The following is a 104,006-nucleotide window of genomic DNA, read 5'->3' as shown; positions in this document are numbered from 1 at the left end:
GTTTGAGTTTCTCCAGCACTAAGAGAGTTACAGCCATCTAATATTCCAAACCTACCACTTACCGTGCAAATTAGATGGGAATAAAGGAAAAGCCACAAGTGGGAAGGAACCTCTGACATCTTTACATAAGGAAATTTTGGAGAAGACACAATGTCCAACACAAGACAAATATGTTAAAAGCTGTACCACTAAACAATAATACTATTACAGATTGTTTTTCTAAGTGACAAGAGCAATATTGTAACTTTTCTGTTGCTACTTTTGCCTAACCAGTACTACTTAGGCTAGAAAGCCTACTGAAACCAAGTGACCTGTATTTTGAACTGATTTCCATTTAAATGCTAATTTCTAGCTACAATAAAATTGAGTAAACCCATGAGAAAATATCCACTATTTGAATTGGAGCTGTCCTGAGATAACACATACACACACACACAAACCAATGGTCTATTTAATAAAAATATTTAATGCTGCCAAAAAGTATAAAAATACATTAGGAATGGCAGTACAATACAAAGTAGTCTCTTCTAATTTATTTCCTTTACATCTTTCTACATTTCATACATGTTAAAAAACAACACATCAAATTAAAGGGTTTGCGAGTCTTCTGCTGGTGGTGTTCTTCATCCCCTGGATGTAAAGCTTACTTTGTAAACAGACAACTGGTGAGGCAATCTACAGGGTTAGTACGCCTCACTTTAGTTTCCGGAGTGGGCTTCAGGTCTTGCTTTGGACATCAAAGGTTCAAAATTTATAGCTGCAGAATAGTCTCAAGTCATGAATATTTAGGTGTCTGTCAATCTTGGCCTAAAACATAAAATAAGAAGTCATCTATTCAATTCGTATCTACCACACACGGAGATGCACACAGATGCAAACACGAAAGGACTAACACGGAACTGAGAAGTCAACCAAAAACCAATCCGACAAGTCACATCCAGTCACACAAGCGCTTCCCCAAAGGGCGGGTTTCCAGGGAGAAGTGGTGCTGTGAGACAGACCTCTTCAATAATCACTGAATCTTTCAGGCCATCCTGTTCTACTCAAGAAATGACCTCTACATAATTTACCAAGAGACAGACAAGTTTAAAAATTAATGTAGTCACAAGAATAGAGCAGGATTTTACTATATGTGTTAGACTTACCCACAGTCTGATTTCAATGCAAAAGACTAATTCCGTTTGGACAACCATTGTCAAGACTGCTAGAAAATCAAAGTCTGGACATAAAGTTGGCTTGTACACTTAAATTGCTATTTTCAACCTTTGTATTTTCTCCTGAAGGATAACACTAATGATTATAACTACTAAGGTAAGTAAAACAGTTCAGTGCATTTTAATGCCAAAAGTAAAATGGAAAAAAAAAAGGAGAGAAGGCATTTAAACAAAGAGACGGAGGGCTGACAGTTAAAAGCAGTAGTTTTTGCTATTTCACAATTATTTATCAGTAACCAAATCCTTTGGGAGGTTAAAGTTATTTCCATTTATTGCACCGACTCCCTTACCCCATCCCACCCCACCTCCTTCTCTTTCACACACACAGGCTACCAAAGTAAATGCTTGTTACTTTTGTGTCAGCATGCATAAACAGGAAATAAAACAGCTCTCCAGCATTTAGGGTCTCCCTCCCCAGTCACAAGAATGAAGATTCTTCTTGCTTGCTGGCTTGCTCCTCAAAAGGTGGCAGCTCCTGCGGTGGTCTACTATGGTCTACTATGGTCTACTAAGTGGTCTACTAAGTCTTCTTTCCTTTCCCAACACTGATTACTCAGCGCTGACATTAAGAAACCATCCTCTTTAGATGTCATGGGCCACAGAAAAACCATGACGCTTAAGACTCTAGACCCTGGAATCAAAGCAGTTGGTTCTGACTGCAGCCAAATGTGGGAGTAACAGGGAGGGATGAAGCCATGCTTTGGCACTGAAAGCGTCTAGTACTCTGTTGCCGCAAAGTATTTTAAACGGGATTCCCCCCTCCCACTTAATAAATCAAATTTGTTTGGATTTTCAGTTAAGAATAGGCTGTCTATCTTTTCCCCACCAAAACGGCTGGTTTAAATAAATACTTGAAATAAAGAACAGTGGTGTGACATAATGAGAAAATCCCCAGTCTTGGAGTTTGCATCTCAAATTTATCTGCCCTAATCAGGGTGATCGTGTGTTGTTTACTTCCGACTTAAGGATGGTACTATCTAAAGTGTCATGCAGCCTTGATTTAGATTAAGTATCTAAAGTATAAGCTGCTGGCAAAGCTGCAATGTTCAACACACACACAGTTGCCCTTTCCTAGGGTTGGTTAAACACACATTTACCAAGAATAATAAATTTGCCACTTAATAATAGACAAGCTGTGGTTTTTAAAACTCATTACTTCCTAGCAAATAGTGTTTAGAGGTAACAAAGTTAAGAGGAAATCGTAGGGAATGGCTTTATTTATAAAACTATAAAAGCAAGTGGGATTTTTAGGAAATTCTATTATTTACTTGAACAGATCTTTACCACTTTATTTCTAATAAGGCAAGAATAAAATAGGTCTATGCAAATCAAGTGGAATGAGCTGTGTGGGTGTTCTGGGTATCAGCTGTCTCCATGCTGCTGCTGTAAAAGCTGGAATGTTCTTCCCTGGTCCATGGCAAAGGGAAAGTCATACTGCATTAAAAGTTGTTTTGCGGCCAGGCAATGGTGGCACACGCCTTTAATCCCAGCACCCGGGAATCAGAAGCAGGTGGATCTCTGTGAGTTCGAGGCCAGACTGGACTACAGAGCAAGTTCCAGGACAAGCTCCAAAGCTACAAAGAGAAACCTGTCTCGAAAAACCAAAAAACAAAAAGTTGTTTTGCTATGAGACATTTACACTAGCATTCTGAGATCATCCAAGTCTAACCGTGGTAAGCCAAACATGCTTTAGAGAAACTTACCCAGGCTTCCTCTCCTCAACTTCCCAAACTCAAAGACTTTTTAAAATAGTCATTTAAAATATCAACAGCATCATGGGTCTGAAAAATCTATGCCTAATGAGTGACTACAAAGAATAAGCCGATGCTTCTCAAAAGTGGTCTCTGTAAAGAAAAAGAAAACAAAAAATTCCCATGCAGTTCTCCTTACGGCAGCCCCAAACAAAGCAGGTAAGGTGAAAGCAGAGAGCATCCGAGCAGACCCGAGGAGATGGCCTCACACTCGCTGCTCAAACCCACTGTGAACGTTACAACCAAGCAGAGCTCCCAAGTCAGAACGCTCTCTAGACAGGCCACCCACAGACGTCAGAGCTCTTTATACTGTATGTGAGCCTTCACAAAGCCCATCAGGCAGATCAGGGTTTCCATTCAGGCACTGGTACACTGGCAAGCAGTGACAGCAGGGGAAAATACCAACTTACAAAGGACAATGGGTCGTCGTTTGTACGGAATGCCTTGAAGCTGTCCCAGGGCCAAGGAAGAAACACAATGGCTATGTACAAGTCCTTTGACTAGGGACTGTCCGCCAGGCAGAGCAGGGATGGAGGAGGACACAACCTGAGCTTCTCCATCCATACTCAGTGGGACAGTTACAGAGCTGCAATCTCACGTATGAACGCTAGACTGCTAATACTGTCTGATAAAGACGGAAGACAGCTGTGGTGGCTCACGCCTTTAACCCCAAGTACTTGGGAAGTAGAGGCAGCGAATCTTTGTGAGTTCAAAGCCATTCTGATCTACAAAGTGAGTTCCAAGACAGCCAGAGCTGTTACGCAGAGAAACTCTGTCTTGAAAAATCAAAAGCCAAAACAAATAAACAAAAAACAAACAAACTGAAAACCAGCGTGAAGAAGAAATGGTATCTGACCCAAACAAGTGATTTCAAGGAAAAAAAGAAATGCACAGGTCTCCTGTGGAGTAAGACATGCCAATAGCCAAGGCTTGCAATTCAAGTTATGAGACAACAAATTTTTTGAGGAAAAACAATTAATTTCAGGTTTTTAAAAAAGCGTATCTAGAGCCGGGCGATGGTGGCGCACGCCTTTAATCCCAGCACTCGGGAGGCAGAGGCAGGCGGATCTCTGTGAGTTCGAGGCCAGCCTGGTCTACAAGAGCTAGTTCCAGGACAGGCTCCAAAGCCACAGAGAAACCCTGTCTCGAAAAACCAAAAAACTGTGACAAAATTATATAAAGGAATATCAAAAATAAAAGACTTTTTTCGCTGTTGGCATATAAACAAAATGCACATTTCTCTTGGCACTTTGCTCCAAACAGAACAGATGGACCAAGTTCAGCCAGATGAAAGGAGCCCTTCCTTCCTACCTGACACCAGACCACACAGAATCCATGCTACAGCTATACGTGCTACTCATCAAGACCCAAGTATGGCCCTACTAGAAAGAAGTATAGACAGAGCTTGACTAAAAGCCTGGTATCTTATCCCAACATTTAAATAAACAGGCTCCACATCTAGGGACATCTGATTTAGGATGACAGTTTCAAACAGTCTCCTCAGGATAACAGAAATATGTGCAGTAGTGTGCGCGTGTGGTGTTAGCTGCTCAACAGGCTGAAGAAGGAAGATCATTTGAACTGAGGAGTTTAAGGCCAGGCTTGGGAAACAGCTAGGCACTGCCTCAAAACAAAACAAAAAATAAATAAACCCACCCAAGGGCAACCACAAATAAAGATTTGCGTCTGTAGGTAGAAATTAAGGCAATGCAGATTTTTAATACGGGAAACGACTTGATAGGCATTTCAAGAGATGTAAGTTTGTTGAGTGAATTGTTTACAATGCCCAATCAAAGTCCTTTCCTACCATCAGGTTCGTCTCTATGGAGAATCTAGCCAGAGATATTTTTTAAGGAATCAGCAGGAGTCTTTCTGTGCTTGGCAGAAAACCCTGGAGCTGGAGTTGAAAGCAGTGAAGGAAGTGGTATGAAAACCAGGGCTGTTCCGTCCCATGACTAAAAATGTGGTCGTATTTTTGAATTCATAACATCAACTCTGCTTTATTTAAGTCAACAGAATAAGCCAAGTGCACGTAGAATGAACTCAGGTTAGGACTCTTCCCCTCGTGCACTGGAAAGCACAGCTTGTTTGAAAGGAAATTGATTGATACTGGTTCTTCCTTTTCCTGTTCAATCTTTGGTACAAATGCTAACACATAACGAAGTGGATAGAAAGATAAAAGAACCAACATTAAAAAGTCTGACAAATGTGTAGAGTCTCTGCTGAACAAGAAAAATTGTCTTTCCATATACACATGAAAAAAGAACTGTATTTTTACACTTCCTGTTGGAACAACCATAGATAGAAATTAGTAAGCAGATAAAACTCTGTACCTTGTTAACCTGAGAAACGTATATGTAACTGCAGGTGTAACCACTGGCCGTGGTATTAAAGCAAGGCAGGAAAAAATAGGAATTAAGGATTCTTTAAATAGTAAATCCCTTTAAAAAATACCTTTTCTTTTCCCCAATTTATTAAGGAAGACAGAATTTGGTTACCACCAAACTATTCTTAAACTAGTTAAAAATCAGTAAACAGTACGAGACTGGTGCACACAGTTTTTTGGTTTTTTTGTTTGTTTGTTTGTTTTTTTTTTTTTCGAGACAGGGTTTCTCTGTGGCTTTGGAGCCTGTCCTGGAACTAGCTCTTGTAGACCAGGCTGGTCTCGAACTCAGAGATTCACCTGCCTCTGCCTCCCAAGTGCTGGGATTAAAGGCGTGCGCCACCACCGCCCGGCCTGGTGCACACAGTTTAAAGATGGTTAAAGATGCAGAAGCAGAGACTGATTTCCCTTCTCTGGCTAGCACCCAAGATTGTATGGTGTCTCAGCAGCACAGTTCACTTCAAACAGGCCAGGATGATGCCCATGGGCACTGTAACCAAATGCTATGGATATTGAGTAAGCAGCACAAAAATATTAAAGCTGCTGCGGTTAAACCCATCCTTAAGGATACAAGCCCTGCCAAAAGGCACGGAGGAATCACTACACCCAATGTGTTCTCAGAAGCAAAAAGAGCAGCACTCAATGCTATCTCTAGAAGGCATAGCCTTCCTGGGAGGCGCTGGGGAGAAGCTGAGGCTATCTTAATTGGATTGCATTCTTTCCAGACAGGGTCTCAGTGTGTATCCCTGGCTGGCTTGGAACTTGCTATGTAGACCAGGAGAGCCTGGAGTTCACAGGGATCTGGGTGGGTGACTTGGCCTCCTCAGCGCTGGGATTAAAGGTGTGCATCACCTTGTCCTGCTATAACTGGAATCTTAATAAGGCCTAGTAGACTAACATACTGCATTTTGGAAAAAAACAAGCCCAATAATTAAAAAAGGCTCAAAAACCAATAACCATCTAATTCTAAAGTGTAAGAGTCTTGCTGTTTAAATATCCTGCTTACCTGCTCTCCATTTCAAAGTTACAGGACATAGTAATACTGAATCAGGACTCAGGAATGTATTACATAACCTTATTTATTACTATGCAATCCCACTTATAGCCCACTCTCAGACTTTCAGTGGGGTTATCACATTCAAGACTGCTTCTCAAGGCCATTCACAATTCCTAGCTAAACCTATGGTTTTCAAACTGCATTAAATTAACTGTTTCATTTAAAGTAATTAAGCCTTATAATGCAACCTTACATGATATATAAGAGACAAAGGAGAGGTCCTGTCCTAGTGGTTTGGAACCTTTGACCACCTGGGTGATGTTCCCAAAATCCAAAGCAGAGTCTTTGAAACCACCAAACCCTATTAGTGGTTGTGGTTACACGCTTTACAAATACTCATTACAAAGGTAAGGGACAATGTAAGTTTGTACACCAACATACTATTTATTGAACTTAGAAAGAACTTGAATTTTTTACTTCAAAATTTCAGTCTAATGAGCTGAAATCATTAAATATAAAACACTGGCTCCTTTTCCTTACTAATCATAAGTTACCCGGTTCGGGTAATTACATTAATATTTTCACAAAAAAGGAAAAAAAAAAAAAACAGTGTAAGTCATGCATGGGCTTTACTTTACAGATATCAATTTCTTTTCTGCTAACCACTTCAGTTTTTTGAGACAGCGTTTCTTGCAATCCTGGCTGGCCTTGAACCTGTGGTCCTTCTACCCATATCTCCCAAGTGCTAAGACTTCTTGTTTTCTGACCTCCCCTCCACTGCCTCCTTTTTTACTTTTATTTTTAAAGACAGAAACCTACTTTAAATATTTACAATCCTGGCTGGCTTCAAACTTTGGAGCCTCTCGCCTTAGCTGCCTGAGCACCATGCGTGCCATCACATCCTGCAGAAAACAACTTTTTGATTTTTTTTTTTAAAACTAAGTCTTGACCAACTGTCAATTGACTATCTCAAAAAGGAGAATTTTCCTTCAATGACATGCTTAAAAATTTTTTGTCTGTTTTCTTTTTAAAATAAACCATAAAATACAAAAGAAATAAAAAAATGTGTAGTAGAAATAGCTTGCTCAGTTTCAACTGCCTCTATGAATGTCTGCCTAGGAAAGGGAAAATGTATCCAGTATACAACTGAGTCAACATACAATTTATTTTTCTACGGTAACAGATTTTCAAATTGAGCTTTTAAAGTACATTTAACTATAAAAAGTAAGATTAAATAGGTACTTATAAAATATATTTACCCTAAAATGGTTAAGCATATAAAGTTGTAATGCCCATTCCAACAGTACATTACATATTACACACATCATTTTCTTTCCATTAATAATGTAGAAAAAAAAAAAACCACAATGTTTATTGCTTATATCAAGTGCAGGTTAGAATCCAGAAAGCCTTCAAAAGCCAATCCTTGTGATAAAGGATTTCTCGATACTGTCAGTGAAACATGATGCTCGATGTGTGAACACAGCTGTAAGATGTAACAATTTCAACAAGGATGTTTTGTCTTTATTTTGAGTCATTGACAGTTTAGGTCTCAGAAGAACCTGCAGTGCTGAGTCCTGAGATGTTGGGCTTGTGACTGTAAATATCCCTTATCTGGTTGATGTCTAGTCTACTGCAACATTTTTGGGGTATGAGGCATTTGCTAACAAACCCTTGAGATTAATACAGCACTGTCAGCTACTAGTGCAGAAAGGTGCTGGGTAAAACTGTTTATTTATAGGATATTTCACTGAAAAAACAGTGTCCATCCAACCAAAGCACCAACCAAAATGACTGACACAAACCCCATCCTAGTGATAATAGGTTGCCAATATAACCACCTTTTTCTTTTCCGTTCAGTTTCATTTAGCCTCTGTTTCATCTGCTGCACCTTCTGAGCTGTCGTAGCCTTTCTGTCCTCTCGAATACGTTTCCGTAGAATACTGTAAAAAGACAGAAAGAAATTACAGCAAGCCGTAACTACATTGACAGGGGACTGGCCACCAACAAAACAAAATTTCATTCAAACAATGTGGCAATAAAGGGGAAAGGTCAAATTGTTCCACATGGCCAACGATACGCTGACAATTCAGGTATAAATTCTGGTATACTTATAGTAATACTTTACCAGGACCTGAAGGTAAGTCAGATATTTTTTTCAAAACTGTCTGCTTCCTCCTCTTTCCTCTCTTTTTCCCAACCAGCTGAGAGGGAAAAGACTGGAGATTCTTCCGCATCTGTTCCCCTTGTGATAGCAGCCACTTGTCTGTCTGACCATATAGATTTCTAGCTCCCATCTTCCATTTCACTGAGAGGTCTCTGACATCCAGGGCAACCAGTCCTCGATTCAAAGAAGACTGGCCAATGTCAACATGGCAGCCACTGAACTCTTGCTCTGGGAAAAAATTCTCACAAAACCCATCTCTTCTTACTTATATGTGACAGCAAACACCTGACCAGCTTCAATCTTGGCAGTGGTTTTTGTTTTCTTTTTGTCTTTTCATAACTGTTTTATTTAATCTGGCAGTGATTTTTTTTTTTTTTAAGTCAGAGCTCTGAACATTTGGCCTGATTAAAAACAATCTTGAAAAGCTTTTCAGTATCTACTAGATCACAAGACATTTTCTGGTCAAAATGTTTAACTTGAATCTAACCAAGAAATTCAAACTATAAGGCATTCTAAAGATCACGGGACAAGTGAAGGGGAAGAAAGTGTAGAAATGTTTCCAGACTGAGGACACCAAAGCGTCACCTCACTCAGACACACACATGAGCCTTGACTGATGATCTAGGACTACTGGTTGACTTTTGGAGACAGATTCTCATTACGTAAAGCCTGGCTTTCCTAGAACTTGAGATTCTCCTGCCTCAGCCTCCAGAGTGTTTGGGTACAGGTATACAGCTCTGAATTCTTTTTTTAATTGAATTACTGTGCTTGTGTGCATGAGGGGGAAGGAGGAGGGAGGGGCAAAGGAGGGAGAGAACCTATAGAGGTCAGAGGACAACTGATCATTTAAAAACAAACAAAACCCCAAAAAGACAGGATTTCCAACCAGGCTGGCCTCAAATTCAGTGTGTAACCAAGGATGACCTTAAATTTCTGATCCTTCTGCTTCCTCCTCAAGGGCTGGAATTGCTCATCTATTTTTGTATGCAGTGCTAGAGATGTAACTCAAGGCTTTGTGCATACGAGGTAAGCACTGTAGCTCAACTACATTTTGTCATGAATTATACTGTCTTAAATAACTACCAAAGTTGGGATCATAATAAATAAGCTATATGACAATTGTGTGTGCCTATATTGCTAAGTCCTGTGGTGTCTACTTGGCTCTTTTCTTTTCTTTGTTTTGTTGTTTGTTTTTTTGAGACAAGGTTTCTTTGTGTAACCATGGCTGTCCTGGAACTTGCTCTGTAGACCAAACTGGTCTCAAACTCAGAGATCCGGTGCCTCTGCCTCCAGAGCGCTGGGGTTAAAGGCGTGCACCATCACAGACTGGCTTGTACTGGCTTTAAAGACAGAAAACTCCTTGAACTGGCTTTAAAGACAGAAAACTCCTTGAAAGTATTTATGTCATTAAACAACACCCAAACACTCTGACAAAGTAAAACATGATATTAAATGTAAAAACGTGACTATACTATTTCGCACATGCTCATCTTTCTCAGTAGGTTGCTACATGGCGCATACCTCTCATTGTTCTCTTCCACATTATCTTGCATCTTAGAAGAAAGTCCTGTTAGTTTTTCCTCTTCTGAACCTATTTTCTTCCCATTGTACTTTTCAGTCATTGTTCTGTTCTGCGAATGATCACAAACAGGAGACAAATCTTCTTTAGAAAGTTCTCTCCACCGTTTCTAGGAAGAGAAGAGAAGTAATAAGTGTTGTGGAATAATCTTTCTGTACAATGTGAAGATGTGTCACTTGGGCTGGTTTAATAAGAAGTTAATAGCTAGGCAGGACTTTCAGGGAAGAGAGAATGCTGGTAAAAAGAAGGCAGAGAAAGCCGGGCGATGGTGGGGCACGCCTTTAATCCCAGCACTTGGGAGGCAGAGGCAGGCGGATCTCTGTGAGTTCGAGGACAGCCTGGTCTACAAGAGCTAGTTCCAGGTCAGGCTCCAAAGCCACAGAGAAACCCTGTCTCGAAAAACCAAAAAAAAAAAAAAAAAAAAAAACGAAGGCAGAGATGTGAGGAGACACCGAGGAAGCAGGAAAGCAGGATGGATGGACAATACACAAGGCAGCACAGAGATGAATAGAAATGGGTGAATTTAAGGCATAAGAGCTAAGCTTAAAAACAAGCCTAACTTTCATAATTAATAATAAGTCTCATGTCATGATTTGAGAGCTGGCTGGTACGGGAGAAAAATCTGACTACACATAGTGCCAAATGTCTGGCCACATATATCCACGTAAGGCCTAAGAAAATTTATTTAAAAAGAAACAACTTTTTTTTTTAATTTATTTATTTATTATATATACACTTTCCAGGATACAGTGCCAGATATCATTACAGATGGTTGTGAGCCACCATGTGGTTTCTGGGTATTGAACTCAGGACCTCTGGAAGAGCAGCCAGTGCTCTTAACCTCTGAGCCATCTCTCCAGCCCCCGAAACAACCCTTTAAAACAGAGTCAAACACAACTTCCAAACGACCACAGTCTCTCAGGTAGGCTCTTCAGTATACAGTGATGTAGCTACCAATCTCCACAGTGGCTGACAGAGAAGACTGCAGATGCTCAGTAAAGTAAGATCCAGTTAAGAGCACTGGCTGTACTTCCAGAGGACCCAGATTCAATTTCTAGCACCCAAACATCTGGAACTCTAACACCGGCACACCAATGTACATGAAATAAAAAGTTAATTAAAAAAAATGCAGATGGAAAAAACCTCTAAACAGGTTTCATTATTTCACTGTGTTTAACAATGTGTACAGGCTTAAGAAAGAAAGGGAATACAGACAGAAAACATGAATAGTTTATAAATAATGAAGCAAAGGCTTTTAAAAAGGTTTTTTTAAAAAAAAGAATAAGCCACATAGAGATGTAAAATACACAGGGGGTCTGGATCCTTTAAATTTTTTGACTGATAATGAACAAATGAGCTGCTGAGAGACAATAGATTATAAAAACTACTAAATTAAACCAACCTATATATTTTTAAAATGTCTTAACTGCAAAATGGAAGTTTAAAAAACAAGTATTGCCGGGCGGTGGTGGCGCACGCCTTTAGTCACAGCACTAGGGAGGCAGAGGCAGGCGGATCTCTGTGAGTTCGAGGCCAGCCTGGTCTACAAGAGCTAATTCCAGGGCAGGCTCCAAAGCTACAGATAAACCCTGTCTCGAAAAATCCAAAAACAAAACAAAAAAAAGTAATGTAAAATTAAGAAATGCAAATTAACAGTTATCTATAATAAAACTTAGTCATATTAAATATATTATCAAGGTCAAATAGATACATTTTAGACAGATGGTCTTCATACACTTCAAAGTACTATAGAATATGGCATTTAAAATGTTTTTTGTTTGTTTCTTGGTTAATTTTTGAAGATTTATTTAATTATTAGTATATAGTGTTCTGCCTGCATGCCAGAAGAGGGCACCATTCTCATTACAGATGGTTGTGAGCCACCATGTGGTTGTTGGGAACTGAACTCACAAGACCTCTGGGAGAGCAGTCAATGCTCCTAACCACTGAGCATTCTCTCCAGTTCTAAAATGTTTTGTTAAGATAGGGCTTTTTCATGTCAGTGAAACATGTCTGGTCGTGGTAGGACCAATTTACTTCAAGAAGATGACAGGTATCAAACTCTACATGGAGTTTGCTTTCTTTGTGGCAAAAGCTAGCCACTGTCAAAGAAATTGTTCTGGTCTCTATTGCTGACAGTATACAATCCAAATTGGACAAGCAGGACACAAAGGAAAGTGTCTGTCAAACTTTGCCCAGACAAATAATCCTTAAAAATACCTGTGTCACAGAAAAGTCTGTCAGATATTTTAGGCCTGTAGGCCAAAAATGAATGCACCGTTACAGAGGAACCTTGGGATGACTGTAAAGCCAGGCAGTGATGGTGCATGTCTTTAATCCCAGCACTTGGGAGGCAGAGGCAGGAGAATAGCTGTGAGTTCAAGGCCAGCCTGATCTACAACAGCTAGTTCCAGGACGGGCCCCAAAGCTACACAGAGTAACCCTGCTTTCACACACACACACACACACAGACACACACACACTCTGAATCTGACATTGGCCCTTGTCCTCTGTACATACGCACATCAGAACTTGGCCAAAAACACAAACATGTACACACACATAAAAATAATTACATTAAGCCAGGTGGCGGTGGCACAAGCCTTTAATCCTAGCACTGATACTATCTGATAGTAGTGACCGTGATTTACCTGTATATTTGAATCTCCTTGTGTGTACTTTGCTCCTTCTATTATAGCCATATAGGAGAATCTGAGCTGGTCTGGTGTCTGGATAAGTCCCATGCGATACTTTCTCATATTCAGTAATACTTGTTTCACATTAACATCCTCTCCTTTTTCCATCTGCAACAAAGGCAAAAGCAAGTTGTCTAAGTCCAGGAAACAGAAACAATACAAGGTCACCTCTCAGAACTTAGCTGTGTTGCGGATCTTCTTAAAGAAAAAATGATTTGACACATGATAGCAACACCCCATTATTCTTACACACACCGGCTGTCAAAGCAGCACCTGAAGGGTCTCTAGATATTCATGTAATTCCAAACAAGCACAGCAATTTCATTCGCTCTGATCAATACTCAGTGAAAGTAAGGAATCAATACTCAGTGAAAGTAAGGAATCACACTTATTTCTGCCAAAACAAGGGTAACTGCCCTTGGTAGTTTCATTTTCTCTCTTTCTCTCTCTGGTTGAGACTGGGTTTCTCTAGGTTGCAGCTCGTTGTAGACCAGGCTCAGGCTGGACTTTAACTCACAGAGATTCGCGCCTCTGCCTCCTGAGTGTACCACCATGGTCTGGCTTTGTTTTTCTCTCTTAATGTGATTGATTTATTGTCCTCCCTCCCTTCCTGATCCATAGAGCAAGTTCCAAGAAAACCAGGGTTACACAAAGAAACACTGTATCAAAGAAAAAGAAAGAAAAGAAAAAACAAAACAAAACAAAACCAAACAAACAACTCCCCCCCCCCCGAAAAGGGGGAGAACAAAAAACAAAACTAGGGGATGCTGAAGGACTAGATGATACAGAAAGCAAGGCACAAAGTATTATCGATAGGTTTGATTCTATAATAAAAGGAGGGAGAAAAAAGGCAGGTATTAAAAGAGGCATGAGAACCTAGAAATCCCCTATGTCCAAAGGTCATAGACTAAAGGTCATAAAAAGAAAGAACAGAAGGGGGCTGGAAGGATGGTCTAGCAATTGAGAACACTGAATGTTCAATTCCCAGCACACACAGTCATATTACAGATAGTCGTCTATCTGTGATAGCAGTTTCCGAAGATCTGACATCCTCTTCTTCCTTCCATGCAGACCAGGCATGAATGCACCTGGTGCAAACATACATATGAGCAAAACAGAAAAGGAGGTGGGAGCTTGAATCGGTTGCGGCTGTGGGTGGTTGGTTAAAAAAAAAAGTATAGATCTTGGAGTTCCACACAAGAGTCTCAAGACTGGCTCTATACTAACATGTGGTGTCCTGGTTTCACATCTGTTGCTATGAGAGAACACTGGCCAGAAGCAGCTTAGAAGGAAAGGTTTTATTTTAGTTCGCAACCCCAGACGACAGCCTATCATTTAAGGACTTGCTATGTAGTTGGGCTGGTCTGGAATTCAGAGAGAATCCTTTACCTCTGTTGGAATTAAAGGTGTATGCCACCACAGATGGACTTCTTTCTTGTTTTATGAGACCGTCTCTTACTGGATCTGGGTAAGCTATGGTCAGTGAGCTCTAGGGACCTACCTGACTCCCACTTTCCAAGTTCTGTGATTACAAACATGGCACTGTGTACGTGAGGCAAATTTTCTGTCCCAGCTTACTTAATTTTGAAATGACAGGTACGAGCCAAGCCTGGCTGAGACCAATTCCTTGGGGAAGCTCTGGAACTGGTGGACACACTCATGTATCAGCCAGGGGCTAGAGCTAATTTAAACAGTGGACGGTAGGGATCTTCAACAAGAAAGTACAAGTTTAACCTAAAAACACTAGATTTTAGGATATGACATTAGAACTTACTGCTGCCTATAGAAACAGTTAAGACAGATGAAGGGGCTAGGTGGATACAAGAACTGATTGCTATCACAGAGAACCAGGGTTCGTCTTACAATTATATGCAACTCTGTTTTGGGAACTCGGTGCTCCCTTCTGACCTCCACAGGTACCAGTCATGCACATGGCACACATACATACTTGAAGGGAAAACACATAAACATTAATTTTAAAATTTTTTACAAATGTTTATCAGCTGGGTGGTGGTGGTGGTGCAGATGGATTTCTGATTTTGAGACCAGCCTCATCTACAGAGCGAGTTCCAGGACAGCAAGGGCTACACAAGGAAACCTTGTCTTGAAAATCAAAAAAACTTTATCTGTTCCTCATTAATATTATAAAACCATAAAACAAAACAAAGCAGAGACACAGAACTAGCCAGGCAGGGCGGTACATGCCTTTACAGGAGTAAAATACTTGAGAGGCAGAGGCAGGCGATTTCTTAAGTTTGAGGCCAGCCTGATCCACAAAGAGAGTTCCAGGACAGCCAAAGCTACAAAGAGAAACCCTGTCTCGAAAAACCAAGCCAAATCAAAAACCCCACAAACCCGAAATAAGGTCACCATGGACACTTACCAGAACAAGGCAGGTATCTACAAGAGAGAAGGTGCCAGAGCGCCCAATGCCTGCACTACAATGGATCACTGCAGGTCCATGGTCTGGGTTCAAGGAGCCAGATTCTCTAACTTTAAACAAGAAATTGAGGAATGAAGCTGGTGACTCAGGAACTCCAAAATCTGGCCAGGTGGTATAATGAAAGTGAGATATAGTTCGGGTTTCACCACTCTGAAATGTGAAAATCAAGGGGAAGTTAGTTCCGATTTTTTTCTTTCTTTTATTTATTTTTTTAAAATTATTTATTGTATTTTATGTATATTAGTGCTGTATCTGCATGTATACTTGCATACCAGAAGAGGGCATCAGATTCCATTATAGATCATTGTAAGCCACCATGTGGTTGCTGGGAATTGAACTCAAGACCTCTGGAAGAGCAGTTAGTGTTCCTAACCACTGAGCCACCTCTGTAGCCCTCTAATTATTTATTTATTTTTTTTAGTATACAAGTACGTAGTTACTGCTGCAGAAACATGTTTTGGGAAGATATGAAAACAAACAAAAGAAACTAGAGATGGGGCTACAGCAATGGAAGGAGTGCTTGCCTTATATATAGAAAGCCCTGAAACAAACCCTGGCTGAATCTCTGACAGCACATATAACTGGGTACAGTGGTACATGCCTGTAATCCCAGCATTTAGGAGATAGAGATAGGATGATCAGAAGTTCAAGGCCATTTTGAGGCCCTGTCTCAAAAACAACAAGCACTATAAGATATGGGAGGATCATGAGGCTGGGCAGAGGAAAACCAAGCCTTGGGCTTTAATACAATAATGTAGCTGCATTTGCCAGGGAAAAATAGAGTAACACTAAAAGGTACTTCCGCCCATATAAAGAGTAACACTAAAAGGTACTTCTGCCCATATAAAGAGTAACAATAAAAGGTACTTCCGCCCATCTAAAAAGTACATGCACATATTTATCATCATTTTTAGTTGTTAGTGCACGTTAATAATCAACTCAAACATTATTTTACTACACAGACTAAACACGTTCTTAAGGTCAACTTGGCTACAGTTCCTCAATTTGCAGTTGTCCTGGTTACTATCAACAACTCGAAATACTCTCCCTTGTTTGTTCTAACTTACTTTAATTCACAGTGCAAGCAAAGAGATAAATGCGAAAGAGGAAAAGCGGCCTCTCTGATACTCAGGGGACAGCAGCAGCACACTGACAGTCACCTGTGAATATGTGTCAGAACCATGTACGACGACAGACATGGACCTCTGGAGAAAAGCTCTAGGTAAATATTCCTGAGATCATATTCTACACTTATTTTACCATTTTCTTCCCAACTCAATAGAGTCACATTTCTGTATGGTCACTTCCAAGTTCGATATGTCTTTTTCTTGATCTTTGGGCTACTTCCAAGAACAGTTAAGTACCAGGAGCTATCATACTGCACAAGATGTTTTATATACATCCATACTTTCATTTGCTCTCCACAATAGCCCTGCAAATATACAATTTCCATTTTATAGATGAGGAAACCATACCTCTACTGAGTAATAGAGCTGGAATGTGAGTTCAAGTTTGTTCCAGTGATTCTCTCTTTATTCCCAAGTATGTTTGCATTTTCTTGGTGATGGGTACTGAACCCCAAACCTTCAAGCATGCTAAGAAAGTTCCTTACAACTCAGTAATATTCACTACCCACTTATATTTTAGTTTTTGGTTCTTGGGACTTAATCTAATCTAAAGCCTAGAGTATGCTAATCAAGTACTCGATCAATACGTTCTATCCAGAACATCCCTTCCTACATTTTTAGTAATTCTTTTTTTCTTTCTTTTTTTTTTGTTGTTATCTTTATTTTATTTCATTTTATTTAGGACAAGGTTCCTCTGTGTAACCCTTTCTGTCCTGAAACTCACTCTGTAGATCAGGCTGGCCTTGAACTCACAGAGATTTGTCTGTTTCTGCCTCCTGAATGCTGGGAATAAAGGCGTGTGTCACCACCACATGGCAAAATTCTTTTTTTCTTTTAAAATTTACTTATTTGCATTTATGTATGTTTGAGTGTCTGCATATATCTATGTGCATCATGTATGTGCCAGAGGCTGTGGAGACCAGAAGAGTGCACTGATTTCCCTAGATCTGGAGTTACAGGCAGTGGTAAGCTTCTTGATATGGGTGCTGGAATTGAACCTGGGTGTTCTGCGAGAATAACATGTACTCTTAATCTCTGGCCCCAATAATTAATTTTCAATCTTCAAATATTAATGTTAATCTAAACATTATAATTCTTTGTTTTCAGGATTTCTTCAGTTACTTTCTACAGAAATACAATCTAAACATGTTTATGACTAGATACTATTACAAAAATTCAAATTCAAGCACAGTACCAATCCTAGTAATAAAGAATTCTTAAAACCATCAGATGAAACCGAAACCCTGAAACCAGAAAAGCCTTACATTGATATTTTCTAACTGCAGTAGATGTACTGTATAATATGACTTCACATCTTCAGATAAGAGTTTCACACTAAATCCTGTTTCCTTAAACAGCATCTCTCGGTCATCTGTTGGCCAGTATTGTGCACATTTAACCTAAATTTAAGAACAATAGTTTAGACATATTATAAAACCATAAAAAGGAAAATAAACCTCACATATACATGGTATAAACTTCTTCAGGTACTGTATCCTGAGACTATCTGAAGTAGTTTAATGAGAATGACATCTTGTAAAGTAGCTCCATAAAACGTTTCCTTTAAATTTAAAAATCCATAAACAGCTAACATGTTCGTAAAAATGTGATATACTTTTTAATTTTGAGACAGAATCTCTTTAAATAGTCCTGGATCTCACTGTATAGATGAGGCTATGAACTCAGAGATTTGTCTGCCTCAGCCTCCTGAATGCTGAGATTAAGGGTATAAGCCGACATGCCCTGCTAAAGTGTGCTAGTCTTAAAGCATAATAACATTTTAACATATTCACTTTAGATTTCTAATATCAGGCTCTTACAAGAATCTTATCTTTTCTTTCAAGCCAGTTAGCAGTGGCACACACCTTTATTCCTGTCACTTGGGAGGCAGGGGGATCTCTATGAATTCAAGGCCAGCCTGGTCTACAGAGTGAGTTCCAGGACAGCCAACCAGAAGAATTATTACTCAGATTAAGGATAACACAAGAGGTAAACAGGACATTTTACAGTAAGGAGAGAAATAGAAACAGCATTAAAGCAAACAGGAGAAATGCAAAAGAAAATTCAACATATATATACTATGGGGGGGGACGGACGGACAAGAACACCACCAACAAACAGTAGCAGAACAAATACCAGCTATGAAAGAGTATTTAAAACTACATACTGAAAGGCCAAAATTTTTTACCTGAGAAACTGATCAAATGACAGGACTTATTTTGGAAAATTTAATGTTAAAGAAAAAGGGAGACAGGTTCAAGACATGGTTCAGTGGTTGACAGCACCTGGGTTTGATCCCCAGCACCCATATGATGGTACACAAGCATTCATAAACCCAGTTCCAGGGGATTCAGCAGGTATACACATGTACACATACATAGGCAAACAATCATAAGTTTAATATAAATTTAAAAAAAAAGAAAAAGGGAGAAAACCCTTTCAAGTAATGTAGGTAAAATAAGTAATAAATTTATAAATAAATAAAAGAACATTCATTTGACTTGGATAGTAATCTATAATGCTATATATGCTAGAAAGAAATGAATGTTATCAAATAAGAGCCAAAAAATTTTTATACTCTGCCAAAATGACTTTTAAGTACTAAAACAGCAGGTGCACTTTTATTGACATGTAAGAAATCAGCGATGAAAATGCCCACAACGGGCTAGAGAAATGGTTCAGCAGTTAGGAGCACTTGATGCTCTTGCAGAGAATCCAGGTTTGACTCCCAGGACCTGAATGGTGGCTCACACCATGCTTTACTCCAATTCCAGGGGATTGATGCCAATCTCTGACCTCTCAGAGTACCAGGCACATATGTGGTGCCACACATACACATTGAGGCAAAACACTCATACACATAAAAGGAAAATAAATCTAAAAAAAACCTTAATGCCCATGAGTCCTTCTTTATGACTTGACATGAATATTAGAATAAGTGGATAGATTATCAACAAGGACTGATGATGAGTATTATATACACCCAGATGGTCCTCTTGCCCTTCCAATTATTATTATTATTATTTTGCTTGTTTGTTTTTTGGGTTTTGTTTTTTCAAGACAGTGCTTTTCTGTGTAGCCTTGGCTGTCCTAGAAATCACTATGTAGACAAGTCTGGCCTCCAACTTGCAGAGATCCACCTGTCTCTGCCTCCTGAGTGCTGGATTAAAGATATGCATCACCAGTGCCCAACTGAAGATCCAATTCTTAAATGTTCTGGAACCAATATGTATTCTGTCAATCATGTTTTAAATAAACGCTGATTGGCCAGGCAGGAAGTATAGGTGACAAAGCAGACAGGAAGTAGAAATGATACATGAGAACAGGAGAATTCTGGGAAGGAGGGAGTTGATGTGATCTGCTCCACTGAAAAGGTACTGAGCCACATGGCTAACATAGATCAGAATAATGGGTTAATATAAGCTACAAGAGCTAATAAGTAGCCTGACCTAATGGGCTAATTAGCTTTATAACTTATAGAGATCTCTGTGTGATTTTCTTTGGGGCTTGCTGGCTGTGGAGTACTGGGCAGGACAGAAATCCCAACAAACAGGCCCTTCATGTTACAAATTTTCGTTTTTCACTCATACCCACAGTAACTAGTATCTCAGCACACAAATACTCTAAAAGGGCTCTTTATTTTCTATAAGAGCTGAAGTGTAAGTGGTGATTGCTACTTGATTGTTTGTATATATGTACATAGGGGTTACTTTTTTGGTTTGTTTGTTTGGTTTTTCTAGACAGGGTTTTTCCGTGTAACAGCCCTAACTGTAATGGAACTTGCTCTGTAGACCAGGCTGTTTGTTTGTTTGGTTTTTCGAGACAGGGACTGTGGCTGTCCGGGAACTTGCTCTGTAGATCCACCTGTCTCTGCCTTCCACGTGCTGGGATTAAAGTTAAGCACCACCAACGCCTGTTTGAGTTTAATCTTAATTAGTGATTGTTTACTATTACTCCTTTCAAGGGATCAACAGCTGGTGATAGCCCAGCAGATAAAATGACACCTTTACCCTACAACCTAGTTCCTCTTGAACACTGCAAACATAACCACAGGAAAAGACGTAAACCAAACAAAGAACCTCACCTCAGAAGCACATATGCAGAAGAGAAACAAAGGAAACATGAAAAGCCAAGGCAGTATGATGCCTCCAAAAATTACTAGTGCCAGGCAGGTTGGGGTGGCACATGCCTTTAATCCCAGCACTTGGGAGGCAGAAATATGTACATAAATATGAATTTGAGGCCAGCCTGGTCTACAGAGTGAGTTCCAAGAGAGCCAGGACTCTTTCACAGAGAAACCTGTTCCAAAAAAAGGAAAAACAACAAAAACCCAAACCCAAAAACCAAACAAACAAACAAACAAAAAGAACAAAAACAAACCAGTCCCACTGTAATCCCAATATAATGATCTTTAAGCAGAGGAAATTCCAAAGAACTCAAAGAAGGGACTGAGGAGACTAAGCTTAGCGGCTAAAGTGGTCACTGCATAAACACCAGAAGCTGAGACTCCATTCCAACACCACAGAGTAAAGCTGGTCACAGAGGTGAGCACACAGATGTGGGGGAACAGAGATGAGTGACTTCTAGAGGCTCACTGACCAGTCAATCTTTCACCACAGACAGGCCACCCTGACATAAGACTCCATCTGAGTTAAATGACATCATGGATCAAATGGACCTAAAGACATTTACATAACACTATGCAAACAACACAAATTACATGTTCTTAGCAGCATTCCAAGAAATTTCCTTTAAATAAGATCACTCTTGAGGAATACTGTCCTCAAGGAATGAGATGCCACTGTGTCTTAGAACTGCAGCAGCCGGGCGGTGGTGGCGCACGCCTTTAATCCCAGCACTCGGGAGGCAGAGACAGGTGGATCTCTGTGAGTTCGAGGCCAGCCTGGTCTACAAGAGCTAGTTCCAGGACAGGAACCAAAAGCCATAGAGAAACCCTGTCTTGAAAAACCAAAAAAAAAAAAAAAAAACAAAAACAAAAAAAAAACAAAAACTGCAGCAGCAGTGATTACCCATGAGATCCGTACAATATTGAGCCCTGTAACATTCCATAACAAATGGAGAAGCTTACCAGGCTCTTCCCTCTAAGGGTTTATAGGCAGTTAACAGTGGCTGGGGAGAGGGAGAGATGTTTTTCTTTTTTCATTTTGTTTTTTGAGACATAGTCTCCCGAGGTAGCTCTGCTGCCCTGGAACTCGTTTTGTAGACCAGGTGACCTCAAACTCAGACTTCTCTGCCTCTCCAGTACTGAGATCAAAGGTGTTCATCACCATGGCTGGCTTTGAGACAGGTGTTTTTCTTTGGTAATGGAGTCAGAAACATTATTTTTAAAGCACCAGTGTTTCTAAAACTACACATATATGCTATTGTAAAAAGTGCTGTTTCTTAGCCTCCCAAATGCACTTGAGTACAACTGTCTGTTCCTATCACTGTAGTGAGCAGATGTTTGCCTCACCAGAAAATTCACACAGTACTCTTACAAAAAACAAATGTTGAGGAAAATTAAAATATTGTTTTATACTCTACTTGACCTCAATAGAATAAAACTACAAAACAAGAAAAACAACAGAACATACAAAGACATATAGATTGAAAACAAAACACCAAAAAAGAAATAAACAACAAAAAAACATACCACTGCATGAGAATGGATCTCTGAAGACATCAAAGAGAACAAAAAATGTGTATAGAAGTGCATAAAAAATTACAGCATAATATTCCAAACACTGTGAAACAGAATGAAATCAGTCCTAGAGAGAAGTTTATAGGTATAAGTACCTAACATAAAAATAAGTAAATAAATGCATCAGAGTTATCTCAATATCTGAGGCTTTGGAAAAACAAGAACAAGCCAAGTCCAAAAGTATAGATAGTAAGAAATAAGATCAGGGCAGAAACTAATGAAATGAAAACTAAAGAAGCAATACACAGACTCAGTGAAACAAATGCTTGCAAATGCATTCATTTTATGAAACCAGCATTACTCTTATAGTAATGTTGGACAAAGGCAGAACATATAAATAAAATGATAGACCACTGTCTTGGTGAATATAACTACAAAATTCTCAATAAAATACTTGCAAATTGAATTCAAAAACACAGAAAAGAGATCATTCACCATGATCAAGTTGGCTTCATTCCAGAGATTCAGGGATGGTTCAACATAGCAAATCAAAAATCATACTTGACCACATAAATTGACTCAAGGACAGAAAACACATGATGTTAAAAAGACATCCCTTCATGATAAAAGTCCTAAAGAGACTAGGATTAAAAAGGACATATTTACACACAATAAAGGCTATATATGACAAACCGATAGCCAACATCACACCAGGAGAAAATTCAAAACATATTGGCTACAATAGGAAACAAGACAGGTTTTCATCTTTCTCTACCCTTACTTATTCAATATAGTATTTGAAGTTTTAACTAGAGTAAGACAAGAGAAGGAAATGAATGGATACAAACAGGAAAGGAAGAAGCCTATGTACCCTTATATATTGATAAAAGATCCTACATATAAGATATCCTAAAGACTGCATCAGAAAAATCTTAGATTTGATGAACAGTTTATGCAAGTGTCAAGATACAAAATTAATATTTAAAATCAGTAGACTTTCTATATCAGTAACAACATGTTGGCAAGATATTTGATCACACTGTGAATGAACCCCAAGAGACTGTGTTACTTACTGAAAAAATCTATTTCTAGCTGTGGTGTTGCTCTGTCCTAGCATAAACCAAGAGCTTTGTGCTTATTGTAAACAGGATTAAATAAAATTAACCATAGGTCAAGAAGTAGAGCAAGTAACCAGTTGACAGGCAATGAACAAGAAAAAGACCATAGAGAGTAAGAGACAGTCAGAAAGATGGACAGAAGTAGAAGGGAGGGATATTCCGTTGGAGTTTTTGTTTGAGACTGTGAAACAGAAAGGAAATTTTTGGGGATGCCTGAGGAGGAAGGTCAGCTGGGGACTTTTTCTGATTCTCTGAGCTAGCAGGTCTTCACCCCAGCATCTGGTTCCCAAGTCTTTACTGGTAAAATTGAATGGAGTTTTTGCTTAAAAAAAAAGAAAAGACAAACATGTTTACAAAGAATCAGGGAATAATTTCATTCTAATAGCTTTAAAAAAAAAAAACTTGCAACAAACCTAGGTAAAGAAAGATCTCTACAATAAAAGCTATAGCACTAAAGAAAAAATAAGAGAGTAGAAAATGGAAAAACTTTTCCTCCTCACAGATCAGAAGAATTAATACTGTAAGGGCAGGAACTGTGGGCAGAGGTGGCATACGCCTTTAATCCCAGCACTAGGGAGGTAGAGGCAGGAGGATCTCTGTGAGCTCGAGGCCAGCCTGGTCTACAAGAGCTAGTTCCAGGACAGGCTCCAAAGCCACAGAGAAACCCTGTCTCGAAAAACCAAAAAAAAAAAAAAAAAAAAAAGAGAGAGAGAGAGTGAGATCCAGGACAAAACAAAGCTCCCCAAGTGAACAAACAAACAAAAGAATCCTCTTATGAAAGTTCTAAAGACTTGGGGGCGGGGGGCGCATCTAATTCTGAGCAAAAAAAGTAAAACAAACAAAAATACAATAATGATACATCATACATGATTTCAAGTTATACCACAGAGCCATAATAACAAAAAAAGGCTTAATACTCTCACAGAAAGAAAAACAGATCAATCCAACAGAAAGGGAACCCAGAAAAAGCCAATACAGCTTCAATCAGGTGATCTTTGGTGCAGGTGTTACTGTGAGTCCAGTGGGTGGGTAGACAAAAGCAGATCCTGAGGGTTCACAACCAATTCAGTCAAAACAAGGGTCCCCAAGTTTGGTGAGGGGCCTTGTCTTAAAACTAAAGCACAAATCAATGAAGAATAAACTCTGCTCCCCCACTGAACATACACACAGACAACACAGATACCTACGCAGTGACTTTCTGAACAGGACCAATACTCACTTGGGAAATAATGTCTGCAGTGACATCTTATGTTTTAAAAAGTAAAAGTTTTCCTGAATATCAGAGTGCTAAGTCACCAGAGGCCAGGCAGTGGCGGCACACAAGTTTAATTCCAGGACTCAGGAGACAGAGGCAGAAGGATCTCTGTTAGTTCAAAGCCACCCTGGGCTACGCAAGGTTGAATCTGTTTAAAAGAGAAACAGCTCACACAAGGGTGATTCCTGTGAAATGACTAAGCCTTAATGGACCTGAGAGCCAGTTGGCCAATACTGATAGTAAGAGCATGCACAGTAGAGCCAGCCAGGGTCTGCCAGAGGGCCTTGACAACAGCAGCCAAGTCTGACAAGAGATGATGTGGACCCTGCTACAGATCCCAGCACTTGGGATCACACGCCTTTAATGCCAGCAACAGAGAAATAGGGACAGGAGTGTTACAGCTCAGCAAAGAGGAATAAGGCTTCCGGAGATGGGAGCTCAGTGCAGTCTGAGGTTTGGTGGAGACAGATGGAGCATGGAGATGCAGTCTAAGGACAGGATCACCCCTTTGGTCTGAGCACTGGTAGAGGTAAAAGAACTCTCTAGTTGCTGGCCTCTCTGCTTCTCTCATCTTCAGCATTAACCCCTGTATCTGACTCTTGGTTTTTATCATTAAGACCAACTAGAATTTGTATTACAAATGTCAACAGCTGACAAAAAGAACCTCATAAAATTATGAAGTTTCAGGAGCTGGAGAGATGGCTCAGAGGTTAAGAGCACTGACTACTCTTCCAGAGGTCCTGAGTTCAATTCCCAGCAACCACATGGTGGCTCACAGCCATCTATAATGAGATTTGGTGCCCTCTTCTGGCATGCAAGCATACATGGAAGGAATGTTGTATACATAATAAATAAATCTTAAAAAAAAGAAATTATGAAGTTTCTGCACAGAAAAGCAAGTGGTTTAAATGAACACCTAGTGAATATCTTTGCTAACCATTTTATTTGACAGAAGACTAATATCTAGAATATACAAAAACTCAAAAACACAAACAACCCAGTCAATAAAGGGGCTAATGAAATGAATAGACAAGATGAGACACAAATTGTCACTGTGTACATGAGAAGACGTTCAGCCTTGCTAGCCTAGCTACCAGAGACATGCAAACTGAAGCTACACTGAAATTCCCACCTCACTCTAGGCAGGATGACAATCGTTAAGAAAAGAAATAATTGTCGGATATAGTGATGCAACCCTGAAATTCCAGCACTCAGGAGGCAGAGGCAGGTAGATCTCTATGAGGCCAGCCTGTTCTACATAGGGAGTTCTAGGACAGTCAGTGCTACAAAGAGAGGGAGGAAGGAAGGGAGGGAAACAACAGTAACACCACCACCACCAAAAAAAGAACTCTGCTGGCAAGGTTGAGGACAGAAGAGCTGGTACACACTGTTGATGGGACCGTAAACTACTTCAGCCACTGTGGAAATCAGTATGGAAGTTTCACAAAAAACTGAAAGCAGAGCTACAATACAACTCAGCTATAATACTTCTGGATATCACAGAGAGACCTACATTTTATCAACGTTTACCATGGTACTATTCACAAAAGCTAAGTTATGAAACCAACACAGGAATCCACAGATGAATAGATGAAGAAATGTGGTATATTTACAGAATGAAAAGTTTTAACCAAAAAGAACATAGTTATGCCATTTGCAGAAATACAGATGCAACTGAGATAAACATATCAAGTGAAACATGAAAACCTCAGAAAAACGGTGTTTCTCTACTTTGCCTATCTATACAAAATCTAGGAGATGGACGTGAAAGTGGAAGAGGAACTTGTTTAGGAGTACAAAAGAAAAGGGCTAAAAGAGGAGAAGTGGGAGAAAAGGGAGTGAGGAGCAAGGCAGAGAGCGAGCTCAACACATCAGCTACACTTACATGAAAATGTCCTCATGGAACAGAATAAGACATATAGTACTATGAATCTACAAATTTACAATAAAAATGAGAGGAAGAAAAAGTATTCATTATTTCGCTGATCAGAAATATCCTGGCCACCACCCTTTAGCCACCAAAGGTCAAAAGTAATAAATGAGTATTCGCTCCCAAAATGAAACATTTATAAACTAAAGATCACAGATGGCAAACTAAACTATAAGTATTAAATATTACTCACCGATTCTTTCTCTACAGTTCGGTTTAACATGACAACTGCTTTGGTCTTTTGCTGCCACACCATGAGCCAGAAGTGGCAACATGTGTTAGGAAGTGGCCCCTGTAATAATAGAACAAGAACATATCAGGGAAAGGAGCTGGGAAAGGACAAGGCTCCAAGGATGCTGCTGGGATGACTGTGATGGTCAGTGGATGGATTAGGTCCTGCTAAGTGAAGCAGGACTTTAAATACACTTAAATTCAAAATATAGTCTGCATTCAATAAAACTTTTCCATTATATTATATAAAGATATATTATTGACTTAGGCAGAAAAAGAACTGTATGGGATACCTGGGGTTCAGAAATAAGAGCTGGATAACTAGGGCTGGAGAGATGGCTCAGTGGTTAAGAGCATTGCCTGCTCTTCCAAAGGTCCTGAGTTCAATTCCCAGCAACCACATGGTGGCTCACAACCATCTGTAAAGAGTTCTGGCGCCGCTTCTGGCCTTTAGGCATACAGACAGAATATTGTATACATAATAAATAAATAAATATTAAAAAAAAAAAAAGAGCTGGATAACTAGACTCGATTATATTATATTCAATTATTCAACACTTATAAAATACAGGCAAGATTTTTGTGCCAAAAAAGTCAACTTAGTTCGTTGCTTCTGATACTGTCATATTATTATAGCTTTGTTATCATGACCAAAGGTGCCTAACACACAGGCAAATCAGAATCATGAAAATATCTGGGAGTTCACGTTCAGACTAGAAAGGAAGTCAGAAAAGAAAATTTGACTCTTTTCAGTTTCTGCAACAGACAAGTGACATCTCAGATCATGGGGGGAATCTGTGAGAAATGGGGAAGTTTATTTCATTACTGACTGACCAACCAGTCCAAGTCAACACAAAGGAACTTGCAGGAAAAAAAAAATCATCAAAGTGCCTGCAAATCAGTTTGTATCATCTGACAGTATCAGCTGGCAGAGTTAAAAGCGGGCAACCGCCTTTATTACAAAATGCTACGGAGGGGATAAAAGCAAATACACAATTTCAATCCAATTTCTTTCACATCTGTCTTCATGATAGCATAGGGGAAAAAAAACAGGAAGGAAAGAAGGAAGAGAATTAGATTCTCTTCATTCAATGTACACATATATTTCCAATATAAAACATACAGTCCAAAGGTGATAAAACAAACAACCTCTCCACTGAAATAAGAAAATCCCCAGTAAAATGAACACCTTTTTCTTTCATCTTAAAATAAAAATCATGGGCTGGGTGTAGTGACCTACACCTTTAATATCAAGGAGATGGTTCTCTTTGAGTTTAAGGCCAGCCTAGTCAACACAGTAAGATCCAGGCTAGCCAGGGCTATACAGTGAGATCCTGTCTAAAAAGAACAAAACAAAATACAACCATGATGTGAGACTAGAAAAAAACACCCCAGTGTGGCTCTTAGTTACCTATAATCAGCTCCGGGGATAGGATAGAATGCTCTCTTCTGGCCTCAGGAGGAGTCTATATATGCATAGCACACATATGAAAATACACAAGGACACATACAAACAAATGAAGAAAGAAAATGCTATTTAAAAATAATTACGAAGCAACTTAGTAGAGAAGTCCTTTGTGTGCACATTCATACCCCAATTCTATTACTGGTTCTAAAGACTAGACAGAAAACATGCAACAGCTGTTATAGTATAAAGAACAAAGGATTCTAAAAAGACAGAAATTCATCTATCAGCTAGTAATGATACAAAAAAAATCCTTCCTGGGCTGGAGAGATGGCTCAGTGGTTAAGAGCATTGCCTGCTCTTCCAAAGGTCCTGAGTTCAATTCCTGGCAACCACATGGTGGCTTACAACCATCTGTAATGAGGTCTGGTGCCCTCTTCTGGCCTACAGACATACACACAGACAGAATATTGTATACATAATAAATACATAAATAAATATATATATATATATATATATATATTTAAATCCTTCCTTTCTTTCCTTTTTTTTTCTCTTTTTTTGAGACAGTTTCTTTGTGGAGCTCTCTCTGGGACCAGTCTGGTCTTGAACTCCCGAGACCCACCTGCCTCTGCCTCCCAGTGTTGGAATGAAAGGCATATGCCACCACCAACTGCTGAAATGCTACCAAATTTTTAAACATTAAAATGGACATGACATACAACGCTGATTATAAAAAACAAAGAGTATGGCAAAAGACAATCTAATAAGCAACAAAGAACAATTAGATACTGTAAGTAACAAACATTAAATGTAGATTTTCTCTCTCTGTTCAAGTAACACGCTATGCATAGGCATTACTAAAATGTAGTCTCAGCTCCTACAAAGTGCAAATGGAGAGAGTGAGAAGTTACTAGCATCAAATATTCAAATCATCAGGTCCTATGTTGGTTGTAAGAAAGTCTGAGATGGTATAGTTATACAGCACGAATCTGGCAGAGAGGTGATATGAAGGACAGGGGCAGTTAAGGTCACTCTACATGTTATAAATATCAAGCAAGGTGCATAAAAGCATATGGTAAAAGTGTGGGTACACTGGAGTGAACCACACCTGAAGAGCAAGTAGATCTGGTGGCAAGAAAACATCTTACAATGCTGCACTGATTTCTGTGGAACTGAGCAACGTGTATAGGCTAGGGCTGCAACTAGGAAAAATACAATAAGGATTGCTCTACTCAGATGAAGAAATAGGAAGGAGGCTGATTTCCTTCAATTAACCTACCAACTAGACACAGAAAAGTAAAAATTCAAGATTTAGGTTAAAATATCCATAGAGCAATAAAAAAAATACAGAAAGAAATCTGTTGTGGAATAATCCTTTTGTACACTGTAAAGATTTGTCAGCTCGGGCTGGAGAGATGGCTCAGCGGTTAAGAGCATTGCCTGCTCTTCCAAAGGTACTGAGTTCAATTCCCAGCAACCACATGGTGGCTCACAACCATCTGTAATGAGATCTGGTGCCCTCTTCTGGCATACACACAGACAGAATATTATATACATAATAAGAAATAAATAAATATTTAAAAAAAAAAAGGATTTGTCAGCTCAAATTAGTTTAATGAAACACTGATTGGCCAGAAACCAGGCAGGAAGTATAGGTGGGGTACCAAACTGAGGAGGATGGGAAGGAGAAGGGCAGAGTAAGGAGTTGCCAGCCAGACACAGAGGGAGCAGGAGATGAACATGCCATGCATTAATAAAGATACTGCTACATATCAGAGCATAAATAAGAAATATGGGTTAAATTAAAATGTAAGCTAGTTAGTAATAAGTCTGAGCTATTGGCCGAGCATGTATAATTCATATTCAGCCTCTGAGTCAATTATTTGGGAAAGGCCTGTCAGGTTTTTGGGAATACATGCCCAGGACAAGAGACATGCATTTACAGAAACCAGAAGAAAAAGAAAACACACAAAAAACTATGGAGACAAGCTGACAAATTCTCACACTCACACTGTGTAGAGTCCTGTTTATCTGGACACATAAAAACAGCCAGAGACAAATATTATTTAAAAATCATGAAACTGAAAAAAACTGTTCATCAGAAATTTTCATAATGAAATTTTAGAAACTCGAAAAAAAGATTGGGGTTGGAAAGATGACTCAGCAGTTAAGAGTACTGACTGTCCTTTAAAGGTCTTGAGTTCAAGTTCCAGTAACCAACATGGTGCCTCACAACCATCTATAATGAGATTTGGTGCTCTCTTCGGGCCTGCAGTCATATGTGCAGGCAGAACACTGAATACATAATAAATAAACCTTTTTTTTTTTTAAAAAAAAATCACTAATCCCATTATTACTGTTCTCAATTAAAGTGGCAACAGAAAAATGTGACAATAAATAATTGAGTTGTTAGGTATCACATTAGTGTGCTAGACAGCTTTTGCAAGCTTGAAACAAGTTAAAGACATCTGAGAGGAGAAAACTTCAATTACCTCAATTAAGAAAATTCTTCCATGCCAGGCAGTGGTAGCATAAGCCTTTAATGCCAGAACTTGGGAGGAGGAGATCTTTGTGAGTTCAAGGCCAGCCTGATCTTACAAAGCTAGTTCCAGGACAGAGAAACCCTGTCCAAAAAAAAAAAAAGGGGGGGGGGGAGCCTCCGAAAGATCAGGCTGTAGGCAAGCCTATACGGCATTTTCTTAATAAGCAATTGGTGAGAAAGGACCCAATGCATTGTGTATAGAACCATCCCTGGGCTGGTGGTCCATGGTTCTATAAGAAAACAGGCTGAGTGGCTAGAGAAATGGTTCAGAGGTTAAGAACACTGACTGCTCTTCCAGAGGTCCTGAGTTCAATTCTCAGCAACCACATGGTGGCTCACATCCATCTATAAGAAAATCTGGTACCCTATTCTGGTGGGAGGCATGCAGGCAGACAGAACGTAGTATACTGATGTGGGAGTCCCTCCTGTGTGCTGTCATTACCATCAATAAATAAAGAAACTACTTTGGACCTATAGCAAGGCAGGACTTAGGTAGGCAGGGAAAGCTAGGCTAAAATGCTGGGAGAAAGAAGGGCGGAGTCAGAAAGACTTCATGGAGCCACCGCTGGAGATAGACGATCTGAAAACTGCTGGTAGGCCACAACCTCATGGTGATATACAATTAATAGAAATGGGTTAAATTGATATGTAAGAGTTAGCCAATAAGAAGCTAGAGCTAATGGGCCAAGCAGTGATTTATTAATACAGTTTCTATGTGATTATTTTGGGTCTAAGCTAGCCAGGTGACCAACAAGCGGCCTCCTCCAACAGTATACATAATAAATACATAAATCTATTAGAAAGGAAGACATGCCTAAAAAAACACAGTAGAGAAGAACTGTAGCTTCAAATTTCATCTAATCCACTGTATGACTGTACTATTTAATCACATTCTTCCTCTGTAGCATAATAGTATTTAACACAAAGGTTGTTCAACAGTTATATTATACAAAACATGCAAAGTAGGGAAAATGTTACAAAAGTATTTTTATTATGCTTATTTATTTTGTGTGTGTATATTTCAGAGTGTGTGTGTGTGTGTGTGTGTGTGTGTGTGTGTGTGTGTGTGTATGCATCATGTGTCCCTCAGGGTGGCAAGTAAGACAATTTGAAAGAGTTGGTTCTCTATACCATGTGGTTCCCAAGGACTGAATTCAGATTGTTAGGCGTGGCAGTAAGCACCTTTACTTGCTGAGCCATTCTGCTCACCCACAAAACTTTTCTTTTTTTTCCAGACAAGGTTTCTCTATATAAAAGTACTGGCTGTCTGAGAATTCTGTATACCAGGCTGGCCTCAAACTCAGATCTGCCTAACTTTTAATTCTTTATAAAAAATAATTTTTCTTCTCATTAGAATGTAATGTTCACAGTGTTAAGGGGGTTTATGTGTTTATTTAGAGATAAGATCCCATGAATTGAGACTGATCTGGAAAATCTTGATCCTCCTCTGCCTAGAATTACAGCCATGCATTACCATGTCTGTTTTTTCCTTTTTTAAAAAGGAAACCTGTTTTATTTAAGTAGTGACTGCCAGAGTCGTTCTCAATAAATCTCCAGATAAAGAGAATTTAACACAGATTCTGTTAAAGCAGAGCATACCCCACCCTAGGTGACAGAGGTTGAGAACTAAGGTCCTAGGTAGGGAATACAATTCAGATGTAACAGTACTCAATTCATCTGTGTGAGGTCCTTAGACCATACTCTGCCAAAAACAACACGCTAACAAACCACGGTCCCCAAGACTGAAGTGTAAACATGAAGATAGCTAAAAGAGAATATTAAGAAAGACCTGTCTTGAAGCTGGAGAGATAGCTTGGCGGTTAAGAGCACTGACTGTTCTTCCAGAGGACCCAGATTCAATTTCCAGCACCTACATGGCAGATCACAACTGTCTGTGGTTCCAATTACAGAGGACCTAACATCCATGGCAAAACACCAATGCTCATAAAATAAAGTGAAATAAATAAAAATTTCTTTAAAAAATAAAGAAATAAAAGACCCATCTTTAAGGAGTAAGAGAAAGAACAAATGATACTGATGGAAAGGACAGCAGAGAAGGGACAGCTGTGTAAAAGGTGCCCAACCATCTGTCCTGGCTTAAGTATGAAATTTTCTGCCTTGGGCCTGATGTTTCTTGAGGGACTTTTGAGAGGGCTTGGGCCTAACCAAAAGTGAATGTCTTAGTTGGTTAGTACGGCAGCACTAGGAGGTGGTGCCTAGCAGGAGGAAGAGCAGCACTGGAGAATGCCCTTATCACACAGCTAGTTCTCTCTAGGTCCTACTTTCCATGATATTCTGTCTCACCTTAGCCTTAAAGCTAACCTCAAACTTAGTCTCTAAAATTATAAGCCAAAATAAACTTTTTTCCTTCAAATGTCCTTTCAAGTAACTGACATAGCAATGTGTATGTAACACATCATGCTTTTCCATATTTTTGTTCATTTTCAGTAAAAAGTACATTTTTAACTCTGAATATTGATTTAAGAAAACCATAAATGACTATGATTGAGCATAAATCATGTTACTGTAAAACAGCAAATTAAAATTGACACTCCCAATCCCCATAAATGACTGCTTCTAAATGGTATATATATGACTAATTCATTCAACCCACATCAATCCTCTCATGAAATCAATGTTGGAATAAGCATACTATCATTTCTGGATTTTTCAGGTCTGCTTTTCAATCGCATTTGTAGCCACCAAGTACTATATGCATTATTTACTTGTTTATTATCAAGTGACTGCATGAGGAAAATCATACTAGATCCAAGTTAAAGAAGACCTCAAGTGATTCAACTTATAAAAGCTATGAGGTTACCCGGAGGTGGTGATGCATGGCTTTAATTCCAACACATGGACGGCAGAGGCAGACAAATCTCTGTAAGTTCCAGGCCATCCTAGTCTACAAAGAGAGTTTCAGGACGGCCAAGGCTACACAGAGAAACCCTATCTCAAAATACTAAAATAAGAAAGGGGGGGGGGAGTAGAGGAGAGAAGAAAAGGCTATGAGGCTATTAAAGTCGTGACAATAGACAGGGAATATTCATTGCAAGGAAATTTCCAATTTATCTTTAGTGAGAATCAAGCAGTTAAAAGGAATGTTTCAGCTTCCTGTCGTCAGCCAGTAGTCTCCAAAAGGAACCAGCATATGTACTAGTTCTAGCCTCAGCATAGCTGAAAGTATAGTATCACTGCAGGCAAATCTGTTTTGTAATGTCAAATAGCTGCTTGTGGCCATGAAACTAGAACACTAGCAATCCCTGAAGTAGCAAACAGTGTCTTCTTGCTAATTCTCTGCTGCATCTCGAATGGGTCCGGCAGGAAGCAGCTCATCACTCTTATTCGATCAGTATACATTCGGGCAGAGAGAGCAAAAGCTCTGGATGGAATCATGTATACTATGTATACTTCTTCTCCTGGGTGTAAACAACCTTCAGAGTAACTGAGAGAAGGAAGGGTAGGAGCAGGGGTCAAACAAGATCTGAGGTTAGGAAAGAAGGAGGCCTGAGGGAAAGGGCTGATTAGTACTCGGTAGATGCTCAGTGCCTGGGCCGCTGTAAATCAAAGTTTCTTAAGAGAGGGATAAACAGAGCATCATTTCAAATGTATATTATCGATCTTTATTTTATTTTTATTTTTATTTTTTTTAATATTTATTATGTATACAATATTCTGTCTGTGTGTATGCCTGCTGGCCAAAAGAGGGCACCAAACCCCTTTACAGATGGTTATAAGCCACTATGTGGTTGCTGGGAATTGAACTCAGGACCTTTGGAAGAGCAGGCAATGCTCTTAACCTCTGAGCCATCTCTCCAGCCCCTCGATCTTTATTTTGTTATGTGAAATGTGAACTGATATACTTAGCCAGTTTTACACCAGATTGCTTTTTTTCTTTTTAGTTACAGGAGTAACTTAACTTTGAGCAAAATAATTTGTTTCTTTGACAGAAAATTCTAATGGCTCACAGGTACGTTAGGTTGAACTTAAAAAAACAATTCACACTTTTTCTGTCTTTCAAATAGAAGGTATGTTAAACTTTTTAAAAATTTCAAACATGATGGCACAGATACAGTCAGAGGCACCTGCTTCCGGACAATCAGAGTTCGGTTCCCAGCACCCACGTTGTATGGCTAACACCAGACTGTAACTCCAACTCTACCGGATACCCTCTTTTGGAGTCTGTAGGTACCCTAGTGCACATGAACATATACATGTACACAGAGACACATAAAAAATAAAATTTAAAACTATCAAACATAAAAGCTTATACTTCTGAGGCTTTCTGACTGGAAGATATGACAGGGTTGCATTTGAACCTCCCTGATTTGATCATGGTGGGACTACACGGTAACACAGCTGCACTCTCTGAAAATAAACTATAGTGCAGGGATGGACAGAGAAGAGCTGTCAAGGGCCTTCCTGGTTCTTCAAAACAAGTTAGAGAAAGAGAACCCCAAGGCACTAACAAAAAATAACAAAAGCTATATTAGATACAGTGCAAGAAGTTAATTTACCTGAAGTGAATTGCACCAAGCCATTTCAGAAGAATTTCCTCCATTGATAACAGGAACAGTACAATCTTACTTTTTACCAATGTATTTAAAGTTCCAAAACTATGATGTTTGCAACTGATTTCAGAATCAGAAAACTAAAAATAGCATGTCATTTGCAAATGTCACCACACGTTCAGCTTTGTGTAGAGCCCGGCAGCCAAGCTCTACTCTGAGGCTTCTGCCCAGCACCGCACTACTTGCCTGTGTTAGGATGTAGCTTCTTTGTGCCTCTTCCACGTCAACTAAGCTGGCGTTAATGTAATCATTTTCAGTACTCTGTAGTTTAACACGACTGTGATCATCTGAAAGCAGAGAACGATAAATCATAACTGTCATTTCAACTTTTCCACTCCTTTTTATTTGATGGTAATATTCTAAGGCAGTTATAGATGATAAGAGAAATAAAGAAAATATAAACTAACACCAAAGAGTTGAGACAAATCCTAAATTGCCAATTTTTTTAAATGACGAAGTTAAAACAATCTTATTGCTGGGTATTGGAAGTGCTTCTATTTGTAGTCTATCATACAGTAACATGAAAAACTGGCCCGCATGTGCAGTAAAATGAATAGGGCTCTTACCTTACTGGAAGTGAAAAGTCAGCTCTAGTCTCAGTGCCTAGGAACTATCTATGTGCAAAAACATAACTTTCCCAGACCAAGGCAGAGCTTAGAAGCCAAGACTAGAAGAAAAGCTCAACCCCATTCAGCTATTTTCCTTCAGTCTTTAACTCAAAACTATAAAGACAGTATTCACACCCAGAGACTAACAGCACAGAGGACACTGGACACTATCTGAAAGCCACCAAGGCCCAGTGCCATCACAGGCTCTGCTTCATTGTCTGTCAGTAATTGATCCAATCAGCAAAGGCAAAGGGGCACTGCAATCTCTCAGGGTTCAATGACAGTTTTTAAATTTTGTTAGAGATGACAACAGAAAATAGCAATCCTTAGGAAATCAGGACAGCACTTTACAAGTAAGCACAGCTGGTGACTAAATCTGTATTTTCTTCTCGGGAAAACAAACTGTCAAGGGCACAGCTGTCTCATTATTTAGGTTCAAAAGGAAATGGTGAGCAGAGCACGATGGCCACACCTTCAATGCCAGCACTCCAGAGGCAAAGACAGATGGTCTCTTTCAGTTTGAGTCTAGCATGGTCTATACAATGAATTCCAGGCCACCAGGACTACATAAGACCTCGTAACAAAAAGTAAAAAGAAACACACACTTTTGATTCAAAAGAAATTCTAAAAAAAAACAAAAAACAAAACAACAACAAAAAAAACTTTTTTGATGTGTGTTAACTGAAATATATCACCTTGAAATATCAAAAGAGACCCAACATATATCCATTTCAGGAAGTAAAATCCTCATCTAAACTTTGAAAACCTGTGACTTCACAATTCCAATGCCCAACAAAGACAAAGGACCCTGTCATTCACTTATTAGGGATTACTTAGCACATACTCAGTTTGCATAATCAGAGAGGTCCCCTGACAACCTGGGAGTTAACTGTTTCCTTTCCATGATCCACTGGTGTTAGTCACTCCCAAATCTGTGAACCGTTCATTTTAAATTTTTAAAAATGTTTTATTTTTATTTACATATACATGTGTGGGAGGGGTGCACCCTGTGTATGTGAACGCTCTTAAAGGCCAAAAGACGGCTTCAGATCCCCTGGAATTGGACAGAGTAATAGGCAGCTCTAAGCTGCCAGATGTAGATGCTGGGAACTTGAGTCCTTTAAAAGGACACATGAGCCGGGCGGTGGTGGCGCACGCCTTTAATCCCAGCACTTGGAAGGCAGAGGCAGGCGGATCTCTGTGAGTTCGAGACCAGCCTGGTCTACAAGAGCTAGTTCCAGGATAGGCTCCAAAACCACAGAGAAACCCACAAACAAACAAACAAACAAACAAACAAATAAATGAATAAATAAATAAAAGGACACATGAGCCCTTAATTGCTGAATCACCTCTTTGGAACCCCTGAATTGTTTGTTTCCAACAAAGGAAACTTTTGACTTCCGAGTTAGAAAAAAAAAGTCATAGTTTTTATTTTTGCCCAGGATTCTCTGAAATGAGATCATCAAAATGGCAAGGGCTCTACAACTTGAATCCCAAAGTCCACAGTACTTTCTTGATCAGCATTCTATGGCAATGGTTGGTTCTCTCTCTCTCTCTCTCTCTCTCTCTCTCTCTCTCTCTCTCTCTCTCTCTGTGTGTATCTTTCAAAAGATGCATAAAGGAGGGAAACAAAGGAATCACACTTCCGTGGGCAATCTTACTTATCCATCCCTCAAAGCACCAGCAGCAGCACAGGAAGGAACGTATTTTTTATTCTGTAGGGTATTACCTCTTCTTATTCTTGCCACCAACTGAATGAAGAAATGCAGTATCTAACAGGACTGTAACTTAAAAATTGGATAAAAAGTAAGCCCACCCACTTCTGATGAAGCCTTTCTGTCTCCTACCCTCAGGGTTTTCTGAGAAATGGTTTCAGCTCTCAAGAAATGACTTGCTCTGTCTGTGGCTGACACACAGAAGCTTCCTCTTTCAACACTCATCATGAACTGAAGCAAAGAGCCCTGTAGATTTCATCCAATTTGTCACCATCTTAAAGGCCTCTGCTATTGTAGAGTTTCACATGTTGAACAACAGAAGGGAAGGTTCATGTTCGCCATGGCAGAAACCAATTACTAACTCACAAGTTAAAGACAGGACAATTCTATTAATACAATTTATCAGTTAACTTTTCTGCTTGTATTTTCCTAATCTCTATCTACTTGTGGTACCTCTAACAAGAACTCACAAGAACTCAATGTATCTTATAGCTATGCCAACATTGTTCAACTCCAATAGCTGACAGAGAATAATTCTTTTTCATAAACTGAGCAAGGCGTCCTATGCCAAGACTGCTACACCCAAGCCTCATAGCTACTATCATTTTCATGGAGAATATAAACCTTAGCACGCATGAAAGTCTGAACATTTCAGCTCTTTACTCTGCAAAACAAACAAATGAACCAATAAAACAAACAAACAAAAAAAACAAAACAAAACAAAAATCAATTAGAGCTACCAAGGAGCACTGTTTAATGATTAGGATAGGCCAGACACTGTGGCACACCTTACTGGGCTGTTATCTCAATCCTCACAACTTGACAAAGTAGATACACTATCATCCCATTTTGCTTACATTGTACAGTAGTGTCTCATTCTTTTTAGACTAGAGGGATTTGAATTAGAAGATTTCATCCCGATTATCTGACTCCTGATTTTATTTTGACAAGATTAATTAGAATAATGCCTCATGTGGTGGCCAAATACTGGGACACAAATTAACAAAATAGCCGCTTGCCTGTGGCTTCGCATCCACCGGCACCTACTCGAGCTGCACCTGCTGGAGTCACTTCACCATTAGCTTTTCCTTTTTTCTTCCAAGCCCTCTGAGCAAGTCTGGTATTTTCCTGTTGCAGTCTCTACAGTAACTTCCACAAGTGTCAAACTCCACAGGTACCTGGGCTCCCAACACCACCAGAGTTATCCCCTAACAACCAGCCAGCACTGCCATAAGCAGTTCTGTGCTTTCACTTCCTGTCAGTCAAACATGCTGTTTTCATACGTTCCACCATACCCTTTTCTTGTCTGCCATTCAAACAGCTGGCTCTTTGGTCCTTTTCCTCATGGGCTTCCCTGGACACTCCCCCAGTCTGCTGACATACAATCAGCCTCAGCTGTCCTCAGCCAGGCTGTGCACCACCTGTATTCTCTTCCCAGAGATGCAATACCACAAAAGCCAGCCTTACACTTCACTGTCATCATCAGCAGATTTGGTGAGACAACTTGGAATTCTTAAAGAGGGTAAATAGTTTGAGAGAGAGAGAGAGAGAGAATTTTCCCACATTAAAAAATGGGAAACACTATTATGATGGAGGGAATTAGTCTTCATGATTTCACAATGGATGCTTTATAATGGAACAATTAAATGAGGTAATAATTAGTTTAGCTGGGATTTACATAATGTCAATTATAAACATTATCAGTTTGGTAATTATTTTATTACTTAAAAAAGTTGGTTGATATGAGTGCCAAGATAACAGTTGTTAAAAAGGTTACTAAAGAAAATAATGTAATTAATTCTGACAAATAAATTATAAGCCCTAGGGGGCTGGAAAAATGGCTCAGTTGTTAAGGCTTTTCCAAAGGTCAGGAGTTCAATTCCCGGCAACCACATGGTGGCTCACAACCATCTGTAACGATGTCTGCTGCCCTCTTCTGGGCTGCAGACACACACAGACATAATATTGTATACTAAATAAATAAATAAATATTTTTAAAAAACTATAAGCCCTAGAAAAACTTACTAAAACAGATAATAAAGATACTCAGACAAAGACGAGAAATTTAAAGGAGAACCAACTTCAACATTACATTATAAAATTAGAGAGGAATACCTCAAGGTTACCAAAAAAAACCCAACCTTAATTTATCCAGTCACTATACAGGAACAACTGCCAAATGGGAGGTATCCCCAAAGCTATGTAATAGTTGACTGGATTCCTGTGGAAATGTTAGTTTTAAGGAGATTTAAGAAAGCAATAGTCTCATGTGGTATACATTCACCTTTTGCAAGGCAGGTGTTAAATTCATGGTAAACTAGTAACAGAATTGTCCTACAAGACTGGAAAGACTTGATTATAGCAGTATTGGAACCTGGTCCTCAATTACAGTGGAGGACTCAGATCATTGAACAACGAAGTGGGGTTGGAGTTAAGGAAAATTTCCAAGAACAACTTCTTGGAGAATGCAATCATTCTGATGTACAAAGACGGTCTATATATGATGGCCACACCTTGGCTGTATGCCATGCAGCAGCTTTGAATGCTTGGGATAGAATTGAAGAAGTTTGATGTTGTAAGGAGAGGGCCGCTTGTTTGTCCCGGCTGCCCAGCTAGCTTACACCCGAAATAACCACACAGAAACTGTATTAATTAATTTCTTCTGGGCAGTTACTATCTCCCCCTTGTATTTAAATATTTAGTAGAAGGATACCTTAGGACAATGTAAATAACTTGTTTCAACATTTATTATTTAGCATCTTACAAAAAGGTGGAACTTTCTCTATTTTCAACTAACTTATTCATTTATATTCTAGTATTATTAGAAACTCGTGGATTCCTACTTTATTCATCAGGTATAAAATCATCTTAATGTTCAAATTATTCTGGGGTTGACCAGTGGACTTCAAGCTGGCTTGAGTGTCTTTATGACATACTACTCATCAATTTTTGTTTGTGGTTTAAGTCATATCCTTACTTTCTAAATTTTAAGAGGACTCCTTCTTTCTTCCTTATTTATTTATTTGGTTTTTCAAGACATGGTTTCCCTATGTTGTCCTGGAACTCACTCTGTAGACAGGGTGGCCTTGAACTCAAAGAGATCTGCCTGCCTCTACCTCCTGAGTGTGGGATTAAGGTGTCCGCCAAGCCCTTATTTAATTTTTGAGACGGGGTCTCATTCTAGTTTTGCCTAGCCTCTGAGATCTGCCTGCTTCTGTCTCCCGAGTGCTATAACTAAAAGCATGTGCCATCATATCCAACCCTTTTTATTTTTATTTTTTTGAGACAGGGTCTAGCAGTATAATTCAAACTGGCTTTTAGCTCACAAACCCCCTGCCTTTGACTCCTGAGTGCTGGGAATTTAGGCATTTGTCACAACACCTGTCTAAGGGATTACACTTTGCTCTAGTCCTGGAAATCAGCCAGTTGTCCAAAGAGCCCTGTTTCCTCTTAGTAAAGAATGAACTTGATTTACTAAAGCTGAGCATGCCAAGTACCAACAGGGTATCATTGTTCTTAAACTTCTCAATGAGGCTAGAGACACAGCTCAGGATTGCTAAGGGAATATGCTGTTGCAGAGGACAGAAGTTTGGTTTCCAGAACCCACATCAGGCAACCCACAACAACCTGTAACTCTAGCCCCTGATGTATGACCCTTCTGGGCTCCACCGGCATCTGTCCACATGTGGACATACCTACTCATCCCACACAAATGTATGCACACACTCACATTGACATAAAAGTAAAATATTTAAAAAAACAAACCAATTATACTCCAGTCTTGGGTGGGGTGAAGAAGGAAGGTTCTACTTGATAAGGGATCAATAGATGAATGGGGGGGGGTTGAGTTTGGAAAACAAATGGTCAAATAAGGGAACTGAGGCACAATGAGATAGACCTGTATTTCTAGTTACTTAAGAGGCTGAGGCAAGGAAACAGGTCTAGCTTCTTCACTGCTGGCTCTTTTATATTCTGAATCCACTCCAGTTGTTGATGGCTTACAGAAATGAGCGGAGAAGCAAAGCTCTACTCCTGGTTTTCAGGAATACTATGAGCTGAGGCACTTTCCAGGTAGTAGATTATAACTCAAGTGAGATTTCTTTTTTTTTTTTTTTGGTTTTTCGAGACAGGGTTTCTCTGTGGTTTGGAGCCTGTCCTGGAACTAGCTCTTGTAGACCAGGCTGGTCTCGAACTCACAGAGATCCGCCTGCCTCTGCCTCCCAAGTGCTGGGATTAAAGGCATGCGCCACCACCGCCCTGCTCAAGTGAGATTTCTTGAATCTAAACTTTTTCTAAATTCTCCAAGGAATGAAGAATACAAAGTGTTCCAAAATGGGAGCTTCACAAATTGGAGAATTAAGGTAAAAGAGATTTTAAAATATAACAGCTAAATAGTTATCAGATTGATTAGGGAAAGATGTGGGAACACTTTAGTAAGAAAAAAAAAATTAAAGAACCCAGTGCTGTAAAAAAGTGAATACACACCAAGGGAAATAGTTAATAACGACAACAACAACAAAAAAGGCAAAATGAAACAAAACAATAAACAACAAAAACAGTGCTGGAATACGGAAAGTAATCTTCAAGTCAGCAGAATTAAAGATTTCAAGGGTAAAAGCTGGGTGTTGTTTAGGAGGCTGAGACAAGAGGTTCACACGTTGGAGGACAGCACAGAAGACATAGAAAGTCCTGCTGCAAAATAAGCAATCCTCCTTTCTTTCTCCTGGGCAAATATTGAAGTTGGTCAAAGTAGAAAGCGCTGAAGAGGTCTAGGAACTCGAAGGCTGGTGTTGCATGGTGTTTGTTGTGGGAGACATTAGGTCACCCAGATTACACGAAGGCTCTGCTGAGGAGAGGGGATGACAAGAAACACAGGAAGTGGCTATGGAGCCTGGAGAAGTGAGCTGTACAGGAAAAAAAAAGCTTTGGCAGAGGTCACTTCATTGGCAAGCTGAGGAACTCTAGATGAGACTAGGAAATGCTCAGATGTCATAGGAAGCAAGAATAACAAGGATCCTTCATCTGAGACCAAGAAATGGATTCACTGCTGAATTTTACCAGATGCTAGAATACCTAATAAAAATGCTCATCAAACCAAAAAGGGACGAGAAGATGACTAAGAAAAGTTCTTGCTATGTAAGTGTAAGGAATATCTTCTGAATCCCTAGAACCCATATAAAAGGCCAGGCGGATATGGCAGCCTGACTGCAATCCCAGTACAAGTTATAATAGAGCTGTGTAGCTAGCCAGACTAGCTAAAATAGAGTTCTGGGTTCAGGCAAAGACCCTACCCCTGATGTATAAGGTGAGGAGTGATCAAGGAAGACACCTGACACATGTGTGTGCACAGACATGTAGTTATTAAACCTGCTATGGTGGCCAACATTCTGGAGGCTGAAGCAAGAGGACTGCTACAAATTTGAGGTCAGCCTGTGCTACACAGTAACTTCCAAAACAGCCTGGACTATACAGTGAAGCCCTGTCTCAAAGAAAACAAAAAAGTACATACATTGTTAAAATTTGCTATACTAGTCAATCTACCCCCAACCCTCTATTTCCACTGTATAGTGTCTCCTAAACAAACTGAAAAACACACATGCACATAAAGCCACAGTACTTACATGGGCTTACATCTCTGTATCTGTTTCGATTTCGGTTTTCTGGAAACTTGGCCACTCTATGAGGATAGTCATGGGACTCATTTCGAATTTCCTTAAAATAATAAAAATATATTTTAATATCCCTATTAAATTTTATATAGCAACACATACCCTCCTAGCCAATATAGAATAGCATTAAGCACTTATTTTAAGCTCCAAAAAGCTACAGGGAAACCTTATATCAAAAAATAAAAACAAAGCCGGGCGATGGTGGCGCACGCCTTTAATCCCAGCACTCGGGAGGCAGAGGCAGGCGGATCTCTGTGAGTTCGAGACCAGCCTGGTCTACAAGAGCTAGTTCCAGGACAGGCTCCAAAGCCACAGAGAAACCCTGTCTCGACAAACCAAAAAAAATAAAAATAAAAAAATAAAAAAAAAAATAAAAATAATAAAAAAATAAAAACAAAACAAAGAAAAGAAAGTTCAGACTTTGCTCACATTACTCTAAATATATATAATTAAAATAATATCTATTATATATTTAACACAAACATTCTCCCCCTGCCCAGATAGGGTTTCTCTGTGAAACAGTCCTGGCTGTCCTGGAACTCACTCTGTAGACCAGGCTGGCCTCAAACTCACAGAGATCTGTCTACCTGCTTTTACTTCTCAAGTACAGGATTAAAGATGTGCACCACCACCACCCCGCAAATATTCTTGATGCATCAACCTTTTTAAAAATCTATAAGCACTCCAATTTGGAAAAGGTCACTTTCTAGTTTACTTATTTTTTCGAGACAGGGTTTCTCTGTGTAACAGTCCTGGCTGTCTTCAAACTCACAGAGATCCACCTGTCTCTGTCTCCCAAGTGCTGGGATTAAAGACATACTACACTACCGCCCGGCTCCACTTTCTAGTTCTTAATTTTACCCTTTGGCCTTCAGTGAAAAACCAAATTTTCAACATATATTTTGTTAAAATTTTCATCTAATTCCCAGTAACCCTAAATTCAATAATTAGTCCTTAGCAGGCCCCCACTCCCACCCCAGAGGACAGAAAATATTTATAAAAAATTAAAGATTTTGTAGTTATTTTAGATGTAAATGTCTATAAGCTATAACTGCACCATAAATCCAACATATAAATTGAGTATCATAGTTGTAAAACATTTTTACAATTAACTTTTTCCATTGGTATTTCCAAACAATATTATTGTTGATCTCATCAATACTACTTTATAACTTATTTTCTATTTTTGCCTTAGTGTTTCTCTCTTTGGGTTGATTTGATTGATACTGTAAAACCCCCTTAACCTTTAATAATGGAACATAATACACATGTTTCTAATCTAAACCTAATTGTAATAATCCTTCAAGATATAAAACACTATTGCCACCCTTAAATGTGCAACAGAGTAGGACAGTGGTGGTTTTAATCCCAGCACTTGGGAGGCAGAGGCAGGAGGATCTGTGAGTTTGAGGCTAGCCTGGTCTACATGAGCAAGTTCCAGGACAGTTAGGGCTGTTACACAGAGAAACTCTGTCTCAAAAAGCAAAAAGTACAAGAGAAATTTAATTTTACGCTTTCCAAATCATTATTTAACTTAGTACCACTTCTTAATTCTTAATATTTATCAGTTACACTTGCTCTATCATAGAATAATTCTATTTCAAAGACTCATTTGTCACCAAGACTGTCAAATTTTAGTTCCCAGAGCTTAATGGTAAAGTCTAACTATATGGAAATGAAAGAAGGTCTGTTTCTATTTACTCATCACACTTGTGTTAAAGCTCATATTTTCATTCATTTTTCTTCAAGAAAAGTATGCTAAATGTTTATTCTGAGAAATTTTACAAATTATGTGACCATAAATAGGATTTTAAAAAATTTATTGGTATGATGGCAAGTGCCTTTAATCTCAACACCAAAGAGCTGAAGATAATTGGATCACTGTGGATTACAGGCCACTCAATAAATAATTTAATAAATAAAATAATGAAAATACGAACAAATAAAATTTGTTGGTGATTTCTTGTATGGGGTGGTGTTGATAAAAAATGGGCAGGACAGGACTCCCTCCATACCATCTTCACTAGACTCTTTAGTTGTTCTGTTGTATAATCCTATCTTCTTCCACATATCTTGTCTGTCAATTGTTAGTTCTTATTTTTTAACCTAGAGACAATTATATGTATATACTATAACAAATTACTGGTATTGCAAAAAGATCAAAGTATAATTTCCAACCCCATTCTAAATACTTATTTTTATAGCCACAGATAAGTATAGCATTCACAGCTTATTAAAGAAGCTTCCTGTAGCAGACAAAACCATTACAGAAATTACAACTGGTCAAAATGCAGAGAACTGAGCAGGGGCTGGGCAGCTAGCTGGTAAGTCTACATACAACATTCCTGCTGGGCGGTGGTGGCGCACGCCTTTAATCCCAGCACTCGGGAGGCAGAGGCAGGCGGATCTCTGTGAGTTCGAGACCAGCCTGGTCTACAAGAGCTAGTTCCAGGACAGGCTCCAAAACCACAGAGAAACCCTGTCTCGAAAAACCAAAAAAAAACAAAACAAAACAAAACAAAAACAAACAAACAAAAAAAACCAACATTCCTACACACCTAAGGTTTAGGGAACATCTAGGAAGAGGGAGTGGGAAAACTGAGTCAATATCAGCAGCAAAATAGTCTCTTCTTTATGAAGGAAACTTCAAAACAGCATTAATTATTACTGATTGCTCTCATTCAAGCTTACAGTGAAAAAGAGCATGTGGGACAGAAAGAGATTGAAAATGCACATTTGGAGAGAAAAAAGCACTAGAAAGTTTAATGTTGCCTCAACTTATGTGTCGGATTATTTTTTCACTTAAGGTCATAATATGATTCTACTCGATATAGAAATGGAACATTTAGTGCTATCACACCAATCTTGCCAAATTCACTTGGCTCCTTCATATGATGGATTTATAAACTCTAAAACCACATAAACACACCCTGACACTATAAATTTTACATAACCTATTAATAGCTAATATAGCTCATTTATCTTTGGTATGTTCTTGGCAGCAACTTATTTAAAAGCCCTACATCCAAGTATACAGTTGAATAAAAATTTGCCTTGCTTGCTGGATGGTGGTGCAAACCTTTAATCCCAGCCTGGTCTACAGAGTAAGTTCTATGACAGCCAGAGCTACACGGAGAAACACTCTCAAAAAACCAAATTAAAAAAAAAAAAAAAAAAAAAAAAAAAACAGAAAGGAAGGAAGGAAGGAAATTTGCCTTGCTAGATGTAACACAGGAACACGTTTGAGGCAAAAAGGGGAAATCACTTATAATACTATGCATATCAAATAAGATCACAGGGGCTGAAGAGGTGGCTCAGTGGTTAAGAGCACTACCTGCTCTTATTCCAGAGGTACTGAGTTCAATTCCTGACAACCACATGATAGTTCACAGCCATCTGTAATGAAATCTGGTATTCTCTTCTGGTCTGCAGGCATGCAGGCAGCCAGAACACTGTATACATAATAGATAAATAAATCTTAAAAAAAAAAATCACAGGAGTGTTGGGCATGGGTGACACATGCACCTGGGAGAGTGAGGAGTGCCTTGAGTTTGAAGGTAGCCTCAGCTACAATGCCAAGTGCCAGGCCAGCAAGGGATACACAAGAGCTTATTTTAAAGAGAGAGAATCAGATATTGGTGGTAGAGAAGATTTGAATACAAGACTATGCAGTTTTTTAAATGTATATACAGATGTAAAGATGTATTTGTTTACATGTAATTTTGGGGATAGCTCAGAATTTGAAATATGATGTGTGTGTATGAGAGAAGAGAGAAAGAGAGACAGAGAGTGAGCATGGGAGACAGATCTTATAACTTTAAGTAAGTAATAACTGGTCTAAATTACAAATTCTAGGAAGAGGGGAATTTACTGCAGTGCAGTTATTGGAACTGGGATAAGCAAACCCTTCTGGTTAAAATCTTTCTGCTTCATTACATACTGAAATGTATTTTTAAGTGGATGCACCTATAATGAAGATTTATAATGAAAAAGAGCAAGTTGAACACGGTAAATTACAAAAGGTAAATTCTGAGGAGAAAGGAGCACCAAAAAGTGGAATGGAGCTAAATCCTGTGTTCAAGGAGATAAATGGATTAAGAAATGAATAAAGGGAATCACCCAGCAAAGTTTCCAACTTGTGAAAAAGAACTAAAGAAAAGTTCAGAGCTAAGTGTGGAGGTGTACACCTTTAATCCCAGCACTAGGAAAGCAGAGGTTGGCAGACCTCTGAGTTTGAGGCCAGCCCAGTCTACAGAACAAGTTTCAGGACAGCCAAGCTTAGGCAGTGAAGGACAGAAAGCTGGTGAAGATGTAACTCAACAAGGGGGTCACATGTTCCAGCCCCAGAAAGAAAGCAGCAGAACTTGGCAGCTTCAGTCATATGGTTATGGCTTTAGAGTTAAGGATAGAAGAAAGGAGTTATGGAATAAAGTTGCTAAGGCCAGACATGTGTCATGGGTGTTCCTGAATGGAGGCCTAGTAGAGGGGCCATTGCATGAAGCTGTGAAGTTGAAACCTGATTGCCTTAGAGAACCTAGGATGCTAGAAATGCCAGAGTCCAGGTGGATCTCTGTGGGTTCCAGGTCAGCATGACCTAAAGAGTGTGTTCCAGGACAGCCAGAGCTACGCATAGAAACCCTGCCTTAAGCCCCACTCCAAATAAAAAAAATAAATAAAAATGCCTGAGTTGTGGGATACCTGCTGAAGAGAGCTGCTAAGAGGGAGTGGAAGCAGTCTTTGTTGTTGTCTGAAGTGTGCTGCAGTCTTTAACAAAGTTGAGTGGTAGAGATCTGAAGAGCATTTTGACTTTAGACATGGAGATGAAGAGTTTGGAGTTTGCCCAGTTGACTTCTTGGTCCTGCTTTAAGTCCAGTATTTCCCTGCATTTTGTATATCCTGTGTCATTATATGCTGGAAGCATGTGATCTGTTTTTTGATTTTTACAGGTGATTACAGCTAAGAGATTTTGAGCTTTTAACTTTAAAATACTGTTGAGACTGTGATAAACTATAGGGACTTTTAAAGCTGATCTAAATGAATTTTGCATTATGATACTATTCAAGGTTTTGTGAGCCAGGGAGTAGAATGTGGTAGTTTGAATGTAATGGCCCCCATATCTCACAAGCAGCCTGCAAGATGTAGGACTCTCAGCTATTACTCAAGCATCACACCTGCCTGCATGCCACCACGCATCGTGATAATAGACTAAACCTGTGAAACTAGAATTGAGCCCCCCTCAATTAAATGTTTCCCTTATAAGAGTTGCCGTGGCCATGTCTCTTCAGAGCAATAGAAACCCTAAGACATGACCTGAGTTTGATCCTTAGAACCAATTATAGAAGGAGAGAAATACTCCCAAAAGTTTTAGGTGACCTCTATATACACATGGCATGGACAGACTATACTTACACACATAACAAAAAAATCTTACTGTGTCAAATGATAAAATTTTTTTTCTACATTGTATCAACTTAAATGGGCTAACATTTCTTGCAAAGTTTTTGTTTGGTTGGTTCCCCCCCACCCCATCCCCAAGGCAGGGTTTCTCTGTAGCTTTGGAACTCATCCTGGAACTCACTCTGTATAACTCACAGAGATCCACCAGCCTCTGAATCCCCAGTGCTGGGATTAAAGGCATGCCTGGTTGGTTTGTTTGTTTTTAAAGAGGTTATTGCTTTATAACCCTGACTGGTCTCAAATTTACAGCAAACCTCTTGACCTCAAACCTCTAAATTCTGGGATTACATGTGCACATAACCACACCTAGTTTACAAGTGTTTTTTTGTTTGTTTGTTTGTTTTTTTTTTTTTTGGTTTTTCGAGACAGGGTTTCTCTGTGGTTTTGGAGCCTGTCCTGGAACTAGCTCTTGTAGATCAGGCTGGTCTCGAACTTAGAGATCCGCCTGCCTCTGCTTCCCAAGTGCTGGGATTAAAGGCGTGCGCCACCACCGCCTGGTGGTGTTTTTGTTTGAAGTAACCAATGCTTACTTTTAAAATTCAAAATATTCTGAGCACAGTGATATATATGCTTGCAATTACAGCACTTTGGAAGGCAGAAGGATTACAAGTTCAAAGTCAGTCTCGGTTATACAGTTAGAAGTCAGTATGAGCTACAATGAGACCCTGTTCCAAAAAAACTATGAAGGTGTGATGGTTCAAACCTGTAATCACAACACTCAAACGGACCATGCTACTAAGTGGTCAGAGGATGTTTCTTTCGTTTTTTGAGACAGGATCTTATTGTATAGCCCTGCCTGGCCTGAAACTGAGAGATCTAGTGTCCCCTACTTCCTGAGGGTTTAAAGACATGCATCACTATGCCTAGCATTACTCTGAGTTTTTATTTGTGATTTTATTGAAGAGGGGGAAAAGGTTTTCATCTTTAATAAAGTAATATACATCCTTTTCTTTTTTTTTTTTTTATTTTCGAGACAGGGTTTCTCTGTAGTTTTGGGGGCCTGTCCTGGAACTAGCTCTTTTAGCCCAGGCTGGTCTCGAACTCACAGATATCCACCTGCCTTTGCCTCCCGAGTGCTGGGATTAAACGCATGCGCCACCACTGCCCGGCCAGAAGCTAGGATTCTTATCAGCAAAAATAAAAGCTAACAGTAACACATCACACTATAACACAAGGATAACCTCAGTGGTAACTTTATAGATGAGCACATAAAATCAAGGGGCTTATCCTATAGGAGTTTATTCCTAACTCCCCAGTCTATGTATGATGCTGAATAGTAATCAGTTCTGCAATGTTAAGTCCTTTTCCATCTTACTGCACACCATGGCTCTGACTCGTTCAGTTTCAATACAGCAGCAAAACCAGCAAATATCTTTACCTTTCCAATTCCTCAGACATAAGATTTTGCCTTAGCATGGATTTTATCAACTGCAGCATTTTGTTTTTCTCTTTCTTTCTGTAAATCAAGAACTTTCACCTTGTCCATCCTAGTGGCCTGGCCTGCAAACCCAACTACTTGGAGGCTAAAGCACGTTGAAGGCCAGTAACCTATCTATCTTTAAAAATGTGTCTGGGGAGGGGCAGGTAACTGTGGCTATGGTTCAGTGGTAGAACATCTACCTAGAATGTTTGAAGCCATGGGCTTAATTACTAGAACCCCCCAAAAAACAAAAACACACAAATCCAAAAACTTTCACCAGATATGATAACCCAGGTCTGTAATACTGGTTCAAGGGTATCCTGAGCCAAATAGTTCCAAAGCAGTAAGAGCTATACATTGAAAATTTGTCACAAAACAAAAAAACAAGTCAGCTGGGCATGGTGGTGAATTACTTTAATCCCAGTACCGAGGAGGCCGAGGAGGCAGGCAAATCTCTGGAGTTCCTGAGTTTGAGGGCAGCTTTATCTAAATAGTAAGTTCCAGAACAGTCAGGGCTACAGAGAAACCATCTCAAAAACAAACAAACAAAAAGTCAAAAAATAAGTCAGGAATGGTTGTGCATGACTTTAATCCTTGCACTAGGAAGGGAGAAGATGATCTCTTTGGAGACCAACCTGGCTTATATTGTGTGTTCTAGGCCACCAAAGGCTACATAGCGAGACCTTGTACCAAAAAAAACAACCAACCCAAGAAACTGTTCCGACTACTAAATCATGGGGTTTTGTTTGGTTTGTTTTAAAACAGGGTGATGCTAAATGACAGAGGCTGACCTAAAACCTAGCTACCTTGCTCAGACTGCCTTCTAAGATCCTCTCCCTCAAGAGCCACAACTATTTCCAAAAGTGATGTTCTAAAAGTAACTGTTTGTAGGGAATAAAAAGAATAAGAGGCAGCCAGGCGGTGGTGGAGCATACCTTTAATCCCCCCCACCCCCCCACCCGCACTCTTTGAGTTCAAGGCCAACATGATCTACAGAGTGAGTTCCAGAACTACACAGAGAATTCCTGTTTTGAAGAAAAAAGAGACTGAAGAGGCCAGACCTTCAACCAAAACTATTCAATTTATTCTTCCCTGCAAAATTATAATAAAATATGAAGTAAAAGTTCTCATATTCAAAGTTCAGCTAAAAGCTGAGCATTTGGTTTTTGCTGAAGAAAAATCCTTTCTTTTCCCAGCTCCTTCAGCATCACCAAAATAAAAAGCAGAAGTCATAAAAATCACTATCACAAACATTACCTATTATAATAAAGCAGAATACTCACTTAAACAGCAGTTACAAACATTTGTGAACTGCCATGTGGATGCTGAGAACAAAGCCAGATCCCCTGCAAGAGCAACAAGTGCCTTAACCGTTGAGCCATTTTTCCAATCCTGATGGGTTGCTCATATATATCCAGCATGGGCTGATGGGCTAGAAAGCTTCCCAAAGGAAGTGCAACTTCAGACACGAGTAGGAGGTGTTAAGCAACAGGGGAAAGAAAAGAGGGAGCAGTTGTGTAAAGGAAATTACATTCTAGAGGCCTCAAGGGGAAGGTGAATACACACATTTCCAAGAACAGAACACAGGGGGGAAAAAAGAAAAATGCCATGGGAAGTAAAGCCACAGAGACACCACCAGTGGCAGTGTGAGACAGAAGGGATGAATTTTGCATTGTGGGCCTGGGAAACCAGTCATTAAAGAGATGATGAAGAAGAGAAATAACTTTGTTTCCTTTTAGCCACCTCTCCTCACTTCTTCCCTTCAAGTTGTTTCTCAAACATCTACACTTATCTGCACTTTGCCCAACTTTCTGTTCCCAACTAGGCACAACTGTACTGCACTGAAACTGCCTTTAAATATATCTGATCTTCAGCCAGGCGGAGGTGGCCCACGCCTTTAATCCCAGGATTTGGGAGGCAGAGGCAGGTGGATCTCCAAAGCTACAGAGAAACCCTGTCTTGAAAAACCAAAAAATAAATAAAAAATAAAAATAAAAATTTGATCTTCGGTAGCTCAATTCAATGAGCCCTTGATTGTACTTGATCCACATGTAGCAAGCAGGTGGCCCTGTGGACTATCAACTCTCCATAGTCGTCAACATCTTTTCTTTCCTACTTTCTTAGTTATTACTCTCCAGTCTTCACTGCAAGCTTCCTTTCACTACCTACTTTTATTTTTTTTTATTTTTTTATTAAAAGTAGGCTACACTACCTACTTTTAAAGACACTGCTGGCAGTCAAGATAACATCCTTGACCCTCAGCATTTCCAAAACATCTACATGCTACTGGCTAAAATTTGTTGTTTTGTTAAGACAAGGTCTCATTATGTTCACTATGTAGACTTGCCTGCCTCTGCCTCCCAGGTGCTAAGATTAAAGGCATGTGCCACTATGCCTGATTATCTGGAAATTCTTGATGAATAGACCTAGAGGTCTCAAACCTTAAAAAGCAACTATGTTTCTAAGTTCTAACTGAATTTATAGATAGGTGAATTCTCTTCTGCACATCAGGGTATTTCAGTATCTTTTTTTTTTTTTTTTTTTTTTTTTTGGTTTTTCGAGACAGGGTTTCTCTGCGGTTTTGGAGCCTGTCCTGGAACTAGCTCTTGTAGACCAGGCTGGTCTCGAACTCACAAGATCCGCCTGCCTCTGCCTCCCGAGTGCTGGGATTAAAGGCGTGCGCCACCACCGCCCGGCCATATTTCAGTATCTTAAAAGTAACATCTACTTTAACTTTGTGAATTCACTGGAGGAGACACATACATGCCAAAGCCTGGGCACAGAGGTCAGAGGACAACTTTTAGGAACCAGTTCTTGCCTCAGCCTTGAAGCAAGGTCCCTGTGTTGCTGTGTACTCCAGGCTACCTAGCCTAAGAGCTTCCAGCTGATTCTCCTGTCTCTGCTATCTTGCCTTTCAAGTGCTACAATATAACTATTTTTCCCCCACAGGATTCTAGGGAATGAACTCAGGCTGTCAGGCTTCTATGGCAAGCACTTCTACTTGCAGAGCCATCTCCCCAGACCTACTTTGTTGGGTGAGACTGTTCATTTCCTGGCCACCTAGACTCCCAAAATAATCACACAGAAACTATATTATTTGCAATACTGTTTGGCCAATAGCTTAAGCGTATTTCTGGTAACTTTTATAACTTAAATTAATCTATGTATCACCATGTAGCTGTGGCTTAACGGCAAGGTTCCGGTGGGTTCCAGCAGAGTCTGTCTCCAGCAGGCAGCTACATGGCTTCCCTCTGATTCTGCCTACTGTCTCAACCTGGCTTTATTCTGTTAAGCCACTAACTGAAAACAGCTTCTTTATTAACTAATGACAATAAGACATATTCACAGCATACCTCACCTTCCACATCACTACTTAGCTTTTGTTTTGGTTTTTTGGTTTTTTTTTGTTTGTTTGTTTGTTTGCTTTTTCAAGACAGGGTTTCTCTGTGGTTTTGGAGCCTGTCCTGGAACTAGCTCTGTAGACCAGGCTGGTCTCGAACTCACAGAGATCCGCCTGCCTCTGCCTCCCAATTGCTGGGATTAAAGGCGTGCGCCACCACGCCCAGCACTACTTAGCTTTTCCACTCTGTTTTCCCTCTATTTCTCTTGCCACTGCCTATGTTCAGCTTGGCAGACTTCTCAGTTCTGTCTACACTTAGCACTATCCAACCAACAAGATCTTACTAAAAGTAAAAATAATACTTCTAGTTTAAATTTCCTTGGCGAATCTATAGTAGTCTTTGAAATCCTGATCTACAAGAGCCTTCTAGGCTCTGTCTTATTCTCCCACACTTCAACTTCAGAGCAAACTCAGCCCTAGACGACACTGTTCGGAGCTCTCCTCAGTAGTTAATGCTTGTGCACACTTATTTCCCCGAAACATTATTTTTCTTCCAATCCCTTGACAATTTCTCAGTGGACCAACTTGCACTTCAAGACTGTTAGGCCCTCCCTTCTCAAAGACTTCAGTATTCGGGTTGGAGAGATGGCTCAGTTGAAAGCACAGGCTGCTTTTCCAGAAAACCATGGGTTGATTCCCAGAACTCACATGATGATGTGCCATCTGTAACTACAGTTCCAGGGATCTGATGCTCTCTTCTGGCCTGCTAAAGCATTAGGCACAAACATGGTGCACAGAAATACATGCAAACACAACACCCATACACACATACACACACACACACACAATTCATTCCAGGTATACCACTTTTTGAGAATTATAGTTCCAAGAATACTCATTCACACAGCATCCTGTGCTTAATACTAGCTTTGTACTAAGCACTTTAAAAAACAAGGGGCTGGCCGGGTGGTGGTGGCGCACGCCTTTAATCCCAGCACTTGGGAGGCAGAGGCAGGCGGATCTCTGTGAGTTCGAGACCAGCCTGGTCTACAAGAGCTAGTTCCAGGACAGGCTCCAAAACCACAGAGAAACCCTGTCTCGAAAAACCAAAAAAAAAAAACAAGGGGCTGGAGAAATGGCTCAGCAGTTAAAAGCACTGACTGCTCTTCCAGAGGACCAGGGTTCAAATACCAGCATCCACATGGCAACTAACACCTGTCTATAATTCTAAGACCTGACACCCTCACAAAGACATACATGCAGGCAAAAACAACAGTGCACATATCTTTAAAAACTTTTTATCTTTTCCACCACAATTTCATACACATATGTTGATCACATTGCCTCCCATCCTCAAATCCTCTTATCGGTAACTCTCCCATTTGTTTTTGAGACAAGTCTTACACAGATCAGGTTAACCTCGAATTATGGACCCAAGGATAATAGTAAACTTCTAGTCCTTCTGCTTCTACTTTCAGAATGCTGAGATTCCAGGAATGTACCATTATACCCTAATTTTGCTGGGGTCTGAACCCCTGGCTTCATGCATGCCAAGCAAGCATTCTACCAACTGAGCTACACCACTTGCTTTCACACACAAAACATTTATTTATTGTTGTGTGTGTATGCCACATCATGTGTTTTGGCAGAGGAGCATGTGAAATCAGTTCTCTCCTTTCACTTGTACAAGGGTTCCAAAAATAGAGCTCGGACTGCCAAGCTTTGGCTAGCACCTATACCTGCTGAGCCTTTTACTAGGCCTCTCCCTTTCATGCTAGGTCACTTACTACTTCTCACTAGGGTGGACCCTAATGAGCTCTCTCTCTTTTTCCTTCCTTACTTTCTTTTGGTTTTCTGAGACAGGGTTTCTCTGTGTACCCCTGGCTGTCCTGGAACTCACTCCGTAGACCAGGTCTGCCTGCCTCTGCCTCCTGAGTGCTTGATTAAAGGAACGTGCCACCAGTGCCCAGCTTAATGTTGTCTTTAAACAGTTATCTTCAGTGTCAAATATTAGCACCTAGCACTTAACAGGTTTGAGAGAACAAATGACCTTCAGATTATGAGACTGACACACTACCTGTTAAGCAAAGAAGACAACAAGTGAGCAAAATATGAGCGTCCAAAGAGATCCTCAAGACTTACAGAATCGCCGGGCGGTGGTGGCGCACGCCTTTAATCCCAGCACTTGGGAGGCAGAGGCAGGCGGATCTCTGTGAGTTCGAGACCAGCCTGGTCTACAAGAGCTAGTTCCAGGACAGGCTCCAAAACCACAGAGAAACCCTGTCTCGAAAAACCAAAAAAAAAAAAAAAAAAAGACTTACAGAATCACTCTTGGCAGCAGAGATCTCATCTGCAGCCTTCTCTGTGGAATGGTGAAAGAGATGCTCTAGGATCCTAAGCAAGCATGAAGTTCAAATTCTTCCTGACTTGCTTTTACTGTAACACCAGTTAGCATCATTGTAATGTTCTTGGGTTTGGGAAATAAAGTGCTAGCACAGAACTACTGTTCTGCTTAAAGATCTTGGTGCCTCGTCTATGGAAGGGTTTCCTGAACACCTTTCAATGGAATATGAAATTTTCAGTGAATACCAGTACATGCATTTTTGCCTGTATTTATTTTCTGACATTTACGGGGGCCATGGCACACATGTGAAAATCAAGGAACCACTTGCATAGGTCAGTTATCTTCTTCCATCATGTGGGCACCAAGGACCAAACTTAGATCGTCAGGCTTGGCAGGGCTACACTTTTTTCTTTTTAAAGATTTTATCTTAGCCGGGCGGTGGTGGCGCACGCCTTTAATCCCAGCACTTGGGAGGCAGAGGCAGGCGGATCTCTGTGAGTTCGAGACCAGCCTGGTCTACAGAGCTAGTTCCAGGACAGGCTCCAAAACCACAGAGAAACCCTGTCTCGAAAAACCAAAAAAAAAAAAAAAAAAAAAAAAAGATTTTATCTTTATTTTTAATTTTACGTATATGTGTCTGTGCACAGGTTTGTACTCCCCATAGAGGCCATAAGATGCCAGATCCTCTAGAACTGGAGTTATAGGCAGTTCTGAGCTCTCTCTGCTGCCCACAAACCTTATTTAGCGAGGTTGGCTCACAAATGAGTTCCAGAGGTCTGCATGTCTCCCCCACCCCAGCACTCAGATGAGAGAGATATACAGCTGGCTTTTAATGTCAACAGTGGCGATCTAAACACAGGTGCTCATGTTTTCATGAAAAACATTTTACTAAATGAGACATCTCCCCTATCTTCCATGTCTTTAAATCACATTTTAACTTTGCTTTGTGGGTACACATAAAAAGGCACTTGGATGGAGGTCAGATCAGAGGGCTGAACACAAGTTGCCTTCAGCTTGGCAACAGAGGAGTCAACCCACAGGACCACCTTCTCAGCAAGATTTTTATTTTCTGATGGAGTCTCAATTACCCCAGGCAGGCTGGCGCAGAACTCCAGATCTTTTCTGGCTCTACTTCCCAAGTGCTAGGATTAAAGAATGTGTCACTATGACTGGCTTTTACTTCTTTAATTTTTTTGTACACAAGATCTTATTCCACAAGCCGGGCGGTGGTGGCGCACGCCTTTAATCCCAGCACTCGGGAGGCAGAGGCAGGCGGATCTCTGTGAGTTCGAGACCAGCCTGGTCTACAGAGCTAGTTCCAGGACAGGCTCCAAAGCCACAGAGAAACCCTGTCTCGAAAAACCAAAAAAAAAAAAAAGATCTTATTCCACAGTCCTGGATGTTCTGGAACTCACTCTGTATCTGTAGACCAGGCTGGCCTCAAACTCAGAGATCTGTCTGCTTCTGCTGGAATTAAAGTCATGGGCCACCAACGTCCAGCTAAAGGCTAGTCTTAAACTCACAACAAGCCCCTGCTTCAGCCTCCCAATTGTTAGGTTACAGGCTGAGCTGCCACATTCAGCATAAGTGCTTTTTTTCTATTAAGAGCAATGACAACTTTCACTGACTTCTCAAGGACATTAATGCTATATATACATTATACCAAGTATGGTGGCTCATACCTATAATCCTAGCATTTAGAAGACTGAGGCAGGACTGTCACAAATACAAACCTAGTAGGGCTACATAGTAAATTTCAGGCCAGTTTGTGATATTAAGCAAGACCTTATCTCAAAAAATAAGTTAGACTAAATTAAGTGGTAGTATTAGCACTTTAAAAAAATTATTACGGAGCTGGAGAGATGGCTCAGCAGTTAAGAGCACTGACTGCTCTTCTAGAGGACCCAGGTTCAATTCCCAGCACCCATATGGCAGCTCACACTGTCTGTAACTCCAGGATCTAGCACCCTCACACACTTATATATATAGGCTAAATTACCAGTAAAATAAATATTTTTTAAAAATTATTACTACTATTTTCACACACATGCCTAATTTTATGTGTATAGGCATTTTGCCCACATGGGCACCATGTGCATACCTGGTGTCCCTGGAGGCCAGAAGAGGGCTTTGGAGCCCCAGGAACAGGAGCTGGAGACAGTTCTGAGCTGCTTGTGGGTGCTAGGAATCAATCAAGCCCCTCTGGAAGTGCAACAAGGCCTCTTAACCACTTAGTCATTTCTCCAGCACCCTTTCCACCTTATTAGTTTTTTTTTTTGTTTTTTTTTTTTGGTTTTTCGAGACAGGGTTTCTCTGTGGTTTTGGAGCCTGTCCTGGAACTAGCTCTGGTAGACCAGGCTGGTCTCGAACTCACAGAGATCCGCCTGCCTTATTAGTTTTTTTTAATACTTGGTCTTACTATGTAGCCCTGACTGGCCTGAACTATGTAGGCCAGGCTGGCTTAAAACTTAAAGATATGAGCCAGACATGGTGGTGCATGATTTTTAGTTCCAGCACCCAGGAAGCAGAGGCAGGATGATCCAAGTTCAAAGCCACCCAAGGCTACATAGGCAGTCTTAAAAAGAAATGAACAGGGCTGGAGAGATGGCTCAGTGGTTAAGAGCACTGTTTGTTATTTCAGAGGTCCTGAGTTCAATTCCCAGCAACCACATGGTGGCTCCAAACCATCAGTAATGAAATCTGGCGCCCTCCTCTGGCGTGTGGGTATACATGGTGGCAGAAAGTTGTATACATAATAAATATATCTTTACAAAAGAAGAAAGAAATAAACAAAAACAAAATCTCAGAGACTGCCTGCCCTTGTCTTTGAATTTGGAAATTGAAGGCTGGGCCACCCAGAAATCTTTTCTTTCTTAATTCTGTACTGCTTCTATTATTTGCATTTTTGAGGCACCAGTCTCTGTTAAAACTAATGTAACCATGTAAGAGAGACCTAGAGGTGCACACATACACACACACACACAGATAGCGATAGAGAGAGAGAGAATCAACTAGAAATTGCATTTAAGATTTTCTACAACTTCATTCACCCCAGCAATTTGACAATGGAAGTACCAATGTAGGGAGTTCAAGGCAGGTCTGGGCTACAATGACACAAAACAAAATATAGCAAAACACAGATTCTCTAATTGGAAGAGTCCTTACTAACATTCGTTAGAAGCTAGTGCCTGGACTGGAATGATGGCTCAGGGGGGAAAAGGTATTTGTTGCCAAGCCTGATGACCCAAGTTCTACCTACAGGACAATCTAATTCTGAAAGTTGCCCTCTGAGCTCTACACAAATGCCAAGGAACACGCCTCCCCGACCCCCCTCCCCCCCCCCCCCCCCCGCCGCCGCCACCACCACGTAATAATAATGATAATAAAACTAGTGCCTTATTCTAATGTATGCTGAATCAGGGTGTTTAATACATTGCTTGCTAAACTGTTTAAGAAAATACGTTCTAGCCAGGTGTGGTGGTTAATTCCAGAACTCAGAAAGGCGGGAGTATTTGTGAGTTCAAGGTCAGACTGACCTAAACAAAACTAGTTCCAGGCCAGCTAGACTTGCTGACTGAGAACCTGTCTCACAGAGGGGTAGGGGGAAAAAATAAGTCCTAAAAAAACAGCCGAAGAGCCGGGCGGTGGTGGCGCACGCCTTTAATCCCAGCACTTGGGAGGCAGAGGTAGGCGGATCTCTGTGAGTTCGAGACCAGCCTGGTCTACAAGAGCTAGTTCCAGGACAGGCTCCAAAGCCACAGAGAAACCCTATCTCGAAAAACCAAAAAAAAAAAAAAAACAGCCGAAGAATATTTCACTGTCATCTAGTGAAATATAATGGGATGGGAAAAAACAGAATCGTCCAGAGGTAATAGAAAGCTTTGTAGCTTCTATTTGTACTGTAGGAATTAGCCAAAACATAAGAAGCACTTAATAATTCACAGATCACTAAATTCGATCTTGGGGCAATGTGTTAATGATTAGCAATGGATCGTTTGTAAGGGGAGAAAAGTTTTGCCTGGATTGAAAAGGGAAGCCACTAGCTGTAAAAAGGTTCGTAGTACAGACGACTTTAGTATGAACTGAATAGGATGGTTATTCTCTGACGACGGAGAACAGCGGCGGCCCATGGACATGTGGCCTCTTTGGGGCTGAAAGAGTACCACCACCACGGTGCACTCGTTTGGGAAACGCGCCCAAAAGCAAAGCTCACATAAAGATCTCTGGTGCACTCCAACAAATTTATAAAGTATGCCTAAGCAAAGGAAATTTTCAAGAGGACACTCCTTTAATCACTGATAATACAACCAAAGCCTCTGTTCCGGAAAGCGCTAGCAGACGATGACCCACTCTCCCGGAGAAAGCAGCCGTGCAAAGAGTGACGATCCCCGAACCCTAGGGAGCTCTCGCCGCCGCTTCAGCTCCGACTCCGCTAATCGTCACCGACACCCCGCTTCGCCTTCGCTGGCCCCGATCTGAAGGGCTGTCTAGCCCGTTCCGCTACGCCGGCTTCCAGCGCCCTCGGCCACCGACCGGCCGACCAGAACGCCATCGGCAAGGAAGCCGGAGGCTATCTCACCCCGCTCCCGGAGTCCCTTCACCCTGCGCTCCCGGCCGCGCAGCCAGCAGGCGCCGCTGTGGCGCCGCCTTCAGCCCCAACACCTACAGCCACCTCGATTCTTCCCGTCTAAAGCCTCGCCAAGAGGGGGTGAGGGCTTTCCGCGCAGGCGCGCCCCTGACGCGGCCCGCGCTCGCCACTTCCGCCCGAACGGGAGGCGGGGGAGGCGACACGAAGCCGGCAGGCGCGAGCTCGGATCCTCGGAAGACCCAGCCGCCGCGCGGGCCCGAGACTCACCAAGTATAACGGCTGCCAGCGACACTGAGCATCCAGTTCCTCGAACTCCCGCTCGATGGTGGCCGACATGGCAGCGGGGAAGCGCGAGCAAGAGCGGAACCTCCAGAGCGGAGAGGCTCGGGCCCCGCTCTATCCGGGGAGAGCGCTGGCGCTGTGGCGCATGCGCGCTCCGCGCCCCGCCCCGCCCCCCCACGTTGAGCCGAGCCGGCCTTGGGGAAAGTACCTGGAGCGTCGGACGTCAGCGCGCCGCCTGGGCGCCGCGTGGGTCTGACGTCTTGGAGGCGGGGCGGGCGCGAGGGGGCGTGGTCCGAGGAGTGCCCAGGTGGGAGGGGTGGGGCCGGGCGCCACCCTGGAGCGACACCGCCGCAGGGTCTGACCCTGGAGTTGAGAAAAGTCCCTGGAAAGTCACCGGCCAGCCCTGCCTTACTCGCCGTCCCAGTTCTTTTCTCCTTAGTCTTCAAGTTTCTTTCTTTCTTTTTTTCTTTCTTTCGTGTGTGTGTGTGTTTTCGAGACAGGGTTTCTCTGTACCTTTGGAGCCTGTCCTGGAACTAGCACTTGTAGATAAAGCAGGCCTCGAACTTCTGCCTTCTGAGTGCTGGGGTTAAAGACGTGTGCCACCACTACCCGGCAAGTTTTTGTTTTGTTTTAATGCACTATCTGAGTTCTGTTTAAATACCATCTATGTTAGTCTAGTGGCCTGTGTTCAATTTTGTAACATATCGGACCTAACAAGTTTTGTGGCAAATAAAGCTCTATAAGAAAAGAGAAGGAAGGCATTTGGGAGATTATTTTGTGTAGACTAAGACTCACAGCTCCAAAGTTAGTGTTGTCTGTTTAAAGCACATGTAAGTCCACTTCTATGAAACAAGAACCTGGCTCCGGAAATCGTTTTGCCTCAGATTTAGGATAATTCAATGTTGGTGAATTCATGTACTTAAGAATCTTACCTTTTCTGGACGTTGGTGGTGCACGCCTTTAATCCCAGCACTCAGGAGACTGAGGCAGGCGGGTCTCTGTGAGTTCAAGGCCAGCTAGTTCCGGGACGGGCCCCAAAGCTGCAGAGAAACCCTATCTTGAAAAACAAAACAAACAAAAAAGAATCTTACCTTCTGGCCAAGATCAAGTGAAGAACTGGGAAGTGGTAGAGAAGCATGAAGTGTATTGTACAAATGGAAGTTTAGATTTTTTTCTACAATTAACTCAGCTCTGGAATTAGGAATTCAATGAAGCCCCGTATTCACCGCCCCCAAGCCTGGGGGCAAAGAACAAAACCCCTAAACACAGCAATTCCATTTCTCAATGTCTAGCGGGTTTTGCTCAGTAGCCTCACGTAGCTAGTGGCTGCCTTGTGGTTGAACGCACAAGTAGGATGTTTGTGTCGTCAAAGAACATTCTTTGGGTTTGGATGTTTGGGGTTGGGTTGTTTGGGTTTTGTATGGGGTGATTTTTTTGGTTGGTTTGTTTGTTTTTGAAATGGTCACAAAACCAGCCCAACCTCCAACCTGGAATCCTACTGCTTCCACACCCTAAATGCTGGGTGTACAAGCATCTGCCACCACACCCTTCAAAGAATTTCTGTGGAATAGAACTACCTAATAGTATTGCAGGATAGGACAAAAAGGGCAACTAAGCCTGGTAAGGAGGAACGGGCCTACCACGGTCTTGCTAGACTAGCAGGATGTTCAAGGGCAGCCTGAGAAACAGTGAGACTTTGTCTTAAGGGGGGGGGCAGAGTCAAGAAACAAAGTCAAAGGCAAAAATAGCCAAGAAAAGATCTTGGAAGTGATCTCTCCTGATAGTAAAATCTGATAATATGGACTTTCTGGGTTGCTTTTATTGTTTGTTTGTTTTTACACTCACACGTGGTAAGCAAGCATTCAATCACTGTTACCGGCAAGGGTTTTTTGTTTGTTTGTTTGTTTGTTTGTTTGTTTTATACTGCAGATTGAACCCAGGACCTTGCATACACTAGGAAAGCACTCTAAGGCTTCACTATAGCTCCAGCTTTATACATTTTTTTTTTCCAATTTAGGCTGGAGAGAAGACTCATTGGTTCAAAGCACTGGCTACTCTTTCAGAAGACTGGTGTTCGATTCCCAGCACCCAGAGAGCTGCTCACAACCTTCTGTAATTACAGTCCCAGCAGATCCGATGCCCTCTCCTGGTCTCCATGGGCACCAGACACATACTTGGTGCCTATACATGCTTGCAAAATATTCATACACATAAAACTGAAGGTTTTTTCTTTCTTAGATTTTAATTTTGAGACAGAATTTCACTAAGTTCAGCAGGCTAGTCTTGAACTTGTTCTGAAACTGAAGCCAGTACTTGTAATCCTCCTCCAAGTCATTGGGATTACAGACCCGGCTTGTGGCCCGTGTTTTATTTTGGTAGGATCTTACACTGTAGTCCAGTATGGTCCTAAACATGACTCCTCTGCTTCCCAAGTACTAGAATCATAGTTATGTTTAACATATTCTTGATAACACTATCATATTACCGAAGAATAAACAAGCTAAAGCCGGGCAGTGGTGGCACACGCCTTTAATCCCAGCACTTGGGAGGCAGAGGCAGGTGAATCTCTGTGAATTCGAGACCAGCCTGGTCTACAAGAGCTAGTTCCAGGACAGGCTCCAAATCCACAGAGAAACTCTGTCTCGAAAAACCAAAAAAAAAAAAAAAAAAAAAAAGAATAAACAAGCTGATTAGTCTCAGTGAAGCACAGACATACATCCAGTGCACACACATATCTCACAATGGCTGATAGCTAGGAAAACGATGTGTCATCACAGCGGTGCAGGACTCAAAGGAGCAAAATGTATGTTTCCATTTACATGAAGGTCAAGATCAGAGCAGTAATGCTGGAGCATCAGGGATGGTGTTGAGGTAGTGGTCATTCTGGAATCAAGAATATTTAAATCTTTAAGTACAGTATGGTACATAATATACCCATATTTTATGCTTGTATATATTAATCAATGAGCTACACATGTAATTTTTTTTTTTTATTTGCTTTGTTTTTGAGACAGGGTTTCTCTTTGTAGCTTTGGAGCCTGTCCTGGAACTTGTGCAAACCAGGCTAGCCTCGAACTCAAAGATCTGCTTGCCTCTGCCTCCCAAGTGCTGGGATAAAAGTGTGTGCTACCATGCTCAGCTCAGGACTCTTTTAACTTGATGCTAACCTCAATAAAATTTCGAAGTTAAAATAGATGTGGCTGTTTCTCTTAGAAATAGTAGTCATGGGGCTGGAGAGATGGCTCAGCGATTAAGAGCATTGCCTGCTCTTCCAAAGGTCCTGAGTTCAATTCCCAGCAACCACATGGTGGCTCACAACCATCTGTAATGAGGTCTGGTATCTTCTTCTGGCCTGCAGGCATACACACAGACAGAATATTGAATACATAATAAATATTTAAAACAAAAAAAAGAAAAAACCAGAAATAAAAAAGAATTCAAAAAGAAAAAGAAAAATAGTAGTCACAGCCAGGCCGTGGTGATGCACTTTTTTGTTTGTTTGTTTGTTTTGGGTTTTTTTTTTTTTGGGGGGGGGGGTTTCGAGACAGGGTTTCTCTGTAGCTTTGGAGCCTGTCCTGGAACTCCCTTTGTAGACCAGGCTGGCCTTGAACTCACAGAGATCCGCCTGCCTCTGCCTCCCGAGTGCTGGGATTAAAGGCGTGCGCCACCACCACCCGGCTCGCACGTCTTTTTTTTTTTTTTTTAACACCTTAAGTTCCAAGGTTTTCTTCCCTGCCCTCCCCCCATTTTATTTATGTATTTATTGACACAGGCCTCACCATATAGTGCTGACTAGTTTGGAACTTACTACGTGGACCAGGTTGGCCTCCACTCACAGAAATCCTCGCACCCCTGCATCCTGAGTGCTGGGTTTAAAGTCTTATGCTACTTTGCCTGACACAAGGTTTCTTCTTTTGAAAAGCCCTCTCCAAGGATATTGTGGGCCCTTTGTCTGCTGATACCTTTTAAACTTTGTCAAGAGAGAGCAGTGGTGAGACACTGGTGGGCGGGGCTCTTCTGTGCTTGCTCAGTAGGTTTCTGTACCAGGAGGGGCTGCAGTAGCCAGTAGTCCCCAGCACCTAACCCCACCGCAGCACCCTATTCCTTAGGAGGTTTTGCAGCAGGATGTCTTCAGTGAGACATTTTCCCATGAACAGTTTCCATCTTTAAAAAATGATTGGCGAGCCGGGCGATGGTGGCGCACGCCTTTAATCCCAGCACTCGGGAGGCAGAGGCAGGAGGATCTCTGTGAGTTCGAGATAGTCTACAGAGCTAGTTCCAGGACAGGCTCCAAAGCCACAGAGAAACCCTGTCTCGAAAAACAAAACAAAACAAAACAAAAAAAAAAAAAATGGCGACAAGCTCTAGAGGGGGAATGGTGACCTTTTTCTAATGCTCCTTCCTAGAACCTGTGAATGTGGCCTTCCATGGGGAAAAATGGTTTTTCACAGATGTAATTAAAGTAAGTGGTTTAAGATGAGATCATCCTGGATTATCAGAGGAGCATTAAATCCAAGGACAAGTGTCCTCCCAAGAGGATGGCACAGAGAGAGAGAGAGAGAGAGAGAGAGAGAGAGAGAGAGAGAGAGAGAGAGAGAGGGAGGGAGAGGGAGGAAGGAGAAAGAAAGGGGGAGGAAGGAGGGGAGAATTAAGAGAAAAGGCCATGTGCTGATGGAGGTAAATAAATAGGCTTCAGAGCCACAAGAACACCTGGACCCCCAGCAGGTGGAAGGAACAAGGGCAGAGTCCTCCCATCAGAGGAGGACACCCTGCTGATCCCTGGCCGCAGATTTCCAGTTTCTACATTGGTGAGAGAATAAACTGCTGAAGGGTTTTACTTGGTTGGGTTTGGTCTTTGAAACAGTTTCACGTAGCCTAGGCTGATTTGGGATACCAAAGCTACACATATGAGCCATCATTCTAGCTGAACTGCTGTTTTCTTAGACCACAAAGAGCTTGATTTGTGCTGCGAGCAAGCTGCAGAGTTTTCCCCAAGTTCCTTCCCCAGTGCAGTACCACGCAACTAAAGCTGCAGTCATTTGTGAACTGCCTGCCGTGTGGGTGTTGGGAATTGAACTCCAGTGCTCTTAACTGCTGAGCCATCGAGTCTCCAGACCCACGTCCTCTTAAACTTTTTACTAGTAAATCTTCACCATTACAACCCACTATACTTAGTTATCCTTTGCACTAGTTTTCTTCAGTTTAGATTATTGTGTGGTTGGAACTGAGGTTGTAGTTTAGTGATAGATAATTTGCCTAGCATGTTCAGAATCCTATATTCCAGCCGGGCGGTGGTGGCGCACGCCTTTAATCCCAGCACTTGGGAGGCAGAGGCAGGCGGATCTCTGTGAGTTCGAGACCAGCCTGGTCTACAAGAGCTAGTTCCAGGACAGGCTCCAAAACCACAGAGAAACCCTGTCTCGAAAAACCAAAAAAAAAAAAAAAAAAAAAAAAGAATCCTATATTCCATCCCCAACACCACAAAGAAACAAACAAGCTGGGCGGTGGGTGGCACACGCCTTTAATCCCAGCACTCGGGAGGCAGAGACAGGCAGATCTCTGTGAGTTCGAGGCCAGCCTGGTCTACAAGAGCTAGTTCCAGGACAGGAACCAAAAAGCTACAGAGAAACCCTGTCTCGAAAAATCCAAAATCCAAAAAAAAAAAAAAAAAAAGAAACAAAAAAAACTGAATAGTTTCTCTGTTCTAATTAGACACATACTGACATTCTGAACAACAATAATAGTAATATGACTCATGCAACTCGAAAGTTAACATCAAGTCAAGGTGTGATGGCTTATGCCATCAGAATACTCAGAAAACTGAGGTAGAAGGATTTGCCAGAGTCTGGGAACAGCCTGGAGTATATAGTAAGTTCTAGGTCATCCTGGGCTACAGAGTGAGACACTGTCCCAAAAATAAATAAATAAACTGTAAAATGAGAGATTTTGTTTTATTTATTGTGAGATAGGGTCTCAGGTAGTCCAGGTTGAGTCCAGAACTTGCTATGTAGTCAAGTGTAGGTAGAGACTCCTTATTCATTTCCTGGCCGCCCTGGCCTATAAGCTCAGGCTTCTTATTAACTAACTCTTACATTTTTAAATTAACCCATTTCTATTCATCTGTGTATCACCACAAGGCTGTGGCTTACCAGGCAAGGTTCCAGCATCTGTCTCCTTTGGCAGCTACATGGTGTCTCTCTGACTCCACTTACTCTATGTATCTCTTTCAGTCTGAAGCAGTTTCTTTATTAACCAATGGTAATAAAACATATTCATAGCATACAGAGGGGAATCCCACACTGGCCAAGACTGACCTTGAACTTCTAATTCTATTGCTTCCACCTCCCAAGTCCTATAATTACAGAGGTGCACCATGGAAGATCAGGCATTTGGTGTCATCCTCCACTCCATGGGGAGTTTAGAGATAACCTGGGCCTCATGAGACCCTGTCTCAACTAAATAACTAAAAGAAAAAGTAAAGAGGATCAACAATTTCTGCTGAGTCAAAATGGCATTGACAAAAGCACATTGAGGCAGTCAGTCCTGGCAAGAGCAGAACAAGGGTAGAAAAGAAAGTTCTCTTTTGGAAAGTCTGAAAATGGAGGAAGGCTTTATCAAGCCATCAGCTCTATGTGCAAAGCTGAGTCTTCTGGCAAAGAGAGAATGGATGAAAGAGAAAGGGGTCAGGCAACTGGAACCGGCTCTGAGAGTCGGGTGTGTTTCAGACAAGTAGCGGGGCCCTCGCCCTTTGCTTTGGAAATGCCAGCTAAACACCCTGTGGCCTTTGGCGGTCCACCCACAAGATCATTTTACTCTCTATAGAGATTGCTGTGCAACACTACCTGAAGAACCTGTCTAGTCTTGGCCAAAGTTACTCTTCTCCCAAAGTCTAAAACTGTGTTGTAGTGACCTAAGGCGCTCTGAATCTGGTCTGTCCAGGCACTGACAACGTGACAAGGTCAAAAAGACCATCTCCCTAACAGTGAACCGAGACACACCAGGGAGATTCAGCAACGTTTGCTCAGAAGACCTCGTTCATGAGATTACCTGCTGGTGCAGGATTTCCAGGAGGTGTCCTGGTTCTTACCTCCTCTGATGGATGGTAGGCTAGTGTTACCTGGAAAACCTTGAGTTTCCACACAGAGGTGTGATCACCTGGCTGTGGGGAGACTACCCCAACCGACTTGTCTAAATGTTGACCTAGACCCAGAAACCTGAGCACAATACTTTGTAGTTGTATATGCTGTTTGGAGCTGTGACTGAGAACTTTCTGGCTTAGCAGCTAAAACGGGAAGGGAGGGGCCAATAGAAAGACAGTCGGTCCTGATTGTGAAGGGCGACTCTTGTCCCACTCTAGTTCCTGGGAAGTATCCCATTGTTTTCCATGCTGACTTCCTCCTCTGAAATCAGAACATACTTTGAAGGAAAAAGTCCTGCTTTGTTATGTCTTTATCTCAGGATTTAATGTTCACGGGTTGATGACAAAGCCATGTACCCAAGGCTCTCCAGAACTCATGCAGCTGTGGGCCAAGCCAAGAGCCATTCTGAACCTGGACATCCCCAGAACCGTGTTTTTACAAAGACCTGAAATACAGTTAGAAAGAAGAGCATGAAAGCAGATTGCCCTCTGCTGTAAACTCCCGTCTTAGCTTTTCGCTGATGTCTCTGAGGGCTCTGACTTGGCTGGCTCCAAGTGTATCTGGTTGCTTTGGTACCCTGCCTAGCAACTGACTGAAACTCTTTTCTATAGCTTAGGATTTGAGAAAGAAAAGACCCTTTCCTAGGAAGACATGCATATCCTCAAATTTTGCTTGTACTTTTAGGGTGTCCATAAGCCCTTCCCCCAGGGACCCACGCATCTTACGTAAGGTTATGGGATGCTCACTAACCCTTGTCTCTGGTTCCATGTTCTTTGAAAGACCAAAGTTTACCAAAGTAGCTTTGGAGAAGCGGAAAGAGATTCCGGAACCTGTGATCCTGCTTTCCTCAAACCACCATGCTGCAGGCCTCGAAAAGAGGTACCTGATCCCACAGGACCAAGCTTAGGATGTGCAGCTGGCCGCTGCCACCATTCTGTGCAGCACAACGCTGGGCTGTGTCTGGACATTCAGGACCCCCACTACCACTGAGGCCACTGCTTCTGCGATCCTGACAACAGCTTGCTGCAGTCTGACAAGGGAAGGAATATCGTGGCGATGACTGGTGATTTCCAGCCTCTTGATGGACTTGCTATGCCGACTTCCAGACCCAGTGAGTCCTGTTTACCTTGGAGCCGGACCAGAAACACATACTGAACATTTGACTGTTTTACTCTTTGGTACACAGTATGGCATTCAATCTACTGTCGAAATATTGAACCTGAGAACTGAGACCTAAACTTTCCCCTCAGGGGAAAAAGGACTCATTACGTGGAGTGACTGAGAGCACCTCTTCAGATATGAGGAGGGAAGCCTAAAGGCTTTTGTTGCTGCTCAGAGACTGGAACAATTACTTAAAAGCAAGGTTTGGTTAAACTCTCAAACCTTTTCTTGACTTTTGTTTAGAATGGATTTAAGAGAATTGTGATATGACAAATTGTGTGCTTATTGTTTAATTTCCACTCTAGAATTATGGTATTGACCTGGTAATGTTTGTAACTACTTTACTATAAGATGTTAAATGAAGTTTGACATTTCTTATGAGTACTTGGATTTAACATATTTAATAAAAAAAAATTAGGTTTTAATACAGCAAAAAATAGTTAGGAAGCGCTCTAGACTAACTAAAGAGGACATTCCCAACCCTGGTGATCCCCTCTCCTTTCATTAGGAGACTGTAAACATTAGGAGCATAGGGTTGGAGAGATGGCTCAGCGGTTAAGATCACTGGCTGTTCTTCCAGGGGTCCTGAGTTCAATTCCCAGCAACCACATGGTGGCTCACAACCATCTGTAATGAGGTCTGGTGCCCTCTTCTGGCCTGCAGATGTACATGCAGGCAGAACACTGTGTACATAATAAATTAATAAATAAATCTAAAAAAAAAACATTAAGAGCATAATTATTCACAGAATATAATCTAATTACAAATAAACTCTTGACAAAAAATTGGCTCAGAAACACAGAGCTCAAAAGTATTTTTCTCCCTTAATCTTTTGTTTACAGAGGTCAGCAGTCATTGATGGGCTTGATCCTTTTTCCTCCCAGGACCCTAAGACATGGACTTGTATGATGAAAATACCGGTACCAAAGACGAGTAAGTCTAGAAAACAGGAAAATATTCCCCTAAGGCAGACAGTATCATCTGTCTTGTTGTAGAAGCACAGGCTTTATTAAAATTAATAAACATGGAGGAATTGTGGAGGCTAAAAAAATGCAGGCCCATTTCCACCTTGCCTGATGGTCAGAGAGCTTAGAGATTGACAGCCCAACTCAGGATGTGATTGCTTGGTTCCTTTGAAATTAAGATAAGTCCCTGGTGTCCTGACAGACGGTCAAGATATGCAACCTTCTTTTGTAACCATGAGGTCCCCTGGGGAAGGGCTGTCTTCAGGATGTATGATCTAGAGCAGCTTCTCTACTTAGACTATGGAATGCTAATGACTTAATGTCTCCGAGTGATAAAGTGATTGACTGTGCAAGTTATGCTTTGTATTATGTTAATAAAGTCCTTTATTACCTTCTCCTCCCCTACCCACCATTTACATTGTGTATAAAAGCTGTGGAATAATAAACGTGGGTGGGATTTCAGGATTTTAGTCACTGGAATGCCCTCCATAAACTTTGTATAGTTTCTGTCCTGTTATTTTTTTTTAAGTGTCTTCATATTCTTTTTTTTTTTTTTCGAGACAGGGTTTCTCTGTGGTTTTGGAGCCTGTCCTGGAACTAGCTCTTGTAGACCAGGCTGGTCTCGAACTCACAGAGATCTGCCTGCCTCTGCCTCCCGAGTGCTGGGATTAAAGGCGTGTGCCACCACTGCCCAGCGTGTCTTCATGTTCTTTACTTACATTTCTTCGATTCCCATGCCCCTACCAAGAGGTGATTTTGTTGAGTCTAGTCCTCGACAAAAATGTACAAGGGAGTTGAATGGGAATTTTGTGAGGAAGACATCCAATGGCAGCATACAAAGAAACCTCGGTGCCAACAGTCACCAGGGAATGCAAATAAAAACTGTACTGAGCTAATGCCTCGCCCAACGAACAACTGCAATTGTTATGTAAATGTGAGATGATTTTATCTTTGTTTTGTTTTTATTGAGACAGGGCCCTTCTAGGTAGCCCTAGCTGTCTTAGAACTCACTGTGTAGACCAGCCTAGCCTCAACCTCACAGGGACCACTGCCTCTGCCTTCTGAGATCTGGGACTAAAGGTGTGTACTACCATGCCCAGGTGTTTGTAGTGTTTTAAAGACCATGAAATCAGGAAGGTGTCCTTGAAGGGGATACTGGGGCCCTGGCTCTTCCTCTCTCTTGGTGCCTCCTAGCCACCTTGAAGGAAACAGGCCTTCTCTGCGTGTGTTCCCATGGCACAGGCCCAAAGTAGCAAAACCAGATAACCTGGACCCAAATCTCTGAAATCATGAACCAAACTGACCTTTGTTCCTTAAATTGATGTTCTCAAGCATTTTACCATAGTGGGAGAAAGTTCCAGTGTCCGTGTCACTCAGATCTCTCACTTGCCTTTTTGACTTGGACCTTTTATCTCACTCTTCAGTTTTTTTGTTTGTTTGTTTTGTTTTGTTTTGTTTTTGTTTTTGTTGTGATTTTTTGAGACAGGGTTTCTCTGTAGCTTTGGAGCCTGTCCTGGAACTAGCTCTTGTAGACTAGGCTGGTCTTGAACTCACAGAGATCCATCTGCCTCTGCCTCCCGAGTGCTGGGATTAAAGGCGTGTGCCACCACTGTTCAGCTTGTTTTTTTTTTTTTTGTTTGTTTGTTTGTTTTTCGAGACAGGGTTTCTCTGTATAACAGCCCTGGTTGTCCTGTTACTAGCTCTCGTAGACCAGGCTGAGCTCAAACTCACAGAGATCTGCTTGTCTCTGTCTTCCGAATACTGGGATTAAAAGTGCGTGCCATCACCACCTAGCCTTCGGGCATTTTGTAACTGCAGTGAAATAAGTGACAGGCTATATAAGAGAGGAGACCGACTATGAGTCCTGGTCAAAATTGGGCTCAAAGCCGGGCGGTGGTGGCACATGCCTTTAATCCCAGCACTTGGGAGGCAGAGGCAGGTGAATCTCTGTGAGTTCGAGACCACCAGCCTGGTCTACAAGAGCTAGTTCCAGGACAGGCTCCAAAGCCACAGAGAAACCCTGTCTCCAAAAACCAAACAAACAAACAAAAAAAAAACAACAAAATTGGGCTCAAGCATCTCAGGAGAATCGTAAGAGGATTCTTGACGGAGCTGCCGTGAGGCAGACAACACCCTTCTGCAAAAATACTTTGAATTGTGTGGTCATTTTCTTGAGACTTCAGATCTATTTCTTACAGAGGCAAGTATATGGGAATAGGTAGAAGAGGACAGGAGTTTATGATTACAGCAACTTGAGAGGAAAGAACAATGTCCACAGAGGACGGCTGGAAGAACTCCTGGATGTGTAACTCCTAGAATGAGGCTTGAAGACAGCCTATGGGCTAGCAATATGGTCCAGCAGTACAGTGAGTACCCAGCAAAGAGTTGGCCTGGGTTCAATTCCCAGCACCTTGAAAGGGAGACTTTGGGTACTGCTTAATGTAGAAGGTTTGCCCAGCATGTCCACACAGGCCCTGAATCCAGAAAATGTTGACTGCCTTGGCGGGTTACTTAATCTAGGGGTGTAACCCCCTGGCAGGTCCAGTAATTCCAGGGTCCCGGAGAGGCGCTACCTGAAAAGACATGGCGGGAGACAGGAAGGAGGCCAAGCAGAGTTCTTGTCAAAGCCTCCGTTTATTAGAGTCATTGTACAGCTTATATATCCTCTGGATGAGGAGTTTGGCATGGGATGGGGGCAGGATCTTGCCTCATGGTCCACGCAGGTCACGTAGGCCAAGAGGTTACGATCGATCAGGTCACGATTCCTCGACCAGGAGTTCACAGGTTGACACACCTAGTTTTCTGGATAATTAGAGTGTGAGGCGGGTTCCGCTAACAGCTAGCTCTCTATTGACAGTTAATTGGGTGCGGGATAGGCTCTGCCAATAAAACAATTCCCAATACAATTGGAAAGTGGAGCTCTCTACAAACTCCTCAGGGCGATGATCCCTATAATAATTTTTTTTGGGGGGGAATGGCTCCTGACAAGAAAACACACACAAATAGCAAAAAAGAGAAATCCTGTCTAATAATAGACAAAGTATTCTTTATGTTTGTGTAGTTAGATTTTGCCTCTTTTTGAATGAGGAAATCTTCAGACAGAGGTCCTATGGGCCCTGGCTTATTCTCATAGAGTGTGAGGACCCATGGAAGCCACGTAATGTTAAAGCAATCCATTGAATCTTCTTAAACTCAAGGCATCCAAATCTGAATCAAAGACCTATCTTTAAAACCTGCTTCTTAGCCGGGTGGTGGTGGCACACGCCTTTAATCCCAGCACTCGGGAGTTAGAGGCAGGCAGATCTCTGTGAGTTCAAGGCCAGCCTGGTCTACAAGAGTTAGTTCCAGGACAGGAACCAAAAGCTACAGAGAAACCTGTCTCGAAAATCCAAAAAAAAAAAAAATACCTGTTTTTTCTCCTGAATGCTCTGTTCCAGTTAATGATGTCACCGATTCACACACACCCAAACCAGGAAATTCTTGTCAACACATCTCTGCCCTCTATCTCCTGAAGCTAGTGGGTCACTTGGTTCTGTTGACTCTGGCCTTCCGAGAAATCGTACTTCTGTGTCCACACTGTCTTCCTCTGCTGTTGCTCTGGTTTAGGACTTGCTCTCTTCCTGTCCTTTTCTAGTCAACTGTGCAGCATTCCAGTTAGTACTTGGAGGACCAGAGTGCCCAGAAGGCAGCAGACAGGAAAGTCAATGAGACTGAAGAAATGACTGCTTCTTTTTTTTTTTTTTTTTTTTGGTTTTTCGAGACAGGGTTTCTCTGCGGTTTTGGAGCCTGTCCTGGAACTAGCTCTGTAGACCAGGCTGGTCTCGAACTCACAGAGATCCGCCTGCCTCTGCCTCCCAAGTGCTGGGATTAAAGGCGTGTGCCACCACCACCCGGCCTTCTTTTTCTTCTTATTTGTTTGTTTGTTCGTTTGTTTATCTGGGGGCACAGGGTTGTTTTTTTTTTTGTTGTTTTTTGTTTTTTAATGTACTCCTGGTTGTCCTAGAACTCATTATGTAGACCACCCTGGCCTCAAACTCACAGAGGTCTGCCTACTTCTACCTCTGCCCCCTGAGGTGCTAGGATTAAAGACATGAACCCCTGATTTCAATTATGTCAAATTCCCCCTTATAGGAAAGTGTTGTCATGCCTTTTTTGGACATATCTCCTCCCTCTTTTTTGCCCTAGAGCTAGAATTGAACTCAAGGCCTTGTTCTCAATTGATGAGCTACTACATCCTACTCCTTTTAATTTCTATTTTAAAATAGGGGCTTGCAGCCGGGTAGTGGGGGTGCACGCCTTTAATCCCTCGGGAGGTAGAGGCAGGCGGATCTCTGTGAGTTTAAGGTCAGTCATCTGCAAAGTGAGTTCTGGTACAGCCAGGGCTACAAAGAAAACCTGTCTTGGAGAGAGAGAGAGAGAAAGAGAGAGAGAGAGAGAGAGAGAGAGAGAGAGAGAGAGAGAGAGAGAGAGAGAGAGAGAGAAAGGAATCCTGCCTCAGTTCCCGAAGTAGCTGGAATTAAAGGCTCATCCCACAACACTGGCTCTTTTTCCTTTCAAGGAATTTTTTTTTTCAAACAAATAGCTAAAAATAGAATTGTTTGGGGAAAGATACCACTGTTATCTCCCTGCAGTTTTCTAGGCAGGAAATCCTGAGATGGAGATCTGAGTTGAGCCCGGTGATTTGATGTGGAGGTGATTCCAGGAAACACTAGAGCGTGGGGAAGGGAGAGAAGGAAAGAAGGAAACCAACAGAGGGTTTAACAGCAACCACTTACCACGTGGGCAATTAAACCTTCCTCACACTGAGGAGCTGGGGGAGGCCTAGTCAGTACAGCGCATTCTCTCAAATTTTCCAAAGCATAAGTCAAAGAACTTGGGGTTTTATCTGTCAGCTGCCCGGTTGTCAGAGTCTGAAAGAGGCTTCCTGGCACCCCAAGCATGCCCAGTATGTTATCTGAGCTTGTTCTACAGAACAAAAATGTTCAAAAGAAAAATAACCTTTGATTCTAGAAATGAAAGCAGAGGGTAAATGGGAAAGGCACTTAAGAGCGTCTGCTACAGATATTTTTATAGCTTTTATATTCTCCATTAAATTGCTCTATGAAAGAACAGGATTGATGTATACTATACTTAGCAATTTGAAACTGTGACCTTTCTCACATCCCACGACCTTGATAGTTGGTGCTTGCTTGCTATATTTCTCCCCATGATTTCACATAGCCCAGGTTGTCCTGGAGCTCGCTAAGGATAACTTTCAACGTGGGAGCCTCCTGCCTCCATGCTGGATTCTGGCTTGTGCTGGTTATGTTCTGTCTTTCTTAATGCTAGAGATGGCAGTTGTACTCATTCTTGACAAGAAGAATGTCCTGGCACATGTCACTACTTCGTTTTGTTTTCAATTCTTTTACTATTCCTTACTTAATTTTTTTCCTGTTTATGATTTTTTTTATATTTTATTTATTTATTATGTATACAATATTCTGTCTGTGTGTATGCCTGAAGGCCAGAAGAGGGCACCAGACCCCATTACAGATGGTTGTGAGCCACCATGTGGTTGCTGGGAATTGAACTCAGGACCTTTGGAAGAGCAGGCAATGCTCTTAACCTCTGAGCCATCTCTCCAGTCCTACTGTTTATGATTTATGTGAAATCTTGTATTTGGTACTTGCTGCCATTACTGCCCCCCCCATCTTCAACGTTCTATTTAAGATTTGTTTCTCTGTGTATGAGTGTTTTTATGTACGTGCACCACATGCATATACTTTGTTCTTTCAGGGGTCAGAAGAGGGCATCTGATTCTCTGGAACTGAAGTTAAGATGGTTGTGAGCCACTGTGTAGGTTGCTGGGAACCAAACCCAGGTCCTCTGCAAGAGAAACAAGTGTTCTTTTTTTTTTTTTTTTTTTTTTTTTTTTGGTTTTTCGAGACAGGGTTTCTCTGTGGTTTTGGAGCCTGTCCTGGAACTAGCTCTTGTAGACCAGGCTGGTCTCGAACTCACAGAGATCCGCCTGTCTCTGCCTCCCGAGTGCTGGGATTAAAGGCGTGCGCCACCACCGCCCGGCTGAAACAAGTGTTCGTGTTCTTAACCATTGACCCATCTCTCATCTCTCCAGCCCCTTCCCTCCTCCTCGTCCTCCTCCTCCTCGTCCTCTTCTTCTTCTTTTGTTTTGTTTTTTTGTTGTTGTTGTTTTGTTTTTCTTTTTCGAGACAATGTTTTCCTGTAGCTTTGGAGCCTGCCCTGGAACTTGTTCTGTAGACCACACTGGCCTCAAACTCAAAGGCATGTGCCACTACCACCCGACTGCCAGTCCCTTTCTTATAATTTTTGAAGACAACTTTAAATTGTAAATTCAAGAGTTCACAGTGTAGTAGAGGATGACCTTGAACTCCTCATACTGCCCCACCTATTTTCCGTGTTCGGGATTACAGGTGTATGCCACTACCCAATTGCTTCTCGTCCTTAAAATTTTTATTTATTAACTGGGCATGGCGGTGCACACCTTTAATCCCAGCACTCAGGAGGTAGAGACAGGCAGATGTCTGTGTTTGAGGCCAGCCTGGTCTACAGAATGAGTTCCAGAACAGTCAGGGCAGTTAAGCAGAGAAATTTTGTCTTAAAAAACCCAAAATAAGCCGGGCGGTGGTGGCGCACGCCTTTAATCCCAGCACTTGGGAGGCAGAGGCAGGCGGATCTCTGTGAGTTCGAGACCAGCCTGGTCTACAAGAGCTAGTTCCAGGACAGGCTCCAAAAACCACAGAGAAACCCTGTCTCGAAAAACAAAAAAACAAACAAAAAAAACAAAACAAAACAAAATAAAACCAAAATAATAATAACAAGACACATGACACCCTCCTCCGGCTTCCCTATGAATATCTATAAGCCTGGGTACCCCAAAATCACAGGTGTGTATAACACACACACACAAACTAAACATATGTAAAAAAATATTAAAGAAAGTAAGGAGAAAGTATATCCAAGATTGGGGATTGGGAGTTGGCTGCTGTGATGAGGATAAAGCCCACAGAACACCAACCATGAAGCCCCAGATTTCATAGGACATTTGCATGACATCCACCTATCCTGTGTTTACATATCATGGGCTTTCTTAGGCAAGCTCTGTTCTTCGTATGAATCCCTAGGAACACAGGCTTCCAGGCTTTGCCAACTGCCTCAGCCATGCTCTGTTTGCAGTCTGAAAGGAAGGGCTTCCAGGCTTCCTCTGCCAACTGGCTTCCTTTATACATTAATTCTGATCTTGCTATTTTTCAGAAATTTGACGGTTGCTCCTGTCACAACTTCCCACCCAGAGCTGTGGTCTCAGAAATCGTTCTTTTTGGGGTTAGAGCAGAAGTATAATAATCAATATCCTATAATTACTTTCATAATGATGAAAGTCACAGTTTCTGTCTGAGAAGAATCACAAGGCTCTCTCCCTGGTTTATTTATTGGTTAGAAAAGACACTTTGGATTTCCTGTAGTGGGAGTTTAGTTTGAAAATGTTAAAATGTCCTAGAATCCACAAATTTTTTTTTTTTTTTTTGGTTTTTCGAGACAGGGTTTCTCTGTGGTTTTGGAGCCTGTCCTGGAACTAGCTCTTGTAGACCAGGCTGGTCTCGAACTCCCAGAGATCCGCCTGCCTCTGCCTCCCGAGTGCTGGGATTAAAGGCGTGCGCCACCACCGCCCGGCTAGAATCCACAAATTTTAACAAGACTAAAAATACAAGTTTTAGATTAAGACTGAGCTGGAGAAGGAGACTCATATGCTTGCCCGGAGTGACAAGGAGAAGCATAAGGTGCCAGGCAGTGGGGCACTCTCATGGTGAGCAAATATATCGGTGGGTATGAGAGAGAGAGACAAAATGGTTGCTGTCATGCAGTAGAGGCAGATCTGAAGAGGTGAAGGCTATGAGGAGTCTGTTGAGGAGGGTGGCTTGCTTGCTATCTGGGGCCATGGTGATGTCTGGACCTGGGCTCCTGCCAAGGCCCATGTCTGGGTCCATGGCTCTGCTACAGCCTCTGTCTGTGTTGACGTCTGTGGTTTCTGTTACCACTGAAAGCCAAGAGGATGGGCTGCAGAGAGTTGGCCCTGCCCTCACAGGCTGCAACACTAGGGAGAACTGGTCCTGTCACTCACTAAGTGCAATGCTTGGGAAAGCAGGCCCTGCACCTCACCTAGGCAATACAAAAGCACTGATACTGTTGGCAGGGGCATGGGTGAGCTGCCTGAGGGTGCAAGAATGGGAGAACTGGCTCTACTTCCCCTCATCTGCCATGTGGTGGCAAGGAGAAAGGAAAGATGCCCTCCCCTCTCCTCCTTTTGCCATCCTTGGCAGATGGGAGAGCTGACCCCCCCCCCATACACATACCAGCTACAGCACTCAGGAGAACAGGCCCTGCATCTTGCCTGGGCAGCACAGTAGAGCTGACTGTTGATGGAGCACGCAAGTGAACTGGCCCAAGAAAATGAATGTGGGAGATCTGGCCCCACCCCTTATTTACCATATGATGGCATGGACAAGGGAGAGATCCCCCACCACCACCCATCACTGCCTGTGGCAGGTGGAAAAGCTGGTGCTGAGGTCATGAGAGTGGGGGGTGCCATCCTTTTCCCTCAACAGGCACAGCACTCGGGAAAGTAGCCCCTTCACCTTTCCTGGGCAACACAGTAGAGCTGGCCCTGGTGGTGGATGTGTGGGTGAGCAGGACCTGACAGCATGGAAGTTGGAGAACCAGCCCTGCCCCTTGCTACTTGCTGCATAAGGTGAGCTAGCCTGGGTGGTGCTGGAGAGCTCACCCTGGTATTGAGAATGAGGGCAAGCTGGTGGATTGGCAACCCAGCAATCACCCAAGCTCAGAACCAGGGTTATGAGTTGGCTCACCCCAATATCCACCCCATCTGTGATCTGCTAGAGCATGTGAAGGGGACAGACCTGCAGATCTAAAGCTACAGGTCTCCACAACACAGGGTAATAACAGGATAACTAAGAGACGTCCCAGTGAGGGCCCAGCATCAATAGTATAGCAGAAACCAGAAGTCTTTTTTTTTTTTTTTTTGGTTTTTCGAGACAGGGTTTCTCTGTAGCTTTGGAGCCTGTCCTGGAACTAGCTCTTGTAGACCAGGCTGGCCTCGAACTCCCAGAGATCCACCTGCCTCTGCCTCCCGAGTGCTGGGATTAAAGGCGTGCGCCACCACCGCCTGGCGGAAACCAGAAGTCTTGAACCCAATCAATGACTCCTTGCAATGAACACTTACAAGTATACAGGGATTAAAGGTACACTGTGTAACTCACAGTGTTATGCTACAGCTTCTATGATGAAATTTTTCTTTTTCTTTTCTGTTAAATTTTATTTATTTTTTGGGGCGGGGGAGGGTTCCAAGGGCAGAGGGCAGATATGAAGGGATGGGGAGATGAATGGGACTGAGATTCATGGTGTGAAAGCCACAAAAAATATTTTAGCCACGATTTACTTCAGAGCATCGGATTCTTTTTTTCCTTAGCCACGCTCTGGGACTGACTTCTGCTAACATGTAACAAAGAGGGTCCGTGTCGTCATACAGCTTGCCAGAATATAGGATGAGCTCTTTTTCTACAACAGATCTAAGAAACAGATAACATTTTTTTTTTAAACAAGGAATCACAACCTGGAAAATGTACTGATGCTAACTATAAAATTTTGGGGAGATGTTTAAAGCAGAAGTAATGGTTTAATTAACCAAATTATAATATTTAAAGAGTTGTTTAGGGTTTTTTTTTTTTTTCAAACTAGTGATAAGAAATTTTCCCCATATGATGGAAGTGAAGGCTGGTTGTCTTCCCTGCCCACCCCTCCCCCACAGGGTTTCTCTATGTTACAGCACTGACTGTCCTGGAACTCACACTGTAGCCCAGATTGAGCTTGAACACCCAGAGATCCTCGCGTCTCTGCCTCCCTGAGTTCTGAGATTAAAGGCGTGCACACACACACCCCATCCTCCGACTTGGTTGTCTTTTTATCATGCAGTTTTTTGGTTTTATTTTGTTTTGTTGGTTTTTTGAGACAGGGTTTCTCTGTGTAACAATCTTGGCTGTCCTGGAACTAGCTCTGTAGACCAGGCTGGACTCAAACTCAAATTCAGAGATTCACCTGCCTCTGCCTCTGGAGTGCTGGGATTAAAGGCGTGTACTGCCACTGCCTGGCTTTATTATGCAGTTTTAGCTTGGTAAAATTTTGTTTTTATTCTGTGTTTTTGGGTGCTAACATCATCTTGCAAATGAAACGTGTGTTGTGTGAGATTTTGTGAGGCAGCGTCTCAGATTCCAGCCTGGCTTTGTATTTTGAATCTTCTTGCCACTACCTCCAAGTGCGGGGATTACAGGAGTGTATTCCGCGCCAGGCTTCAAACAAAACCTTTATGCAAGTTGTTCTGGCTTCTGATTTTCTTCCAAAGGAAAAGGAGAGGAGAAAAGTGGGGAGAGAAAATAAAGGAAAAAGAGGGGGAGGGAGAGGAATGGGGGGAAGAGGAAAAGGGTGAGGAGAAGCAGGAAAAGGAGAGATGGGTAGAACACCCCCAAGAGGCAGTCTGGTGAGAGGTCCTTAGGTCCCTGGCAGGGGTTTAGCCCCAGATTGACTGAGGAAGTCTGGCCCCTTCCTTGTGTTTCCTATCATGTCCTCCCCACTATTGTGCCATTCAGTATGCAACCCCTAAAGGCCCCAAGCATTGAGTTTGCCCAGTCATAGACTGGAAACTCTAAAACTCTGAGTCAAAATAAGTATTTTCTCCTTAGATATTTGTCACCTCAGTTATTTAATATAGAAAATGGGAAGGGGAATCACACACAAAGCGTCTTGCTCTGAATTCATGGCTCTGGTTTTCATGGCTCGCTTGTTTGGAGGCAGGGGATGGTGAGAATTATTTTGGCAGGCTGACTGTTCTCATTGAGACATAGCTTTTCCAGAACAGAGTATTTTCAGAACATTTACTGGCAGCAGGACATAGATGATATCACAGAAGTCATTCCGGCACTGCTGAGCTGTTTAATTCCCCAGTTAAATACCGTCCCTATGTCAACAGCTCTGAGTCAGGAGGCCAGAGCCACATCACAGCCACAGAGACTGCTGGCCACCCAGGATGCTGCTTCTTCCTGATATGCACTTCAAATACATTATTCTTTTACTTAATTCATCTGATTTATTGGGGATTTGACATTTTAATCACAACTGAAAATTTTCAATACATTTGAAATGATTGAGCCTGGTTTTCTTACTCCAACACCACACAGACTCAAAGATGGAGAAACACATGAGGTCACATTTTTATATTTGCTATATTGTTACTTTGAAAGGAATATGGGGGCTATAGAGATCATTCAGCAGTTTAGGGCACTTCCAGAGAACCCAAATTCAATTCCCAGCACTCATGTTGCGTAGCTCACAACAGCCTATAACTCCAACTCCAGGGGATCTGATACCTTCTTCTCACATGTATATACCCCCAAATACACACACACACACACACACACATTTAAAAACAGTACCCACGGGCATACCTACAAGTCAATCTGACACAGATATTTTTCTCAATTATGATTCCCTCTTCCAAGCTATGTCTAGGTTTGTATCAAGTTGGCAAAAGCCACCAGCACAGCCGCTCACCTCTTCTGTGTATCTTCCCAGGGGAGATGATAAACATGTTCTTCTCGAAATCCTTCATGAGAATTTGCTTTGACAGTTACCAAGATGGGTAAAGAGACCCTGATCATCATTTGAGCATAAGGAGGCCACAGCATGGTTTGGCTCATTCCTTTGCAGATAAGCCAGAGAAGATTATGGAACATTTTTTTAAATATGTTTTAGGGGTTATTCATGAGGTACAAGGAAAAGGAAAAGTGTTTTCATTTATTTATTTATTTATTTATTTATTTATTTATTATGTATACAATATTCTGTCTGTGTGTATGCCTGCAGGCCAGAAGAGGGCGCCAGACCTCTTTACAGATGGTTGTGAGCCACCATGTGGTTGCTGGGAATTGAACTCAGGACCTTTGGAAGAGCAGGCAATGCTCTTAACCACTGAGCCATCTCTCCAGCCCCTGAAACATTTTTTTAAAGATTTATTTATTTATTACATACACAGTATTTTGCCTGCATGTACGGTTGCACACCAGAAGAAGGCATCAGATCCTATCATAGGTGGTTGTAAGCCACCGTGTGGTTGGTGAGAATTGAACTCAGGATATCTGGGAGAGCAACCATGCTCTTAAACCCTGAGCCATCTCTTCAGCCCGTAACATTTTACTTCCTTTCTTTGTATCAAATAACCCTTATATTGATTCCCCAGGTCTTTGTAGTAGGAGATGGTTTAAGAAAACAATTTAAACTTAGAGATAAACAGCCAAGCAACAAAAGGACACAGATAAAACTCATCTGAATATGCTCAATGAAGAGAAACTTAGATACTTGGGGTGAACATTGCCAACAGTATAATGCAAATGCTTCTCTCATTTTCCAGGCAATATGAATAGCCTCATTAGAAGTTTTTCAAAACAGTACTAGGCAGTGGTGACACACTTTAATCCCACTACTCCAGAGGCAGAAGCAGGAGGATCTGAGTTTGAGGCCACACTGGTCTACAGAACAAGTTCATTGTCAGCAAGCGCTACCCAGAAAAACCCTGTGTCTTAGTTAGGGTTCCTATTGCTGTGAAGAGACACTATGAGCACAGCAACTCTTATAAAGGAAAACATTTAGTTGAGATGGTGGCTTACAGTTCAAAGGTTCAGTTCATTATCTTCATGGCAGGGAGCATGGCAGCATGCTGGCTGGCAGACATGGTGCTGGAGAATGAGCGGAGAGTCCTACATCTTGCAGAGAACAGGAAGTCGACTGAGATACTGGGCAGTAGCCTGAACATAGAAAACCTTAAAGTCCACCCCCACGGTGACACACTTCTCCAACAAGACCATACCCACTTCCTAATAGTGCCACTCCCTATGAGATTATGGGGGTCAATCACATTTAAACTACCACACCCTGCCTCAAAAACAAAACAAAACAAAATACAAATAAAACAAAACAAAATCAAAGAAGAAGATTTTAAAAACAAGGACTAGAGTATGTATATTGCTCTTATTTCCACCCCCAAAGCACACTTTCTATGCCAAGAACACATGTCATTGAGATATACTTCCTCTGAATTCCATCCAGTTTTAATTCCAACATTTATTTTAATCTAACAATGTTTCTTTTTGCTTATTTGATTGTTTTATGTAGAATATTCCCTTACACTGTATGAATATACGTCACTGTAGTTGGTTTAATAAAGAAGCTGAGTGGCCTATAGCTAGGCTGGTTAGGTGGGAGAGCCAGACTGAAGATGCTGGGAAGAAGAAGGTTGGAGTCAGAAGAGCCACCATCACACTCCGGGGAAGCAGGGCATACAAGAGAGGTAACAAACAAGCCATGAGCCACATGGCAACACATAAATTAATAGAAATGGGTTAATTTAAATTATAAGAACTAATTCGCTAGTAGCTGAGCATTTATTTTATTTATATATTTATTTTGTTTGGTTTTTCGAGACAGGGTTTCTCTGTGGCTTTGGAGCCTGTCCTGGAACTAGCTCTGTAGACCAGGCTGGTCTCGAACTCACAGAGATCCGCCTGCCTCTGCCTCCCGAGTGCTGGGATTAAAGGCGTGCGCCACCACCGCCCGGCAGCTGAGCATTTATAATTAATAATAAGTCTCAGCTGGGCAGTGGTGGTGCACACCTTTAATCCTAGCACTCAGGAGGCAGAGGCAGGAGGATCTCTGTGAGTCTCTGTGTAGTTATTTGGGAACTGACTGGTGGGACAGAAAAGTTCACCTACATTTTTGTTTTGTTTTTTTGTGGACAGGTTTTCTCTGTGTATAGCTCTGGCTGTCCTGGAACTCCCTCTATAGAATAGGCTGACCTCAAACCACTGCCTGACTTTTATGTATTTTTTTTTTTTTTAGATTTATTTATTTGTTGGGTAGTGGTGGTGCATGCCTTTAATTCCAGCATTGGGAGGCAGAGGCAGGTGGATCTCTGGGAGTTCGAGATCAGCCTAGTTTACAAGAGCTAGTTCCAGGGCATCTAGGGCTGTTACACAGAGAAACGCTGTCTCGGAAAACAAAACAAAACAAAAAAGACTTATTTATTTATTTATTTGTTATGTATACAGTGTTCTGCCTGCAGGCCAGAAGAGGGCACCAGATCTCATTGTGAGATGGTTGTGAGGTACCTGTGGTTGCTGGGAATAGAACTCAGGCCCTCTGGAAGAGCAGCCAGTGCTTCTTAACCTCTGAGCCATCTCTCTAGCCCATATGTTCTTTTAAATATCCTGAAATTCGAGCCAGGCGGTGGTGGCGCACACCTTTAATCCCAGCACTCAGGAGGCAGAGGCAGGCGGATCTCTGTGAGTTCGAGGCCAGCCTGGTCTACAAAGGGAGTTCCAGGACAGGCTCCAAAGCTACAGAGAAACCCTGTCTCGAAAAACCAAAAAACCAAAAAAAGCCGGGCGGTGGTGGTGCACACCTTTAATCCCAGCACTCGGGAGGCAGAGGCAGGCGGATCTCTGTGAGTTCGAGTCCAGCCTGGTCTACAAGAGCTAGTTCCAGGACTGGAACCAAAAGCTACGGAGAAAAGCTGTCTCGAAAATCAAAAAAAAAAAAAAATCTTGAAATTCTAGATACAGTTACTCACCTATAATTCCCAACACTCCGGAGGCTGAGGCTGGAGGATTGCTTCACATTTGAGGTCAGCTTGGTATTAGAGTTAGACCTGCAAAAAAAAAAAAAATTAATTGCTGGGCCAGTGAGATGGCTCAGTGGATGGGGAGTGTGACACCAGGCCTGGCTTTGATCCGGGGACCCACATACTGAAAGGAGAAAGTGGACGTTTCCACGTTGTCCTGTGGCCTTTAAATACGTGCTGTGGTGTATGTGTACACAATACAAACATCAATGAAATATAAAAAAATAAAAACTTTAAAAATATATAATGTCATAGTCTAATATGTGCGTGTGTTGGGTTTTTGTTTGTTTTTGTCAACTTTATGCAAGTGAAAGCATCAGGTAAAGGGGAATGTCAACTGAGAAAATAGTTCCATCAGATTGGCCTATCGGCAAGCCTGTGAGTAATGATTGACGTGGGAGAGCTAGACCACTGTTGCAGTACTATTCCTGGGCAGATGCTCCTGGAGTACATAAAGAAGCGGTTTAAATAAGCAAGAAAGAGCCAGCCAGTATTCCTCCACGATCTCTGCTCCAGTTTCTGCCTCCAGGCTTCTTTCTTAAAAAAAAAAAAAAAAAAAAGATTTTATATAGTGTTCTGTCTGCATGTGTGCCTGCAGGCCAGGAGAGGGCGCCAGATCTCATTACAGATGGTTGTGAGCCACCATGCGGTTGCTGGGAATTGAACTCAGGACCTTTCTAAGGCCAGTCAGTGCTCTTAACTGCTAAGCCATCATTCCAGTGCCACCTCCAGGTTTCTGACTGAGTTTTTGATTTACCTTTATGACTACAAGTGTAAGTCGAAACAAACCCTTGTCTCCTCCAGTTGCCTTTGGTCATGGCGTCTTCCTGCAGTGATAGAATGTAGCCTAAGACAGAAATTGGTACCAGAGAGTGGACCATTGCTGTGAAAGACCTGACCATGTTGTTAAGGGAGGATTGTGAAGGGTTTTGGAACTGGGGCTGAGAAGTTGTTGAGTGTCCCGAGCTGTTATAGGAACTCTGACAACAATGTTGAGGGCAGTGCAGACAGTGTATGCCTGGAGTCTGAAGTTTCAGAGTCCCTTAAAGATGCCACCGTTTGTGTGATAATTTCAATCAAGAATCTAGAGCCAGTCAGCTTGGGTTGAAGTATCAACAATGATTTCCTAGAGACCAACATCACAGAAGTAAAACCTTGACTTTGCTGGAACAATCAATGATGGTTTCCTGGGGCTAAAAAAATCAGTTGTGATTAAGGGACAAGCATCTCTGAGAGATGCTTCTGGGAAGCATTTCCTCAGGGTCAGTCCACAGAGTTGTGGTCCAGAGGTAGCCAAGGATGTGTCTGACACTACTAGCAGCTGTACTTGGTTATCTATCAGGGTATTGGCTTAAGAGTGAAGGGGTCATGGAGAGCAGCTGAGACTTGTCATCATGTGGCAGAGGCGGTGAAAGGGATGCATATCGGCTCAGGGCTCCCAAGGCCAAGTTCTCAGCACAGTGGAGATTTATTTGCCCCAGAGGAACAGAGGGCAGGGAATAAGAGACAAAGACAAGAGAGAGAGTGAGGGAGGAGGGGAAGGGAACAAGGCGGAGGGGAAAGGAGGATTTGTCCCAGAGCGACAAAGGATTGCCTCTAGGCTCCTCTAGAGAGGAGACACATGTGGTCTATAGGAAAATGGCAGTTTATAAACGTAAAGGGGGACATCCAGTGTTAGGATGAGGGTTTAATTTTAATTGGGCCTGTTAATTAGGTGAGCCAAAGGGGGCTTTTGATTGCTGGACCTCAGTACTTAGATAGGACCTTGGTAGGCAGGCACCAGAGGAGATCTTGGTGGTTAACTCTAGAAGGCAGAGAGAAAGGAAAAGGGCAAGACCCGCGAGAGCCACATGCTCAAGTGGGTCAGTGTCCCTTCAGGCAGGGTCCCTGAAACTTGGGCCAGGAAATCATTGGTCCAGATGCGGCATATGGACACCCCGTCATATTTAAAGTATCAGGACTGTAGGATGCTCACAAGGACAGCAGCAGCTGTGAAGTGCGGCTGGCCTGAGCTTATTAGACAAGCTATAGATGCTGCAGATGGCAGAGCCAGACAAACGGAGCTACGCAGGACCTTTGGAGTCCATAGGATGGATAGTAGGTTCCAGATGTCATGCACTGAATTTTTTTTACACTATTGAATTTTTGCTTTGATTTTGTGAATGTGCCTGGTTTCCTGACTCTTTTTTTTTTTTTTTTTTTGGTTTTTCGAGACAGGGTTTTTCTGTGGTTTTGGAGCCTGTCCTGGAACTAGCTCTTGTAGACCAGGCTGGTCTCGAACACACAGAGATCCGCCTGCCTCTGCCTCCCAAGTGCTGGGATTAAAGGTGTGCGCCACCACCGACCGGCGCTGACTCTTAAAGAAAATATGTATCGTATTTTTTATTTGGTAGTAGCTCACAGATGAGATACTTTCAGTTTTTAAGAATCTAATGGTTAACAATAAAAGCAGAAGTACCATTGCCAAACTCTTTTTATGAGGCTACAATTACCCTGATACCCAAACCACGTAAAGGCATTACTAAAAACGAGAATTACAGACCAATCTCACTCATGAACATTGATGCAAAAATATTAAAGAAAATACTGGCAAATTGAACCCAAGAACACATGAGAACCATCATTCACCATGATCAAGTTGGTTTCATCCCAGAGACGCAGGGATGGTTCAACATATGAAAATCTGTCAACGTAATCCACCAAATAAAAAAACTGAAAAATAAAAACCACATGATCATTTCATTAGATGCTGAAAAAGCTTTCAGCAAAATACAACATCCCTTCATGATAAAGGTCTTAGAGAGAGCAGGGATACAAGGAACATACCTAAACATAATTAAGACAATATACAGCAAGCCAACAGCCAAAATCAAACCAAATGGAGAGAAAATCCCAGCGATCCCACCAAAATTAGGAACACGACAAGGTTGTCCACTCTCTCCATATCTATTCAATATAGTTCTTGAGGTCCTAGCTAGAGCAATAAGATAACAAAAGGAGATTAAGGAGATACAAATTGGAAAAGAAGAAGTCAAACTCTCACTATTTGCTGATTATATAATAGTTTACATAAGTGATCCCAAAATTCTACCAAGGAACTTCTACAACTCATAAACACTTTCAGTAACGTAGCAGGATACAAGATTAACTCAAAAAAAAAATCAATATCCCTCCTATACACAGATAAATGGGTTGAGAAAGAAATCAGAAAAACATCATCCTTCACAATAGCCACAAATAACATAAATTATCTTGGAGTAACTCTAGCCAAACAAGTGGAAGACTTGTATGACAAGAACTTTAAATCTTTGAAGAAAAAATTGAAGAAGACACCAGAAAGTGGAAAGATCTTTCATGCTCTTAGATAGGTAGAATTACCATAGTAAAAATGGCAACCATTTAAAAAATTATTTATTTATTATGTATACAGTGTTTTATCTGCATTCTAGAAGAGAGCACCAGATCTCATTATAGAAGATTGTGAGTCACCATATGCTTGCTGGGAGTTGAACTCAGGAACTCTGGAAGGGCAGTCAGTGCTCTAAACCTCTGCCCTATCTCTCCAGCCCTAAACATGGCAATCTTACCAAAAGCAATCTACAGATTTAAGGCAATGCCCAGCAAAATTCTTCACAAACCTCAAAAGAATGGTACTCAATTTCATATGGAAAAAAAAATCCCAGGATAGCCAAAACAATCCTGTATAATAAAAGAACTTCCAGAGGCATCACAATCCCTAACTTCAAACTCTACTCCAGAGCTACAGTACTGAAAACAACCTGGTATTGGCATAAGAACAGACAGGAGGACCAATGGAACTGAATTGAAGACCCGGATATTAATCCATACACTTTCGAACACCTGATTTTTGACAAAGAAGCAAAAAATACCAAATGAAAAAAAGAAAGCACATTTAACAAATGGTACTGGCATAACTGGATATCAACATGTAGAAGGATGAAAATAGACCCATATCTATCACCATGTGTAGAGGGAGCTGCGGGCAGCATTCCCGCCTGGCTCCTGGCCGCCTGGCTAGCTTATGCCCCAAAATAATTACACGGAAACTGCATTAATTTAAACACTGCCTGGAGCCAGGTGGTGGTGCACGCCTTTAATCCCAGCACTCGGGAGGCAGAGGCAGGTGGATCTCTGTGAGTTTAAGACTAGCCTGGTCTACAAGAGCTAGTTCCAGGACAGGCTCCAAAACCATAGAGAAACCCTGTCGAAAAACCAAAAAAAAAAAAAAAAAAAAAACAACAAAAACCACTGCCTGGCCCATTATATCTAGCCTCTTCTAGGCTAATTCTCACGTATTAATTTAGCCCATTTCTAATAATCTGCGTAGCACCACTAGGTGCACTTACCGGGAAAGATTCAGCATGTCTGACCTGGTGGCTGGCTGCATCGCGTCTGACTCTGAGAGGAGCTGCCCTGCATCTGAGTTCACTTCCTCTTCCTCCCAGCATTCTATTCTGTCTACTCCACCCACCTAAGGGATGGCCTATCAAATGGGCCAAGGCAGTTTGTTTATTGGCCAATGACCTTCCTCCATCAACCATGCACAAAACTCAAGTCCAAATGGATCAAAGACTTCTACATAAAGCCAGCCACACTGAACCTTATAGAAGAGAAAGTGGGAAGTACACTTGACCACATTGACACAGGAGACCACTTCCTAAATATAGCCCCAGCAGCACAGACACTGAGAGAAACAATTAGTAAATGGGATCTCCTGAAACTGAAAAGCTTCTGTAAAGCAAAGAACATGGTCAACAAGACAAAATGACAGCCTACAGAATGGGAAAAGATCCCCACCTGCTGATTGTCATGCTAAATCTTCTTGTCTTTCTGCCATTTTATTCTTCTCTCTGCCCCTTCACCCCCAGAAATGGCCTTGGCTGTTTGAGCCCCAATAAGTTTTTCTACCCACAGGGTTTGGTAGTTTTCTGCCTCACTGTTCATAAGTGAGGAGAGCACGAAGTTCAGGGGCTGCAAGGCTCTTTCTTGTGTGGGAACAACTAAAACCATACCGAATGGAGCTTTTCAGAGGCAGCAGGCACCAGGGACACAGTATATGGAACATACTGGAACTACTGGCCAGAAAGTGATTGTCCACCAGTCCAGTTTGCTTCTGGTCATCTAGATCTGGAATTGGTTCCAGGTTTTCTACCAAGTCTGGTTAATCAATGAATCTGCAAGGCTAAAGGAGATAATAATTAAATTAAATCACAGACGCTAAATAGTCTATGACCTACTAATCTCATTCAGTCATGAGAATTTCCAAAATATTTTTGATATAGGGCTTTCTAAAAACTTACATTTCTGTCTTTGTTTAAACCTTTAATTTTATTTTATGAGGACATTTGTTTTGCCTGCAGGTATGTTGGGGCACCATGGCATGCAGTACCCTTGGAGGACAGAAGAGGGCATAACATCACCTGAGACTAGAGTTGCACACAATTGTGAACCAGTTCTCAAGGCCCTGTTTCTGTTGTAGAGGAAGAAGCTATATGAATTGTTTACATAGGTGGGTACAATTTAGGAGTGTTAAGAGAAAGCTAGGCAAGATGGTATATGCCTGCAATTCTAGAACCCTGGAAGTTTGAAAACTCCAAGTTCCCGCGTGGATAGAATACAAAGGTGAGTCACGTGGTGGCGGAACATACACCTCTAATCCCAGCACTTGGGCGGTAGAGGCAGATGGATCTCTGAGTTGGATGCCAGTTTGGTCTACAAAGTGAGTTCCAGGACAGCAAGAGCTTTAACAGAGAAACCCAGTCTCGAAATCCCCCCCCATTCCCTCTCGGAACTGCCCCCCTCAAAAAACCAAAAAAGATAGCTTTATTTATTTATTTTGAATAAATATAATTACATTTGCCAAAATGAATGAGTTGTGCATTCTACCCAGACAAATATATGATCCAGGTACAGTGAACATCTTAGGGACAAACAGTGTTCATATTGCCGGGTGTAGGTTGTACGACTTCTGGGGAAAGATGAAACATTGTCTGTTCCCCCCAGAGAGCATAGTGATCACAGACCAAACAGTGAATTCTACACAAACCTACTGTAGTGAACCAGTGACATTACTGGGGTCATTTACGGGTAGAAGTGTGGGTAAGAAATTACAGTAGCGCCGGGCGGTGGTGGGGCACGCCTTTAATCCCAGCACTCGGGAGGCAGAGGCAGGCGGATCTCTGTGAGTTCGAGGCCAGCCTGGTCTACAAAGGGAGTTCCAGGACAGGCTCCAAAGCTACAGAGAAACCCTGTCTCGAAAAAAAAAAACAAAAAAAAAAAAAAAAAGAAATTACAGTAGCGCAGATGACTAAAGGCAGCTGTATCCCCCAGAAGTTCACCCCAGCATGAATGAAGGAGGGCTTCCAGAAGCTGCATCCCTGGAACTCCCTACAGAGCTTACAGGCCGTGCAGCTAGTTAGAGTCCACTCTCATAACTGTTACTACTTGTAGAAGCTTGGGGAGGAGTCTTATTATCTTGTAAGCTTCAGGAGCTTCCTGAGATTCGTGTGTTTTGATTATTTTCTGAACCTTAAGAGACGGGGCTCCAGGAGTGGATGTTTCAATTCAGAAATGAGAACAACACAACAGGCAGAGACGGAACATTACGTTGGGGGCAGGAGGAAGTTTTTACTCTGAATCTCTTACCTGAGATAAACTTCAGTGGAAGACAAAACGCCCCTTTTTACTTAATCTTTCACCCACAGTGTAAATAGGGCTTCCACATAAAAAAAAAAAAAAAACACCCATAATTCAATGTGAGAAATGGAATAGGATAATGGATGAATCACACAAATACGTGTAGGTTTACTTTTGGATCGAATTTCATTATTGCTACAGGATACTCAATGGATATTGAGTTATTATTAGTAAGTTCTGGGAGTTGCCTGGAAATCATCCATCATAGCTAGGGTGAAACTCTCATGGCAGGGATCAGGGCTGCACGGAAGACTCCATTACGTCACCTTTCTGCGTCACTAGAGAAAAATGACTTCATGATAATTCACTGGGAAGTTCTGGACCCTGGAAAGACTTTATAAATAACAATGCCAGCATGTTCATTCATCACAGATTGTGGCTAATAAGTACTTTTCATGTTATTTTAAAATAATTGAAATATACTCAGATAGACAAATATCTGTCATTTATCCTCATTGGAGTTGTGTTTTATAATCATGAAAGTCAATAATCTAATTTGAATTTACTTGCTTTTCTTGTCATCATCTAAATCATTATTAGATCAAACCAAGTGATGTGTGTCTCCTCATCTCCAAATGGAAAAGTACATTCAATTTATTTGAAAACCCTTTGCACAGCAGCATCACTTTCGGAAAATACTCAATAATTGCCTGATAGATAGTCCTCTTGCAGCCCAGTGGTATTCTGGCTATATTCTGGAGCGTCTTAATGCAGGAAAAACCTCTGGGGATTGAATAAGCAACATCTTCCTCCGAGCTGCCAAGATGGAGAGAAGTCCAGATCCTCTTCTTTCCCCACACACATACCCTTAAATTAGCTACGTTTCACACCCTGACCCTCAGCCTGCAAGTGTCTTGTCTTATCCCCAACGCTGCTGCCCTCATCACAGGCATTCCATATCCAGAGTAAAGACAGACACGGAGAAGTGTTGGGGGACAGACATCCGGCTATGGGGAGCCACAGGTTTCAGTTCTGTCTGCCTGACGCTACTGTGCCGACCTGTGCTCAGCACTGTCCTGCTTTCCCTGTGTCTGAACCAAGGGGAGAGATTCAGTATGCAGAGGCTGGGCTGTCTTTCAGGCTAATAGGATTTTGAGGTGCAAGGCCAGCCATGCTCACACTCCAAACCTGCCTCCTCAGCTCTCCATTGGATACCTGTTAAGTGAGGGGCTCAATTTTAGGGTCAGCATGTTACGTCTGTCTTCAGTGTGCTCTTTTGATTCAGTTGATTTTTTTTTTTTTTTTTGAGAAAACTGCAGGCTCAAGGTGTTCCTGCCATTCTAATCTTTCCTCTTTGTTCTGAGCATGACCAAAAATTGTGTCCAACATTTTTCTTTTTTTTTTTCTTTTAAATCTTCTTGAGACAAAGTCTCACTATATGTCCCACATTATCCAGGATTTGGTGATGTAGGCCAGGCTCTCAAGATCTAGGATTGTTACCAGATTTATCAGTCACAGCCTGTATCCCCACATGTCAGTTTAAAAGACCCTCATTAAAAGCAGAAAATGGTTTATTCAGCATGGCCACATTGGGAAGAGGAATGTGTGTGTGTGTGTGTGTGTGTATGTGTGTGTGTGTGTAAGTGGGTGAAAGAGAAAGATCGATTTAACCACTCTTCCAGTTCTGCACTTGAGGCTCTTAACATGGATGGACAGATGGACAGACAGAGGAGCAACAGCAAGTATCAGGTTCCAAGGAGAAGTCAGACCCTAGCACCAGAGACAGACAACGGCATGACATAGTCTCTGAAGAGACTCAAAGCACACAAGGGAAGCTCTTCTTATTCCTGTTCAAGATGGGGAGTTTCACAGCAAGAGCCTACAGCTAGGCTCTCTACTTCCCAGACAGCATGCTGGGAGTGGGTGGGGATCGGTGGCACAATGAAACAATACCTTACTATCAATACCATTTTTTTCAGGGGGTGGTGTAGGTCTTTTTTGGTTTTGGTTTTGTTTTGAGACAAGGTTTCTCTGGGTGTAGCCCTGGTTGTCCTGGAACTCCCTCTGTAGATCAGACTGGCCTTGAATTCACAGAGATCCACCTGCCTCTGCCTCCCAAGTGTGTGGTGGGGTGGGGTGGGGGCTAAATGTGCCACCCTCCCACGCTCTCCCCCTCCCACCCTAACACCCCCCAAAGGTGGTGCACATCTTTAATTGCATCACCCAGGAAAACAGCTGGATTGAAGCATGATTAATAAAAACTCAGGGTCAGAAATTGGGGTTCAACCTGAAGATCCAAAAAGCAACACAGTCAGCCACTGGCTGTTACCTTGACCTCAGTCTGAAAAGGCAATCCTGCCTCCAGGAATTTCAGAATGAGACAGTGTGTGAGAGCTGTCTCCCCACCCCCGCTTTATATTCTTCTCTGGCATACACAGCGTGTATGCTGGTGTCTGTAAAGCCACAGGCAAAAGACTTATTCATGAATTTGTGCCCCAAACGTTGGTCACCAGATGTAGCATGAATAATAAAAGCCCAGAGACAGATATTGGGATTCAAGCTGAAGATCAGAAAAGCAAAGCGCTGGGTGGTGGTGGCGCATGCCTTCAATCCCAGCACTCGGGGGCAGAGGCAGGCAGACCTCTGAGTCCAAGGCCAGCCTGGTCTACAAGAACCAGTACCAGTACAGGCTCTAAAAGCTACAGAGAAACCCCGTCTCAACACCCCCTCCCCTCCAAAAAAAGAAAAGAAAAGCAGTCAATCTCTAGAGAGACCTTTTCCCTCTACTGGCTACCTCTCTTAAGGTAAACAGCTCAAAATAGCTTTGGGAAGTCCCTGAAACTGACCAGATTTTGCTAGGCCTCTCCCTGCCAGTATAAGCAATAAAAGTTGAGAGTCCCTCTCAGCTGAGCTGCACAAAAGACTGAACAGAATAACCGCCTGGAAACAGCAGAAACCGGCTGGGCTGCCTGGAAAAGGTTTAGACCAGCTGAGGCACCTGGAAAGGTCACTTTCCAGTCTGCAGAGCTGCCTGCACTCCACGCAATGTACTCCTCGTTCTTAGCTTAGTGAGCTGCGTTTTATGCTGGGTGGGCCTTAGCGATAACTTTTATTCCAATGTCTTTCCATGGTCGAGTGACCTTCACAATATACCGTTAAAAAATTTAGAATAAACAAAATAGAAGCTAATTGTGTATTGGGAGAGAGATTATACTCCCCCTATTTATTTTTGTGAAATAATGTTTTATTACCATATGAATTCTTTCTACTATAGCTTGTCCAGTAGGGTTATATGGAATACCTGTAATATGTTTAATAGCATTATTTACACAGAAAGTTTGAAATTTTCCACTAGTATATGCAGGACTATTATCTGTTTTATTTATTTATTTATTTATTTATTTTGGATTTTTTCGAGACAGGGTTTCTCCGTAGTTTTTGGTTCCTGTCCTGGAACTAGGTCTTGTAGACCAGGCTGGCCTCGAACTCCCAGAGATCCGCCTGCCGCCTCTGCCTCCCGAGTGCTGGGATTAAAGGCGTGCGCCACCACGGCCCGGCTATTATCTGTTTTAATAACATTAGGTAAGCCCATATAAGCAAAAGCCAGCAGGCAATGAGCTATCATATCCTTAATTTTCCCTCCACTATGCAGTGAAGCAAAAACTAATTTAGAGCAAATATCTACTGAAACATGTATATATTTCAGCTTTCCAGCTGAGGGTAGGCGGGTAACATCCATCTGCCAAATGTCATTCGGTTTAAGACCATGAGGATTAACTCCAGCAATGGGTGCATTATGAAAAGGAGCACAGGCAGAACATTGGGTGGTAATTTGTAAGGCAGTGGCTCTGGAGCAACCAGTATGGTGCTGCAAAGAACGAGCATTTAAGTGATTTTTAAAATTTTTTAAATTAATTAATTAATTTATTTATTTTGGTTTTTTTGAGACAGGGTTTCTTTGTAGCTTTGGTGCCAGACCCGGAACTAGCTCTTGTAGACCAGGCTGGCCTCAAATTATCAGAGATCTGCCTGCCTCTGCCTCCCGAGTGCTGGGATTACAGGCGTACACCACCACTTCCCGGCTGTGATTTTTTTTAATGGAGTTTAGAAGCCTTTTCTTCGGGGCTGGAAATAATATTAGGGTATATGCATCTGCGAGTTGATTACCCTTGGCCAGGGGTCCAGGTAATTGAGTATGACCTCTAACATGACTCACAAAAATAGGATCCCGCCTGGACCATAATAGATATTGTAGACAGCATAATTGTTGTTGTATATGGGACACAGGAGGAATATAAGGAGCAGTTTCTAAAGGAGCAATAATTTGAGACAAGTAAATACTATCAGTATATAAATTAGTTGACTCATCAGGAAACATTTGTAATGCTAGAATACAGGCTGTTATTTCAGCTGCTTGAGCAGAGACATTGCCAACAGGTGTTTGGGAAATTACCTAGACCTTGAGAAATTACCACAGCATTTCCTTTTGGAGAACGGCCTGTAAAAACTGTTCGAGCTCCCACCAAAGGCCTCGGTTTTACTATTTGTGGAAAGTACTAATCTTGGTCGAACAGTCAGACACCACAGCCAATGAGAATGCTAAAGCCTATGAGCTACGTCATAAGCCAGCCCAGGAAGTGACGTCAATGGAACGGCGGCGCCTGTCCAAATAAATTCCGAGGGGACAGAAGACCATTCATTGCTTCTTCGCTTGCTCAAGGAACAGGAAGCAAATATGTCGGAAAGGAAAGTTTTAAACAAATACTACCCACCTGACTTCGACCCGTCAAAGATCCCGAAACTCAAGCTACCCAAGGACCGGCAGTACGTGGTTCGCCTGATGGCCCCCTTCAACATGAGGTGTAAGACATGCGGAGAATACATCTACAAGGGGAAGAAGTTCAATGCTCGCAAGGAGACCGTCCAGAACGAGGCCTACCTGGGCCTGCCTATCTTCCGCTTCTATATTAAGTGCACGCGCTGCTTGCCGAGATCACCTTCAAGACAGATCCTGAGAACACGGACTACACCATGGAGCATGGAGCCACACGCAACTTCCAGGCCGAGAAGCTCCTGGAGGAGGAGGAAAAGCGTGCGCAGAAGGAGCGCGAGGATGAGGAGCTGAACAACCCCATGAAGGTCCTAGAGAACCGCACCAAAGACTCGAAACTGGAGATGGAGGTGCTGGAAAACCTGCAGGAGCTGAAGGACCTGAACCAGCGGCAGGCACACGTGGACTTTGAGGCCATGCTGCTCCAGCACCGCCTGTCGCAGGAACAGCGGCGACAGCAGCAGGAGGAGGAAGACGAGCGTGAGACTGCGGCCTTGCTGGAGGAGGCTCGTCGCCGCAGGCTTCTGGAGGATTCCGACTCAGAAGATGAAGCTCCGCCTTCCCGACCACGCTCAGCAACAAAACCCAACCCCACAGCCATCCTGGACAAGGCACCGAAGGCCAAGAGGAAGGCAGTGGGCAGCAGGGCACAGCTGGCCGGATTGGTGGTGCCAAAGAAGATAAAGGCGGAAGCCAACGGGGTCTCAGAGCAGCTCCAGATGCCTGCCGTGGGTGCCCCCAAGAGCAGGAAGACAGCCAACCTTGCACCCCAGACACCCGGGGCCTCCTCCCTGAGCCAGCTGGGTGCATATGGGGACAGTGAGGACAGTGACAGCTGAGCCCCTACAGCAACATCACAGACCCAAGAAACCAGAGGAGGAGATGTGATCAAGAAAGGCACACTCAGCAAGTTTCTTTTGACCGCGTCTGCCGCAATTTGTCCTCTCATCTTTACACACACACTCTGAGAAACATGCATGGGAACAGAAATAAATAAATGTATTGTCTTTAACTATCAAAAAGTTAAGGGTAAAACACAGCATGACAACTCTAAGGGAAAAAGTTGGTATTTACGTGGTTGCAGGAGTCAGTTCTCTCCTGCTATGTACCATGTGGGTCTCCAGGCATTGAATTTAGGTTATCTTGGAGGCAATTGCCTTTACCCACTGAACCATCTTGCTGGCCCTTTACTTTTAATCTTCCCTTGTTCTTATTTTGGATGCTTCTCATTGAAGAATATAGAAAAAGATTTTTAAAAAAATCAATTTCGTAGCATTTGTACCTTTCTTTTTTTTTTTTTTGTTTTTTGTTTTTTGTTTTTTTTTTGAGACAGGGTTTCTCTGTAGCTTTTGGAGCCTGTCCTGGAACTAGCTCTGTAGACCAGCCTGGCCTCGAGCTCACAGAGATCCGCCTGCCTCTGCCTGCCGAGTGCTGGGATTAAAGGCATGAGCCACCACTGCCCGACCTTTGTACATTTCTTCAGTGCAATTACTAGTCCATGACCATTTGAATCTTTTCACTTTCTTTGTTCCTTGTTTCCTCTGATCTTTATTCTTTGTCTTTAGGTATTCCTTTGGATTGTATGTGACTGTGTTTTTTTTTTTCTATTAATTTCCTACACGTTTTTCTATATTGGATGAAATCTACAGCGCTCTTCAGTTCATGATGAGTGTTGAAAGAGGAAGCTTCTGAGTGTCAGCCACAGACAGAGCAAGTCATTTCTTGAGAGCTGAAACCATTTCTCAGAAAACCCTGAGGGTAGGAGACAGAAAGGCTTCATAAGAAGTGGGTGGGCTTACTTTTTATCCAATTTTTAAGTTACAGTCCTGTTAGATACTGCATTTCTTCATTCAGTTGGTGGCAAGAATAAGAAGAGGTAATACCCTACAGAATAATAAATATGTTCCTTTCTGTGCTGCTGCTGGTGCTTTGAGGGATGGATAAGTAAGATTGCCCACGGAAGTGTGATTCCTTTGTTTCCCTCCTTTATGCATCTTTTGAAAGATACAGAGAGAGAGAGAGAGAGAGAGAGAGAGAGAGAGAGAGAGAGAGAACCAACCATTGCCATAGAATGCTGATCAAGAAAGTACTGTGGACTTTGGGATTCAAGTTGTAGAGCCCTTCCCATTTTGATGATCTCATTTCAGAGAATCCTGGGCAAAAATAAAAACTATGACTTTTTTTTTCTAACTCGGAAGTCAAAAGTTTCCTTTGTTGGAAACAAACAATTCAGGGGTTCCAAAGAGGTGATTCAGCAATTAAGGGCTCATGTGTCCTTTTAAAGGACTCAAGTTCCCAGCATCTACATCTGGCAGCTTAGAGCTGCCTATTACTCTGTCCAGTTCCAGAGGATCTGAAGCCCTCTTTTAGCCTTTAAGAGCATCCACATACACAGGGCGCACCCCTCCCACACATGTATATGTAAATAAAAATAAAACATTTTTAAAAATTTAAAATGAACGGTTCACAGATTTGGGAGTGACTAACACCAGTGGATCATGGAAAGGAAACAGTTAACTCCCAGGTTGTCAGGGGACCTCTCTGATTATGCAAACTGAGTATGTGCTAAGTAATCCCTAATAAGTGAATGACAGGGTCCTTTGCCTTTGTTGGGCATTGGAATTGTGAAGTCACAGGTTTTCAATGTTAGATGAGGATTTCACTTCTTGAAATGGATATATGTTGGGTCTTTTTTGATATTTCAAGGTGATATATTTCAGCTAATACACATCAAAAAAAGGTTTTTTTTTTGTTTTTTTTTTTTAGAATTTCTTTTGAATCAAAAGCGTGTGTTTCTTTTTACTTTTTGTTACGAGGTCTTATGTAGTCCTGGTGGCCTGGAATTCACTGTATAGACCATGCTAGACTCAAACTGAAAGAGACCATCTGTCTTTGCCTCTGGAGTGCTGGCATTGAAGGTGTGGCCATTGTGCTCTGCTCACCATTTCCTTTTGAACCTAAATAATGAGACAGCTGTGCCCTTGACAGTTTTCCCGAGAAGAAAATACAGATTTAGTCACCAGCTGTGCTTACTTGTTAAGTGCTGTCCTGATTTCCTAAGGATTGCTATTTTCTGTTGTCATCTCTAACAAAATTTAAAAATTGTCATTGAACCCTGAGAGATTGCAGTGCCCCTTTGCTTTTGCTGATTGGATCAATTACTGACAGACAATGAAGCAGAGCCTGTGATGGCACTGGGCCTTGGGTGGCTTTCAGATAGTGTCCAGTGTCCTCTGTGCTGTTAGTCTCTGGGTATGAATACTGTCTTTATAGTTTTGAGTTAAAGACTGAAGGAAAATAGCTGAATGGGGTTGAGCTTTTCTTCTAGTCTTGGCTTCTAAGCTCTGCCTTGGTCTGGGAAAGTGTTATGCAGATGCACTGACTTCCAAGTACCCTGTGTGTGGGCTTGACCTTCTGAGTTGCTTGTTGGCCAAAAGAGTATGAGTGCCTGTGTGTGCATGCGTGCGTGCGTGCGTGTGTGTGTGTGTTTGCTTTGTATTCTTCCTGTGATTGGAACATGAGGAAATGTATTACTTTGGGCCATACTGTAGTGGAGTCTAGATTTTGGCGGTTGTTTTGCTTTCTCTAAAAATTTGCATTCTTCCATGGGGTATGCTATCCATGAAACATATGGTCTTAATTTTGTTGAGTAGGAAGCTGTCCCTGTCTTGTACAGTGTGACAATTAAAGGATGATCGAGCTGTTAACAAAATAAAAACGTTTTCAGAAGTGCTTGCTGACGTCGTCTTTCCCAGAAAACTAGTACACGTGATTTGCTATAGCCAGATGGTAGTTTTCTTTTGCGGATGACATGTAATATTAAAGAGGTCTTGTGTTCAGTCCAACAGAAACATCTGAGGTACATTGATGTGGAAACTAAAGCCATTTAGTATTTCTGTTCACATGGAGAGATAGGTTGGACAGTTTAGGGTTTTGTTTTGCTGTAGTTGTTTTGATTTTGGTTTTAAAGTGGTAGCCCAGAAGCCAGGCATAGTAGTGCACAACTTTAGTCCCAGCACTCAGGAAGCAGACACAAGCAGATATATGAGTTCAAGACCAGCCTGGTCTACAAAGAGAGGACCAGTTCAGCCAGGGCAACACAGAGAAATACTGTGCAGACAAAACAAAAGAAAAAAAAACCTGTATGTATATGTGTGGGGTATGTGTGTGTGTGTGTGTGTGAAGGGGAGAAAGCCCAAACTTTGAGAGATAGGAGGAGCAGGATTTTAAGGTCATTCTCTGCTACATATCCAGTCTAGAGCCAATTTCAGCTACATGAGACCCTAGCTGAAAAAACAAAGAGAAAGTGAAAAAGAAATGGAAAGAGATTGAATATTTAAGATAGATTTCTGAGGGGAATAGTTTGTCACAGGATATATTTTCTGAAGTTAAACATCATACATTCAATTTGTAACTTAGTTTTATGTGTGTGGCTTTCTTATGTTTAGGATTCTGAAGTAAAGCTAATCTTGGGGATAAGTTCTCATTGTTTCCTCATCTTAAATTATACAAGGTCAAGTGCTGCATTTTAGATAATAAAATTAGTATAAATTCTAATCTGCAATTTTTATTTTTAAAATGTAGAAGTGGGCCTAACCTGTTAAAATAGTCTTCAGTAATGAAGTTTCCAGTACTCTTGTAAAGGATACAGATGGAATAATCCAATTATTTTAGCTTCTCACTGTTAAGCATTATTTAAATATAGTTGTATGCATGCTACCAAGAAGTGAATGAATAGTCTGTTCTCATCAGTTTGAGCCCAGTTATGTTTTTGCACATAGATACTCAGTTTCTAGGCACTGAGACTTGAGGTGACTTTTCACTTCCAGTAAGGTAAGTGCCTTATTCATTTTACTGCACATGCTGGCCAGTTTTTCACGTTACTGTATGATAGACTACAAATAGAAGCACTTCCAATACCCAGTAATAAGATTGTTTTAACTTCGTCATTTAAAAAAAATTGGCAATTTAGGATTTGTCTCAACTCTTTGGTGTTAGTTTATATTTTCTTTATTTCTCCTATCATCTATAACTGCCTTAGAATATTACCATCAAATAAAAAGGAGTGGAAAAGTTGAAATGACAGTTATGATTTATCGTTCTCTGCTTTCAGATGATCACAGTCGTGTTAAACTGCAGAGTACTGAAAATGGTTATATTAACGCCAGCTTAGTTGACATGGAAGAGGTACAAAGAAGCTACATCCTAACACAGGCTAGTAGTGCGGTGCTGGGCAGAAGCCTCAGAGTAGAGCTTGGCTGCCGGGCTCTACACAAAGCTGAACGTGTGGTGACATTTGCAAATGACATGATCTTCAGCTTGAACCCGAACATCTGCCTCTGGGTTTTTATTACTAGCGCTACAGTTTCCCCTTTACCTACCAACCTCCGGTTGCCTATGCGCCACATCTGTCCCCTCTGTCTAGAGGCAGTCTTTGTCCCTCTGGGGCAGATACACTTCTTCCTTTCCCTTGTCCCCTGTCCCTTCTCCCTTGTTCCCCATCTACTTTTTATCACCACACCCTAGCCTATTCGAGCACAGACCTTTCTTTTTTCCTCCTCTTAAAATTATACCTGCAAGGTCATTTGATTGATGCTGGTTTTCTGCCTGAGTCAGAAAGCAGCCACTTTGACTTTTCTTCCTCACTTAATAAAGCATCTCTCTGTGAAAACTGTATTTAGGTCTAGTTTGTGCCTAATCTGGGGTTTGGGAGGAAACCCCCACTGTTTGGGGGTCTCCTTCGGTCTCATCTTTGCAACCTCAACTTTTCCTCAAGCACCTCATCTGATGCCCCACCCTCCTTCATTCTCCCATATGGGCTGTTAATATCCATCCCACACAAATAAACCAGGATCTCCATCTCAAGATCTTCATTATTTCATTATTTCTTCAAAGGTCATTTTTTATGTAAGGTCACCTATTTGTGGCTTCTGGAGGTTCAGATGTAGTCATATTTAGGGAGTCTTATTCAGCCTACCACAATGTGTTGTTGCAAAAATTCTTTTCTAATTGTCTGAGAACATTGGAACTCAAACGGCTGAGAAAGTTTTCTCTTTTTTCTCACACCAATTCTTAGAAGTGACCTACAAAAAAAGAATTGTCTCCCTAGACTCCGACACTGCACACCAGCTGTCCCAAATAGCCGGGCCCTGAGGTAGTGATTGCATTATCTGCGAACTCAATTTCCTTTTTCAGGTCCCAGGATGACAAGCCCCATTACAGCAGCAGAACTGGAGAACAGTAATTGCCCTGTTATCAAGGGGAGAGGAGGTGGGTATGTTAGCCTTGATGACAGTGAGCACTGTCTGTAGAGGCCTATATTGTCTTTGCTTACATAGAACAGAAATTGAACAGAAGGTGGTCCTTAAAACAAAGCATGTTGCCAGGCGGTGGTGGCACACACCTTTAATCCCAGCAATCGGGAGACAGAGGCAGGTGAATCTCTGTGAGTCTGAGGCCAGCTTGATCTACAGAGCGAGTTCCAGGACAGGCTCCAAAGCTACACAAAGAAACCCTAGCTCAAAAAACTTAAAAAAAAATAAAAATAAAAAAAATATGTTAATAGGATCTACCACGTATACAGGTCCACTTTCCAAGTATTTTTGATAGTTTATCGTGTGGTGGGGAAAGAATACATGGAACGACTGTCCTTCCTTCTCTGCTGTCCGTCTCCCGCTCGAACCTTCCTTTAGTTTAGTTATAGCTGTAGCCAACTGTCCCCCTTATGCGAGAAAAACCCAGTTATCCATTCTTTGCACTTAAGACTGTCTTGTCTGTGGCTTTCAACCCCAGTATGCATAGCACAAAGGCCAAGTCAAGCCAGTCTAAACAGGGATACTAACTGTTTTCAGTTCTGTGACTTAAGGACTAAATTCTTCATCTGTTTGCTGTTTTTGTGATGGAGTTTTGTGAACAGCGCAGGCTGGCCTTGATCTGGAACTCTTTGAGTTTGCATTTGACTCTTAACTGTCCTGTCCCCCACCCCCTGTGTTGGGAATTACAGGAGAAAGTACTTATCATACCTGATCTTCAATACTAAATTCTTGCCATAGAATATCACGAAGTGTCTGTTTTTCCTGCGGGTTACAGATGACAGGGTGCTTGGATCCTCTGTCACCACAGTGTACAGCAGTCCCAGGGCCCTGACACAGACCCTTATCCTTGGTCATGCAAATGGCTGCTTCCTCCCACTAGGCTCCAGCTACCCCCAAATCCTGGCACACAGATTTCTTGCCCCAAATCCATGACAGCTCTGTGCTGTTAACAATCTCCTCGCACTCAAACAACAGGCTCCCGGAAAGTCAGCCAAGTCCCTTACTGGAAGGCAGAACTGTGAACTCCATCTGCAGTCCGAGCCTAGCACGTCAGTTAAGACACTATTTATTAGACTGCCCATCTCTGAGGCTCTCCTGCCTGTGAAAACCTGTTGGGAGTATGGGCTTCATAAACTTCGGTGGCAGAGTACCTCCATGAGGCTCGACCCTCAGAACTGCAAAATAAATTTATAGATTAATTAAAAATAGGCTGTGATCTTGTCACTGTTTTATCGCGGTATTACTGACCCTGTTTTTTGGAGACAAGGAACCACTTAGGGCTGTCCTGGGCCTCCATCCTGCCACCACCTGTGGGCATGGGAGCTGCAGAATACACCAGCATTTCTGGTTCTACTATGGCTTTTTTTTTTCTTTTGGTTTTTTGAAACAGGGTTTTCTTTGTTTAGCCTTGGGTGTCCTAGACCTTGCTCTGTAGACCAGGCTGGCCTTGAACTCACAGAGATCCCTCTGCCTCTGCCTCCTGAGTGCTGGCATTAAAGGCGTGTGCCACCACTACCTGGTTCTACAGTGACTTTTAACTGTGATCCAGGCTACCATGGGGAATGGCAGCCTTGGAAAAGTGACCAGGGAAGATCTGCCTTCCTCTTACTCTCAGCCACAGTGAGTACCCAGGCTTGGAGCACATACCCCTTTTAAAGATTCACTCTTACTGCTTTGTGTGGTATCTCATGCCTTTAATTCTAGCACT

At 41.9% G+C, this 104,006-nt stretch overlaps 2 protein-coding genes across 4 annotated transcripts; one reads left to right on the top strand and one right to left on the bottom strand.

Moving 5' to 3' along the window:
• Positions 1-445: 445 nt before the first annotated feature.
• Positions 446-60,670, bottom strand: Ptpn2 (protein tyrosine phosphatase non-receptor type 2). Of its 3 annotated transcripts, none has more exons than XM_057788909.1 (10): positions 60,462-60,666; positions 42,998-43,088; positions 35,240-35,340; positions 26,495-26,593; positions 17,623-17,757; positions 15,171-15,380; positions 12,743-12,895; positions 10,034-10,200; positions 8,187-8,288; positions 446-807 (listed from the first exon to the last, which is right to left on the bottom strand). In XM_057788909.1, exons 1-10 carry the CDS (start codon positions 60,528-60,530, stop codon positions 786-788), a joined length of 1,149 nt encoding a protein of 382 aa, XP_057644892.1. In that variant the 5' UTR covers positions 60,531-60,666; the 3' UTR covers positions 446-785. The 3 variants fall into 3 exon arrangements, with proteins under 3 accessions (XP_057644892.1, XP_057644893.1, XP_057644891.1); XM_057788910.1 differs by lacking the exon at positions 446-807 and adding an exon at positions 1,620-3,058 and having other exon boundaries at positions 60,462-60,668; XM_057788908.1 differs by lacking the exon at positions 446-807 and having other exon boundaries at positions 5,724-8,288; positions 60,462-60,670.
• Positions 60,671-95,888: 35,218 nt separating this feature from the next.
• Positions 95,889-96,823, top strand: LOC130887064 (splicing factor YJU2-like). Its single transcript, XM_057789351.1, is given in 2 exon segments — positions 95,889-96,135; positions 96,138-96,823. Coding segments are annotated over 2 exon segments (933 nt in total).
• Positions 96,824-104,006: the final 7,183 nt, after the last annotated feature.

This window comes from Chionomys nivalis, chromosome 14 (genome assembly GCF_950005125.1).
Source record: "Chionomys nivalis chromosome 14, mChiNiv1.1, whole genome shotgun sequence".
NCBI lineage: Eukaryota > Metazoa > Chordata > Mammalia > Rodentia > Cricetidae > Chionomys > Chionomys nivalis.
Note: the sequence above shows the minus strand (reverse complement) of the source record. Positions and strands in the feature narration are given on the sequence as shown.

Coding starts and splice junctions, on each gene's coding strand:
- Ptpn2 (XM_057788908.1), bottom strand. CDS start 60,530: ATGTCGGCCACCATCGAGCGGGAGTTCGAGGAACTGGATGCTCAGTGT. Junction 43,089..60,461: donor GCTGGCAGCCGTTATACTTG/GTGAGTCTCGGG, acceptor TATTATTTTAAG/GAAATTCGAAATGAGTCCCA. Junction 17,758..26,494: donor GAACTGTAGAGAAAGAATCG/GTGAGTAATATT, acceptor TCTTAAATTTAG/GTTAAATGTGCACAATACTG.